The sequence below is a fragment of the Citrus sinensis genome, chromosome 5 (assembly GCF_022201045.2).
Source record: "Citrus sinensis cultivar Valencia sweet orange chromosome 5, DVS_A1.0, whole genome shotgun sequence".
Classification (NCBI taxonomy): Eukaryota; Viridiplantae; Streptophyta; class Magnoliopsida; order Sapindales; family Rutaceae; genus Citrus; species Citrus sinensis.
The window spans coordinates 19,557,004-19,701,182 of NC_068560.1; the positions used below are offsets into that span (position 1 = coordinate 19,557,004).

Below are 144,179 nucleotides of genomic sequence, written 5' to 3' on the forward strand. Positions count from 1 at the left end.
CAAACCCAAAATTTGTATAGCAAACTGTTTATCTCAACCTACAAAACCTTCTACTATCTTAGCAGCCATGTCATATCCAAAATGGCTCCAAACCATTACTGACGAGTATAAGGCATTAATGAATTATCAAACTTGGGTTCTTGTCAAGCCAAGTAAGCCTGTCAAAGTCAATTGGGAACAAATGTGTATTTAGGATTAAATATAATCCATATGGGATTGTACTAAAGTATGAGGCAAGACTTGTAGCTAAGGGATTTCTTCAAACTCAAGAACTGGACTATAATGAATCGCTTATTCCAGTTAAATCATTCATTATTCAAGTGATTTTAAGTTTGACAGTTATGAATAATTGGGTGTTGTGATAAATTGACATTAATAATGCATTTTTAAATAGATATTTAACTAAAGAAGTGTATATGAAGCAGCCTGAGGGCTTTGTAGATCACTCCAAGCCTCATCATGTGTGTAGATTACATGAAGCCTTATATGGCCTCAAACAAGGTCCTAGAGCTTAGTTTGACCGGTTTAGATCAGCACTTACAGCTCAATGGGAACTTACTAATTCCATATCAAATACTTCATTTTTTTTAAGAGATCTCAAAGTCATTTTTTACTTATGCTAGTAAATGTAGATGATATCATCATCACAGGCTCAAGTCCTCAAATCATACAGCAAGTCATTTCTAATTTGCAGTCTACTTTTGCTTTAAAAGACCTTGGTGAATTGAATTAATTCATAGACATTCAGGTTATTAAGAATAATTCAGGAATCTACCTTTCTCAATCCAAGTACATAGTTGATTTACTTTATAAGGTTAATATCCAAGATAGTAAACCTTACTCAATACCAATGGCATGTGAAATTCCTCTAACAAAACCTGATGGTGAGCCTTTTGTTGATGCCACTTTATATCGAAGCACTGTTGGAGCTCTTCAATATGCTACCATAACAAGGCCCGAGATTGTGTTCTCAATAAATAAACTTGGTCAATATCTTTCAGTTCCTACAGTCAATCATTAGGAAGCTTGCAAGAGGATCTAAGATATCTAAAAGGCACCATTCTCTTTGATCTTTAATTCTATAATCATGGGACATTATAGGTTGATTGTTTCAGTGATGCAGACTGGACAGGTGACATGGATGATAGAAGTCAATAGCTGGATATTATTTTTTTATTAGTCCTACTATGGTTTCATGGTACTCTAAAAAGGAAGCTGTAGTCTCTAAGTCTAGCACTGAATCTGAATACAGAGCTTAGGCCATGGCAGCCACAGAGGTACTATAGATCAAGTCATTACTTCATGAGTTAGCTCTCTTACCCTCTTCTGTTCCAACACTTTAGTGTGACAATCAGAGTGCAACAGCTTCGGCTTATAATCCCAAATTTCATTCAGGAATAAAATATATAAAACTGGATGTTCATTTTATTAGAGAAAAATTTGTTGCCAACAGTTTTCAAGTTCAACATATTTCAAGCTCAGATCAAACTACAGATATTTTCACAAAGGCATTATCTTATCATCCCTTCTATTACTTGTGCAGCAAGCTCAACCTTACTTTGCCAGGTTGAGCTTGAGGGGGATGTTAAGAATTGTTAGTTGATGCTAGCTGATCTATATAGCTTGGTTGATGTGTCAAGAGCTAAGCTAATGTTTCAAAGCTTTAGCCTATGTGTCGAACAAAATATTAGCTTTGTGTGTTTGGTATAGCTAATTGCCATATGTCTATTTATAATTGGCTATTTTAGATCAACTTAGTTATAGCTAAGCAAAACTGTTATAGCAGCTTAATACATATAAATTGAGCGAAGGTCAATGTAACAAATTGTATTCAAGATTCTTCTGATTCAATCTAGAACATTCTCTCTCAATTTCTCTTTGATTTTCTTAAGCACCAAACAACAATTTTACAAATTCAATATGTTTATGGAATACCCATCGGTGTAGGTACAACTATCACGAGTGCTCTACATTCTAGATGCTCTTAAGCAAGCCTCAGTCAACCTCCAAGTGCACCTTAATTCCAACTTAGTCGAGTTCAACTCATCCACCATTAAAGCTTTGCTCGAGCTCAAGACCGAATCTAATGCCCTCCTCTCCAAAGACCTATATTTCTCCACTCTCTTTCTCAATACCTCACCAACCTCAAAACCCTCGTCCAAACCCTTCTTAGATCCCGCAGGCGCAATAGCCTCAAAATCTTCTTGACACGGCAAGCCTCAACTTACTCCATATTTTTCGAGTCGTCGACTCCATCGAGACTGAAATCCAAGCCTGGATTGACAAAGAACACGTTGAAAGGCTCACGAACACTTTGAAGATCTAGATGGAGATGGTGGCAACAAGGACAAGTTGGTGAAGCTACTAACTCAGTTCAAGGACCAAGCCTTCCAAGGATTCAATCGCAAGTTGTAAGATTTAATGCTTAAATCAAAGGTTTTTTCATTACTTGAAAAGATTCTCTATAACTCCAATTGTTTAAAGAGTTTAACAGAACAATCTGCGTACTCAATAGCTTCTTTAATTAGATTCAACAAAGATGTCTTTATGGGTCAAGTGTTAATGAGTCTAATAATACCAACTTTGTTAACAATGAGCTTCAACTCATTCAATCCAAGATTTTTGAAAACCTAAGAAGTTTGGATCTCAGAGCAGAGTGACTCAAGAGGCAAGGCCTTGTGCTCGAGGCAATAGATGTTGCAAACTTTTGGTTTTCTCACGATATGTCATAAATGGCCCCAGTTATCTAAACAATGATTAAACGAGATAAAAACATAATGGGGTGTTTACAAATAAACCAATCTTCGCTATCTACTTGCAACTACCTCAAACCTTAGGGAAGCTTTTAAAAATTACCCTTATTGATTGACTATACGTCTTTGCTTTTCATAATAGTTAGTAAAATAATGTGAGAACTATTAAAATACTAAAAACCGATCATTTAAGAACATAAATGAAAATACAAAAAACAATAACCACCATTATTTTCTCACATAATTTAGGGTAAAAAAATTCATTTAAAGTAATTATAAATGAATTACTGTGATCCTTTAACAAATTTCTAACACTTGGAGTTAATTAATTAACATATTCTTTAACAAAGTATTAACACTAACGGCTTTATGTGACTTTTTGAAACTGAAGAGAGAGTTAGAGCATCTCCAAAAGTCTCTTTAAATAAGATTATACTTCTTATTTAAAGAGTCATATCAATATTAAACACTCCAAAAGACACGTTCATTTAAATTCTTCAAATAGATTTGTTTCTCACTCTTCAATATTGCCGAGTGAGTTTCTCCCTCTTCTATTAATATTTTATTATTATTTATTGAAAAGATAAGACTGCAATAATTATTATTTATGTTTCTTTTAAAAAATATAATAACAATTCAATTTGATTGTGGGAAAGATTTGATTAAAATAATATTAATTTATTCTTATTTGGTGAGTCTTTTGGAGGGGATTATATTTTTTTATACACTTATTTGCCACATCAGTAAGCAAATTGAAATTTAAAGAGTAAAATTTAAAGACCCTTTTGGAGATGCTCTTACTAGCTGTCTCAATCAGAAATTACTCGTGGGATTACTGCAAAGTAGATGTATTTAATTTAGTAATCCAATTATATAACGACTGGTTTCACATATATTTTTAATTTAGTTACTTAATTATCTGTGACTTTTTGGAAAATACACATCCACCCACCCCACTCTTAAATATTTTATAATGGAATAGTAATTATTGCATTATGAGCACCAACTTGAGATAACTTGCACCGAATGGCTTGCTTGCTTTTTATTTGCAACAACATAAAGGGGCAACTCGTTCACCAACCCATTCTGTTGTAAATAAATACTTGCGGCAACAACTTCAGATCGAGTAACTTACACCGGACGACTTGAGTGTTAACCAACACCAAAACAAAATGACTCTTAGGTCCCAGAACTTTTCATTTTTATCGATCGCATTCTGTTGTAATTACTTGTCTTATATGTACAATTTTATTGTTGAAGAATAATTGTGACTTTTTAATATACAATATTAATTCTGTTGTTATTGCTTGCTTTTAATATACAATATTAATTTTTAGTCAAACACCTATCTGTTTATCCTTAAATTCCCATATTGAACTTCAGCTTTGATACGTCTAGACTAGTTTGGACTGGCATACTAGACTATACTTATCAATATATGTATTGTACTTTCTAAGATAAAACCCAATATCCTTTCTGGCTACGTTTTCATAAAGATGTCATCTACATTCGAGTGACAGCTAAGTACACGATAGTAAACAAATAATTAAAAAAAGAAGGATCTAAATAATAATAATGAAAAACATTAGGGACCTAAATGTCATTCTCGCTTTTATAAATAAACATGCGTATAGCCTTTTGATTGTGTGAAATACTGAAGCTAATAGGCAAAATTAAAGAAGAAGAAGAGAATGGGAAAGAGCAAGGTGCTCGTAGTGGGAGGGACAGGTTATATTGGAAGGAGGATAGTGAAGGCAAGCTTAGCTCAAGGCCATGAAACTTATGTTCTTCAAAGGCCTGATATTGGCCTTGATATTGACAAGTTACAAATGCTTTTATCATTTAAGAAGCAAGGAGCTCACTTGATTGAGGCCTCGTTTTCTGATCATCACAGCCTCGTTGAAGCTGTTAAACGAGTCGATGTTGTAATTTGCACCATCTCTGGGGTTCATTTCAGGAGTCACAACATTACGATGCAGCTCAAGCTTGTTGATGCCATCAGAGAAGCTGGAAATGTTAAGGTACCGCTTTGTTCTTTTATTTTTCTTTTCCGTCTATATTTTTGCATTCTTGATTCTTTCATGGTTACAAGAAGAGGAAGTTAAACGAGGGTATGATACTTTTTTCCTGTTTTAATTAATTATTTGTTATTTTATATTGCTCTTTTTGGGCTATCAAAAGGAATATTCATGAATAATCCAATTTATCTGTAATTACTCTTAAATTTAGGACAACCACTTATGTAAATTCTAAAATTCAAGTTAGAACGTTTATCAAAGAAGAAAATTTGAACTTTTTATTACAATTTTTTTTTTGGGGAAAAGGATACTTATTCTCTTAAACTTAAAAAAAAAATTATGTTGACTCTCATATATTTTTTAATCAGGAACACCAAAACTCATTTTTACTGTAATATTCTTTAATTCTTTTAACTGAAAAAAATTAACTCTAATGTGTTAAAATAAATAAAAATATGATAAAATATTTCAATATTTAAAAATATTTTAATATTATTAATACATGAGATATGTTTTATTAATTGTAAATCTATTTAACTCAAAAAATCATTTTAACTTTTTATACTAAATACAAATATATTATTAAAATAAATATAATAATTTACATTTTAAAAATTATTTTTATATTAAAAAATATACTAATACTATTAGTGCTAGAGAAGTTATACCATTTAGATTATATTTATATTCATTAAAAAATTTTAAGTTGATTTTTTTAGTTACTATCTACTAATATTATAGTAAAAAGGAGTTGTGATACCTCTTATTAAAAATTTGGAGGTTTACATGATCGTTTTTCTAAATCTTAAGGGTGTCGGTATCTTTTTCCCTTTAAAAAAAATTATTCTATTTGTTTTACATTTTACTAGTATTTTGTATTTGTTACCAGAAAAAGGCAAAATTGTATTTCTTACACCATAGGAATAGTTAAATTGAATTATTCCGTTTAATAAAATTTTTTAATGAAATTTAATGCTTTAAACAAGATGTATATCTTTTAATTTTATAGTTAGTTATACCTTTTAATTTTATCATTTGTACTAAATTTTTGGAGCTAAAATTATTGTCTACTGTATTTACTGTTAAATTTGTTGTACTTTTCTCTCTTAAATGGTAAAATGAAAATTTTAAAAAGATTATTAATGAGGCTTATTTGGTCTGTACCAGGGGATGAGTTAACTTAAATTTGTAAGTTAGTAGTGACTTAAATTTTCATCTATCGATTTATTCAATATAACGGTATAGATTTTAAGTGAAACAATATTATTTAATTTATGATTTATCTATTATTGGATTGAATGGATCCATTAAATAAAAATCCAAATTGATATAGATGGTAAAGTTACTTTGACTTAAACATTTTACTTAATATTTTGATATAAATTCTTATCTATCATATCATGGAATCTAATAATAAATATTTAAGTCAAAAGTCAGATTTGATGCTGTCATCGCTCCTACAATTAGGTAAATAGATAGAGATAAACAAGTAAGAATTAATTTCTGTCAAAATTTTAATTAAAAAGAGTCCCACCAATTGACTATACATATTTCTGAGAAGAAAATAAGTGTCACTCACAGCTGATCAGGAACGATATCATCTCTTATGTTCTGAATTTCAATAGGTCGGTATATATAAAGACGCAGATGAGTATTTTTTGGTGACCGGAATTTAATTAAATAAAGTCAAAAAGATTTAAGGATGATGACAACGACAAATCGACAATTTTGGACGAAACAAATAGTTAGTGGATTTGAAAGTAAATAATTAATTAATTAATGCTTGTAAATTGATACACTACTCATTAAATATCATATAATGCAACTGACAAAATAATTTATGGATATTAATAGTTAAATTTTAACTTAAAGTCTCAGCTGCTACGTGTCATTTATTATTGGATGGTGAATTTTATAATTAATAAGATTAATATCAATTTTTTATAATAGATGAATATTAGATAAGTTGAGATTTAAATTAAGACTAATTGTTTGGATCACTAATATTATTATTTGCAAAGTAACATGCTTTCGCAATTATCACCGGAGGAAATTGTCCTTTCTCCTTTGGTGTTAGTGTTTTGTACGACTTTAAGAAAATAAATAAATTATCCAAATCATTTTGATTAGGACTTGTTTTAAAATCAACATATTTATCAATTTTTTGGTTTTTATTCCAGTTTCTGGAAGAAAGATACAGGCAATATAATTATATAAAGAAGCATACAAAGAATAAAGTCAAATAAATATACAATCAGCAAAAAAAAAAAGGAAAATAAATGGGTCACTCATTCCACATCTTTTGTTAATCTCTAAAAAATTAACATTTCCAAAATTCAGGTCATTATATGTCGCAATCAAACAAAATGAAATCAATCAGTTAGTCCACTTTAAGTAGGTGAAATGTTAATTTCCATCATAAAAGCCTCTCTTCTTAGATTTTTCATTTGTCAAATCTTTAGTCTCACTCAACTGTTTTACGTAGAATACTCATTATTTTCTCATAATTGAAAATTTAAATGTCCAAAATTCATAGAAGTTATAACTGAAAGTGAAATTAAAAAGAAATTTATTAATTAGAGATATAACAACTATAAAAGAGTGTTTGTGTGTGTATATATATATATATATATATATATTCGCCCTTTTTGAACAATGATACATGATAAATATATACAAATTTTATTCATCTATATAAATTGATATGACAATTAACATTATATCATCGTCATATGTCTCACATTTTCACATTTTCAAGAGAGTATAAGAATAAGATAATTGGTAATGATTGTAGCTTCGCTAGCGCGGGTGTAGTCTTTTCTACAAAATCTATTTATAACTAATAAAATGAAAAGAAAATCAAATTTTGATTGATTTTACATGTCAAATATATATGTATGTATGTATGTATGTATGCATGTATGTATGTATGTAAACAATAGAATGACTAATTGAATTATGCTATATGAGTTTGTATAGCGTTTCTTGCCATCAGAGTTTGGTATAGATCCAGCTAGAATGGAAAATGCACTTGAACCAGGAAGAGTAACATTTGATGAGAAAATGGTAGTGAGAAGGGCAATCCAAGAAGCCAAAATCCCCTTCACTTATGTGTCCGCCAATTGTTTCGCCGGTTACTTCGCCGGCAACCTTTCTCAGATGGTCACACTCCTCCCTCCGAAAGAAAAAGTGTGCATCTACGGAGACGGCAATGTTAAAGGTACGTGTTTGGTCCGCGTGACAAGTCTGTTTGATAAATTTTCCATCGATAAACGAGTAACATTAATATATACACAATTATTCTTTAATTATATGCATGCAGTTGTATTTATGGACGAGGATGATATTGCCACATATACAATTAAGACCATAGACGATCCTCGAACGATAAACAAAACGGTTTACTTGAGGCCACCGGAAAACATTCTGACTCAGAGACAATTAGTTGAAATTTGGGAAAAGCTCGCGGGGAAGCAGCTAGAAAAGGTTCACATTCCTAATGACCAATTCCTAGCCACCATGAAAGGTATATAAGTTTAAAAATGGTGGAATAATTTTTAATACTTCTTTTTGGGATTATATTAACTTCCCAAATTAGCTTATTAACTGCATAATCTGAAAACCTGAGCCCTTGCTTTTGAGAGCGAGGCAATGAGTTGCTCGTTACTCAACCAGTGAGTGGTTTTGTACTTCATACTATTATTAATTTGATGTATTGGATTACTGCAGAAATGGACTATGCTGGACAAGTGGGGGTGGGACATTTCCATCACATATTTTATGAAGGTTGTTTAACAAATTTCGAAATAGGGGAAGGACAAGAAGAAGCTTCAAAGCTCTATCCAGAGGTCAAATATACTCGAATGGATGACTATTTAAAGCAATATCTGTGAGCAATATCAATTCAGTAGGAGTTTTAAATGTTATATGTTTGTATTTCGCTTTTGGACTGCAAAATAAATTTTCAGCTCCTGTATTCTCCTTATTTTTATTTTCCGTGTGCCCGCAAATCTTAGCCATTAGTCTTTCATTCCGTGAAAGAATCTAAAGCTTTGTTTTCTTATATGTTTGAGTTTCTTTTGGACTGTAAAATAAATTTTCAGCTTCTCTATTCTTGTCATTTCTATGTTCTTTTGTGTACGCAGATCTTAGCCACAAGTCTTTCATTCCATGAAAGAATCTAAAGCTTTCTTATTGATTTTTGCTTTTATTTTATTATTATGATTATTATTATTATTTTAACTACATGCCTTGATGCAATCGAAATTTAATATTTTAATATTCTATTAATATTAGAAAATATCCGAATAAAGGAACGGTTTAAATTCACGTTAATTCAAAAGTATATCGTGAATCTAGAGGGTTAAGACTCACTGATTCGGCATAATATCGAAAATTAACTAATCTCAAAATATTCACTCATAGTATTAAAAAAATTGTAATTATTATCAAACTCGAAGTACCTTCAAAGACTACAAGAGAGTGTTGTTTATACTACTTAGTAATTATCCCAAACAATAAAGAAAAAAGAAAACAAATTCCTTAACTAGCAAGAAAAGAACAATAAACATTTAGACTATAAGCAAACTAATTTGAATATGATAAGAATTCCCTCATCTGGATCATAACTACTTATGTGAGGGGAGTTTAATTATCCTAGCCCATATTTCAACTCAAAAATTTTTACCAATTGAACAAGTTGGTACCATAATCTAAAGCTTTATTTGGAAGGAAAATGAGGAAGAAAAACAGAGGAAATAAGAAAAGTGAATTTCCATTGACGATTATTCAGTAAAATCTACAATGACTTGGATCCTATAGTTATTATATAGAGCTAATGAACATTTTGTAACAAGAAAACTTAATAAAAAATTATCACAAAACACACGAGCACTCTAACAAACGTTTTTCGCCAAATTAACTCTGCTCATTTTCTATTTCGTTAACTGCTAAGCTGGCAGCCACATCAGCAAAGCATCCACATCAGCCAGATTCTATACTCAATTTAAAAAAAAAAAAGGAAAAACATATATATGAAGCTATGAAGTTGGCCTATATTTGCAAATTTATCTCTTAATTATACGAAAGCATAGTACTGGGTCCTAATTCAATCCCATTGGCAGCAATACCATTGAAATCATAGCTCCCTTTGGCATTCAAATCAAAATGAATTGACCCTCCATCAACCTTATGCTTATTATCATCTTCATTACCTTCTCTCTCGCCGCAATCTCCTTGAACTCGAAAACTCGAGCCATTGGCGTTGGCCTTCTTTATCATGTCATTAAACTCTGTCGTGTTCCCTTTCCTGTCTTGCTCGTTCATGCTCTCCATGAGATTCGATATTGCCAAATTGAAGGTTGTTAATTGATCTCTCGCAGCTGCTTCATTAACATTACCAGTCACACTGCTATCAAACGAGAGGCTCTTCTGAGCTTTATGTAATATAGCTTGCAAGTATTTGCCCTGTGCTTCTATTCTCATTTGTAATCTCTCTTGCACCTATTGTGTAACACATATAATTAGACAATGTATCTTAAAGAGTCTAATTATACAAATCAGCAAAATTTGGTGTACAATTAACAATAGATATAAATACCTCAAGCTGCTCTTGTAATCTCTGCTGTACTTCCGCCTGACACTTGAGTGCTTCTGAAATTGGGATTTCTCTGATTTTATTGGATCACATTTATTAAAATCACAGTGGATATTATAATTGTAATTATATGGGGGTAAAAAATTAATTTATAAAAACTAGCCACAACATTGATGTTACACATACCCTTGACCCTCATCTCCTCTGGATGATGTCATGCCAGTAGCCAGAGAACCATTACAGAAATTTACAAATGAACTCCCTTGAATTCAAATAAGACTAGGCATTAGCATGAGATTTGGTATATTGATTGGCAGATAAAGATGCTAAACGTTAAAATAAAGATTAAAAAAGGATCAACCAAGCAAAAAATTACAACCAAAGCGGCGTGAATTTTATGAATTTGCTTGCCAGCACCTGAATTTTAGTAAAATTTTAACAAGGTCCACATTTCCAAAATTTGTATAAAATAAGTCCTTATTATGGCCCAATAAAATGGACACCCTACACTTTTTATTTTTTAATTATTAATAAATATCCTTTAGTTGTTAAACATAACACATAAGAATAATTTAATCATTTGAAAACCCATCTTTTAATTGGGTAATTCTGACATCCGTTTCTTAATTTTAAAGAAAGAGAACTAATTTCTGCTCGTAACAAACTCTGATAGATTTCTCCTTTCTTTCGAGTAATTTTTTTTTTAATTTTTTAAATTTATTTTCAAGCTACCCATTGCAATTCTGCTGGTCAAGGATGGTCCCAATGGGCTTCTAATCATACCAGAATTGAAGTGAGATATTAAAAAAAAAAATAGACTAATATAGTATTTCATTAGGTGACAAATCACTTTGGACCTCATTGAAACTTTGCTAAAACGCAAGTGCACCACCAGCATTCAGTTTGATCGTGCATAATCAAGTTCTATGCTTTGACAAATTACTTACCACCATTATTCTCTTTGTGTTGATCCGCACCGTGTTGTCTCCGTGTCTGTTGACCCAGTCTATACTTCTGTCCAGAAATTTTGAACGCTAATTGGCTTAACAAACGGACAAAATCAAACCTAACACAAATGGCGATAGGACACTGACATCCTAGCCGTAATTTGAGAGAATAGCCATGCAGATTCCTATATTTTCCTGAATGATCTTAGAAAATTATTGAATATTGACATAATTATCTTAAAAGAAAAAAAAAAAAAAAAAACTTTGTCATCATATCTAGAAAACAGTGAATCGCCATGACCATTACGCTATATTGATGTAATGGACCAAATTGTACCTGTAGGTGGCTCTTTAAATGGTACAAGGTTAAGCCCTTTAATCCCATCAATCTCAACACCGACTTCGGAGTTGCTTCTATACACATACATACACATGAACTCACTTTCAAATTACACTAATATCGCATGAATATAATAAACCAAAAAGAAAAAAAAAAAGAAGCATAATTAAGCAAATATATGTAGACGAAGGATGAGGAAAGGTTAAGAGTGACTGACTGTCGGGGCCGCCGAGTTTGGTGACGGCATCGACAAAGCGATCGTGAAGGTCAGCCGTCCATCTGAGCCTTGGCTTCGGGTCCCTTGTCATCATTACTCCGTTCTCGTACGGATAACTCACATAAGCACTTCTTTCCATTTCTTTCTTCTTCGAATGAACATCAACAAACAATAATAAGAACAAAGCTATTTTCAACTGTTTCAAGCTCTATATTAATTGATTGGAAATACTTCAAAAAGTGAGAATTTTTTTTTAAAGATATTTAATTATGATGGAGAACATGTAGAGGGAAGCCCGGCGACGAATCTCAAGCGACATGATTGTGACATTTTTTTTAAATTTTATTTCATTGTATTATACAACAAATTTAAATAAGAATAAAATGGAAAACTATAATCCCCGCCTCTTTCATCTACGTTTACTTTTCTTGCTAACCGTCAGATCTTTCTTAAAAGTCAAAAGTGTATGACGATCTGACGGTGGGATGGCCGCGTAAGCCAGCGTGGAATATTCTCCGGGAGGCAAAGCTAATACAAAATTCGAGCGGTCACGTGGAGGGCCCATAAAAGGAAGGGCAAAAGAGTCATTTGAAGGTTGGTGGGACCAGTATAGAAGACACGTGTCGATATATGCGGGTAGGACGGTGGGGTCGTAGGTGGCTGAAGAATAATCGATCGTGGGCCAAATTGGAAGGATGTGAAGGCTTGGTCCCGTGAGGGAAAGAAAGAAAGCTTGTCCAATGAATCTGTCCCTTCTTTGCTTGTCTTCATGCTTTTCTTAGATTGCATTAAACTTTAATGACAGTGGATACCGTGGAGGTGTTCTACTGTAAAATATTGATAATAACCGTTAAATTATATTAGTAGGTATAGATTTAATATTTATTTTTAGGATCATACGGTTATCATTAGTGCTTTACCGTAGAACAATTCAAACACAGCCGAATCCATCCAATCTTAATTTATATATAATAATAATACTAATTTAAAGTGAGAAAACAATAGAATAATGCTCTGATTAAGCTTGATTAACACTAGTAATGTTTTGTCTGTATCCTTCTGCTCTTGCATCATGTTCCATGATCCGAAACCTAAAAGCTAACTTGTTGATATACATAAAATGACATGATTATTAAACTGATCGAATATTTACCACATGTTAATTAATTGTGCCGGGTTTAGACTTCAAGGATATAACATACGTAGTGGATAACTCCTCACCCCATTTCTAAGATTAAATATTCTTACATTTACCATATTGATATTCTTCCAAATATTTATAAATAAATTTGATCAGTTCTGAACAAAATATTCAGATTATGCCCATATATTAGTGAAGAGAGAGTGAATGTAAGACAAAACATAGCCAATTGAAGTTTTGGATCAGGATGCAATGTTAGGAGAGTAGTCAATCTAAGATTTTCTCAGCTATTTTTTTTAAAAAAAAAAAAACCATTGGCAGTTCACAAGACTTTCCGGAGAGGCTTGATTGGATGACTGCTATAATATTTAAAGTTCAGATTCCAAATCTAACTAAGTTACAAATATAATGTATCATGATTTATGTCTAATGCTGTTTCAGATTTTCAAACCTAATAATTGAGGTTCTAAATCTACCACATGCCTATCAACACATCTTGTCACATTCATTTACAGTAGGACATTTGAAATTTACCAGCTCTAGCCTCTTGGATCATGCTAGACAACCTTTGAAACCTTTTCTAAGGGCAGTTTCGTCCAAGTTCCTGCCAATGAATACAAGCTTGTTAATCCTCTTCTCATCGGGTCCCCATGCTTTGCCTGGGCAGCCATCCAAGGTCGAATGAACCCCCTGAAGTAAAAAATAACAAAGGAAAGAAGCGAGAAAAGAATTAGAGGAAATTTGATTTGAAAAGCGCAAAAAAGTTATTAACAGAATGCGCCAACTGTTACAGGAATATTATAAGATTTATGAAAGGACCTGAAAAACGTATTGCTGTTCTGAACCACTCACAGACAAGATACCCTTCATTCTATACAAGTCCTCCCCCTTTTCTTCTATCAGTCTTTCAAGCCAATCATCCACCTGTTCTTTGGAGAACAAGATTTTAGATGACACGAAACAAACCAAAAGAATTGGGTCAAAAGAAAACAAATAAACTTTCCTGGGAATTACTATTTACCTCATCAAGATCAAGCGTTCCTTCAGAAACAATTGTAACACTTGATACAGCAGAATCGTGCATGTGGTTATGATGATGCCCTTCATGGTGCCCTGTAACATCCAGACAAAATGATGTGATGGACCAAACAAAATACCAGAAAAACTAACTCTTGAAATAATGCAACTGTCAAATGTACTATATATTTGTCAAAAATATAATTGCCAACATTGTATTGCACCTAAATCAAAATTTAAATTCAACGAGGTCATTAAACATAGAACTTAAAAACAAACAAAAATATAGTTCATGGTTGTAGGTAATTTTCTCCGCAGTGGCTACATGCAAATCGTTTCTAGTAAGAATCATTCAAAGTCATAATAATCATCCATATCACTACTCCTTCTCAATTTAAATCATCAACTCCCATGATAAAGATAAAACTGAAGATAGAAGAAGGAAAGAGAGAAAACAACACTACCATGTGCACTTTCATGATGATGGGTTGCACAATGGGAATTATCTACGTGAACTTCAGAATCAATTCTGCAAATTCAGGGAATGATGTTTTCGCAGGCATTATTTGCAAAATTCAACTTGAAAATGAATGTCTTATAATTTGATTGTGCTGACTAGAGGAAAAGAAATTGTAAGAGTAAAAAATTGAAAAAATATAATTGAAAATTAAACAAATAGAAACAATTCAAAACAGTTGCAATATAATAAATGGCTGCAAAAAGGAATAGATAATGACCTCTCGAGATCATAACCTCCTACTCCCAAAACAAAATCCATGTCAACAGATCCATATTTAGCTAGCTTGACCGGTGCCATTGCATTAATATGCTGCCAAAAGTGTACCCAACAGGAAAGCAAACCTTGATGAAGCAGAAAAGAAGAAATATAAACTGATCTAAAGGTCATCAATCTGATTGTGTCTCAAAGCTTCATATTGATTCACAAGGAAATCCACTTAAGTCTATCATCTTCAATATTTAGCTTATCCTAGCCAAATATAAAAGATGATTTCTGTTCAAGAATGAAAATTTTCTTTTCCCATTTAAGGGGATGGTAGAAATATCGGAACCATCATCCTCCAATGAATTTATTTGAAGTAAATCAATATATGTAATTTTATGTATTATATTTACTGAAAGCACTCACATTGTTGATTTGTTAAGGTTATTTTACAATAACAGTTGGGCTACCAATGCTTGACATTCAATGGAAAATGATCTTGTTAGGATCAATGAGAAAAGAAGATACAAACATTTAGAGGTCACCCAATTTTGTTGTTTTGATTCGTTTTAATTAGTAGAAAGAAGAAAAAGGGAAGACAGTATAAGTGAATCCTATCCAAGCCCAAAAATAAACTACACTAGATAGCTAAGAGATCTAAATCTCATGTTAATTTTTACAAAAAGGTAAAACTAATGAGACAGGGACACAACTGAACGACATTTGTTTCTTTTAGATTTCTCACATAGTTAAAGACACAATCAACTTGAAAAAATTCGTGCACCCACAACCAGAATACACAAGCAATTGGGTTGTAGGGGTTCAACTTGAACACGATCATTCACACATAAAAAACAAGCAAACATTTTAACAGGTATATTCTTTGGATTTGTCAGCTTCTACAAAGAAGCTCTGGAAGATTTCAAAAAACGTAAGCAGTCTTCTATTAGGAAATTTAGCACTGCCATCTAGTATTATGTTATTTTTCTCTTCTTCACAAATGTAAGAAAACTGGCAACAAAAAACTCATACCTTAATTCTCTCGGTCAAACTCCCCAATTCAGTCTCGGTCACCAAATCTATCTGCCAGCACCAAACAAAATATGTCATAAACAGAGTAGAGAATACCTTTATACTTCCACGAGCCACTTATATATAAATGATATCAAACAGGACAGAGACAAAAAGAGAACTACAACTGTAGCACCTTGTTCAAAATAATACGATCAGCATAAGCAACTTGTTCTACAGCCTCATTCACTACAAATCTTGGTTTCACTTCATTTAAATGTTGCATGGCATGCTTGGAATCCACTAAGGTAACAACACCGTCCAGCTTAACATACTGTGAAACCAATTCATCAGTACAAAATGTTTCAATAACAGGAGCTGGCTTGGCAAGACCTGCAGAAGGGTTCACAAAATAAACAGAACAGTCAAGCTTTCACAGTTTCAATAACTCTCTTTTCTTTTCCATATATTGGGTAAGAAACAATGTAAATTATTATCAAAATTTGCAAGAGGGTAAACAAACTGTCCACTAGAAGAACAGATTTGTGGTGAATTTAACTGTTATAAAGAAATTACTGTAGAACGGCCCAAGAAACTACACACCTGTGGTTTCTATAACAATATGATCGAATTGCCCTTGTTTCTTCTTAGCCAACTGGAGAAGCATTTTAACAAGATCACCGCGCACAGTACAGCATAGGCAACCATTATTAACCATGACAATATCTTCGGACACCGAGGAATGACTAGCAACTAATGATCCATCAATATCCACCTCACCAAACTGCAACCATTGTAATCATAAGCAAATCATATCATTGTCCAGTTTCATTTTCATCCAGTATATATATATATATAGGCGGGGTAGAAGAATGAAAACCTCATTTTCTATAACAGCAATCCTCTTGCCGTGCTGAGCTGTCAGAATGTGATTAAGCAAAGTGGTCTGCATACAACAAAGAGAACTTCTTTAATTTGTCATAAATAAAATCTAATGCAATTATATAATTTTTAAAATAGAAAAAGGGCACAGTGACCTTGCCTTGCCAGAACCGAGAAACCCAGTAATGACGGTGGCGGGAACCCGCTTGTCGACACTTAAAGCAGAGGCTGAGGCTGTACCGGCTTCATCGTTATTATGTAGATCAGTATTTGATTGAGAGGCCAAGCCCCTGCATCGGCCCCTGCCTCTGCCACTTGAATTGAACAATGGTTGAAAGGTTCTTAGGAATTGAGAGAGATATTTGGGTGATGTTCTCTGAATCAAGAACTGGGTTGCCATAGGATTCGATCAAATCAAATTATTGCAATTGTAAAAGCTTGATGCTTAAACCCTAAACCATCATGCCTCCCTTCAAACTTCAAACCAAGGGTTCTAGAACTAAAGGGTATGGCTGTCATGTCATGAAATATAAAATGACTAAAATATCCCTCGAATAAAATTAGAGAAAAATAATTAATTATTATATTATTGTAAACTATTACACAAAAGCAGGAAAATCTATGCCACATCACAAATAAAATAACTAACTATTACATGAGTGATATATATAATTGAATTTAATAAAATTATTATTTGCATTACATAAATCATTATTTAATGTATAATATTATTTACTAATTGTCTATTAAATTCAACTAATTATTACTCTAATGTATTTTAAAATTACTCCTTAAAAATCCATAATCAATGTAGTGTGAGGGTTGTCAACTATTTTAAGAGTATGTTTAGGATTACTTTAAGTTAAAAACCCATTTGCAATTGAAGTTGAAATATTATAAACAACTTATTTTATAAGTTTTGACAAAATAGTATTTGACAATTTATAAAAAGTTGTTTATATCATAGATTTTTCATTTTGATTGTAATTTTTAAAAATATATAGGCGTTATTTTCATAAGCAACTTACTGAATAAACCATCGTACTTTTTAAAGTTCTTATTATATTTTAACAAAAGGATAATTACATTTTATATTTTTTCACAAATCCTAATATATAAACAAAAAGCAATTTAAACTAATGTTTATTTCTAGTCATTTTGTACAAAAACAATACTTTTATAATAAAATTTACCAAACACATATATTATTCTTTTCAAACTCACTTTTCATGGGATTAATAATCCCAATTTTCACATGAGTATAATTATTTAGACTAAAAATTATTTTTGACCATTTATCACAATCTTCTTTTTTATTTAATACATAATTTATCTATTTATTATTAGTCAATTAATTAATTTTTAAGTATTTATTCATTTATATATGCATTTATGACATCTTATTTTATTTATTGGTTTTTATTATTACTCGGTATTAAAATAATTAGTTAATAGTATATCATTTGTATTAACAAAATTATTATTAAGGAACATCTCACTTATTAGTTGATTATTTTATATAATATATATATAATAATTGATATATAATTAATTTAATGCTTAAATAGTTTTAATCATTTTATCTAATAGGCCATACTATCTCTTATATAAAAAAAGTATAATGTAAATAACTTAAATATGTATTTTATAATTATAACTACCAAGTAACAAAATTATTATATATTTATTTTTCTTATTACTTGTATTTTAAAAATAATTTTAATTGTTCCTACACAATATTCATGGATAATTGATTCTTATATTTAAATATTAACATGAATATTATTTAGCTTCACTCAAATTTAATTTAACACAGTCCAATCCACTCATGTAATAAATATAAGATTGTATTATATAAGATCTCTATTAATCTAATGTAATCTAATACTAATAGCCAATCTCATCCATCCACTTATGCATGGTAAATGTCACCTAAGTAATTATTTGACAATCTATTACTAAAAAGTGTTTGTTATTAAAAAAAAATTGATTATCAAATAATCTATTTTTGTACCAAATATTAAAAGCTATTGAGAGTAACTTTTGCAAATCAGATATATATATTTTTTTAGAATATGATTTCGTAATGTAAAATATCTAAAGAATTATCCTCATCTTTTTAAATCATATTGCAAATATTCCCAATACAAAAATAAGTTAATTTTTAGAGTTTTTAATTGCAAAATAAAACATAACAAACTATCGTTGCCAGTAATTTCCTCCTCCGACGCAGTCGGCTTCCAATAAATCACAAGATTCTCCATCTAATGCTACCTATTTTACAAGCATATATCAACAATTATTAAATAATTATTTAATAGAAATATATTTTTTTGTTAAACAAGTTCTTCATTTGTTAATAAAATAATTAATTGTTATATTTTTGGTAATTATTTAATAATCATTTGAAATTTAAATAAAAATTCAATTTTTTTAACAAAATGTAGACATTATTATCTACATTCACATTGTCTACATTTTGGTCATTGTACATAAGAATCTTAAATTTTGGATCAATTTACCAAATATATATAATACCATATTCATCGAAAAGCAATTATTTCACAATAAAAAATTTACCGAACATGTTATGAATTTATTTGGAAATAATCTAGTTTAGAGGCGATTAAATTGAAAATCTAAAACCACAAACATACCCTCAGTCTCTTCATAGGCTCGTGTGAGTTAATTCAATTCACTGTATTTTTTTTTTTTTTTTTTTGGCCTTCTAGAGAGTTAGATTGGTTAACCAAATCAATTATTTCGAATTTTTCGTATCCCCTTATTTTCAAATAAGTAATTATTATACCTCTAACGTAAACTTAAAATGAAATGGTAACTCAGCCTAGACGGAATCTTGAGAGAAATTATTCGAGTCCCCACCCCCCTTGTGGGGATTCAAAAATATTTCCTCTCTCCCAATTGTTAATCGGATGGAGTTAAATAATACTGGGTCGAGTAGATATGACTCGTTTATTAGGGAGGGCCAATGTTTAAAAGAAAAAAAAAAGAAAAAAAGAAGACTGAAATGGAATTAAACAAATGGTATCCATGACAATACAATCTCCAGAGTTGAACAATAAAAATACACCCTAAACTCTGTGCTCGCATTGAAGATAAATGAATGGGACTCGGTACAAATGGGAAAGCAACCGGCCAATAGAGAAAGTTCATGCAATGTTACAATCGGCAAAAACTGGCCTACAGGGATCTAATCTATGCAATGTTACAAATAATAAGACATGATTTTTTAAAAAAAAATAAGTGAAAAAAAAAAATGAATACTAATCATTCCCCTGGAACAATGATTTTGCCAATTGAAGATTAGTAGAAAGAGAAAACTTGGGGGGTAGGGTCATCAGTGGCTCATCGTTGCCCAACTTTTGAAATGCCATTCCCAGTGCATACCCTAAAGCTCGTGCAACAACAATAGGCACTGCATTTCCGACCTGACAGTACCTGAAAAGATACAAACCGAACAACGGTTGACCTGCTAACCTTTTGGAAGGATTTGACACCTTTGCAATATGATGAAAGGTGAATCCAATGGATGCCTTTGTATATAACAAGTCTAAAAGATGATGGACATGATATCACAATTTCATAACTATAATGTATTCTTTTCAGTTGATATAACAGCTTGTATGGGCATGGGTTGAGTTGCTCTTAGCTGGATTTGCCTCAAGAAGCAGCAATCCTAGCGCCAGCAACTTGAGGGGGCCATAAAGGATTCACCATGGTGAGAATAATGCCCAGCTTCTCAAGTACAAAACATGATAACAGGGAAGGGTTCATACCTCTCTTTGACCGTTCCAAAGAATCTATAATAATCAGGAAACCCCTGTAACCTTGCACATTCTCGTATTGTGAGAACTCGATCCTGCTCCGGATGCAACACTGCCTAAACAAAATTGATACACAAAATTACATCTCAGACATGAGAGCCTCTGACAGAGAAAATCAGAGCATGAGCATACCATGCTGTGGAGACTAGGGAAGGTCACTACTGTTGTCATTGTCTCGTCCCACCATAATCTTGCAAATGGTCTGCACCAACATTATCTAAAAAGTTAGATACAACAAAGGAATTTCAGAAGGGCCACAGAAGGAAATATCTAACCTTCTGGACTTCCCTTGTTCAAAAGTCAAGGCATAATCAGGTATCTGCAAGCAAAAAAGTCAGAGTCACGTCCCTGTCAGCCAGTTCGATTTGCTTGAACAGTAAACAGTAAATTCATTAAAATTATAATGATATTCAACCGAGTATAATGATATTGAATCTTTGATAGGAAGCAAAAATATGAATCTGTACAGAGTATAATGATATTGTCCTCTTTTGTTGACTTCATTAAAATTCAGATCATTTCAACACTTGTATGTTCAATAGTAATAGCAAAGCATGAAGGATCAAGGATTATTATAGAATTTTTATCATGGAGACCATCATTGTGAACTAATAAGACTATGTTGAACAGAAAATAACATTAAATTCTGCACTATAACCTTAACCAAATCAAGAGAGAAGAAAGAGCAGAAAGAAATAAATCAATCGGTACAAGAGCGTGTTTCACTCTATATAATCATGTAAAAGAAAGAAGATTGTAATTCTGTAAAAAGCATGCATGTCTCAGTTTTGTAGTATGAAATGTTTTCCTGCTAAAAAAGAGCCTAATTCTGAGGCAGAATCTGCAGTCAATTTTCTAAAGTTATTAAAATATTTAAGCATTCATGGTAGGCATTTTGAAGGATGCTCAATGGCATGATCCGCAAGAATTCTGAAGGATGTTCACTTTCTGGTTAACTTCAATCAAAAACGTCATTTAAGATAAAAAAGTTTAGTTCAAATAAATAAAAAGCAGCATGTGAAACAATAAACAAAAGCTAATATGCCATTTCATAATTTAGATTTGAATTTGCATTTTCAAACTCTTTGATTTATGAATGCAAAAATTAATTTGATAGTGGATTTCATTGTTTCTTTTGATTATTTGATTTGCTGACTTCAGCCTACATACTTCTCTTGCTTTCTGTTGAGTAAAATTAAAACAATAGGTAGAAAGTTAATCGTTGACGAGCAGCTTAGAGGAGTAAAAGAAATGAGGAAACAATATAAACACAGAAACACATGCATGGTAGCAAACAAAGAGGCAGGGGGAGAGAGAGAGAAACTAGCTGTAATATTTATACCATAAATATTTGACCAAAAATAATGATAATCATCTTTCTGGAAATATATACGTGTCTGCGTGTGTGTGTGTAAATCTCACCATTGGTTTTCCGGATGGCAACAGCATTTGCTCTTCTGTTCGCCGGGCCACATTGTCAGCTCCAACAACTACTCCGGGAAGGTCCCTGAAATTTGCTCCCTGCTCGGTGGGTAAAATAAGAGTATCAACAGATGTCAAAAGCTCAACAGATATTCTGCAAAAAAAAAAAAAAAAAAATTATCTAACCTTTCTTTTTGGAATTTGACAAACCCGAATGTAATCATCTTCAGACAATCGTTTAGGCCGATGGTCATATAACATAACTTTAACTCTTGAACTGCCATTGAATCCAGAACCAGTCATCTCTACAGAGCCCAGGGCAGAAAGTAAAGAAAAAAGGATGTCGTTAGTAAACATGCTCCATGCAGATTGTGCATTGATTTATTTCACGTGTGGATGAATATGAATACATATCTATGTATATCTCCATTTCCCTTTCCACATTATATTATGTATATGCACATGCATTTATTATATCCACTAGGAGTGAGAATTTAACCAACAAATGAGCATAAGTTCACCAAAACTACTGAAAACAATTAAAGCATCTATTAACAGAGAGAAAAGATGGCAAAAAGAATAAGAAAATAGACAGAGACTAAGAAGAATAAAACATTTGAAACCTGTAACAGCACGAAAGGATAAAACACTTTGTGTTGTTCAAGGCCAAGTTTGAGTGGATCCCCAAAACAATACTTCAACATCAAGTTTTTTGTTTCCTCGGTGTTCCATATTTTACATTGCCACAATGGTTCCATCAAAGTAGAATGGGCTGACAGATCTGGACATCACCCAGAAGCTGGAATCTCAATTTTTCCGAAATTTGAAAAAGATAGAGGTTGAAGAAGACACAACTCTTCTGAGAGTATCTTCAGGAACCTTTCTTCTAAGTCTTTTTCTGAAGTGGTTGGTGAACAATCATCTACCCTATTTTTGGGTCTCTCAAAGCTTTTTTGGAAGGCAAAATATTGCAAAAAGTGACAAAATTGAAGATAGAAATCCAAATGTTTATTTGGAGAGTGGCTTATTTAAAAGCATGTAACGTTACACATTAACACCAAGCTTAAAGGGTCCAACACCAAAGTTGAGATTCTAACTTAAAACAACACAAGGCTTGAATCGTCTAACTTGAAATCTGATTTGTAGAATAGTGGATTGCTTTTATTCATCTCTTCATAGGTGTATAATGAGCAAGAAGCCTAAAAGAATGTTGATCATATATTATGGTCGAAAACGATTTTCAGCACTACATTGCCTTGGGTTTCCTAAAAAGCTGTCTTTCGAGGGGGGCAACAGATCAGTAAATGGAATTTTGAGAGTTTGGCTATTTTATAGGGCTATTCGGTATGAAAACATTGGGTAATTTCGAGCAGTAAATAAATAATTTTGAAGATACTATTCAAGTAGACCTCAACTTCTCAGGAACAAACAGATTTCTAGCATCTTTTGTCATCAGTTTCGTGAGATTTTGTAGCTACTTTCTTATTTGGCATTGGGCACTATTGCAGCATTTACAAGACTTTTACATAGTAGAGTCATTTTTGCAAAGCCTTTTTGATAATTGTTTGGAGAGGTAACCACTTCCTTAGATTGTAAGAACAGACCTCCAGTTCATTTTCCTCTGATGCTACTTAACTAAAGCAAGTGGTTATCACACATGTCAAAGATGATGGAAATTTGTGTAGGTGATAACTGCATATTTTTCATATATTTTGCTATTAATTTCTCCATCTCTTTCTTGTTTTGGTCTTAAATATTCTAGTTATTTTAGTTAATTTTTAATTTAGTAAATTATATTTTTATTGTGTTAATTTTTATCTTAGTTTTTTTATTTTGTTATTTTAGGTATATTCTGGGATTAAAAAGAAATTAAATCAGAGCATTTAAGAAGAAATCTACTTGAAGGAATTAGAAAAGGGAAATAATTAGAGATTTTTGGAAACCAAGAAAACCAAATGGTTAATATGGGAAGCAAATTAAACAAAAAAAAAAAAAAAGGAAATGGCCATAGTTCATGCACGTGAATTGCCTAAACAATTGGTGGACAAAGCATTGGAAATACAGAATTGAAATGGCATGTGCATGGCAATTAAAGGAAGCAAATATTTTGCATGGCTTTAAATGGCAAGCATGTTATGGCATGGGCGGTTGTGGCTTTGGATTCAATTCTTTCCGTGCAAGGATTTAAAAGCCACAATTGAACAATTTGCAGCCGCAAAGGAGAAGAAAAAAATCAGCAGCTGAAAGGAATTGAAGAAAAAGGCAGTCGCTTGAATTAATTTCCATAATTGGTTTTATCAATTCTCTTATTCCCAATTTAATTATGTTAGGCTAGATTTTCTATTTGGTTGAGGGTGAATTTAAAACCCCAAATATGTCATATGATTAATTTTTAATTTCTATCATTCAATTATTTAATTGAGATTGTTTATGTTCTTCTATAATTAATGTTTATAATTTTATTCTTGTCTTGTTTGAGTGGCCAATTAGACAGGACTTGAATAAATTCTATTGTTAGATTAAAATTCTTGATCCATAATTGTCTTGAGATTTTAATCATAAGTAGTAGGTTGGAATCAGTGATTTCAATTGGAGAACATAACGTAGGTTAAAAAATCCAAACTTGTGTGTTTATTGCCTAGATCAACTTAATATATTTCACTGCTTAATGCTTCCATTATCTTAAATTTAAAGAGCTTGTTTTAAATTATTTAATGGTTAGAGATTAGGTGAAGAGCTTGTTTTACTTAACAACACACTAAGGAAAGATTGAGACTAACAGAGTTTGTTGTTATCTACGGTTGATAGTTTCAATATAAATTGATGATAGAATTAGTATATTATGTGCATGTTTAGTGGTGGCGAATGATCCTTTAACCAAAGTTTTCATCATTATTATTTCTTTATCCTTTAATTAGAGTTTTTATTAAATTTTTGTTTTCATAGTTTAATTTCTTTATTTCTTGCTCTTTAGTTAAAAATTCAAAAACTCCCCTTTTATTTATAATTGGCATTTTCTTTATTTAGATTAATTTATATTAATTATTTCTATTATTATTTTATCTTAAGTCTTGCTTTAGAGTTGATAATAAATATAACTAGCATAATCTCTATGGGATCGATCCTTACTCGTTCTGTATTAATTATTTATACTAGTAGTAAAGTTTTAAATTTAGTGCACCCTAACGACACTACCAGTAGGACTCTAAAGATAATGTAACTTTTTTTTCAATCCAGTACCCCTACGAAATGGTTACATATTATCAATATAAAACTGTTTAATTCAAGCCCATTCTGCAGGGTGATCAGATTTGTTCATAATTAATGAAACAAAGTAAAATATTTTGTGCGGCCATCCAAATATACAGAAGCTCTATCATACCACAACCATATTGCATTTATATAGGGTTAACTTCGGATTACCTCCTCAAGAAATGACATTCTTCAAAATACTCTCAAACATTAAAACTTTAACTTACCCCAAATTTTTGTTAAGAAGATAAAAAAAAAAATCATCAAGCTGCCCCAAATTTTTCCCTTGTCTTTTGAACAAACATGGGGATAAATTGAGGTAATCTAAAATTTACCCATTTATATAAGGAAGAGTTTTTTTTCAATATATGAGAAGGACAGTACCTGATTTTCCTGATCTTATAAATCGTTGAAACTCTGTTTCTGGAGGCTTTTCATATGGCATTTCATCCCGAGCTTCATGGCTTGTGACCTGCAAAGCAGTGTGTCAATCATATAAAGAACTAAAGGTCATTTAAAGTGAATTGAACTAATGAGATATGATGTTCATACAGCTGGAAGATCAGAAATAGCATCTTGAAGAACAATGGCTTTTTCTAGTTCACGTGGTTGGTCTTCATCATATGCAACGGTATTGCGCTGCAACATGAAGACAAAAATAATAATGGGTAGTGCATTGCAGTTTATATAAATTTGCAAAACAACATGAATACCTCAAACTCAGATGGAGGCCAGTATCTCATAATAACTTCATGAGTGGGTAGTGGAAATTGGGGCAGTTTCTGCAGGGTGAAAAATAATAAAAAGAATAAGCACTTAAGTGCTTTTTGGGCCACTACAAAAACAAAATCAAAATTTCTGTCAAACAAAACATTTCAGATAAGCATGAAAAAATTCTATAGCACCTACAATGATTTGTTTTTTCATATTTAATAAAGTATTACTTCAATACTTGAGAAATGATATGTATTGGTTTATTTCCAAGTATGCAAACACATAAAAGTCACACTACCCATACAAATTTCATCATCTGATTTTGGTTAAAAGAACTAAAAGCCTCACCTCAGAAGGATCTGCTCCCCAAATGAAAACACGCAACCGGAACTGAGGAAGACCGTAACAACCAGCAGCAATGATACCAAACCGTGCTTGATATTTCATATGGACTAACCGACTTAATGCGTATCTTCCAAGAGAAGCCTTATCAAATTTCAAAATGTCAACCACATTCTCCATCAACACATACTTGGGTTTTAAGAACTCCACTATATCCATGAAGATCACTATTTGACGATTTCTTTCATCATCCAGTGGCGAATCAACATTTCTAAAACGATTGTAGCCACTAATACCTTGGCATGGAGGACCCCCACAAATAACATCAACATCACCCTGGAGTTCACCAGTTCATTAAGACAAGGATAAGTGATAGAAAATTATACACTTATGGTACAAATCTTTTCTACATTGTATGGTCACTGAAATATGACTCACGGGAAGCGGCAGGATCTTAGATTTGAATCCATTCCTGACAAATTCCTTTATCCGTTCTGGGCAATTTCTGAGAAAGTTGTATAAAATATGAGCAACAAGCAACTCAAGAGAGATTAATAATTAATTCAAATATACCTTAACCCTTCAATTGGTTCCCATGAATCTTCACTTGTACTATAACCCTTCCAGTGCACCTAACAGAACAGCTAGGAGTAAAAAATCATCTTCACCAAACTACAATGTTAAAAATGCAATTAAACTGAACCACAGGAAGTGATACAAACAAAGACGAGTACAAAAACAAAAAGAAAGCAGATACAATTGATGAAAAAAAAATTCAGTACCTTAAAATTGAGTGCACGCTTGCCTGACTCGTTGGGATCTCCATAACAAATATCAACAATCCTTGCAACTTCATATTCACCCAGAGGAATATCAACATCCCTTGGAGAATTTACACTGTTTCTTGTTACTCTTGGAGAATTAACATTGCTTCTTGTTACTCTTGGAGAATCCACACTGTTTCCTGTTACTTTTGGTGAATCTACACTGTTTCTAGTTATACTTGGAGAATTTTCACTGTTTCTTGTAACTCTTTGGGACATTGAACGCTGTTTGTTTTCCCTTTCCACAATATTTACCGCAAAACGTTTACATAGCTTTTGCCATTCCTTCACTAGTTCAAGAAAATCCTCAGCAGCTTCATTCCTAACCTGTACGTGAGAAAAATTATATATCATAATACATCCAAGGACTTTTGAATGCCGTGAAAGTGATCAAAAGAAATAGTTGATGATTGGATAGACTCACTTGTGCTTCCGGATGATTCAACTTCAAGCTTTCACAAGCAGACTTATCACTATCAAGTGCCCATCTCTAAAAGAATATGCAAAAACAAGTCATGAAGCTATAGGTGAAAATTTTATGAAGTGTATATGTGCATGAATTATGAAGAACGAGGAATTCATGATTTACTAATATTACCGTTACAAGATTAGTGCAAGATAGTTTGGCTCCAAGGCATAATCCAGTTGACATTCCACCACAGCCAGAATAAAGATCAAGAAGCGCCAACTCTGCTTTATGAGGCCCATGATTGGGCATATTCTCTAAGAAAGTTGAAGTAGCTGTTGTAGGAACCGTCTCGGTGCAAGAGGGTAATGATAAATCATGGATTCTGGAAGAATAGTCTAAAGATTATAAAGAATTAGATACAGTATAGCAATGGCAAAGATTTAAAGTAAAATCAATCAATCAATGAATTTAAATAGCAATATTTACAAAACATCAACATCAGTGATCGATCATGTGTAAGAGATTCTACAACAGATGGAACAGTTTTGACATCAAGTTTGTCCACTCCTGTGGCAAATATATTTTGTGTACTTATTTACAAGTAGATATTTTGGATCTCTTCCTATCCTTTTTTTTTTTTTTTGATAAGTCTTCCTATTCTTCGTTCTTCCCCAACTAGGCCTAACTTGTTCATCATGCAAAAATGGCTTTCAGAATGGAATAACTTATACACATCTCTACCCTAAATAATTTTTACAATTATGGAACATAAGATAATATGCAAGAGGGAGAGAGAAAGATCAAAAATAATCTCATCCTGCTAATAACTTCCAGAAAATGACCATAAGATATATCAGCACCCCAACACCAAAATTCACCTTCAGAAGCTATCTAACATTAGGATAAAATTAGCATAATTTTTTTTTTAATTTTATTACCAAGATAGCAATCACCATTGATATCATATTGTAACCAAATGCATGAAACAAAAGCATCGAGATGATGACAGAGATCTATGCAATGCCAATCAACTGTGCATTATAAGCTGTAAGCTATGACAGCATTTGCAAAGATACTTAGAAGCAAAACACAAAAAATAACAAAGTGATTTTCAGTGCAAGGAAAGGCTAAGAAAATATTTTTCATTTGCTATAGTCTATCTTCGATTTATCAAGCTGAATGAGGATATATTCTGCTTCTACCCTAAGATGTGTTCTTTACAAATAGATGTCCGCTTCTATTATAAGTTCTAACAAAGCTGGCAAGAATAAAATGTGTAAAATAAAAGGAACCGATTTGTATCAATAGTGGAATATATTGGATAGTCCTTCACACTACTTGACTTTGTTGCATAAATTATTAAATCATGGATTCTCTCGTCCACATAAAATGCAGCAGGAACTTATATACTATTAATACCATGAGCAGCATAAAAACACTTACCAGTTAGCAAGGTCCGAAATGTTGAATACTCCACACAGTACTCCATATCAAAATAGAAGTCAGAGGATGGAATAGAGTTTGATTTTAAACCTATCTGTGAAATTCACAAAATACCAACCATTCTGCCATTAACCTAAAAGGAGCAAAAAGAGAAAGTAGATGCCTTGCAAGCCTTTCAACAGAGTTCAGGATACTAAAGCAGCCACATAAAAGATAGTTCAATTTAGAAAAGCTAAAATCTAGATTGCAACTTACCTTAGGTGGTATTTGTGCAACGATGACTTTTGAAATAATGCAATCTACTGGATTGTCGTTCATTACCGTAGAATAGAACAAACGCTTTCTATCATGAAAATCAGCAGCTTCTTTCATAACCTGAAAAATAAAATCAAACTTAGAATAACTAACCAACAGGGCAAACGATATGACATTACCTAGTGAAACCCATTAAAATCTATGAACTCACCGTATCTTCAGCTCTATAAAACCATTGGACTCGAAAGTATTCTTCTCCATCAGTTGTTTTGAAAAACTCCAAAATCTTCCCAATATGTTTTTGGGTTCCTTCACCCTGTCAAAATTGCTTATCATGTAAATAGAAAATACAACAAAACATAAAAAGACATTGCTTCTTTAACCAAATCATTGATCTTTACAAATGGCATGGCCTGTACTGAAAAAAGAAACTACAATCTCTAGCTAAAGCTTGGTATGGAAATGTCAAATAAAAATTTAGGAACTTAAATTCCTTCAATCTGTTGCAATTACAAAATATTCATCCTGGAAGTTTCGAGGACACAAGAAAACTTTAGAGATAACTAGTAAACCCGGAAATTTTTAGCGATCAATATCTTATAAAATGTTCATATCATTAGAGAAGATTCCATAGCATTAGCTCTTGGAAAACATTAGGCTGATCAATTTGCTAATAGATATCCCAGCAGAATTTAGGATGCAGTGTTATCCCAGGCTGGGTTTTATTGCCATTCCCACCTTTTCAGCTCTCAGCAAAAGAAGTGAAACATAAGAAGAAAACTTGTGCCTACATGAAGAAACATTAAGATAAACATACATATTTTCAGCTCTACAGGTAAGGAAAAGCTTTGTGATAGGATCCATTCTAGAATATAACTGAGACTGGCTTCAAGCCGCTAAGAAGTTTCAAATGAATGGACACAACATATGTGACTGTTCAAATGAAGGTACAAAAAGCATTAGATAAAGCAAAAGACATAAATAATTGCTCATACAAACAATCTAGAGATCAAATAGTTTCTCACTCATTTTAGTTATAATCTGAATTAATTAAAACAAATATAACAGTTACAATGTCTAATATAGTATCTCAGTACAAATTGCAAAAATTGAGGCATAATATTCCAAATGGGCAAACTAGTTAAAATAAATTAAAATTCATAGATTATGCAACTGTATGAGGTGTGATTCTGGTTAGATGATTTAATTATTCAAATTACCTTACCTCTAGAAAGAATATTAAAAATAACAAAAAAAATAAAAATCCTTGCAAAGATTGTCAATAAAATATAGTATATCTTAACAACGAATGCCTATTCTCTTATGCTCCCAAGGATTTATACCTTTATATATGCACAATCTCCAAGATCAAAAATGCATTCACCAATTCTAGCTTGAGCATAATGGCATTCCACATTTGACACAATCTTGTCCTCATCATCATCACTATAAGCACCATGCAGAAAGTTCAAGAAAAAAAATAACCCAAAAAGTAATAGAAATGAGGCAACAATAACCAAAGGAAACCAACTTGTAAAATATTACTTACTCTGATGCACAGTCTTTTCCCTTGTATCTCTGATTCTGTATACTCCAAAATATCCACAATCAGTATCAGCATAATTTATGTGCAAAAGATGGAGATGTCTTCCTTTAATTTTTTGGTCCTTTTATTTTGCCAAGATATTCCAAACCACATTGCACAAAGCATATTCGTAGACCAAACACATTTACATGAACAAACAGAATTATCTCTGGGAATAAAGCATTTAAAATTCCACATAGAAAGTAGGGCTATTATTGTTTATATCCATAATTAATGGCCATGAAATCTTAACGGGTGACAAAGCATATTAGTTAAAAAGCAAATAATGTCATATGGTTTTTGAGTCACAGTACTCTGGGAACTTTTTGTTTTGGAAATTATTTTTATGACATTGTTAATGACTCTCATATATGGACAATACAATATTAGATTAACAGAAAGCGAAATGACCCATTTATCCAAAGCTTGAGTCCTCAGAATGTAACACGTTACCATCAGCCTTAAACCAAGTTGATTCTTTGATATATCCACTCATTTATGATCAACTTATAATTACCAGACTTCTTATTTGGATCAAAACACATATAAACTTATATATTGAAGCTAACACAGACCCAACTAATTCTGCATTACAAATCGATCTTCAAAATGAAGGATGTCAAATTTTACAAACAACACATCCCAATCAAATATGTTCCAACTCAAAAGGCATGGTCCAAAATAACATTTAAACTCCAGTATTCTTCATCAAAAAATTAAAATGACCAAAATAGTTCTACACATGAAATAATGTTTTGAAAATAAAAAAATAAAAAAAGATTAAATCTACTTCTCCCATTATACACATTTTGCTTTGTTGTAATTAAAAGACAAAGCAAATGACTTGTAGGATTAAAGGCTACATACTTAAGGCCTTTTTGAACATATCTCCTACTAGATCCTCAAACTTGATAAAAATGACAATCCACTTATATAAGCTTGAACCTTTAATAAAAAAATTGGGTTGCTAAGGGAGGTAACATGACGTGTTCTGGTGATCGTTTTATCAATAAAGTCGATTACTTTACTTCATAATTTTATTTAAAACCTCACTCTCATCAATTTCTGCATTTCTACTTCGTCAACATTATTCTATTTCTTAACATCTGCTTTTGAGCACAACCACACAAGCAAACAAGACCTTTCAAAACTTTCATTAAGTTTTGCATTTCTACTATGTCAATATTATTCTTTTCCTTAATGACAGTGCAAGGCAGTGAAAGTAGATTGATAGAGTAAATAAACACTAGATATCATTTCAATACTGGACCAAGCCAACGCTATTGGATTATGCTCTAATTGAAGTGTGACTAGATCTCGTTCTAATCCAAACAACTTAATGAGATTTTAACAACGCTTTATGCGAGATTAAATAACACTCGGATCCAAATGGCTATACAAAAGAGATTTTGATGGATAATCAAAAGAGAATTATAAAAAAGGGATTTTTATTATTAATCAAAGGTTATCAAAACAACGACAAGACCTCCCTAGTTATAATACTTAAAATAGAGTAAAATTACTTCCTAAGTTAACTTAAAAAGGAAACTAAATCACAATTATAATAAAAATAAAAGGCTAAAACATATTTCGTAGTTGAATCTAATTAAAAATAGAAAATATCAAATACCTAAAACAACAAAATTCTAAAATTCTAAAATAATGTCCCACATCACTTGACATCAACTTTTGAGTACAACCACACAAGCTAACAAGACCTTTCAAGAGATTAGCAACATTTTTTAAAAAAAAGTAAATTAGTAGATTACCTTCATTTCGTAACGCCAACCCCATCTTTTTTGAGCTTCCTCATTAGGAATTGAATCTCCAATAAAGTAAGAAGCACTCCTCTGATTCTTCAATTTCCTATTCGAAGAAGCAGGAGTCTTAACCTTATTTTCCAAAAAACAGAAAAAAAAAAAAAGAAGAAAAAGTGTCAGTTGCGTGAAATATGTTCTTTAAAAAACAAAACTATTTTTGTATCGAACTAAGGTGGTGTTTACTTTTCGGATTGGATTAGAAATGCTAAGGAATAGGAATTTTGGGATCGGGTGTGTAAAGTGGGAGTGAGAGTACATTGTTTATTTACACTGAAATGGGAGTATAAATTAGGAATTAAAACCATGTTTACTGCATTTACTTTGTCTTAAATTGGGAATGAATTATTTTAAATTACAGTTTTATCCTTATTTAAAGAATTATAGTTTTTTATTAAAAGTAAATAATAAAAATACTTCTGAAATGAGCTATTTATTTTATTATTAATTTTAATCATATAATTATTATTAATTTATAGTTAATAATTACTATTATTCTTAATTATGTAAATCACAAGTTTTTTTATGAATTTCAAATTTAATTATATAAATTGAAAATTATTGATAAGAGCAACACAATGAAACATTATTATTAATAATATAGTACAAAATTGATATTTTATTGGAATAAACTATTCATTATTATTAATTATTAACACTAAATAAATATAATAATATTTTCAAATAAAGATATTGTATAGTAATATTATTTTTCTGTTAATATGATAATATTATTTTAAAGTAATCTTAACTTAGAATCAATGTAAATTATTGTTTTTAATAAATGTAATATTATTATTTAAATAAATATGTTATTATTCTTAAATAAATGTAACATTATTTTATTTTAATAAATATAATTATGTTATACTTAAAGGCAAAGATATAAAAGGCAGAAGCCAACTCCCACCTTCCCTCATGCAAGCAGAAATCCCACTTCTTACCCTAAAAGTGGGTGGGACCCACGGAGTGGGATTCCCACTCCCACCCTTAAATAAGGGCGTATATATTGGAGTGGGGAAACTCTATGATCCTCACTCTTACTCTAGTAAAGGTGTGTTTACTTATTGGAGTAGGAGTTGGGAGTATTAAGTCCTCTCACTCCGGTATTTACATGTTTACTTAAGAGTAGAAGTGGGAATCCCACTCCGTGGATCCCATCCATTTTCAGATATTCTTTTTTTTTTTTTTTACCTTTCCCTTTAGATATAATATAATTATGTATTTTAAAACAAAATAATGTTACATTTATCTAAAATTAATAATATCATATTTATTTAAATAATAATCTATATTATTTAATAATATTACATTTATTTATTTATATTGTTTATCTATATTATTATTTATTTATTAAAATTAATAATTTACATTGATTCTAAGTTAAATTACTTAAAAATAATAATATTATATTCGCATAGAATTAATAATATTACTATATTATATCCTTATTTGAAAATATAATAATATTATAATATTTATTTAATTTTAATATTATTATATTTATTTAATATGAATAATTAATAATAATAAATAGTTAATTCTAAGAAATATAAATTTTCTACTATATTATTTATAATAATGTTTCATTTGTGTTGCTCTTATCAATAATTTTAATCTACATAATTAAAATTAATACTAATAAAATTTTTGATTTACATAATTTAGAGTATTAATAATAATTATTAACTAATATGATTAAAATTGATAATAAAATAAATAAATTATTTATTTCAAAAATATATTTTTTATTCACTTTGTAATTAAGAACTACAATTCTTTATATAAGAGTAAAACCATAATCTAAAATAATTCACTCTTAATTTAAGATAAAGTAAACATATAAATGAGATATTGATTCCTATTCCACATTGTCATTCTAATATAAGTAAACAATTTATTTCTACTTCACACTCCTAATTTCAAAATTCCTACCTTTTAAAATTTTCAATCTAATTCAAAAAACGTAAACGCTACATAAATAAACACCATCTAAGATTTGTTTGCCGTGGCCCACACACAACAGAGCATAAATTTTGTTTCTTTTTTTAGGAATGCAAACAGTAAATGCATTTAAGATTATCCAAGCTTATAATTCATTAATACCATTCTATATGCAATCAAAGAATATTACCTACAAACTACCAATGATGCAAGCAAACTATTTAATGTGCGTGACGTGGCAATAATTTGTGCAGAGAATTTACTATAATTGGGTAAAAATCAACAACCCAAAAAAAAAAAAAGGAAAAAGTAAATGCTTAAAAGGGTACCGGACACGGACCTTGACCAAAGCCATTTCCTGAACTTTGGCATTACCAGAAAATCTGGGAGACCTTCTCAGAACTCTCCGGTCAACGACAGTTTTCGAACCATCGGAATTTTCTCCATTATTTTTCGTCCTCGTCGTCTTCTTCTTCTCACAGGTCAAGCCAGTGAAAAGAGGCTCGGCATTCGTCAATCTGGGGGATTTCCTTCTAGAACATTCTTGAGGAATTGGAATCGGAGTTGGAGTGCTGAAGAATCTCGGCGATCTTCTCAACAGCAGCGGCCTGGATGTTGCTGATTCGCAGCCGTACATTTGCAATGCGACTGGTTCTTGTTCTTGGTCGGGCACCAACACAATGGGTAAAGATTTTGATCTTTTGCGGATCTTATTCATATTTCCTTTGATGGTTGAACTTCCTTTTTTTTTGTTTTTGGGAAGAAATTGTTTGTGGGTCTTGTTGGGAAAGAAAGAGAGAAATGAGATTTGAAATTTTAAGGGTGCATGGAAAAAGGTGAAGTGGAAGAAGCTGACTAACCCAACTCAGTGGATGGCCAGAGCTGAAGTGTGTGGGGTTGGGGTTTACTGTTATTTATACTCTGTCAAGGTTTCTTAGCGGGACATGGGATTTTTCAAAATACGGGATTTTTCAAAATATGGTTAATATTAATTTGGATGTCTTTATTAGACTCACAAAACGAGTCATTGAATTATATTCCTGTCGCAGCAGTTTGATATTGTGTCATATTTAGAACGACTCAAACATGATTCATTTGATAATAGTGTTAAAATACAGAGATTTTAATTGACACAAAAAATAAGTGAGGTATTTAATAACCTGCTTAATATATATATATATAACAAAATTTATATCAAACATTCGCATATTATTATAGATACCTATGTACATACATACATACATACGTACAAACACACACACACACACATATGTATATATAATTTTATAAATGAAATACTGTGTATATATTCATTAAAAAAATAAACAAAAAGAAAAATTATGTCCAATATTTAAGTTTTGATGACAAGAATGTATAAATTATTTTAGAATAGAAAATATAATCATATTACTGGTTGGATAAATAAGTTAAGAACTTTGACCCTAACTTAACATGAAAAAAATTATGTCAACCCAGACTTGACTCATTTAATAATTGTGTCAATTGATGAATCATACTCATTTATTATTGTTGTGTTCGTGTCGAATAATTGGGTTGTGTCAAATTTTGTCAGCTCTAGCCTCTATGATGTTCAAATTGTTAACAGTTAAAAGAATTGGATTATAGAATGTATCACTGATCATTTCTTGTCATTGTGCTATTTGTTATGTTCTTACTTTTAACTTTTTTTTTAACCTTTAGTTCCTAATAATAATGTTAGGGATCTAAATATTTAATCCCAATGCTATGTGTCATCTATTTATTGGATGATGAATTTCATGTCTTATAAATTATTTAATTATCATTCAATGGGTAAATGTCATATCAGTTAAGACTCAAATTAATATTTGAATTGTGAGATGCCTAACATTATTCTTTTAACTAAAATACCCATTTATATTTCATGTGAGCATAACTATCTAAAAAAGAACAAAGGAATTTTGATCATTTCTAAAATAAGAGGGGTTTATGTATACAATTAAACAAATTTGAAGGTCTTGGTAGTTTTTCCCTACTTATAAAAAATTCTATGGAGCTTAGTTGACGGAAAAAGAATAGTGATGAACAACTTTTATTTCCAATTTTGATTATGTTAATGTAATAGAAATTCACTTTAACTCTTACTTAAAAGTTAAAATGGATAAATATTTAGAGGGGGGGGGCAAAAATAAGGAAAAGTATTAATTAAATGCATCATATCTTAGTAAAATTAACGTAAAAATGTTCTTTTTTAAATTAATACTAAGAATGTAATGCAATACACTTTCTAGTTTCTAACTTGTATATGTATGATTTTATCCTAACATTATTAATATGGATTTCGATTTAATGTTGAGCTTTTCACATAATATTGTTATTAGTAATAATTGTATGAGAAATAAATCGTAACTTAATCTTAATCTTATATTACTATATGTGTACTTGTGACAAATATTAATTATAAAAAAGCATGACGTGTTGGTTAGCTTGTAATTGTCATCACTAAGGTTCCTTTGGGATTAAGGTTGAATCCTCTAAGCGACTTATTTAATTAATTTAGATAAAAATGGTGTTTAGTGAAAAATTTAAAAGTTATTTATATCATAATTTTCTTCATTTTAACAGCAACTTTGAAAGTAAATAGGTCATTACTTTTTATAAGCACTTTATTAAATAAGCTAACTGCTTCTTTTTAAAGTTCCTATTATAACTATAATATTAAGACAATTATGCCTTATTTTCCATAAACCTTAATATATAAATAAATGACAATTTAAATTTATTTCTATTTTGACAATTGAACTATAAAATAGCACTTTCATAATAAAATTTATTAAACGATGTGTTCTATTTTTCAAACTCACATCAACTACAATAATAAAGTTTACTCAACACTAAATTACTTTTTTAATCATTAGTTCAAGGGTGAACCCAGAACTTAATATTACAACGGACTAAATTTTAAAATTTATATATTGAAGCAAACTTAAAAATTTATAAGTAAAAAGAAGTACAATAAATAAGGGGGAACACCAAGAATCCTATCCCTCTAAATATGTATTGTAGACAAAAATAATTATAAAAAATAGTAGAAAACAAAAGACAATTCAAATATCAAAACACTATTTTTTAATTATGAAATCTGACATTGCAACCTATAATAATATGTAATTGTATAAGGATTAAGAAATCAATTAAAAATTTCAAACTAAAATAGATCAATATATGTAATTACAATCAATTAAAAATTATAAGTAAAACTTTTATATTTGAAATCAAGTACTAAATTACCAAGCTTAATAAATTAAACGATTAAAATTTATTCATCCATTCAAATTATAAAAGTATTATTAGTTAAAAGTTTCAATAATAAACTAAACTCAATTCAGTAAAAAGGTACTCGGGTGCAGTTGTTTCTTTGGCAGGTGCTCTAACTCTTTTTAAAGAGCTAGATGTTGATTATCCTTCTATCAAAAGCTCCTTAAAATATTCAAATTGTATTTTCTAACTTGTCCTCCTAATTAATGTAACTAAAAAATAAAGTCTGAAAATTCACATAAAAAATTTATGAAAGTGTTGATAATTGTTATTATATATTGTTTTTATAAGTATTTTTAATATTAGTGATGATGTTAATTATATTACATTGACATATTTTTTTCAATTAGAAGTTTTTTAAAATAAATTAAAGCAGTACTAAAATTTTAGCTCCCTAATGTTTACAATCTATTCAGTAAATATATAATTTAATCATTTTATAAAATAAGTCACTAATTTCAATTGAAAATAATATAATTGAACTAGGGACATATTTGAAAATAAAATAAAAATTCTATTATTATATGAAATTGATGGAAACATAAGGGTAATCGAGTTAGGGACATATTTGAATATAAAATAAAAACTATATTGTTATACTCAATTGATGAAAACATGAGGATAATTGAGTTAGGGACATATATGAAAACAAAATAAAAACTCTATTATTTTACTAAATTAATGAAAATATAATGGATATAAATAATTTTTGCTAGACTAGACCGGACTATGGCCCAGTCTAACCCACGTGTAGGTCCGCCACTGCGTTAGTTTATCCGATCCACACAAAAAAAAAAAAAAAAAAACAACTCATTTTACTGGCCACCACAATCCTAAATTGACTTTAAATAAACCGTTGACCTTTGACCACTTAACCTTAAATAATTGTTAATTAAGTAATCTTCATTGATGCCTATTGGCTATTATCATGTTTGGCAATTAAAAAAAAAGGTCCTTTAATTTATAAATTTAGGATGTGTAAATACTAAATTTTTTTTTTAAATTCAAAATACATATATATGACTTGCTTGGCTTAACCGAGTCCTTTTCAAATAGCTTAAAAAATACCTTATGCTTACCACTTATTTTTTTAAAAATAAATAGATGCATGTAAGACTAATAAAAAATAATAATAATACATATAGTCGAAGAAAAAATTAACAACAACTTTATTTCCATCTTTTGTCATGTACTATAATAGAAAATTCGCCTTATGCAAACTTTTAAATTTCTTCATATATAATATCAAGGCCAAATCTAATTAAGAGTCTTATTGGTATAAATTACACTCACGGTAAAAAAAAAAATTTGTAACTATGGTATAAAAATATACTGTGGTTAGTAAATATAATTTAAACTTTTACAAAAATAGTAAATGTATTATAGTTTTTCATCAAATAACTATTGGATAAATTTAATTTGACTTAAAAATTATTGTTGCAAATATTTACAAACAATTTGTGGCTGTAACTTTCAAACCACAGCTACTCTACGGCAGAATTGAGGATAGAGCTATTTGAACCCACTAAATTCTCTTATACGCTTATTTTTTTTAAAATAAATTCATTATTAAAAATTTAAAATATCAAAACTACTCTTTAGTAATCACTTTCTCTGTAGCTTACAAGTGAATATTCTCTCTTTCTCTTTTTACCTTACAAGTGAATACTCTCTCTATACTTCCACATACAACAAATTAAAACTCAATTTCACTGTCTTTTAAAATATATTTGTTGGCTTTTCTTAGCATACCATAATCTATATTTTATTCTTTTTGTATATAAAGTTTTTTTTTCTTGATATTTATTAATTTTCATGGTTGGTAAAATTTATTAATATTCATTTTTAAATGGTGGGCCATGTTTTTAGTTAGTGATACCAATTTTGTAGATAAAATAATTTATGTGGATAAGTTAACAAAAGAGAAAAGAGTTAATTAAATTAACGATAATTTATAAAATTGAGAAGAGAGAAAAAAAATGGTTAATTAAGTAATCTGTTTAGAACCTATCTAGATAATAAAATTTTTAATTAAAAAGAGCGTCCAGAAACAAAATTAATGAGTTCAAATAGCGCCAATCCCAATATTAAATAGACCTTAACCTTAAAATGTGAGCGAGTTCTATCCAATCTAATTAAATCCAATAAATCGCGAACAAAATGCTCTTGAGCAATTTCAGTTTGAACCTAAGAATTAATGACTTTAGGCTTCATAGATCTTTCAATACCACAAAACAGTCTTACAGAATTAACTTTTCGAATTACCAAATACCAAGATCCTGAGCATGAGATTCTTGTCTCTTGAGGTATTCAAGTTGATGAAAAGCTAATGCGATTCAGATGACAGAAAGCTGCCAGCACATTGTGTATATAAAAGGATGGAAATTTAGTTTTTTTTTTATTAGTCAATCTCCAATCTAAACACCCCCATATTTTTACAAAATACAAATTTCATTATTTCATACTCCATGATACATTAATCAACATTGGAGTCATCAATGCACGCATGAATATAAAGAAATCTCATTATCTTATAAAATATATGAGGATGTTTCTTGAGCAGAGAAATTTTCATGGATTGTGTATCTCATTTAACTGCTGGGCTGGGCAACAAACAGGAAACATGTGACAACATTTCCAGTCCCAGTCCGGATGAAAACGATCAGCTCGCGCAGCTTCGACAGCAGCAGGCAAGGCAGTGAACACGATGATCATTAACATCGCCAGCAGTACAATTGCCACCAACTTCTGACCGAGTTTCTCCATCTAGCTAGCTCGCTTATTCTTTCAAAATTATGTTTGAAGACTCTAGCTAGCTGAATTTGAAAGAGTGATTTGATTGGAAGAATAGTGGATGCTAGCCAAGGTATTAATAGTGGGGGGTTGTGACTAAATTTTGCAGGGAAATAACTAGTACATGGTAGAACAGCTAGTGTGTGCTTGGTATATGCCATATTAGATTTGATTAATATGGAAAGAGATTTATGTTTTTTGTACTTGCACATGTAGTATTAATTGCCTTAGATTATCTCTAAAAAGCTCTTTAAATAAGATTTTATAATTTATTTAAAAAACCACATCAACATTTAAGACTTCAAAAGATACAGCAGTTAAGATTTTTCAAATAACAAAAATGATTCTCTCTCTTTAATTTTGTAGAGTTGTTTTCTCTCTCTTTAATTTATATTGTATTACTTTTTATTAGAGAGAGAGAAAAATATTTTAATTACCATTTTTTTTGAAAAAATCTTTATTTAATTAAAATAATATTAACTTATTTATATTTAAAGAGCTTTTTGGATAATAACATATTTTTTTACTCTCCCTTTTACTACATAAGTAAACAAATAGATATTTAAAGAGTAAAATTAATAAAAAAATTTTGACGATACTCTTATATATATACATGGGCTTATATTTTTCAATTAAAAGCCTGTGATTTAATACTAAGGAGGTACTATGCTAAAAAATCAATATGACTTTACCCACTATTGAATATAATTAAAATAATAACAATAAATAAATACACGTCTGACTTATAAATAAAAAAAGTAAATGTAGTTGAAAGTTAATATAAACATAAAGTTTATTAAGGAGTCTATTCCCCCTTCCCCCCCCCCCCCAAAAAAAGCCGATAAATAACTTTATTTCCATCATTGATCATGTTATTATAATATAAAAAAAATATCACTAAAGTTTCTCATTTTCCTCTTAAATTAAAAAATGATCTCATATGTTCAAAATAACAAACATATGGTTTACTAATTTTCTATATTGGAATGTGTGTATTACTTATCTTTTAGTTTTCCTCTTATTTTAATATCTTAAGAAGTCTCTTTTAATAATAATAATAATAATAACAACAACTTTTCCCTGGCATATATATAAGCTACTAATATGTTTTTTTCCTAAAGCGAGTTTGCCAGGTTAATAATGTGTTTTTTTTAATATTTAATAAGAGGTAGGCAAAGTTCAAATTTATTTTTCATCTCCTTTTATCTCCTAAAATTTGAACCAACTAAATAAAATTATTTAGAAACCATGCCTTCTGGAGCAATGTGATATGCTACGACGTCAGTTCTTCTCCTACGAGCATGCATGAAGCAAACTGAAACTGCTCTCATTTTTTGCCTTCATTTGTTTGTTGAATCACTTTTTTCATTTTGGGATGTTATCAGCGTTGAGTCAGTTATAAAAGATTTTGGTAGAACCTCAGCATTGTGATGGCTCAGAGTTATATGTATGACTGAGAGACGAAGATTATACTGATGAATTTTTTTTTTTTTTTTTAACTTATTCATTATATAACATCAGGGCCAAATCCATTTAACTCCAGTTAAGTTTGATCCAATTCAAAATAATCAATCGCACACAACATTAGGGTCGGTAAATTGTGGGCTTAGGCCTGAACTTGAAAACAAGCTCAGATCCTTAAAATTGAGCCGGAATTGGGATTTCCATTAATTATAAAATGATTTTTAATAAAGTAAAAAATATTAAAATTAAAGATAATTATCTAATACATAATAGAATAATGGTCAATACACAAAATATTAGTAACACAATACAATAAATCACAAATAATAATATAAAAAATATTAATTTAATATTTAGTATTTTTTCTTTTTTTTTTTTAAATTGATTTATTTTTTATTTATGTATTAAAAAACAGGCCCAATTTATGCGAATTTTATATTTTTTCGGCCTATATCCAGGCCCAATGTCTGTGGGTCAAATTTCAAGTCCACGGGCTTGGGTCAACCGAGTTTTTTTTGCCAACCCTATACAAAATGCATATATTGAGTATAATAGTTGAATTCTGGACCCAAGGTAAACTGATAGTTGACTCTGAACAAATTCAATTTCTGATAACCCATTGGTGGGATCAAATGAGAAAATTCCTATAATGCTGAAAACATAATTGAAAAGAAAAGCTGATAATGCATATCATTGAAGATTATCGCACAATTAAAAATGCAACCCTTTCAACTACAAGATCACTGCCGTGATCATAGCAGAGGTCCTCAAAGCAGTCAGAAGAGCAATGAAGGAAAAACAGAGGTGAACATGGTAACAGCACCTTGACTTCTGGAGGGTTAACCACAAAAGTTCAGTTTCTTCATCACCTTGGCATAAGCGAGAGGAACTAATGCAGGTTGTCTGAGTCTCCTTTTTGATTTTTTTGACTGCATTAAACACCGAAAAATTGTCAATCTAAAGTATATGTCATTTACAACCTCTGACTAAACACTTGAAGCTTAATCAGATTTGAGAGTAGGACGCAATATGTGAATCTTCAATTACAAGCAAAGCGTAATTGAATTCCAGAGTTCTAGAGGGTAGAAACTGTTATTGTTCCAATTCTAAGGATGAGCCTGTTTCATGGCATACAAAAAGTCCTACAAAGCATTAATCTCATGACTAGAAATATAAAGATACCCTCAACTATAATGTCCCAAACCTGAATGTAGAAAGTTTTCATGTTTTGAATGTGAATAAAACACCTCCAGCGGTTTTTCAATATGTGAACTTTTGTACAAAATAAGAAAATAAAGATAAAAAGACACTGAAGCTGTCGGCTCTCCTCTCATGAGGCAAGCTCTTTCCCTTGATATTTTCATACAAATCAAGACAAAATAAATTATGAGCAAAAAGTACTAGGACTATGTGCAGACAAGAGAACTAAATTCCATTCATCAAGTAAATAGGGGTTTCACATTGATACCAGCGGAGGAAATAGGTTAGGCAAAGGATATAGTATGTAGTGTCAAAAGTTTACTAATGAAAAGTAACTATATACAAATGAAGTCATTTTATCAAGGTAAAAGGAAAAAGCAGAAGGATTCATTTCTAAGATCTCAAATATTAGCTAAATCTTAAAACTTCTGTTGATGGATGGTAAACATCTCCCTAATACAATGATACGGTGATGGGACACACCCTTGCTTATCTCAGTGTGGCTCAGAAGAACCTCACTAAATACATGGATGTGCCTTCATTCAAATGCAAGACCAAAAACTTTTAAGAGCCTGTGAACCTTAATGTATCATGATATAACCCATACTAACACCATGCATACTTGCTAATATATAGCACATCAGAACAATGTGCACAGACTGCACATCTGAACAATGTATACAGACTTTCAAAACATATAATCAAGCATTTGAAAAACTCTTTCAACATGACAAAACATCATGTAATGATGATGATCAGCAATTCTTTTTTTTTTTTTGATAAGATGCAATAAGAAAATCCGTTGAATGATTTAAAGCATCAGAAGAATATCAATAAAAGCCAAATCAAATTGGAAATGATTAGATGCAAGGTCATGAACCCATCCTTTCTTATGCTTAATGAAAATTTTAGAACTAAGCAATCAGATTAGGGTAAGTTGAAATTAACGTTTGAAACACAAGTGTAATTCAAATTGCTTTAGTGTCAGTTTAAACTTAATGTTGAAATCAAACATTTCAGACAAAAGTGTAATTCAAACTGATTTAGCGTTTAAATTAAATATTTGGAATTAAGCAATCAGATTAAGGTAAGCTGAAATTACAATTCAAACACAAGTGGAATTCAAATAGCTTTAGTGTCATTTTAAATTTAAGGTAGTTGAACGTTTCAAAGACAATTCTAATTAAGGTTGCTTTAGTCTCTGGTTTAAATTAAATATCTGGTATTACAGCCTTCAAATCTCTAGAAATGAAAGCAAACCAGATACTTTATTACTCTTAGTAACCTATAACCAATTAAAAACTAATGCACAATCACAGACAAAAATATTTATGGCTAGGTAAGATTAAAATAAAAAACCTGCCTTAGTCCTGTATCAGCCCTTTACCACTAAGATTCATTAGCTATCCACAAATTCACTTTCCCATTTTCTTGTAACTATGACAAATAGCAGAGTTGTGTGAATTAAAGGGCAAACAAAACAAAAAAATAGTGGACTAAGAGATTCACACATCCAAAGTAATCTTCATGATTCCATGAATTTATGGGGCCTTTTCTAAGTGGGTTATGAGGTATATTCCTCAGCCTATCCAGTCTACAAAGAGGGTTTCAGGGTTTTCCTGGCCATATGCATAGATATGTAGATAGATGTACACAGAAAATGACACGCTGTTAGCAGATAACAGGAACAAGAAACAACAAAATATGTAGGCTACAAACGGCAAGATACATAACATCTGATACATATAGAGCATTATCATGTAAATCAAACACATGAAAAGCAAAATAACAAACATCTAAAGCCAAAGAATAACAAGCATTCACTAGTATATAAACCAAGTTTCTTCCCTCTCTAGTGCCTATCGTAGTGAAGCATAAACAGAACCCAAATAAAATGAAAATTACCAGGACAACAAGTCATACCTTCAAGTGTGCATTATGTCTTTTACCCTCATGCCAGCGACGTACTTGTCCATCGTTCATTGTCCTAAACCTTGACTTGTATGACCTGACAAATACAAACGCACACCATTCGATCCATCAAACTAGAGAATAGAATCATAAACAAAATGTATAAACCTATTCAACTATTACAAACAACATAAACCTACGAATATGACTTCATTTTAATCTTCTTCACTTTCGATGTAACTGGAGTCACCGGCTTCCTCCTCTTCTTCCGATCCCTTGATGACACATGCCTCACTTGAATAAACTATACATAAACAAAATTAAAAAATAAAATAATCTCTATAAGAAAGAAAAAAACGCCCAAATAAATAAACTGTTAATCCTAATCAGCTGAGATAATAATTAGTACAAGATTCAAAACTTAGTGTCGTTTTAAGTAAACAAAGATGAGGAACTTACAGAGAGAGGCAAGCGAAAGGAGCATAAGGAAGGCGCCGCCGCCAATGACGGTGAAGGATAAGAGCAGCAACGGGTTATGTGTGAAGATGAAGAAGATGGGTAATTGAAAAGTGGGCTAAGCCTCCATTTGCTTGAGGGCGCAGAGTGGAAAGGCCGGTGAATTGGAGCATGTGATTGGAAGAGGAGGCGACGAGACGACGAGAGAGTTAAAGTGCGAAGCTTGTTGCAGAGTCTCTGCATTTCTATTGCTGATGGGGCATCAAAAAGTGCTTTGTTATTGAAGGAGACGCGTTGGTTGGTTTCTTTGTTTCTGGGAAAGTTTGGGGTTTTAGTCAGGGATTTGGCCATTTGGGTTTCAGCTGAGGGTTGCAATAATAATATTTTAGAGTTGGAGGGTTGATTAGTGATTATCAAAATAATAAGGGGCTGTGTCCAAAATATCACATTTGTGCCCTTAGTTTCAACAATTAATAGATCCTTCAATGACCTTCATTATTTGAAATTATTAAAAATAAATTTTTTATAACAATTTTTGTGGCGGGGGAAGAATTACACATTTTGAATGCTGAAAATTTCACCACCTATTTCTGTTATGTTTGCCAAATTATTATTAGTTATTTATTTATCTCATTTAAATATACTTAAATATATTGTAAGAGTAGATTTTTTTCTTTATTCTAGAATCAGTTTCTCTTCATTAAAAAAGATCTGGAAGTTAAGCTTCAATTAGGGATGGCAATTTTTTCCGATGGGATGGGATCCTGCGGGATCCCATCCCATTTGGGACGGGATTGAGACATATTTTTATCTCATAAAAAAATTTAGGACGGGATTGAGATATTTTTTTATCCCAATTACATATGCAGGACGGGAGTGGGATTGACAAATTCCGTCCCATCCTGTCTCATTACCGATTAAGAATGAAAAATTTTTCAATTGGGATGGGATCCCGCAGGATCCCATCTCTTTTGGGACGGGATCCCGCAGGATCCCATCTCTTTTGGGACGGGATTGTGATATATTTTTGTCCCAAACAAAATATAGGGACGAGATTAAGACGTTTTTTCATCCCATTTGCATATACGGGATGGGACTGAGATTGGTAAATCCCATCCCATCCCGTCCCATTGCCAACCCTAGCTTCAATTGATTTGATTGTAGCTAGAAGATTTTTTAATCTTTTTAGATGTATTTTAAGATAAGTTTTTAAAATAAATAACCATGATGCTTAAATGTATTTTATGTGCTTTAACCTCTATAAGTTTTGTTTCTTTTCATTATAGTCCTACTCTGACTCTGTCCCCTGTAAACGAAATGGTATTTTATCTGCTTTAACCTCTCTATAAGTTTTGTTTCTTTTCAGCAAGACAATGGTTGCCTCTCACCATACTCGCTCAAATAGCTTTCCCACCAGATCACACCCACTCACTTCAGAACTCGAAGAGCGTCTGCAAAGATTGAGGTCTTCTCAAGCCTACTTCACCATCTTTATCAATAGGCCATGAGTTGAATGGCCTTCAAGATTTTCAGGATTCTGTTAATAAAATGCTTCAATTGCCCCTCATTCAACGAGCTTTCGCTCAAGGCCAGAATAAGAAATGGGTTGATGGGCTTTTAACGGATCTTTGAGAATCTTCGAAATTAAGAGCACTGCTCAGAATGCTTTGTTGCAGATTTAAGGAATCTGCACAAGGATTTCAATCAGTTTTGTGCAGAAGTAGGGGTGATGAAACCAAACTTACAAGTGAGGTTAAGAAGTACATTGTCTCTACTCTCTAGGAAGGCAGTGAAAAAGGCGATTCACAAGGCCTTGGGGAATTTGGAAGGCATGGACAGCAAATGCTCCAATCCGATCAGTCAGGACATGCTAGCTTGTTGAAAGAGGTTGAAGGCTTGAAGCCGTCACCTTGGCTGCATTTGAATCCCTGCTGCCCCCTGTCTCTAGGCGGCTTGTCATTGGTTTCAGAGCTAATCCGGCCCAAACGAATGGCATGCAAGGAAGATGAAAGAGATACGAAAGAATTTGAGAAGGTGGAATGCTGCATTGACTACAGTCCTTAGTCACAAGACAGCAATCTGGATAACATCCAAAACCAGCTTAAAGAATTGGAGTCCTGCATCAAGATTATGAACTATTAGAATCCTTGTCTAGGCGTTTGATCAAAGCTTAGTCTCCCTACTAAACATCCTCAACTATTAGCTAGAGTACAAAATTTTGAGGGTCTCATACTTGTAAATGATGTATGGAATCTACATATTGTATCATTCTATGGAAAGAAAATTGAATATACAAATAGAATATTTCTATGATGTTCACACTTCATCAATCTCAAAATCAAGGATTGGTTGGGGTAGAATGCGAGCTACTTTCTTCTGCAGGTGCATTGGAAATCAAGTATCATAAAACTAACAACATATAAGAAACAAAAGCAAATAATATGAGATTAAAAAAAAAGGCTAAATATATCATAGCAATAATCTATGTGTGTAAAATTTTCTTTCTGTATAATGATACAAGTATATTTTATTCTTTTACAAGTATGAAGGTGTCAAAGTTTTTGTAATCTAATTCTAGAAAATATTGAGGAGGGAAACTCTAGCTTTGATCAAATGCCTAGACAAGGACTCAAGTCCTTCTTCAAGATCTTGGATGCTGGACTCCATTTCTTTAAGCTGGTTTTGGAAATAAATGTTGTTATCAGAGTTGATTATCTTGTGACCAAGAACTGTAGACAATGCAGAATCCACCTTTCTGTTTTGTCTTCCCCGCATGAAATTCTTTTGGGGGCTGATAAGCTTGGTTACCAATGCAAAACTGCTTAGATTTGATGGAGTCCTAGGCCTGGAGATAAAGGACAACGAGGATTCAAATACAGACAAGGTGACTGCTTCAATCTCCTTCAACATGCTAACATGTCCCTACATCGATTGAAGAGGAATATTTGTATTCCAGGAATTTCAAATTCCCCAATGTCTTGTTGATTGCCCTTCTCACTGCCTTCCTAGAGGCTAAGTATTCCTTAATCTCACTTGTAACTTCAGTTTGATCACCCTTCTTCTGAGCAGCACTGCCCAAAGTCCTAGTGCAAGTTCCTTCATCTGCAGCAAGGCATTCTGAGATACCCACCATTTACAGGTTACTCTTATATTTTGCTGACAGCTTTTTCACCTTCTGTAAAACACAGTTTACACAAATATGGATTATTTTGAAAAACTTTCCCCAAAGTTTGAGATAATTACACTTAGATGTTGAGTTTAGAATAAGTATCCCTACAACGGTACAACCTTAGTATATGAAAATGCGGGGAAACTTGTAGAATGCTGAAATTAAAAAAAAATTCAAAACTTATACAAACAATTGCAATGGTACCTTAAATTTGTACCCTCGAATACCCTATTGCCCAGCCCCGCAACTTTACCTATCGTGTAAGAAAAGCTTCATCTCTTTCATCAAACCAAATTCAGCATTTTATTTTCACTTTTATTAACTAACGACCGAAGCTGTTTGCAAACACATGAAGTTTTGAAGAAAAAGCTACTGTAACCATGACAAATCATCACCATTTTCACTCGAGAAAAGCTTAGGCGGTGGCAGAAGAGTTCTGTTGAGCGAGTATCGCTGGCGGCCGGCGTCAGAAGCGGCTGGTATTGACACGAGGAGAAGGTTAGTCTGTGAAAAAGACTCCTTGCATCTTAGAATCTGTGATTTTAATTATTTAGATTATTAAGAATGAAAATCTTGTCTTGTTCAAAAATCTGCTGGTGTTATTATATTTTTTGAAAATGTAAATAGGTTTGTTGATAATGTATTAAAGAACCTGTCGCTTGTTAAATTATGTGTTATTTGGTTTGTTTATATGTAAAATACAAAATGGGTTTACTGATTTTACTGTCTTAAGCTGATTTGAAAGTTGTTTGCGTGATATATACCTTTTTATTTGTGCTTTTATGCTAGTTAATAAGCTGCTATGTTACCATTGCATGTAATAAGAATGTTAGTTTAGGCTAAATTTGGGGTTTTAACTCTGTAGAAGTGTCCGAATATTGATGAAAAGTTGTTTGTTTTGATCTAATTTCCATGTGAGTAAGTTGTTTGTTTCATTCTAATTTCCATGTGATTAAGCTAAAGAAACAATTGCAAGTTAAAATTTTGCGGTTTTTATGTGATTTTAATTTTTTTAAAAATGGGTTTTAGGTTATTTCCGCCATTCTTGAACCTGTGTGCAGTCCATTTTGATGTGAAAAACAATGTATAGTTCAAATTGGTGTTAAAAATATTTGTAGGTCATTTTGATGTTAAAAAAGAGTTTACATCTATAAATCAATTTTTGAATTGCAATTGATTATTCCATTATTAAGATTTCGCATACGTTTCCTTGAAATTCAGGGGAACGCACTTTATTGAAATTTGATTGTTATATTGGTAATTCCTAAGTATGGATAGATTTAAATAAATGTGTTTCCTTGAAATTTGAATCATTGAAGTGATCTCTATAAGGAATTGTATGCTTGTTAAATTTTTCTATGGTTGGACAGCTGCGATTTGTAATTACATTTTTCTTTATAAAGGAATTCCCTTATGGAGGATGATGAGATGCAATAGTTTCATGTTTTGTAAAGTTTCATCATGGTAATAGCGGGTAGGTCTGATCAAACTTCTATGTTGTAAGAAAATTAGATTCTGATTAATTTGAGATTGAATGCGTGAGGTGGGGAATATTGAATTTTTGAGGAGGGATTGTTTTTTATTTGTGCTTGTTAAGGGTAAAAATTATTTTGGCAGTGGTTAGCTTCATAGTTTGTTGCTAGAAAAATTAATATCGAATTAAGTTTTATTCTTAAAACAAGAAAAAGTAGAGTATGAGAATTTGATTCTTACGTTTTAATAATATATGTGCTATTACATTGGTCATTAAGTTTGGAGGCTAATTTCTTCTTATGAAATATTATATCTTAATATTTTGTACTATTATGTTATATGTGCACATTAAACTCTTATTAGTGAGGTGAGCCATCATGCTTGAAATTTTTTGAACTTGGTTTCTCTATAGAATTGTATTGATTTCCTTTATAATCCCCACATGTTTAGATCCAATTTGCCTCATGATCTTTTATTTTATTACCATACTGTGTAAGAAGACTTACTTTAAATTACCTTTCAACTTGATAGTGTGGATTCTCTTTGTTTTTATGCTAAAAGCTTTTGTGCTCTACTCGCAGGTGTTTTCAAGTTGGCGTTGTTCCTTGATACAGCTCGAAGGATGGGTTTTCTCTCTCAGATTTTGTCTATGCTTTCCTGAGAATGTAGTGATTTCATTTCCATCAAGATGCAAGTATACCTAAAAAAAATTAAGATTTTATAATTTTAAATATTAATTAGTTCTCATATACGTGTGTGTGCAAGCGTGTGTGTCTATCATCAGTGCAATAGCAATTCCTTCATTGTGGCTCCGAGTCGTTGTTGATCTGCTTGATGTTTTTGAACTTTGTGAATCCATGGTTTCAATTTGATTGTAATATTTATAACTCTGAAATTGAATGTAGAGTTGAGCTATGAATAATAGACATAATTTGTGTGTACCTTGGGAGGCAAATGAAGCATATGCGGGGTGTGAGAGATGGTTTGCAAATGTAACATATTTATAAACACTGATCTACCCATATAACCTTTGGTTACCATATCTTTTTTTAGAAAAATAAAATAAAATCGGGTTGATTGGTAATATGGGTATTTTGGTCATTTTAACACTCCACTAACAGTTAATGACGGTAGGAGAGAGGTAACTGAGAGTACAAAGAAACTCGTTATCTAAGTGTAATTACCCCAAACCTTAGGGGAGATTTCTAAAAATAACCCCCAAATATTGATAACATAAATTCTTTATTAAAGAAAAATAAAAAAGGGAATTATTGATAGTACCACTAATTCAAGCTTGAATCAGTAATTTTTGTCAAACCTTTGGTTACCATACCTTTTTGTTCTTTGGGTCCAGATATATTTTCAATAGCATAATCGGTAAATCTCTTAGTACAATCATTTTCTATATGAAAATTTCACATTTACCCTTAAACAATATTTTTTTCTTGTCAATATTTTGGGCCAAATGGTAAAACTAAGAATGAGAAATTCACTCTCCCTTAATAAAATTAAATATGCATAATTGCATCTTCCTCACTGTACCCCTTTTGTGCAAAGAATCTTGGAATCAATTCGATCTTTAATCCAGCTCTTTGTGTAAATTGCACTCATGTGCTTTGTATATATAGAATTTTGATTGAATGATCTATTAAGTAATAATAGATGTAGCTAGAAAAAGAATTTACATTTTGATCTCTCTGAGAATACAAGCAATGCCCCTTGGGGTTTGTCCCCAACCTTGATCATCATCTTCATCATTTTTAGATGATTATGAGAGGGAAAGCAACTGGCTCAAACGTTGTAACAATGAAGTCTCCAAATTTCAAGCTGCGATGGCTTTTCTTGCAGCTCCGAGTAGGCCATATAAGCTCCCTTGGCCCGCTCAATTTTCATTGCAGCATCGTGTGCCTCTGGCATGTCTTCACTCATTTCCTGATCTTCTACTGATACCGATATTCCTTCATCACTTAGAATCTCATGTTTTCTTTCTGCTGCTGCTGCTGCCATATTCGAATATTAGTACCAATTTGCAGGTTGCTTTGTGAAGATAAAAAAAAGGAGCTGAATTGGCTGTATATTGAAACGGTGATTAATCAATATTTGCATGGCGAGTTGGTGCTGGCACTTTCAAGAATTCAATTTGCCTGATATATATTTATAAGCTTCGGTTTGTTCATATGTAAGAAGGTGTTTCGGTATCATTCTTTTTAACTTATTTGTCTTCCCTCTTTTACAGCAATGCTAATTGTAGCATCGCACTCTGCTACAACTCATGCTGATCAAAATGTTTCATATGATTTCAATTTTCCTCGTCCCCTCTTTTGCATGGCACTGATCGAATTCCTAGTGTAGATTCCTTCATCTGCAGCAAGGCGTTCTGAGAAGTGCGCAAACATCCAAGATCCTCAAAGATCCATTCAACAGAATCTCATGAATCTTGAAGGCAGTTTAATTCATGGCCTAATGATGAAGTAGAAGCAGCTTGAGGAGTCCTTAATATTCTCAAATGCTCTTCAACTTCTGAAGTCTGTGGGTGTGATCTCGTGGAAAGCTGTTTGAGCGAGTACGGTAAGAGGCAGCCATCGCTTTTGTTGCAGTGAATTAGAAGACTAGAAGTTGATTACCCTGTGCTCAAATGTCTCAAAATGTATAGCACGAGATGAGGGAACAACAGTTATCTCATCTTCTTAAAATAAAAAGAAACAATAACATGATTTCAAGCTTGATCTAAATAGTATATCGGCTACTTTTAGGCTTAGTCTCCTCCCAAATCAGCATCCTATCTCAGTTTTTTTAGCCGCTAATCTCACCAGTATCTTCTCGTAAGCTAATACTAAATAAACAAATGTTTCCGAGTGATCCATAAAATAGGCAATACAAGGATGGCATCAATTCTGTTTCCTCTTCTATAATGCAAGAGATGGTAATCCAGTTTGGCTTGCCTCCCCGCGGGAAACGGGGTGGCTGTGAAACTCGTGCGTCCTTGCAGAATTAATTTATTTGAACTGGATATAATATGCAAAATCTGCAGTGCATGGATGGAATTGTGGCTGCACCTTGAACGCATGGATGGGTAGTTAAATCGCCAAATTAAAACAGGCCCAAAAAGGATCCGCAGTGTTCATTGCAGGCGTATTTGGTGCCAAATGAATCACTTGTTTCTTAAGAGCATTCATTGTCTGCTATGAAAAAAATTACCAAAATAGGAAAACAAATTAAATTAAAACTAAATTAAATAAAATAATCCTAAACTCTATAAACCTACTAAAAAAAACTTAGAAGATAAATGTCACAATGGCCAAGGAATCCTTACGTAATTGTCTACGAAGGTAGTATTTTTTGAATCAACCGCCCGTTACTGGGGAATTATGTGCCAGGGCGTTTGTCTTTACCCATTGAAGGAAATTCTGAAATGTCTTGTAAGAGGAACCACCTTCTCTGACACTACTCATGGCTTTTTCCTTGAGTTCCAAAGCCCTTGCTTTAAAATCTTGATTACCGAGCACTTGATCCACCTTGTTCTTAATTTCTTCTCTTGTAATGATGCCACCTTCGTCTCTGTCAAACTTCAATCCCACCTTCCAAAAATCACAAATGTATCTCTCGTTCAAAAATTGATCACCAAAATATGGCCAGCACAAGAAAGGAATGCCATTGCTGACACCTTCCATGGTGGAATTCCAACCACAATGGCTCAGGAAACAGGCAATAGAAGGGTGGTTAAGAACCCTCAGCTGAGGTGCCCAGCTGATCATCTGTCCTCGAGCAGCAACTCTCTCTTGAAATCCTTCCGGGTATCTATCATTTGCATCGGTGGTAATATCCGGCCTCACAACCCATAAAAATGGTCTCTTGCAAAGTTCTAGCCCCAATGCTAATTCTTGAAACTGAACTTGGTCAAGAATTGTAAAGCTGCCAAAAGAAACATAAACGACAGAGCTTGGTTGCTGTTGGTCTAGCCATTTCAAACAGTTTGAGTCTTCGCACCAGAAGTATCCTGCTGTATTCCCTAGGCGGTTGCTTGCCAAAAGTGGTCCTATTGGCAGAAGCTCCGGAAACGTGGTGAATGCTTCAGACTCGAGCTCATATGTTGAGTTACAAAAGTGGAAATTTACCGCTATCATTGCTCTCGTGTTTCTTTCCAGTAAATCAAAAAAAATCTTTTGCGAGGTCCAGTCACCAATATGTGCCCAAAAACAGTCTCTAGAGTTCATTTCAGGCATCTTTGGTGCAATTCGAAACATCTGCATGCTCATAGGAGTTCCTGAAGTTGAATACAAAACAAAGAAAATTACAGTAGCATAAAGTAAACTTCTACTATGACATGCGTCAAAATTAAAGTTTGCTGGAGGAAAGTAAGGAATTACATGACATGGAATCATACCGTGACTGTCAATGATTCCATCATCAATAAGTTTGGGGATACGAAATACCAAGGCCACTGATGCTGCTGATGAAGGCCAAAAGACAGCCCCCCTGACGTTCATCTTTTTTGCTATCTCCATAGACCAACCGATGTTCCCATCTGCAATGAAACAATCAATTTTTTCATCTTCTCTACTGTTGATCTCTTCTATGAGCTCCTCCAGCTTCCCCGGCATAACCTGTAAACATTTTTCAATTAGCTTTCCCAAATCGTTTCTATCTTCCCAGGGTTCCATCCCATCTGGGATCGAAACCAAATGGATTTGCTCCCCAAGATAATTCTTTCCCTGCAATGATTCCACTACCCGCTTGTGATTATAATCCGTATTAACGAATGTGACTCGGAAGCCATGTTTTGCCAGACATTGCGAAAACTCCAGTAAAGGAATTACATGGCCCTGTGCTGGAGCAGGCATCACCAAAACGCGTGGACGGCTCATTTTCTTTTTTATTTTTAGCCCACTGATTCGGTTTCTATCAATATGTAATATTATAAATTTGCGACACGCGAGTGGTGTTGATTACGGGGAGGGTTGCAGGTTGGGGCCGGGTTTTCTCAAGATCAGATCCATATAATTGATACTAGATCCAGTCCTGTGAATGTTCGTCCAATTTGAGCGGGTTTGGGCACCTCTGAGCAAATATTTACATTTATTTTTCTTCATTCCTTTTTCTCTTCTTCTTATTATTTATTATTGTAAATTAAAATTATTTATTTTGTAGATATTAATTATGTTCATGTATTGTAATTTACACTGAAACTTAACACTCATGTTTATTAAAGAGGATGTTAATCCGGAATGGATCGAGGGATTTAACTCTTTCAGTTAAAAATGATTTTTTAATTTTGTTTTATTTTTTAATTTATAAATTAAAGAGCCCAGGTTTTTTGCGAAATCCTTTGACCAGGGGCACTTAGAGTGGGCTTTAAATTTTTTGGCCATATCTATGATTTTATGATGCTAGCTCCAACCTAGACTTTTTTGCAGATCCTAATTACGAGTGATATTCTAGCTTAAAATTTTTTATTTCAATTCTATTTGAATCAAATTAAATAAGTATAAGTTTGAAAATATTGATTTGTTTAAGAAATAAGTGAATTTAATTTGATTCATTAAATAAACGATCAAATCTAGGTTTGAGTTCACTTATTCGATTATTCGATTAAAATTTATTTATTAATCAAGTAAAAAATGAATATAATAATAAATTACCTTTTTAACATAATTACTTTTTTACCATTAAAATTCAAAAATCTTGTTAGAACATTTTCAAGGTATACGGTTATTTTTGTAATTATGAAAGATAATAAGCCAAACAAGAAAATGAAAGCAAAGGCATCATTAGTCATTAGCCGACCCTAGCTCCACCCTTCATTTTCCTTCATTTTTATTTCGTTCACTTGAATTTGAACACCTGTTTCTTTATTTCCCAAATGAAAACGATCGACAAAACCAAACACTCCCAAAAAATCAAATCAATGGTCTCATCCAAACTTTTTCGAGAAGGTTCACTTCTCTTGTCTATGGCAATGACAAGACCTTTTTTTATTTATTTTTAATAACACGAGACTATTGCTCAAATTATAACTCATATTACATGATAATATAATTAATATTTATAATCATATATATTTATATATATATACTGAGACCTGTTGATATCAATGCTGATATGACAATAACAAGACCTTTTTTTTTTGAAAGGACAATAACAAGACCTTGAATAGCTACAATTGGGATTCTTTTGCTGCCTTTGTCCTCCACGTGGGAATTATTGATCTCAATTTTCTGGAGATTACAAAACAGTGATTAAGCCTGCTATCCAGCTCAAGCATGGCAAAATTTGGATTCAAATTTCGATGTAACACACATTTTGAAACTGAAAAAGGTTCAATATAGTTACTGCTCCCTGTTGGCAAATATGATATCAAAGACAGATACACAAATACTCAAATATCGACCTGCATAGGTTAAAAAAATCAAAAATGAAAATGAAGAATCATAAAATTGCAGCAAATTTAAATAGCCATGCATTCAATTTCGAAGCATAAATGACATTGATATCAAATCCAAAATTAAAAGTTTTCCAAATGCAAAGGACAGATAAGCCCAAATGTAAACGAAAACTATCAAATATCATTGTAAATTTAAATACCCATCGTACAAATTTCACCATCTAAATTTAGGGTAATTTTTAGAGGCTTCTCCTGAGATTTGGTGTATTAACACTTAGATAGACAGTATAACCGTAATTATAAAGACCTCCCCGACTATTGTATTTCCATTCAATAACTATTAGCAGATCAGTGAAATGACCAAAATACACCCTAAATCTGAAAACACTCTCATAACAACCATTAGGGTGTTGTTCGTTAATAGAATAAAATATGTTTTGCTCCTAGTACACGGATAAAATAAAAATAAATAAATAAACCATAACAACCAAATACATTACATACTCATTAATTGGAAAAAAAAAAAGAAAAAATATTGGTGAAGAATTTAACAATTTCTGAACTTCAATAAAGAAAATCATATTTGTTTCAAGCAGTTAAAAAATAAAAATAGTATTTCTATCACAAAACACTCCATTCTTAACATTTTTTTCTTATAGTTCTATTGAGATTTACAAAACAACATAACATTAGAAAAGAAAATATATAGATATATAGTTGAAGTTACAAACACAAAAATATACCAAGTGCAAAAAACAATCTGATTCAGAACCAACTGAAGAGCTTCTTTGGTTCTTAAGAATGCTACCAGTTGCACAATATTTTGCAGCCATTTCCTTTGCCTTGAGAAATTCTTGTCCAACTCTAGCTTCAATCATTACCCTTTTCTCTTATGCTTCTTTGTTTAGTAAAATCTATCTTATTTTTCATTTTTTTTAAGCATATTCTACCTTCTTCCTTTCTAATAGTTCTTGTTAATTACTCGATATGATGAAGATGAATCTTATTATTTATAAATAGGGAAATTATCATTGCACCACTTTTTTTTTGCCTTATATATCCAACCATAATAAAATTCTAACATGTTCTATGCACTACCTTTCTTTTTAAATTTGCATCAATTAGCTACTTTTTAACTAATACCGTTAAATAATTTAAATGAAATGATAATTTTACTCCTAAATAAATTAAAAGACATTTTATTTTATAAAAGCTTTGAAAAATAAAAAATTATAATTATAAAAATACCCTAAGTTTAATAAAAAAATAAATCCCAAAATTAGAAATTTTATTTTTATTAAAAATCTAAATAAAAATTATAATTATAAAAATAATTGTAAAATTTTGGGATTTAATAAAAATCCCCTAAATTATTAAAATTTTGGGACTTATTTTTTAATAAATAAATTCTGTTATTTTAATAAAATTTTGCAAAATTATAATTTTTAATATATAAATTCAGTCATTTTTATTAAAATTTTGCAAAATTATAATTTTTTAATAAAAATAATTATTAAAATTTTGCAAAATCTAAATTAAATAAAAATCAGTTGAGCACCTATGTTTGGGATTTATTTATTTTATTAAATTTATGGGTATTTTTATAATTATAATTTTATTATTTTTCAAAGTTTTACAAATAATATGGTCTTTTAATTTATTTAGGGGTAAAATTTTTATTTCATTTAAATTATTTAACAGTGTTAGTTAAAAAATGGCTAGTTGATACAAATTTAAAAAAAAAAGGTAGTGCAGAGAACATATTAGATTTTTATGGTGGTTTGATGAATATAAAGCAAAAGAGAGGTTGTGCAATGATAATTTCCCTTATAAATATGTGAGATTAACCGAAAGCACACTAAAATGGCAACCCAAAGGACTTTATGGTTGTGGGGAATTCTTTTAAAAACAAAAGCAATTAAAATTGAGCTTATATTATGCGTAAAAAAAAAAAAAAGGTGAATCGGCATTAACACATAAATAAGTAATGCATTTTAGGATAATCAAGAGCTCCATAAGTTTGTTTCTATAGGCAAAAATATATTTGATTAAACATATCATAGCAAAGTTAGTATTTCATTTTTAATCATGTCATAACAGAACGAAATCCTAAGCAATTATTAGGAAAGAACTAAAATGAATAGTGTTTAAATGAGAAATCAAACTCAAAGTTTTATGAAATTTAGATCAAACATAAGTTTACGGACAAAGACTTACAGTATCTGGATATTCACAACTAGTGCACACTGATCAAGTTACAGACAGATACACAAGGGTGTGTGTGTGTATATATATATATATATAACATTTAAAACCCATTTAAATCGTATTTGTGAATAAACCCACTTAAATCTTAAATTGTAATCACAAATACGATTCCAAAAATTAATTTCATTAAAAAAAATCTCAATTTTTTAATTTAATTTTATTATAAAAATTTGAAATTATATTTGCGATTACAAAGCTAAAACCCACTTTTGTTTAACGTATAAATCACATGAAAATAATCGATTTCTAATACGCAATGGTTTGTTTAGCTCATCCCTATTGCGAATTACACTAAAAACATGCAACATCTTCTTTAACAACTCAAACACTGCATTAAATCCATTTTCAAACACAACATCAAATCAACCAAAAGGCTCTAACTTTAACATTATTTGTAAATTTTCAACTTTTATGAGGTTTAATAACTCATTTGTTCCTTAACTATTGCCAGCAATGGCCAACCAATGATAGCATTTTCCTGCCGCCATCACTTCGTTGTTCATCACTCTTCTTTCAAACTGGGGCTTCTTCGAATTTGAGCTTCATTTGGCGAGGTTAGAAACATAAAGAGAAAAATTTGGGCGTGTTTGAGACTTTGAGTGGATGAATGGATCGCTAATTAGCTTGTGTTTGGAAGATGAAAGAGAAGATATGTCCAATGCATCTTTGGAACCAGTGGATAATGAAGTGCACAACGGTCAACTCATCATGAGATTTCTTTTGATTTTTTCAAAATTTTAGATGGCTTTTTTTTTTATGAAATTACCCTTATTCATTGACAAGATACTAAATGAAATATAAACGGCAGGGGAGGTATTTAATAGTGCGTTCATACTTTTTATCTAAGTGTTAATATGCTAAATCTGAAGGAAAATCCCTAAAATTACCTCATGAATTTAAATACCCACCATTTACAGGTTACTCTTACATTTTGCTAACATTTTTTTCACCTTCTGTAAAACACAGTTTACACATATATGGATTATTTTGAAAAACTTTCCCTAAAGTTTGAGATAATTATACTTAGATGTTGAGTTTAGAATAAGTATCCCTACAACCTAGGGATGGCAATGGATCGAATCTGACCCAAGATCCACGTGATCCAAATCCAATCGGATTGGATCTAGGTCGAATTAAAATTGATTTGGATCGGATTTGGATATCGATGCATGAATCTAAGGCAGATCTGGAATTAGTTCGGATTTATCTTAATATCTAGATTCAGATCCATATCCACTCACCATTTAATGTAATTTTATTTTAAAAATTTCTTAACAATTATGTAATTATAAATGATAATAAAATTTATAAATGATGATAAAATTTATTCATTAGCATGTATTTAAGAATCTTAAAACTTAAAGGTATTTAAATGATAATAAGACAAAAATTTATCAAGTGTAAAATAAAATTAGGATAGTCTGTCCTAATTTTTTTTAAGTTTTTCACTCTATAATTTAGTCTCTTTTTTTTTCTCTTTAGTCTACTCTCGCTTCTCCACTTCATTTGAGTGCTTGGATCAGTCCTTTAATTGCTAGGAAAATATATAGACTTGAGTTTTTTTTCCTATCATTTTCTCATAATCTTATTTATTTTGTATACTCATTAATTAGTGGTGGCTATTAACTATAAAGTAATTATGTTAATCATATGTTTAGTTAAATATGATCATAATAAAAATAATAAATCACTGAATATAATATATTATTTTTAACTTATATGTTATTATTTAATGATATAGGAATGATAATGGTGTGCTGTGGATATCAGGATGGTAAAAGAGATATTAGAATATTATAATGATCTTATTCCTGTAATTATTTTTTATGGATGTTTTATTATCCTTTTTATTTGTTTATTTTAGTGTAAAAGTAGAAGCTACAATACTTATTAGATTTTTTTATACAAATTATATAATTTAATTGTTATCAATGCATTTTAATCTTAAAATTTTCTTTCTAAAAAAATATTGATATCTTATTATTGAGATTTAGAATTCATGACGGATATAAAGCAAATTTTAATTTTAATTTTCTTTTTGGATTTAGAGCAGATATAGATCTTTATTTTTTGTTTCGGATCTAGATATGGAACAAAAGATATAAATTCATGACGGATCTAGAGCATGTATAGATCTTAATTTTTATTATGAATCTAAATTTAGAGCGTAGTAAATCCAATCCATATATGCTCCATTGTCATCCCTACTACAACCTTATTATATGAATATGAGGGTAAACTTGTAGAATGCTGATACTAAAAAAAAAAATTCAAAACTTATACAAAAAATTGCAATGGTACCTTAAGTTTGTACCCTCGAATACCCTATTGCCCAGCTCCGCACCTTTCCCATCGTGTAAGAAAAGCTTCATCTCTTTCATCAAACCAAACTTCAGCATTTTATTTTCACTTTTATTAACTAACGACCGAAGCTGTTTGCAAACACATGAAGTTTCGAAGAAAAAGCTACTGTAACCATGACAAATCATCACCATTTTCACTCGAGAAAAGCTTAGGCGGTGGCAGGAGGGTACTGTTGAGCGAGTATCGCTGGCGGCCGGCGTCAGAAGCGGCTGGTATTGACACGAGGAGAAGGTTAGTCTGTGAAAAAGACTCCTTGCATCTTAGAATCTGTGATTTTAATTATTTAGATTATTAAGAATGAAAATCTTGTCTTGTTCAAAAATCTGCTGGTGTTATTATATTTTTTGAAAATGTAAATAGGTTTGTTGATAATGTATTAAAGAACCTGTCGCTTGTTAAATTATGTGTTATTTGGTTTGTTTATATGTAAAATACAAAATGGGTTTACTGATTTTACTGTCTTAAGCTGATTTGAAAGTTGTTTGCGTGATATACACCTTTTTACTTGTGCTTTTATGCTAGTTAACAAGCTGCTATGTTACCATTGCATGTAATAAGAATGTTAGTTTAGGCTAAATTTGGGGTTTTAACTCTGTAGAAGTGTCCGAATATTGATGAAAAGTTGTTTGTTTTCATCTAATTTCCATGTGAGTAAGTTGTATGTTTCATTCTAATTTCCATGTGATTAAGCTAAAGAAACAATTGGAAGTTAAAATTTTTCGGTTTTTATGTGATTTTAATCTTTAAAAAAATGGGTTTTAGGTTATTTCCACCATTCTTGAACCTGTGTGCAGTCCATTTTGATGTGAAAAACAATGTATAGTTCAAATTGGTGTTAAAAATATTTGTAGGTCATTTTGATGTTAAAAAAGAGTTTACATCTATAAATCAATTTTTCAATTGCAATTGATTATTCCATTATTAAGATTTCGCATACGTTTCCTTGAAATTCAGGGGAACGCACTTTATTGAAATTTGATTGTTATATTGGTAATTCCTAAGTATGGATAAATTTAAATAAATGTGTTTCCTTGAAATTTGAATCATTGAAGTGATCTCTATAAGGAATTGTATGCTTGTTACATTTTTCTATGGTTGGACAGCTGCCATTTGTAATTACATTTTTCTTTATAAAGGAATTCCCTTATGGAGGATGATGAGATGCAATAGTTTCATGTTTTGTAAAGTTTCATCATGGTAATAGCGGGTAGGTCTGATCAAACTTCTATGTTGTAAGAAAATTAGATTCTGATTAATTTGAGATTGAATGCGTGAGGTGGGGAATATTGAATTTTTGAGGAGGGATTGTTTTTTATTTGTGCTTGTTAAGGGTAAAAATTATTTTGGCAGTGGTTAGCTTCATAGTTTGTTGCTAGAAAAATTAATATCAAATTAAGTTTGATCCTTAAAACAAGAAAAAGTAGAGTATGAGAATTTGATTCTTACGTTTTAATAATATATGTGTTATTACATTGGTCATTAAGTTTGGAGGCTAATTTCTTCTTATGAAATATTATATCTTAATATTTTGTCTATTATGTTATATGTGCACATTAAACTCTTATTAGTGAGGTGAGTCATCATGCTTGCAATTTTTTGAACTTGGTTTCTCTATAGAATTGTATTGATTTCCTTTATAATCCCCACATGTTTAGATCCAATTTGCCTCATGATCTTTTGTTTTATTACCATACTGTGTAAGAAGACTTACTTTAAATTACCTTTCAACTTGATAGTGTGGATTCTCTTTGTTTTTATGCTAAAAGCTTTTGTGCTCTACTCGTAGGTGTTTTCAAGTTGGCGTTGTTCCTTGATACAGCTTGAAGGATGGTTTTTCTCTCTCAGATTTTGTCTATGCTTTCCTGAGAATGTAGTGATTTCATTTCCATCAAGATGCAAGTATACCTAAAAAAATTAAGATTTTATAATTTTAAATATTAATTAGTTCTCATATATGGGTGTGTGCGAGCGTGTGTGTCTATCATCAGAGCAATAGCAATTCCTTCATTGTGGCTCTGAGTCGTTGTTGATCTACTTGATGTTTTTGAACTTTGTGAATCCATGGTTTCAATTTGATTGTAATATTTATAACTCTGAAATTGAATGTAGAGTTGAGCCATGAATAATAGACATAATTTGTGTGTACCTTGGGAGGCAAATGAAGCATATGCGGGGTGTGAGGGATGGTTGGCAAATGTAACATATTTATAAACACTGATCTACCAATATAACCTTTGGTTACCATATCTTTTTTTAGAAAAATAAAATAAAATCGGGTTGATTGGTAATATGGGTATTTTGGTCATTTTAACACTCCACTAACAGTTAATGACGGCAGGAGAGGGGTAACTGAGAGTACAAAGAAACTCGTTATCTAAGTGTATTTACCCCAAACCTTAGGGGAGATTTCTAAAAATAACTCCCAAATATTGATAACATAAATTCTTTATTAAAGAAAAATAAAAAAAGGGAATTATTGATAGTACCAATTCAAGCTTGAATCAGTCATTTTTGTCAAACCTTTGCTTACCACACCTTTTTGTTCTTTGGGTCCAGATATATTTTCAATAGCATAATCGGTAAATCTCTTAGTACAATCATTTTGTATATGAAAATTTCGCATTTACCCTTAAACAATATTTTTTTCTTGTCAATATTTTGGGCCAAATGGTAAAACTAAGAATGAGAAATTCATTCTCCCTTAATAAAATTAAATATGCATAATTGCATCTTCTACACTTTACCACTTTTGTGCAAAGAATCTTGGAATCAATTCAATCTTTAATCCAGCTCTTTGTGTAAATTGCACTCATGTGCTTTATATATATAGAATTTTGATTGAATGATCTATTAAGTAATAATAGATGTAGCCAGAAAAAGAATTTACAATGAAGTGTCCAAATTTCAAGCTGCGATGGCTTTTCTTGCCGCTCTGAGTAGGCCATATAAGCTCCCTTGGCCCTCTCAATTTTCATTGCCGCATCGTGTGCCTCTGGCATGTCTTCACTCACTTCCTGATCTTCTACTGATACCGATATTCCTTCATCACTTAGAACCTCATGTTTTCTTTCTGCTGCTGCTGCTGCCATATTCAAATATTAGTACCAATAAGCCTCGGTTTGTTCATATGTAAGAAGGTGTTTCGGTATCATTCTTTTTAACTTATTTGTCTTCACTCTTTTACAGCAATGCTAATTTTAGCATCGCACTCTGCTACAACTCAGGCTGATCAAAATGTTTCATATGATTTCAGTTTTCCTCGTCCCCTCTTTTGCATAGCACTGATCGCATTCCTAGTATAGATTCCTTCATCTACAGCTCATCAACCCTTTTCTTCTTCTGGTGGACGTGGGCTAAAGCTTGTTGAACGGGGGGCAATTGAAGTATTTTTTTTCCTACAGAATCTCATGAATCTTGAAGGCAGTTTAATTCATGGCCTAATAATGAAGTAGAAGCAGCTTGAGGAGTCCTTAATATTCTCAAATGCTCTTCAACTTCTGTAGTCTGTGGTTGTGATCTCGTGGAAAGCTGTTCGAGCGAGTATGGTAAGAGGCAGCCATCGCTTTTGTTGCTGTGAATTAGAAGACTAGAAGTTGATTACCCTGTGCTCAAATCTCAAAATGTATAGCACGAGATGAGGGAACAAGAGGTATGTCATCCTCTTAAAATAAAAAGAAACAATAACATGATTTCAAGCTTGATCTAAATAGTATATCGGCTACTTTTAGGCTTAGTCTCCTCCCAAACCAGCATCCTATCTCAGTTTTTTTAGCCGCTAATCTCACTAGTATCTTCTCGTAAGCTAATACTAAATAAACAAATGTTTCCGAGTGATCCATAAAATAGGCAATACAATGATGGCATCAATTCTGTTTCCTCTTCTAAAATGCAAGAGACGGTAATCCAGTTTGGCTTGCCTCCCCGCGGGAAACGGGGTGGCTGTGAAACTCGTGCGTCCTTGCAGAATTGATTTATTTGAACTAGATATAATATGCAAAATCTGCAGTGCATAGATGGAGTTGAGGCTGCACCTTGAATGAATGGATGGGTAGTTAAGTCGCCAAATTAAAACAGGCCCAGAAAGGATCAGCAGTGTTCATTGCAGGCATATTTGGTGCCAAATGAATCACTTGTTTCTTAAGAGACATTCATTGTCTGCTCTGAAAAAAATTACCAAAATAGAAAAAAAAATTAAATTAAAACTCAATTAAATAAAATATTCCTAAACTCTATAAACTTAATAAAAAAAACTTAGAAGATAGATGTCACAATGGCCAAGGAATTCTTATATAATTGTCTATGAAGGTAGTATTTTTTGAATTAGCTGCTCAGTACCTGGGAACTATGTGCTTTTTGAATTAGCTGCTCAGTACCTGGGAACTATGTGCCAGTGCTTATGTCTTTACCCATTGGAGGAAATTCTGAAATGTCTTGTAAGAGGAACCACCTTCTCTGACACTACTCATGACTTTTTCCTTGAGTTCCAAAGCCCGTGCTTTAAAATATTGATCACCAAGCACTTGATCCACCTTGTTCTTAATTTCTTCTCTTGTAATGATGCCACTTTCGTCTCTGTCAAACTTCAATCCCACCTTCCAAAAATCACAAATGTATCTCTCGTTCAGGAATTGATCAGCAGAATATGGCCAGCACAAGAAAGGAATGCCATTGCTGACATCTTCCATGGTGGAATTCCAACCACAATGGCTCAGGAAACAGGCAATAGAAGGGTGGTTAAGAACCTACTGCTGAGGTGCCCAGCTGATCATCTGTCCTCTAGCAGCAACTCTCTCTTGAAATCCTTCTGGGTATCTATCATTTGCATCAGTGGTAATATCTGGCCTCACAACCCATAAAAACGGTCTGTTGCAAAGTTCTAGTCCCAATGCTAATTCTGTTTGAGGGAAATACATCGAGGAGACCAGACGAGATGAGCAGGTGTTTGGTGGCGGAGTTCTGCGAGCAGGAATATTCTCCTCGTCCACGAATATGCCATTCGCGAGGCCGAATTCCTGTTAGAGGCATAAGGTCATTCCTGCTAAGGGTCGAGGCGAGGAGACCCGGTCAACGGCAGTTGGCAAGACGTGCCTTCCTATCCGAGAATCAAGGCACGAGGTCCATCTCCATTTGCCCACAATGACGACAATGGGGCATCCACATCCGAGGGTGGGGAGAATAACGGGCGTAAACTGCGGAAGATCGGGACTCAGAGGAAGCCTATAAAAAGGTAGCCAACAAAGGTAAAAGGGTTAGATTTTTTGCTATTTGAACTAAGAAAAGAGAGAACTGGAGGGTCTGAGATTAGTGAAAAGCCATAAGATCCGTGGCAAGCGTTCCCAGAACCTTCATATCTGACTTGAGCGTCGGAGGGTTTACGCCGGGAAAACAACCGGCGTGCTCTGACCTGTTTCTGTGGACGCAGGGATACTTAGAGAAGAAAGCGTACGAGGAGAGATCCTGATCGAGGTGAGGTTGATCGAGCAGACATCCTGGTCGTTGGAAGGCGTAACCAGAATCTCGCATCAACATTTTGGCGCCGTCTGTGAGGAGCTGAGCAAAAAGCTTCTGTTGATAGCAAGAAGAGGAGTGAAGCAAGTGAAAAGCAATGGAGACAGGAGGAAGTAGTGCACAAGGGGGTGATTTGAGACTTAACGATTCCGTGACGCTGAGGGAGATAGCCAGTGAAGCACGGGAAAAAGCCATGTTTGACCGGATGGAACGGATGGAAAAGCAGATGGAGACCCTGACAACCATCCTGCATGAGCTGCGGAGTGAACGCAGGGTAACCCAGGAGGAAAGGGTGAGAGGTGGTGGAGTGGCACCAGGTCCTGATAGTGCGAGGAGAAGTCAAACCACCGGGAGATTTTGTGGTGAGAGAGATAACATACCTCTGCGGGGAGAATTTCATAGAGAGGAAGAGCAGTCCCCAGCAAGACAGATTTTTGACGAGGACAACGGGGTGGTGAATGCAGAGGAAACGGAGTTGAGGCAACATTTGCATGATGTAGAGTAAGAGCGGGATCAAGTTGCGGCACGTGACCCTGGTCGTGCAGTACAGCTGGAGGAGGAGGTGCGCAGACTAGCGCAGATAATTGACGACATGCAAGGAAGGAGCAGAGCTCCAGGTTGGAGGATAATGCTGGACGGAGAATCACCGCTCGCAGCAGAGATCACGAGGGCAATTATTCCAAGGGATTTCCGCCTCCCAGACCTTAGATACGCGGGAAGAACTGATCCGCTGGTGCACATAGAGCGCTTCAACGACATAACTGGGGTACAAGGATTATCTCAATCCCAAAGGTGCATGGTGTTCCCACTATCCCTTGAGGGACGTGCACGAGAGTGGTACAGGAAACTTCCTCGGGGCAGCATTAAAACCTTCGAGCAGATGTGCCAGGAATTCGCAGAGCAGTTTAGTGGGGCGATGGCACCAGAAGATGACATGATGGAGCTGAAAAGCATGAAATAGGGGGAGCAAGAAACCCTTCGGGAATTCATCAAGAGGTTTCATCGTGCTGTCCTCGATTTGGGAGCCTTCAACCATCCTCAGGCACTAAGGGAATTGAAAGAGGGAGTGAAGATAGGAAGGTTGTGGTACAACTTGAGAAGCCCAGCTATTCAGTCATATGCGGTCGCATACGAGCAGGCTAAAAGAGACATAGAGATCAAGGAAGAAAAGGCGGCTCGGATTAAGACTGACCAGCTAGAGGGGTTGGAAAAGAAAGAGAAGAGGGCACCACCAGGGAATGGGCCGATCAGGAGGAGGGACCACCAGGCCTCAGGTAGTGGAGCAAGAGGTCGGGTAACAGCTTACCAGCCTCATCAGAGGCCACCACAATATCAGCGCAGCAGGGCGCAGTCTCCTCGTTCCCCAGCTAGGGAGCCTTGGAGAAGGCATGATTCGACATATGGTGGTCTTCATCAACACTCCCACGGCAGTAGAGGGAGCAGACCAGAAGTGCTGCCACTACCCCCAACTCAAAACGAAGCAAATAGAGAAAGGGCAGTACACCTGATCGAACAGAACCAGGACTACGGGCGGTATACTTCATTGAAGATGTCCCTGGATGAGGTGTACGAGGCCATAAAGGACCGAGGATTGCTGTACCTCCATGCCCCAATAACAAAGCTACCCGGCAGGAGAGATAGGGGATGCTATTGTAAGTTCCATGGCACTCATGGCCATACCACAGCAGAGTGTAGAGATCTCAAGACCCAGGTAGAAGATTTGGTGAGAAATCGGTACCTGAACGAGTTTATAGATGGGACCTTCCCAATGGTAGCCTCGACAAATGAAGGGGAGCAGAGAGACAGGAACTTGAGGCGCGAGCAGCCTGCAGTTAGGGTGATAGCTGGGGGCCCAACATTGGCCGGAGATTCCAACAGGTCGAGGAAGAACTATGCTAGATATGCTATGACCAGCAAAGAGGTATTCTTCAACACCCCAGCAGCCAAACGTGCCAGAGTGAGGCAAGTGCCAATTATGTGGACAGATGAGGATGAAGAAGGAATTCTGTACCCCCACGAGGATGCTTTGGTCATCAAGGCCACTATCGCTAGCAAGAAGTTTGACAGGATACTGGTTGACACAGGGAGCTCAGTTGACGTGTTGTTTAAGTCAACCCTGGAGGAAATGGGAATAGCAGACCTGAAGTTGGAATACACCAATACCTCCTTGAAGGGATTCGGAGGAGGAAAGCTGGTCCCACTGGGTGTGGTCGAGCTGCCTATCACAATTGGGAGCTCCCCGACAGAAAGAACTATGATACTAGACTTTGTGGTGGTGGATGAAGAAGGTCCATACCAGATGATCCTAGGTCGGCCGTTTCTGAGGATGAGCAAAGCGGTACTGTCTAACCATTACCTAGCTCTCAAGTACCGGGTGAACGGGGTAGTTGGGGTGGTACGAGGAGACCAGAGAATCGCTAGAAGCTGTTACTCCTCGGCAGCAAGGGAAGCAATGCAGATAACGTCCCTTGATGCCCGAGTGGAAAACAAGAATGGTAGACAAGAACCCGTAGAGGAACTGGAGACCGTAAGCCTGGGACCAGAGAATCTGGGGAAGACGATCAGAATCGGGTCGAAACTTCAGGAAGAGCAGAAGCAGGAGTTGGTGAAATGCTTACAGGCTCATGCCGATGTGTTTGCTTGGACACATGAAGACATGCCAGGGATTGATCCTGAGGTAGCATGTCATAAGCTGGCGATAAAGAAAGGTGCTCGAACAGTAAGGCAGAAAAGGAGGTGCTTCAACCAGGAGAGGTATGAGGCTATAAATGGCGAGGTGGAAAAGCTCTTACGAGCAGGGTTCATTCGGGAAGTCAATTACCCTGAATGGATATCGAATGTGGTGTTGGTAAAGAAAGCAAATGGCAAGTGGAGGATGTGTGTGGACTTCACAGACCTTAACAAGGCGTGCCCAAAAGACAGCTTCCCTTTACCAAAGATCGATCAGCTAGTAGATTCAACGGCTGGACACGGTCTGCTCAGTTTCATGGACGCGTTCTCGGGATACAACCAAATCCCCATGTACGAGCAGGATGAGGAGAGCACAGCTTTTATCACTAACCAGGGTTTATTCTGTTACAGGGTAATGCCATTTGGTCTAAAAAATGCTGGGGCCACCTATCAGAGACTGGTGAATAAAGTCTTTAAGCCATTGATTGGGAAAACCATGGAGGTGTACGTGGATGACATGATCACCAAATCCAAAATCCCGAAGGATCATGTCGGACACCTCGAGGAGACATTCGGGCTTTTGAGGAAGTACAAGATGAAGCTCAACCCGGAGAAGTGTGCTTTTGGGGTCGAGTCAGGGAAGTTTCTTGGATTCATGGTAAGCCATAGGGGGATTGAAGCAAACCCCGAGAAGATCCAGGCGATCGTGCAGATGAGGTCTCCTCGTAACCTGAAGGAGATGCAGAGCCTTACGGGGAGGTTGGCAGCATTGAGCCGGTTCATATCCAAGACTACAGATAAGTGTCAGCCATTCTTTCAAGTGATAAGGAGGGGGAAGAAAACAGAATGGACACCAGAATGCGAGGAAGCCTTCCAGAACTTGAAGCAGTACTTGCAGCAAGCTCCACTGCTGTCCACACCGAGGGATGGGGACAAGTTATATTTGTATTTGGCGGTATCGGATCGAGCCGCCAGTTCTGTTCTGGTGAGAGAGGAAGAAGGAGTTCAGTATCCGATATACTACACCAGCAATGCCCTGCTCGACGCTGAGACCAGATACCCACCGTTGGAGAAATGGGCACTTGCCCTTGTAGTTGCGGCTCGGAAGTTGAGGTCATATTTTCAAGCATTCCCAGTCTCGGTAATAACAAACCAGCCATTGCGTCAAACTCTGCACAAGCCAGATGCTTATGGTCGGCTCGTCAAGTGGGCTATAGAGCTGAGCGAGTTCGACATAGACTACAAACCCCGAGCAACGATAAAGGCTCAGGCAATGGCCGACTTCGTAGCAGAATTCACAGAGCCTGAAGTGTGTTTAGACCAGCAAGATGTAGTTACAGACAGTGGCGAAGCTCAAGTATGGCAGATGTATGTGGATGGGTCGTCAGGGGAGCAGGGTTCAGGAGCAGGGATTGTATTGGAAGGCCCTGAGGGAGAGGAGATCTCTTATGCTGTAAAGTTAGAATTCGCAGCCACCAATAACCAGGCAGAGTATGAAGCCTTGATAGCAGGATTGGAGTTGGCTAAGGCCGTGAAAGCAGATAAGGTGAAGATCAGAACTGATTCTCAGCTGGTCGCGAATCATATCAATGAAAGATTTCAACCAAGAGAGGAGAAGATGGAACAGTATTTGAAGATAGTCAGGCGGATGATGGGGAAATTTGAAGCAGTGGAGGTGATATAAATCCCCAGAGAGCAGAATAGTCAAGCAGATATTTTGGCCAGGATGGCAGCGGTAGCAGACCCAAAAATGCCAAAGTCGATCCCTCTAGAGGTGAAGTCCAGCCCGAGCATCGAGCAGAATCTGGGAGTATTGCAGATAGAATAAAAATGCACGTGGATGGACCCGATAACTTCATACCTTAGAGACGGGGTATTGCCACCAGATAAGCTGCGGGCTCGGAAGATTAGAGCCCAGGCCTCGAGATACACAATGATTGACGGAGTACTGTATCGGCGAGGGTATACACTATCTTTCCTTCGGTGTTTGGATGAGGACGACGCAGATTACGTTCTAAGAGAAATACATGAAGGAATTTGCGGGAATCATTCTGGTGGGAGGTCCCTGGCCCACAAGGCTCTAAGGCAGGGATATTTCTGGCCGACAATGCACCAGGATGCACAAGAGAAGACCAGGAGCTGTGTAAGCTGCTAGAGTTTTGCAAGTTTCTCCAACCAACCACCAGAGAAGCTCACCTCTATGGCCTCCCCTTGGCCATTTGCTCAATGGGAGATTGATCTGATCAGCCCGCTGCCAAAGGGACGAGGAGCAGCAACGCATGCAATAGTTGCCATAGATTACTTCACGAAGTGGATCGAGGTCGAAGCCCTTAGCAGGATCACAGAGAAGAAAACAACAGACTTTGTGTGGAGGAACCTGGTATGTCGATACGGGATCCCATATGCCCTGGTAACGGATAATGGCAGGCAGTTCGATAATCACGGCTTCAGGGATTTCTGCCAGAACCTCGGGATAGAGCTGAAATATTGCTCGCCTGCTCACCCCCAATCGAATGGACAAGTAGAAGCAGCCAACAAGATAATCAAGAGGCTTTTGAAAACCAGGCTTGGAGCAAAAAAGGGTGCATGGGTTGATGAGCTGTTAGGTGTGCTATGGGCATACAGAACAACCCACAAAACAGCAACTGGGGAGACACCATTCGCCCTGGCTTTCGGACATGAAGCGGTCGTGCCAGCTGAGATAGGAACGACCACGCACCGAACATATCATTTCAATGAGCAGGATAACGACGAGCAGATGTGTCTGAATCTTGATTTGCTAACGGAAAAGAGGGAGCAAGCAGCTGGTCGATCTACCATTTACCAGCAAAGGGTTGCTCGTTATTATAACCAGAAGGTGAACATACGGCAGTTCAAGGTTGGAGATTGGGTGTTAAGGAAAGTGAATCAGAACACCAAAGACTCGACTCAAGGAGTGCTCGGTCCGAATTGGGAGGGACCATATAGAGTCAAGCAGCTAGTTGGACCAGGAGCGTACAAGCTGGTTCGCATGGATGGCCATGAGGTGAAGCGCCCATGGAACGCAGCACATCTCAGGAAATATTTCCAGTAAGAGTCGTTAATATTTTCAAGTTATTTCTGTTAGTATTTGCCGTTATTTATTTTATGTACAAACAATTCCATGTAAGTTGAATCCTGCAATTAATGGAACGTCGAGGAAATTCAGTCATTGGAAACCGTGAAAATTTCTAAGGCATGCAAAGGCTCATCAAGTCTCAAAGCCTGTTTTATGGCGAGACAGAAGCCAAGCGTGCCAGGATCTGCTCGACCACGAGAAGGCGAGCAGACTCCAAAGCATTCGAAAAAAGTTCTAAGGCATGCAAAGGCTCATCAAGTCTCAAAGCCTGTTTTATGGCGAGACAGAAGCCAAGAGTGCCAGGATCTGCTCGACCACGTTAAGGCGAGCAGACTCCAAAGCATTCGAAAAAAGTTCCAAGGCATGCAAAGGCTCGTCAAGTCTCAAAGCCTGCGCCATGGCAAAACCGGAAGCCAAGCATGCCAGGATCTGCTCGACCACGCGAAGGCGAGCAGAATCTCAAACATTGAAGAATTCTCTAAGGCATGTGGCAAAACCATATGCCAAGCCAGAACCTGCTCAACCAGACGAAGACAAGCAGGTTCTCAAACGGAAAATAACTCATGATTCCAATGCAAGAAAGTAATAAAAAACATCTTTATTAATTTGTTAATAATTAACAGAAGAGGTAATCTTCACAGATATTGTTCATTACAACACAAGAAATACGTTCAGGAAGATGGTGGATCGGTAAGCCGAGCAGCATCAGTTGGCTGGACCTCCTCAGGTGCAGGGGGAGTATCACCAGTTGCGTCGGGGGGGGGGGGTTCTCGCCTCGCCAACGTCAGCAGGGACTACACGTGGAGGAGAATTTTCCTCCTCAATCATGATCGGTTCTGTCCCTTCGGCATCTTCCTTAGCCGCCTCCTCATCCATATGTTGAGCAACACCAGCTGCAAGGTCATCCATCTTCAGATCAGGGTGCTGCTTCCCGAGGACGGCCATGATACAACGGTAGGAATGCCGAAGTCCCTGATCGTACTGGTTGTCGGCTTCCCTCTCCAAGTTTTCGACCTGAGCTTGGTGGGAATTGCGAAGAGATTCGAGCTGAGCGTCATACATAGCCTTCTGCCTTCGCAGATCCTCCCTGACCTTGTTCAGCTCCTCCTCGAGGGTAATGGCTTTTGCTTGAGCGAGAGATTCTTGCTCTATCAGCTTGAGGTTCTCAACATTCAACTCCCCTGCTTTCTTCTCGGCAACGTTAGCCCTGGTCGTCGCCGATTGAATATCCTCCTTCATCTTCCGGTCATAGCGTCCAACCTTGGCCTTATAGTAGGTGGTCATGCAGCTGAGATGGAAAGCGCTGTACTGCATAGCTCCCACCAGCTCGCCTAAGGTGCAGCCATCAAACTCCTCGAGGTCTTTCTTGCTCACGAGTTTGGAAAGCTCGTTGAGATAGGGGGCCAAGTGCTCTGCTCGGTTGTCAGTTAGACGAGACTGAGGCCCAACAGGAGGAAAAGAGGAAGCAGGATCAGTGGTTGCTCCACTGGTTTCTCCGGCTTTGGCAGGAGGAGGAGGCAAAGTCTTCAAGGGAGAGACCTGCTGCACGATGTTGGCCCGCTTTGCAGTAGGGGCGTCCTTACTCTGGTCCTTCTTCGTGGCTGGAGGACGAGAACGTTTCCTGGTTAGAGCCCCAATCACAGCGTCCTCCATCTTATGGCCAGGAAGTATCAACCGAGACTCGAGGAAGTTGTATGTAGTTAGCAGTTCTCGGTTCGAGCAGGAATTGGCCAGTACAGCCTCGACCCGTTTAAGCTGGTCAGGTTGGAGCGGGAAGTGAACACCCCAAGAACCTGCAACACAAACAAACTCTTGGTTAGGGACAAACCAGTAAAGTGCAAACAGGAAGGGAGACAAGACATCTAATACGAGCAGGCAACCTGGGACCACGAAACGGGGTGGGACGCCGAAACGGGGTGGGACGCGGAAGTCCTGCCCATCAACCTGTGCAACTTGACCCCAGGGACCCCCCGCAAAAAAGAACTTCCTCTTCCAATTCCCACCACCACCAGTAGGAAGATCGGTTATGGGTTTCCTGGTCTTGGTACTTGATTGGAAGTAATACCAGCCGGCGTCTTTGGGGCTGCTTTTCAGCTGGTACAGGTGCTTCACCTCATCGACCGTGGGCTCACTTTGGCAACATCTGTCCCACAGTATAAACAGACCAGATAGCACCCTCCACCCGTTTGGGTTCAGCTGACCAGGAGCTAGATTTAGCCCGTTGAGAATCCGGGCAAAGTAGGGTTGCAAGGGACACCTCAGCCCGTGCCTGAAACTCTCCAAGAACAAGGTAACATAACCCCTAGGAGGCCGGCTAGGGGTATCCTTCTTTCCTGGGACCTTAAGAATTATTTCACCAGGAATGCTATACCTAAGCCGGAGGTCATCGAGCTCACCAAACGTGGTCGTGCACGTCATATAATCAATAGCGTAATCCCGCGATAGGGCTCTACCCCCCACTGTACTCTGCCCTTCTGGTCGCGACGCTCCTGATGGGGACACCTCACTAGAATTATCTCCTCGACCCTCACTCAAGGTGTTCTCCGAGCTTGAAGACCCCTCTTCATCGCTATGTCCGCTCGAGGAGGTTGTTTGGGGGGACATCCTCCTAGCGCTCGTGCCAACACTGGATCTAAGAGGCTCCAAGGGGATCCCGGGGTCAAAAGCAGGATCGGTGAGCAGACTAGGCAGGAAGTCCAACCCACCGTCGTCAACCTCAACGACCTTTTCTTTACCTTTCGACATTCCCTAAGCTCTAACCACAACACACCACCACCAACTACTACCCAAACAAAAGAGAAGAGAAATTATCTATAACTATCCGAGACGAAGGAGATAGGAGAAATACCTGAAGTAATGGTTCAGTCGGTGAAAGACAGAGATGGAGGCCTTTATGCCGGAACTTCTTCGCCGGAGAGACAGAGACGAAGACGGAGGGAAATATGAGTTTGCCGATTCGAAAAGATATGGGTTACCTAATGGGGACGGACTCTTGGGTTGCCAGCATTTAACGGCACCAAATCCCAAGGGCCTCGTAACCGTTGGTTTGAAATTCGAATAGAGGGGCAGATTTCTGCCACCTCACCTTCTCTGCAATTAAATGCGATATGACTCTTGGCAGCCTTTCCCAGTCCCACGCGAGCAAGAGCTATTGAGTTTCTACTGCTGGTCCATTACATTACCCAACACCAGAAACTGGGGGACCGGTGTTTGAGGGAAATACATCGAGGAGACCAGACGAGATGAGCAGGTGTTTGGTGGCGGAGTTCTGCAAGCAGGAATATTCTCCTCGTCCACGAATATGCCATTCGCGAGGCCGAATTCCTGTTAGAGGCATAAGGTCATTCCTGCTAAGGGTCGAAGCGAGGAGACCCGGTCAACGGCAGTTGGCAAGACGTGCCTTCCTATCCGAGAATCAAGGCACAAGGTCCATCTCCATTTGCCCACAATGACGACAATGGGGCATCCACATCCGAGGGTGGGGAGAATAACGGGCGTAAACTGCGGAAGATCGGGACTCAGAGGAAGCCTATAAAAAGGTAGCCAACAAAGGTAAAAGGGTTAGATTTTTTGCTATTTGAACTAAGAAAAGAGAGAACTGGAGGGTCTGAGATTAGTGAAAAGCCATAAGATCCGTGGCAAGCGTTCCCAGAACCTTCATATCTGACTTGAGCGTCGGAGGGTTTACACCGGGAAAACAACCGGCGTGCTCTGACCTGTTTCTGTGGACGCATGGATACTTAGAGAAGAAAGCGTACGAGGAGAGATCCTGATCGAGGTGAGGTTGATCGAGCAGACATCCTGGTCGTTGGAAGGCGTAACCAGAATCTCGCATCAACAAATTCTTGAAACTGAACTTGGTCAAGAATTGTAAGGCTGCCAAAAGCAGCATAAATGACAGAGCTTGGTTGCTGTTGGTCTAGCCATTTCAAACAGTTTGAGTCTTCGCGCCAGAAGTATCCTGCTGAATTCCCTTGGCGGTTGCTTGCCGTAAGTGGTCCTATTGGCAGAAGTTCCGGAAACATGGTGAATGCTTCAGACTCGAGCTCATAGGTTGAGTTACAAAAGTGGAAATTTACCGCTCTCATTGCTCTCGTGTTTCTATCCAGTAAATCAAAAAAAATCTTTTGCGTGGTCAAGTCACCAATATGTGCCCAAAAACAGTCTCTAGAGTTCATTTCAGGCATATTTGGTGCAATTAGAAACATCTGCATGCTCATAGGAGTTCCTGAAGTTGAATACAAAACAAAGAAAATAACAGTAGCATAAAGTAAACTCTTTTTTTTAAAGACTACTACTATGACATGCATCAAAATTAAAGTTTGCTGGAGGAAAGTAAGGAATTAAATGACATGGAATCATACCGTGACTGTCAATGATTCCATCATCAATAAGTTTGGGGATACGAAATACCAAGGCCACTGATGCTGCTGATGAAGACCAAAAGACCCCCCCCCTGACGTTCATCTTTTTTGCTACCTCCAAAGACCAACCCATGTTCCCATCTGCAATGAAACAATCAATTTTTTCATCTTCTCTACTGTTGATCTCTTCTATGAGCTCCTCCAGCTTCCGCGGCATAACCTGTAAAAATTTTTCAATTAGCTTTCCGAAATCGTTTCTATCTTCCCAGGGTTCCATCCCATCTGGGATCGAAACCAAACGGATTTGCTCCTCTAGATAATTCTTTCCCTGCAGTGATTCCACTACCCGCTTGTGATAATAATCCGTATTAACGAATGTGACTCGGAAGCCATGTTTTGCCAGACATTGTGAAAACTCCAGTAAAGGAATTACATGGCCCTGTGCTGGACCAGGCATCACCAAAACGTGTGGGCTGCTCATTTTCTTTTTTATTTTTTCCTCACTGATTTGGTTTCTATCAACCTTGTGCTTTTCTATGGATTGTGAGGAGCAGCTCAGCAGCCCATGTTCGGTTTTCTGTCTTTCTTTTCGCACAAGTAGTATGTTATATGTGTTTAATTTTGAACCTCAAGCTGGTCAGTGGTTATCTTCTTATCTCCCGATTTTAAGTTCTTTGTTCATCCCTTTGTTTTGTTTCCTTCTGCGGTTTGGGTGATATGTTTGATCCGTTAGATCCAACGTTTAAAACAGGATGCTCTGCTCCAACTTTTCTGGACCCCAATTTTTAATGCTGTGTCTACAATAACTTTTTTGGTTAGTGGTTATCTTCTTATCTATGGTACAGATTCTGTAACGAACATCTCCCGTCATCCCACCATCCCATTTTGTATTGTTTAGTTTCTCACTCCACATCCAGCCACATCCAACGGCTGATGCTGCAGTCTGTAGCTTACAGATTCTGTAAGCTAGTCAAGTCCTAACTAAATAAGGTAACTAAAACAATTTTTCACATCCTTCCGCTAGCATCTGCTCAATATATAATATTATAATTTGCAACACGCGTGGTGTCGATTACAGGGAGGGTTGGCAATTTGCAGGTTTGGGCCGGATTTTCTCAAGATCAGATCCATATAGTTGATATTAGGTTCGTCCAACTTGAGCGGGCTTGGGCTTGGGCCTTCAATAATTTTGTTAAATAAATTTTTAATTAAGTTGTATGTTAAAAAAATTTAAATTAAGATGATTATTATTATTAAACAAAAAAAATTATTAATTGCTCCCTTGAATGGGCCTGAACCAGTCACTTTTAAGCTAATATTTGCATTTTTTTCTTTATTCCTTTTTCTCTTCTTCTTATTATTTATTATTGTAAATTAAAATTCTTTATTTTTTAGATATTAATTATGTTTATGCATTGTAATTTACACAGAAGCTTAAGACTCATGTTATATTAAATAGGATGTTAATCCAGAATGGAACGAGAAATTTAACTCTTTCAAATTAAAAATGATTTTTAAAATTAATTTTTTAATTTATAAACTAAAGAGCCCAAGCTTTTTGTAAAAGCATTTAACTCCGAGTGGGCTTTAAATTTTTTAGTCATAGCCATAATTTTATGATGCTAGATCTAACCCAGACTTTTTTGCCGACCCTAATTATGGGTGATACTCTGGCTTAGGATTTTTATTTCAATTCTATTCGAGTCAAATTAAATATGTATAGAATTAAAATTATTGATTTATTTAATAAATGAGCAAATTTGTTTTGATTCATTGAATAAACGATCAAACCCAGGTTTGAGTTCACTTATTCAATTATTCATTTAAAATTTGTTTACTAATTAGGTCATAAATGAATCGAATAATAAATGACCTTTTTAACATAATTACTTTTTTTCCATTAAAATTCAAAAATCTTGTTAAAACATTTTCAAAGTATATAAGTTAGTTTTGTAATTATGAAAATATAATAAGCCAAAACAGAAAATGAAAGCAAAGGCATCATTACTCATTAGCCGACCCTAGCTCCACTCCTAGTTTACTTATATAGGATAACCGATTTGACTAATTGCGAAAGTTCACTTGCATTACTTAAGCAATTTCTTCATGAGCATGTTCCTTTATAATAATGCTAGTATCTAAACCAGGCACTGGGGATCCCTTCTCACTCGCTTCATGCAAATGCCCAGCAGCCATGTCTCCACCAACATCACTGATGTCCCCAAAAATCACAATAAGAATCCCGATCGTGGCAGCCAAAAATGAAACCCCAAAAGCAGTGCTCACATTTCCACTGATCGCTGATGCCACAGCAAAGCCAGTACAAGTTCCTAGTGCTTTTACCCACGAGTGCCATACAGGAAAAGCACCTTCTTTGCCATGTGGTGTACAATCTAGCAACAAAACTCTCCCAAAAGCATGCAAAAACCCTGCAGAAGTGCTTTGAATTGCAGCAAAAAGCAGTACATGGTGCCTCTGCCAGTTCTTTTCCTTGGAGTAGAATCCCGTAACTGAAGTCAACAGAGGTAAGAGAAAACCCAGAAGTTGCATTCTCACAGCATCTGCTTTGATAACATGTTGTAACGGAGGCAGTAGTGTCATTGAAGATGATGGGAATATGAAGTAAATTATCCAGAAGTAGAGGAAAAGAAAAAAAATAACCCCAGTGAAAATGCACATTGATGAAAATGATGACATGAAAATTACAATCAGGCTTGTAATTGCATTAGGATTTTCAAAAAGGGACAGGGAATATTATTCGGGCATAGAGGAAGTTGCGTTGGTGATTGCCCCTGGCTCAGTGTGACAATATGGAGCATGCCAACGAGCCATTTGAGGCCCCTGAAAATGGACACAACCCAGAGGCTAACAAATGGGCCCTTTTTGTTCCTAAGCATATGGTAAGTGAAAGCAGAGAAAATGGCAGAGCCTAAGCCACCAGCAGCAGTGGCGTATTCCGAGAACCAGCCAGAGACGCCTCTTCTAGTTGGGAATTGGCTGCGTTTAAGTGTTGGTCCAGTGTAGCCGCGAACCATAAGGCCAAGATGGCGAGTGTGGGAGGCTGAAGCAACAATGTATAATGCAACAATAGCTGCAATATAAAATGGGAAGATGTATGGGGTTTTAATGAAGCCAACGGGAGACAAAAGAGGGAACCGATGGCAGTTGCAGCCCTAGCAATGAGTTGTGGGTTGTAGCCATGGTCAAGTTGCTTGGAGATCAAGCCAAACAAGGGACTAGCCAGAATTAGGCCTATAGCCCATGAAATTAAAGTCCATTCCATTGCTGAGAGATTCAGATTGTTCGTAGATATTGATTTGTGTTAGTCAATCATTCCTGCAATATATGAAAAATATTTCATCATGCTAAATATGGACACATTCAAAACTGACCCTCTATCTAGTTTGACTGGCCATGAATGCGCTTTTTGCCTGCGTTCACTCAAGTTTAAGTAATAATTAATAAAGAGTAAGAGTTTGGCTAATGAATTAATTAAAGGAGAACGAATGAAACTTTATTCCCACTAAGAAGTTGTTTTTGTTCTTTGGGTTCGGATAAATTTTTAATAGCATAATCAGTAAATCTCTTAGTATAACCATTTTGTATATTAAAATTTCACATTTAGCCTCAAACAATATTATTTTTTTGCCAATATTTTGAGCCAAATGGTAAAATTAAGAACGAGAAATTCATTCTCCCATAAGAAAATTAATATGCACAATTGCATCTTTTACGTTTTTTACTGTTTTTGTGCTAAGAATCTTGGAATCAATTCGATCTTTTTTGTGTAAATTACACTCATGTGCTTTGTATATATAGAATTTTGATTGAATATTCTACCAAGTAATAATAGATGTAGATAGAAAAAGAACTTACAGTTTGATCTCTCTGAGAATACAAGCAATGCCCCTTGGGGTTTGTCTTCAACCTTGATCATCATCATCAACATCATTTTTAGAGACAATTTCACTGATGATGAGAGGAAAAACAACTGGCACAACCGTTGTAACAATGAAGTGTCCAAATTTCAAGCTTCGATGGCTTTTCTCGCAGCCCTGAGCAGGCCGTAGGCCATATAAGCTCCCTCGTGTGCCTCAGGCATGTCTTCATTCACTTTCTGATCCTCTACTGATACCGATATTCCTTCATCATCACTTAGAACCTCATGTTTTCTTTCTGCTGCCACCACTGCTGCCGGTGCCGCCATATTCACATATTAGTACCAATTTGAAGGTTGTTTTGTGAAGTTAAAAAAAGGAGCTGAATTGGTTGCTGCCATATTCAAATTTGAACGGTGATTAATTAATATTTGCATGGCCAGCTGGTGCCGACACTTTCAAGAATTCAATTTGCCCGACATATATGTGTAAGCCTCGGTTTGTTCATATGTACGAAGGTATTTCGGTATCATTCTTTTTAACTTATTTGTCTTCTCTCTTTCATAGCAATGCCAATTTTTGCATCGCACTCTGCTACAGCTCATGCCGATCAACAAGGTTTCATGTGATTTCAATTTTCCTCATCCTCTCTTTTGCATAGAACTGATCGAATTCCTAGTGTAGATTCCTTCATCTGCAGCAAGGCGTTCTGACCAGTGCTGCAAACATCTAAGATCCATGGGTTAAAGCTTGTTGAACGGGGGGCAATTGAAGTATTTTTTTCAACAGAATCTCATGAATCTTGAAGGCAATTTAATTCATGGCCTAATGATGAAGTAGAAGCAGCTTGAGAAGTGCTTAATCTTCTCAAATGCTCTTCAACTTCTGAAGTCTGTGGTTGCAATCTTGTGGAAAGTTGTTTCAGCGAGTATGGTAAGAGGCAGCCATTGCTTTTGTTGCTGTGAATTAGAAGACTAGAAGTTGAGATTACCTTGTCCTCAAATCTCAATATCTATAGCACGAGATGAGGATACAAGAGGTATCTCATCCTCTTAAAATAAAACGAAAGAATAACATGATTTCGAGCTTGATGTAAATATTATATCGGCTACTTTTAGGCATAGTCTCCTCCCACACCAGCATCCTATCTCAGTTTTTTTAGCCGCAAATCTCACTAGTATCTACACATAAGCTAATACTAAATAAACAAATGTTTCTGAGTGATCCATAAAATAGGCAATCCTATACAAGGATCGCAGCAATTCTGTTTCCTCTTCTAAAATGCAAGAGACGCTAATCCAGTTTGGCTTGCCTCCCTGTTGGAAACAGAGTGGCTGCTGTGAAACTCGTGTGTCCTTGCAGAATTGATTTATTTCACCTGGATATAATATGCAAAATCTGCGGTGCATGGAGGGATTTGAGGCTGCACCTTGAATGCATGGATGGGTAGTTAAGTCGCCAAATTAAAGCACGCCCAGAAAAGACCTGCAGTGTTCATTGCAGGTAAATTTGGTGCCAAATGAATCACTTGCTTCTTAAGAGACTGACTTCTCACACTATAGTTACGACTAATAACATTCATTGTCTGCTATGAAAAAAATTACGTAAATAGGAAAACAAATTAAATTACAACTCAGTTAAATAAAATATTCCTAAACACTATAAACTTAATAAAAAAACTTAAAAGACGAAGGTTGTATTTTTTGAATTAACCGCCCATTACCGAAGAATTATGTGCCAGGGTGTTTCTTTACCCATTCAAGGAAATTCTGAAATGTCTTGCGAGAGGAACCACCTTCTCTGATGCAGTTCATGGCTTTTCCCTTGAGTTCCAAAGCCCTTGCTTCAAAATCTTGATCACCGAGCACTTGCTCCACCTTGTTCTTAATTTCTTCTCTTGTAATAATGCCACTTTTGTTTTTGTCAAACCTCAATCCGACCTTCCAACTATCACAAATGTATTTCTCGTTCAGGAATTGTTCGGCAAAATATGGCCAGCACAAGAAAGGAATGCCATTGCTGACACCTTCCATGGTGGAATTCCAACCACAATGGCTCAGGAAACAGGCAATAGAAGGGTGGTTAAGAACCTTCTGCTGAGGTGCCCAGCCGATCATCCGTCCTCGAGCAGCAACTCTCTCTTGAAATCCTTCTGGGTATCTATCATTTGCATCGGTGGTAATATCTGGCCTCACAACCCATAAAAATGGTCTGTTGCAAAGTTCTAGTCCCAATGCTAATTCTTGAAACTGAACTTGGTCAAGAATTGTAAAGCTGCCAAAAGCAGCGTAAATGACAGAGCTTGGTTGCTGTTGGTCTAGCCACTCCAAACAGCTTGAGTCTCCGCGCCAGAAGTGTCCTGCTGTATTCCCTAGACGGTTGCTTGCCAAAAGTGGTCCTATTGGCAGAAGTTCCGGAACCACGGTGAATGCCCCAGCCTCGAGCTCATACGTTGAGTGACACAACTGGAATTTTACCGCTCTCATGGCTTTCAAGTCTTTATCCGCTAAATCAAAAAGAATTCTCTCCGTGGTCAAATCACCCATATCTGTCCAAAAACAGTCTCCAGAGTTCATTTCAGGCATATTTGGTGCAATCCGAAACATCTGCTTGCTCATCGGAGTTCCTGAAGTTGAATACAAAACAAAGAAAATAACAGTAGCATAAAGTAAACTTCTACTATGACATGCATCAAAATTAAAGTTTGCTGGAGGAAAGTAAGGAATTAGATGACATGGAATCATACCATGACTGTCAATGATTCCATCATCAATAAGTTTTGGGATATGAAATAGCAAGGCCACTGATGCTGCTGATGAAGGCCAAAAGAGAGCCCCCCTGACGTTCATCTTTTTTGCTACTTCCATAGACCAAGCCATGTACCCATCTGCAACGAAACAATCAAGTTTTTCATCTTCTCTACTGTTGATCTCTTCTATGAGCTCCTCCAGCTTCCCCGGCATAACCTGTAAAAACTTTTCAGTTAGCTTTCCCAAATCGTTTCTATCTTCCCAGGGTTCCATTCCATCTGGTATCGAAACCAAACGGATTTGCTCCCCAAGATCATTCTTTCCCTCCAATGATTCCACTACCCGCTTGTGATCGTAATCCGTGTTAACAAATGTGACTCGGAAGCCATGTTTCGCCAGACATTGTGAAAACTCCAGTAAAGGAATTACATGGCCTTGTGCTGGAGCTGGCATTACCAAAACATGTGGACGGCTCATTTTCTTTTCTATTTTTACCTCACTGATTTGGTTGCTATGAACTTGGTGCTTTTATGGGGATTGTGAGGGGCAGCTCAGTAGCCCATGTTCGGTTTTCTGTCTTTCTTTCGGTACATGTACTACGTTCACGTGACTTTGATTTTGAACCACAAGCTGGTTGTCTTCTTATCTCCCGTTTTTAAGTTCTTTGTCCATCTCTTTGTTTTGTTTCCTTCTGTGGTTTGGGTGATATGTCTGTTTTGAACAAACTGCGCTGTTAGATCCAACGTTTAAAACAGGACGCTCCAACTTTACTAGACCCTAATTTTTAATGCTTTGTCTAGAATAAGGCAGTTAAAATAATTTTTCACATCCTTCTGCTAGCATCTCCTCAATGTATAATATTATAATTTGCAAGGCACGAGTGGTGTTGATTGCGAGTGGAAACCTGGGTTAATATTCTCATTTCGATTCTATTCTCATTCAATTAAATGAGTTTGAATTGGAAAAAATTAATTCATTTAATAATTAAGTGAATTCGATTTGATTCATTAAGTAGATTAATAGAATACATGTTTGCGTTCATTGATTCAATTATTTGTTTAAAATTCATTCATTAAACGGGTTGCAAATTAATACAAAAATAAATGACTTTTTCATAAATTTGCTTTTTTGCCATTAAAATTCAAAAAATTTTGTTTAAACATATTCAAGGTATAAGGCTAGTTTTGTAATTATGAAATGATAATAAGCCAAAAAGGAACATGAAAGCGAAGGCATAACCACTAATGACCCTAGCTCCACTCTTCATTTTCCTTCCTTTATTGCTATTTCTTTCACTTGAATTTGAACACCTTTTTCTTCATTCCACAAACGAACGCCAAACCAAACACTTCCAAAATTCAAATCAATGCTCTGACCTAATATTTGCCGACAAGCTTCACTTGTCTTGGCTGTGGCAGTGACAAGGTCTCGAATAACTACACCTGTCGCAAATTCGACCGTCAACTTCACCCTTCCTTACGACTTTCGATTTTCTTCAGCTTCTTGGTTTTTGATTGTATTTGGGTTTAGCTTAGATCCAGTTGTAATGAATTATTTTTTTTTTATCAGATTGTAAATAAATTTAGGTGAATCCATTCACTTCTTTATACATTTATTTATTTATTATTTAATTTAATTTTGTATAGTAAATGAATTAAACAAATTATAAACAAATATTTATTTATTAATCGAGTGAAATTTGTTTGAATCTTGAGATTACGATTCGTCTAATTCATTTTGCTAAATCCATTGAATTTTGATTTGATGTCATACGGATTGGATTCATCAATTCATTTTGCTACCGCTACTGTTGATATGCTTTATGAGCTTTGATAGAGTTATGTTTAAATAATTTTTGAGAAAATATCCACCGTTCACTTATTTTTTTCAACTTTTTTAAAAATACATAATTTTTTTTTTTTTGCTAGAATCTACCTAAAATTACATTTTGTTTCACTTTTTCACTTTCATTTAGAATCCGTTAAGAAAACTAACAGAAATTTTAAAAAATGACAATTTTACCCCCAAAACGAAAATTATAATTTCACCCTAAAAATGTAAAAAATAATCAAATTAAATCTGATTATTTTCTCCATCGGTCAATAAAGAAATTAATTCTACAACTATCAAATGTAGTTTTTTTTTAAAAAAAAATATGTCTGTAATTAGAATGCTAAATTATAACAGCAGTATTAAAAATATCCCAATCTCGTAAACCACCAATTGAATTTAAGATAAGTAGAGTTTTTTTATTCATTGAGTTATAATCTCTAGTAGTTAAGATTTTTTTGTACTTCACTAACATACCAATAATGATATTCATCATTAAATCTGATTATTTTTTGTATTTTTTAGGGTGAAATTGTAATTTCGTTTTGGAGGTAAAATTACCATTTTTTTAAGTTTTCGTTAGTTTTCTTAACGGATTCCAAACGGAAGTAGAAAAGTGAAATAAAATATAACTTTAAGTGGAATCCAACAAAAAAAAATGTGTATTTTTGAAAAGGTTGGAAAAAATAAGTGGACGGTGGATATTTTCCTATAATTTTTTTGATATCCACATTAAAATATTACAAAAGTTATATTATTATAATTTTATTTTATTTTTTCAATGAAAAGATATTTTTTGTACAACTTCCTGTGTTCACAAAGCATTTCAAGTGAGGCAAAGGCTTCTAAATATTTTCAAAAGTCAACAGATGCAGTTTTCTTTTGCTGCTTTTGTCCTCCGCGTGGGAATTATTGATCTCAACGTTTTACAGATTACAACACAGTGATTAAGCCTGCAGCCCAGCTGGCCTTGCCTCTCACTTGGAAGGCAATGCCTGTGCATAAAAAAATTGGTGTCATTGCGCGTATTGCTACAGTGCATACAATTTTATTGATAGAATTTTATATACCAATGTCACATAAGTTAATATGCCAGTTAATTAAACGAGTTTAGGAAATGATAAGGTCACAAAAAAAAAAAAAAGAATTGTCACTTCAGTTAAATCAATATTACATTAATTCAAAGCAATGACCAATAAAAGTGTAAAAGGCACACAAGAAGTTGTTTACAGTTAACAGAACGTGGGGTATATTTATTCAACCAAAAGAGAAAAAAAGAACCAAATAAAAAAAGGATGAAAAAATGAAAATCATATATGCCTTGGTTATTTACTTATAAAAGATAACAGAATTGACTATTTGCGAAAGTTCACTTGCATTACTTAAGCAGTTTCTTCGTGAGCATGCTCCTTTATAATAATGCTAGTATCTAAACCAGGCACTGGGGATCCCTTCTCACTATCTTCATGCAAATTCCCAGCAGCCATGGCTCCACCAACATCACCGATGTTCCCAAAAATCAAAACAAGAATCCCACTCGTAGCAGCCAAAAATGAAACCCCAAAAGCAGTGCCCACATTTCCGCTGATCGCTGATGCCACAGCAAAGCCAGTACAAGTTCCTAGTGCTTTTACCCACGAATGCCATACAGAAAAAGCACCTTCTTTGCCATGTGATGTACAATCTATCAACAAAACTCTCCCAAAAGTATGCAAAAGCCCTGCAGAAGTGCTTTGAATTGCAGCAAAAAGCAGTACATGGTGCCTCTGCCAGTTCTTTTCCTTGTAGTAGAATCCCATACCTGAAGTCAACAGAGCTAAGAGGAAACCCAGAAGTTGCATTCTCACAGCATCTGCTTTGATAACATGCTGTAATGGTTGCAGTAGTGGCATTGAAAATGATGGGAAGATGAAGTAAATTAACCAGAAGTAGAGGAAGAATATTGGCTTAAGGCACAATTGACCCAGTAAAAACAATAACCCCCCAGTGAAAATGCACGTTGACGAAAATGCACGTTGATGAAAATGATGACATGAAGATCACAATTAGGCCTACAGCCCATGAAATTGAAGTCCATTCCATTGCTGAGAGATTCAGATTATTCGTTGATATTGATGTGTGTGTTAGTCAATCATACCTACAATATATGAATAATATTTCATCCTACTATATATGGACACATTCAAAATTGACCCTTTGTCTAGTTGAACTGGCCATCAATGCGCTTTATATCCGCGGTCACTCAAGTTTAAGTAATAATTAATAAAGAGTAAGAGTTTGGCTAATGAATTAATTAAAGGAGAATTAAAGCTTGTTGAACGGGAGGCAATTGAAGTATTTTTTTTCAACAGGATCTCATGAATCTTGAAGGCAATTTAATTCATGGCCTAATGATGAAGTAGAAGCATCTTGAGAAGTGCTTAATCTTCTCAAATGCTCTTCAACTTCTGAAGTCTGTGGGTGCGATCTTGTGGAAAGTTGTTTGAGCGAGTATGGTAAGAGGCAGCCATTGCTTTTGTTGCTGTGAATTAGAAGACTAGAAGTTGAGATTACCTTGTCCTCAAATCTCAATATATATAGCACGGGATGAGGATACAAGAGGTATCTCATCCTCTTAAAATAAAACGAAAGAATAACATGATTTCGAGCTTGATGTAAATATTATATCGGCTACTTTTAGGCATAGTCTCCTCCCACACCAGCATCCTATCTCAGTTTTTTTAGCCGCAAATCTCAATAGTATCTACTCATAAGCTAATACTAAATAAACAAATGTTTCTGAGTGATCCATAAAATAGGCAATCCTATACAAGGATCGCAGCAATTCTGTTTCCTCTTCTAAAATGCAAGAGACGCTAATCCAGTTTGGCTTGCCTCCCTGTAGGAAACAGAGTGGCTGCTGTGAAACTCGTATGTCATTGCAGAATTGATTTATTTCACCTGGATATAATATGCAAAATCTGCGGTGCATGGAGGGATTTGAGGCTGCACCTTGAATGCATGGATGGGTAGTTAAGTCGCCAAATTAAAGCACGCCCAGAAAAGATCTGCAGTGTTCATTGCAGGTAAATTTGGTGCCAAATGAATCACTTGCTTCTTAAGAGACTTGACTCCTCACACTATAGTAACGACTAATAACATTCATTGTCTGCTATGAAAAAAATTACGTAAATAGGAAAACAAATTAAATTACAACTCAGTTAAATAAAATATTCCTAAACACTATAAACTTAATAAAAAAACTGAAAAGACGAAGGTTGTATTTTTTGAATTAACCGCCCATTACTGGGGAATTATGTGCCAGGGTGTTTCTTTACCCATTCAAGGAAATTCTGAAATGTCTTGCGAGAGGAACCACCTTCTCTGATGCAGTTCATGGCTTTTCCCTTGAGTTTCAAAGCCCTTGCTTCAAAATCTTGATCACCGAGCACTTGCTCCACCTTGTTCTTAATTTCTTCTCTTCCAATGATGCCATTTTCGTTTTTGTCAAACCTCAATCCCACCTTCCAAATATCACAAATGTATCTCTCGTTCAGGAATTGTTCAGCAAAATATGGCCAGCACAAGAAAGGAATGCCATTGCTGACACCTTCCATGGTGGAATTCCAACCACAATGGCTCAGGAAACAGGCAATAGAAGGGTGGTTAAGAACCTTCTGCTGAGGTGCCCAGCCGATCATCCGTCCTCGAGCAGCAACTCTCTCTTGAAATCCTTCTGGGTATCTATCATTTGCATCGGTGGTAATATCTGGCCTCACAACCCATAAAAATGGTCTGTTGCAAAGTTCTAGTCCCAATGCTAATTCTTGAAACTGAACTTGGTCAAGAATTGTAAAGCTGCCAAAAGCAGCGTAAATGACAGAGCTTGGTTGCTGTTGGTCTAGCCACTCCAAACAGCTTGAGTCTTCGCGCCAGAAGTGTCCTGCTGTATTGCCTAGGCGGTTGCTTGCCAAAAGTGGTCCTATTGGCAGAAGTTCCGGAAACGTGGTGAATGCTTCAGACTCAAGCTCATACGTTGAGTGACACAACTGGAATTTTATCGCTGTCATTGCTCTCGTGTTTCTATCCAGTAAATCAAAAAAAATCTTTTGCGTGGTCAAGTCACCAATATGTGCCCAAAAACAGTCTCTAGAGTTCATTTCAGGCATATTTGGTGCAATCCGAAACATCTGCTTGCTCATCGGAGTTCCTGAAGTTGAATACAAAACAAAGAAAATAACAGCAGCATAAAGTAAACTACTACTATGACATGCATCAAAATTAAAGTTTGCTGGAGGAAAGTAAGGAATTAGATGACATGGAATCATACCATGACTGTCAATGATTCCATCATCAATAAGTTTGGGGATATGAAATAGCAAGGCCACTGATGCTGCTGATGAAGGCCAAAAGAGAGCCCCCCTGACGTTCATCTTTTTTGCAACTTCCATAGACCAAGCCATGTACCCATCTGCAATGAAACAATCAAGTTTTTCATCTTCTCTACTGTTGATCTCTTCTATGAGCTCCTCCAGCTTCCCCGGCATAACCTGTAAAACTTTTTCAATTAGCTTTCCCAAATCGTTTCTATCTTCCCAGGGTTCCATTCCATCTGGTATCGAAACCAAATGGGTTTGCTCCACAAGATCATTCTTTCCCTCCAATGATTCCACTACCCGCTTGTGATCGTAATCCGTGATAACAAATGTGACTCGGATGCCATGATTCGCCAGACATTGTGAAAACTCCAATAAAGGAATTATATGGCCTTGTGCTGGAGCTGGCATTACCAAAACATGTGGACGGCTCATTTTCTTTTCTATTTTTACCTCACTGATTTGGTTGCTATGAACTTGGTGCTTTTCTATTTTCTTTTCTATTGTGAGGGGCAGCTCAGTAGCCCATGTTCGGTTTTCTGTCTTTCTTTCCGTACATGTACTACGTTCACGTGACTTTGATTTTGAACCTCAAGCTGGTTATCTTCTTATCTCCCGTTTTCAAGTTCTCTGTCCATCTCTTTGTTTTGTTTCCTTCTGTGGTTTGGGTGATATGTTTGTTTTGAACAAACTGCGCTGTTAGATCCAACGTTTAAAACAGGACGCTCCAACTTTACTAGACCCTAATTTTTAATGCTTTGTCTAGAATAAGGCAGTTAAAATAATTTTTCACATCCTTCTGCTAGCATCTCCTCAATGTATAATATTATAATTTGCAAGGCACGAGTGGTGTTGATGGCGAGTGGCAACCTGGGTTAATATTCTCATTTCGATTCTATTCTCATTCAATTAAATGAGTTTGAATTTGAAAAAATTAATTCATTTAATAATTTGGTGAATTCGATTTGATTCATTTAGTAGATTAATAGAATACATGTTTGTGTTTGTTGATGCTGAAATCTGCTCGCCCTTTGCTCGACCAGATCGTTCCACCAACGCTCGTATGTTCAATGGAGTGGATACTGCCTTTCGCCTCCTTCAGCAAATGCAAACACTCCGGGGGTTGGAATAACCTTCTTTTCCTTCTTTCTAATCCTGCACTCACAAAGATAGATCAGAGACGCCGGCGGTTTTACCGGCGTAAACCCTCTGATGCTTAAGTTAGCACAAGGTGTTTACGGGAAAACTATGTAATTTAGATTGTTTGATTTCTTGTCACGTTTTCTAAAATTGGTAAGGAATATAATCGGGTTTCAATTTGGCAGAGTTTTCCCTTTTACTCTCAATTTTCTGTTCCTTTTTTCATTAGTTTTCCCTCTTCTTATAGCCGTTGTCCCATGTTTTCATATACTCTTTATGCTCCCCCTTTATCGGGTAATGGTCGCCCCTTACGAGTCTCCCACCACTGGATTGTGGGTAAACGTGGGATGCCATGTCTCTCTCAGCGGTTCACGGCATAACGAAACTATCGCGATTTCGTGAGATGGTGTGCCCTTTCTTTGGGTGATGCTTATCTAGTCGGTATATGTCTCTGGTCGGTACATTCCTTTGGTTTGTGCTCGTCTCTAGTAGGCACGTGTTTGTATAAGGTGTTTTACCAGGGCTCTTCTCATGCCATTCAGCTGAGGTGATTCGCCTCGGGGTGGGAAATGAGGGCATGGCCAAGCTGGTGCTTTTTATTACTTAACACCAGTCCCCCAATTTCTAGTCTTGCGAGTGAAATGAGTTGAGAGTAGAAACTGATAATCGAATCTTATCGACCTCGGGAACTACCTATATGGTCTTCGTGTTACTGTGATGGGTCTGAGGTTCCGTCTTTTGTTTAAGGAGATTTTGGTCTGAGTATGGGCCTTCGTGAGCGCGCCCAATATATAGCTGGGCTAACATCTCGTCAGGCCTTTTCTAACGGTCAGTGACGTGTCGTTTCTCGTCCTTTCGTATTTGAAATTTGAAACGACGGCTTATCTGTCCTCGATATACGGTGAGTGAGCTGGCACCTGTGTAACTTAAACGCTTCCATTTCCCCCTTTCGTTTCAAATCCCTAAATTAAAGCTATCATTGTGGTTTGCTATCTGCCATTCCGCCGTAAACTAACTCCCTTTTTGGACTTCAATCACACTTTCCACGTCGGGAACCTCTGTTTGCTAGGTCCTGTCTCCGTCACGGCAGCGCTACCAATGCCAATTTATTTCAGGTATCGCCTTTAACTTCTTCTCTGGTTGTTGTTGATTGGGTTTTGTGTTACCCCTTTTTATACCCATACACTTGGATTTGCTGTGCTTTCCGTTTTGAGTTTTCGATATATCAAACTGAAAAGGAAAACTAATTGTAGATGAGAGTGATGAAGAGGTAGAGGACTTATACCCCAATCTGTTTGGGCTCAATAACCCCTTATTCTCTTCTCGAAGTATAGGTCCCCTCTCTCATATGGATACCCTTGAATACTCTCGTCCCATGACCACTTTGCCCTCCCCTGATTTAGAGCCTGTGGGAAACCGTGGTAGGCCGGCGTCGGGCTCTGGTGAGAATCACAGTTCTGGGGGGGCTGGGATCCCTGAGGAAGTGAGTGATGGTGAGGGGAGCAGTTCCGAGGCGAGCAGACCCTCTAAGAAGAGAAACCTTGATCATATGATGGAAGTAGATGTCTACCCCATTGACTATATTACATGTGCCACTACCCATACTGACCTTTTTAAGCTTAGAAATATTTACAATATCCCTGAGGAGGTTCTCCTTGTAATCCTTAGGAAAGGTGACGTCCCCAATCGGCTTCCGAGGGGGTATGTAACGATGCATCTGGAAAGTTTTAAATTAGGAGCTCGGCTGCCTCTTCAGCCTTATTTTGCCAGGATATTTGGTGGTATGCATCTGGCTCTAAGTCAGCTTCACCCAAACGGGTGGAGGGTTCTCTCAGCCATGTATGTGCTATGGGAGAAGTGTGGGCTGGAGGAACCCTCCCTTGTTGAAGTAAAGCATTTGTACCAGCTGAGGAGCAGCCCAAGGGAAGCAGGCTGGTACTACTTCATGTCAAGCTCTGCAAAGAGGAAGCCTATCACTAGCTTTCCTTCCTCGTGTAAAAATTAGAAGAACAAATTCATCTTCACTGGAGGAAATTGGTGTCCAGCAATCCACTCGCTTGGTGGTGATATTCACCTTCCAACGCGTTTTGTTACCCGAGATCGTTTATTTTTCTGCATACTTCACTTTTCTGATTATTACTTATTGGGTTCTTTAACCTTGTTTGTTTTTTCAGAATCGTGGGGCCTGATCAAGAACCTTGATGACACTCTGTTGCTCCAGGTGGAAACCGCTCTGGTGAGCACGTCTACCTGCCAAGATCTCTTGTCGTCAACAAATCTTGTTGGGTCGCGCTTGGTGGACGTAGCTGTCGGGATGGACAACAAGATCTTCAGTGCTATGACAAGGAAACGTGTTCGAGGTTCCGGAGTCTTCAGCAACCCCCTCCTTCTTTGAAGAAACCCAATGTTAGTCCCTCTAAGGCTCCTGCTCCTGCTCTGGCCCCTCCTCCACCTCGAAAAAATGGTGGGGAGAAGGTTAGTGACAAGAGTTCTGAGGTCAACATTCAATCTGGAGACCGATCCTCTCCTCTTCTGCCTCGGGACCGGGGTGACTATCTGACCTCATATAAGAGGGATTATGGCAATTCGGTGGGACCTAAGATGGTCAAGAATATTGAGAACATGAACCTCAGCGAGTTAGCTGGTTCCGTTCAGAGGGTCTCCTTTAAACTGGCTACTCTGGTTTCTTGCTACAAGAATAGGTCCACGCGCCATAAGAGGAGGCTTCAAACTGACAATCAGGACTTGAAGAAAAAGGTTGATTCTGCTGATCGCTCGAAGGAGAAGTTGCTTGAGTTACATAAGCAGATCATGGATCTGGAGGAGAAAGTGGCAATTACTGAGTCTAACTCCTCGAAGCTTGAGGGCGAGTTGGGTGACCTGACTTTTGATCTCCAGGCTACTCAAAGCAAGCGAGACACTTTGAGGACATCCCTTGAGGAGCAAATCAAGTCCCTGAATGAGCAGATAGCCGAGCTGAAAGGTAAATCTGGTGAGGTGGATGATCGGCTGGATGCAGAGTATAACTCTGGGCTTACCTTTAGTTACAAGTGCATCATGTTTATGCTTAAGGAGGAATATCCAGAGCTTAACATGAGCAAGCTGGAGGTGGGAGTGCAGAAATATATGGCCGAGTCAGACCAGGGGAATAAGGAGCAGGGGGACCTAGATCAGGTGGAAGCTCCTTCAGGTGGGGTGCAGGGGGGGGAAGCAGGTGATCATGCTCTTGAAGCAAGTCAGGGATCAGTGCCTGCTCCTCTAGAAGTTGCTGGTCTTTTTCTTTCGGAGATTGCTGATCCTTCTCCTACCGAGGCTGCTAAACCTCATAATCCTTAGGCTTATTTTTATGTAAATTCTAGATTTTCATCTGTTTACAAACGTTTAGATGTTTATAAAATTTTGATGCTTTCTGATTGTTTTCTTGCTATGGTTTTGCTTATGGATCGTTTCTGCAAATTACCTTAACATATTTAGTTGACTTTGCTTGCTGGTCCTTTAATCGACCGAGCAGGAATGGGCACTTGTTTGCCTTAGCGAAATTTATAGAACTTGCCTGCTAGTCCTTTAGGCGACCAAGCAGGAATAGGCACTTGCTTGCCTTAACCAAATTTGTAGATTTGCCTGCTGGTCCTTTAGGCGACCGAGTATGAATAGGCACTTGCTTGCCTTAGTAGAATTTGTAAATTTGCCTGCTGATCCTTTAGGTGACCGAGTAGGATTAGGCACTTGCTTGCCATAGTAGAATTTGCCTAGCGAGGGAATTTATGCTGAATTCATCTTTATTAAAACTTGTATGGATTACAAAAATGCGAAATATATGCATGTGCCACAAGCCATCATGCTTTTAACAGAAATAACTTATCGAAATAAAGACTTGGTAAAGCATTTTGCTTACTGGAAGTACTTCTTCAAGTGTTCAGCGTTCCACGATCTCTTCACGTCTCGTCCACCTAGGTAAGTCAGCTTGTAAGCTCCTGGTCCAGTCGCTCGTATTACCCTGTTCGGGCCTTCCCATTTCGGGCCAAGAGCGCCATGGTTAGGATCTCTTATGTTTTGGTTCACCTTTCTAAGTACCCAATTTCCTGCTCGGAACTGCCTCACGCGTACGTTCTTGTTGTAATAACGCATGATTCTTTGCTGACATTGGGCCACTTTCTGTGAGGCCCCTTCTCTTTTTTCTCTAGCAAGTCCAGTCTCATGCAGATATGCTCGTCGTTTTGCTCCTCGTTGAAGTACTCTGTCCGATGTGTCCCCACTCCGATTTCTGCTGGGATTACCGCCTCATGACAGAAAGCTAAAGCAAACGGGGTTTCCCCCGTGGCAGTTTTGTGAGTTGTTCGGTAAGCCCATAACACTTCTGGTAGCTCGTCGACCCAAGCTCCCTTCTTCTCTCCCAGCCTGGTTTTCAAGAGTTTCTTTATTACTTTGTTGGCTGCTTCCACCTGCCCGTTTGCCTGGGGGTGTGCTGGGGTACAGAACTTCAGGTCCACACCCAAGTTTTGGCAAAATTCTCTGAAGTTGTTGTTGTCAAATTGCCTCTCATTGTCTGTAATGATGGAATAGGGGATCCCGTATCTGCAAATGATATTCTTCCAAATAAAATCTGTCGTCTTTCTCTCCGTGATTTGACTGAGGACTCTCACTTTTACCTATTTGGTAAAGTAATCTATACCCACAATTGCATGTATTGCGGCTCTTTGGCCTTTAGGTAACGAGCCAATCAGGTCAATTCCCCACTGAACAAAAGGCCATGGGGATGACATAGTGGTTAGCCTTTCTGGGGGCTAAGCAGGAACCTCTGAGAAGTTCTGGCAGACCTTATAGTTTTTTGCTATCCCCTTCTCATCCTGGTGCATCGTCGGCCAGAAGTACCCTTGCCGCAGTGCTTTGAAAGTTAAAGTTCTCGCCCCCGAGTGGTTGCCGCATATTCCTTCATGAATCTCCCTCAACACATAATCTGCTTCCTCGTCATCCAAACACCTCAAAAGGGGCAAGGTGAATCCTCGGTGGTAAAGTACCCCATCGAGTAGCGTATACCTTGCTGCCCGACATTTCAACTTCCATACTTGCTTCCTGTCCTCCAGTAAGATGCCATCACGGATGTATAAGAGAATAAGGTCCATCCAGGATTTTTCGGTGCTCACCCGCATTACTTCCACCTCCTCCCCTATGCTTGGCGAGGTCCTTACTTCCAATGGGACTGACTTGGGTAACTTTGGATCTGCAATTGCAGCCATTCTGGCCAACATATCTACTCAGTAATTCTTATTCCGGGATATCTGCTTTATTTCCACCTCTTAGAAAAACTCAATCATCTGCTTTGCCTTCTTCAAATAAAACTCCATATTCTCTTCCCTTGCTTGGAATTGATCACTGAGCTGATTACAGACTAATTGGGAATCTATTCGGATTTCTACCCTTTCTGCTCGTAGTGCGTGTGCAAGTCCGAGCCCAGTGATGAAGGCTTCATATTTAGCTTGGTTATTTGTGAGCTAGAACTCGAATTTCACTACATAAGATACCTCGGCCCCTTCTAGGCTTCATATTACAACTCCTGCTCCGGATCCTTGTTCACTACGTGACCCATCAACCATTTCCAGCTACACCCCCTTTTGTTTCTCCTGTTCAACTGGTTATTCCTCCTGAACTTCTTCCCCTGGTTCAATACGATCAACCATAAAATCGGTCAGGGATTAGGCTTTGATTGCTCCTCGGGGTCTATAAGATAGGTCGAATTCGCTCAACTCTACAGACCATTTAACTAACCGACCATATGCATTCGGTTTTTGGAGCATTTGCCGAAGTGGCTGGTTAGTCATCACAACTATCGGGTGGGCCTGAAAATATGGTCTGAGCTTGCGCGCTGCCATTATTAAAGCTAGTGCCCATTTCTCCATCAGTGGATATCTGGTTTCTGCGTCTACCAGAGCCTTGCTAGTGTAGTATACGAGGTATTGCTTTCCTTCCTCTTCTCTGACTAATACCGAGCTGTTTCCCATTTAGAGACTGCCGAGTACAAATACAGCTGGTCACCTTTTCTTGGAGTCGATAGTAACGGGGCGCGGGCTAGATATTCCTTCAGCTGCCCGAATGCCTCCTCACATTCTGATGTCCACTCCATTTTTCTCCCTTTCTTTATGGTTTGGAAGAAAGGGTGGCATTTATCTGTGGCCCGCGAGATGGACCGGTTCAATACTATCAATTTTCCTGTAAGGCTCTACACTTACTTAACTGTTCGGGGGGACGTCATTTCTGTTACTGCCCATATTTTTTTCGGGTTGGCCTCGATCCCTCAGTGGCTCACCAGGAATGATAAGTGCATATTTTCCATATATTTTGCTATTAATTTCTCTATCTTTTTCTTGTTTTGGTCTTAAATATTTTAGTTATTTTAGTTAATTTTTAATTTAGTAAATTATATTTTATTGTGTTAATTTTTATCTTAGTTTTATTTATTTTGTTATTTTAGGTATATTATGGAATTAAAGAGGAATTAAATCGGAGCATTCAGAAAAGAAATTTGATTGAAGATTGAGAGACAAAAGTGCACAAAAGATCAAGAATTAGAAGGAATTAGAAAATAAATTTAATTAAAGCTTGTATGGGCCAAGCAAAATTAATGTTGCACATGGAGCTAAAATTAGAAAATTGAAGTCAAAAAGGAAGCCAAGCCAATTAACAAGCCAAGCCATCACATGAAAGCAAATTGGAAAATAAAAATTGCAAACCAAAAGTGGCCACATGAAAGGAAAGAGAATAAAGCCTTTTGGCTTTAGGAAATCAATATTGGCTTATTAATTGAAGCATGAAAGTGGCGGTTTTGGGCTTTGAATTTAATTCTTTCCAGGCAAGGATTTAAAAAAAGCCACACTTGAAGCATTATAAATAGGATCAAGCGGAAGCAACACTGGAGAAGAATCAACAGCTAGAGACTTTGAGAGTGCAGACATAATTCGGGCAAAGGAAAAAAATCAGCAGCCGGAATTAAATTAAAGAAAAGGCAGCCACTTGAATTAATCTCTATGATTGGTTTTGTCAATTCTCTTATTCCCAATTCAATTATGTTAGGCTAAATTTTTATTTGGTTGAGAGTGAATTCAAAACCCTAAACATGCTATGCAATTAAATTTAAATTCTATCATTCAATTTATTTAATTGAGATTGTTTATGTTCTTCTATAATTAATGTTCATGGTTTATTCTTGTTTTATTTGAGTGGCCAATTAGATAGGACTTGAATAAATTTTATTGCTAGATTAAAATTCTTGATCCGTAATTGTCTTGATATTTTAATTATTAGTAGCAGGTTGGAATTAGTGATTTCAATTGAAGAACATAACTTAGGTTAAATAATCCGAGCTTGTGTGTTTATTGCCTAGATCAACCTAATATCTTTCTCTGTTTAATGCTTCCATTATCTTAAATTTAAAGAGCTTGTTTTAAATTATTTAATGGTTAGAGATTCGGTGAAGAGCTTATTTTGCCTAACGACACACTAAGGAAAGATTGAGACTAACAAAGCTTATTGTTGTCTACGGTTGATAGTTTCAATATAAATTGATAATAGAATTGATATATTATGTGCATGTTTGGTGGTGGTGAATGATCCTTTAACCAAAGTTTTTATCATTATTATTTCTTTCTCCTTTAATTAGAGTTTTTATTAAATTCTTGTTCGTAGTTTTAATTTCTTTACTTCTTACTATTTAGTTAAAAATTCATAAACCTCATTTTTTATTTATAATTGACATTTTCTTTAGTTAGATTAATTTATATTATTATTACTCTTATTATTACTACTATTATTTTATTTCAAATCTTGCTTTAGAGTTAATAATAAATATAACTAGTATAGTCTCTGTGGGATCGATCCTTACTCACTATGTACTAATTATTTATATTAGTGGTAAGGTTTTAAATTTGGTACACCTTAACGACACTACCAAATATTTGGTGCCGTTGCCGGGGACTAGCGTCTAGTTTGTTTATTATCACTTGTTTTATTTTATTATTTTTATTTTTATTTCTTTTCTCATTTTAATTATTTATTTTATTTTAATTAGTTATTTTTTGTTCTATATTTAGATTTTCATGAGCATAGAGGACATTCGATTGAAACTTGAACAACTTAGAGCAACTTCATCATATTCAGAACTCGATTTTGCCATCCACATTCCACTCCCGAAGACAGAGCCAAGCAGCCAGAACCCGAACCAATGGCTTAGAATAACAACCGAACACTTAAAGAGTTGGTAGCTCCTAACTTGGACCTGCAACCCTTATGCATTGAGAATCCAAACCCTCAGGTAAACTTTGAACTCAAATCTGGGATGATTCATCTTCTTCCTACTTTTCATGGTCTTGCAGGAGAGGATCCAAATAAGCACTTGAAGGAGTTCCATGTGGTCTGCTCCACAATGAAACCAGCCGGAGTTTCTGAAGAGCAAGTTAAGCTAATGGCCTTCCCATTCTCTTTGGCGGATTCAGCCAAGGAATGGTTGTACTATCTCCCCACTGGTACTGTCATTACATGGAATGAGATGCGTCAGCTATTTTTGGAGAAATATTTCCCAGCATCAAAAGCTGGCAGTATTCGGAAAGAAATTTATGGAATCCGACAGTATAATGGAGAGCCGCTCTACGACTATCGGGAACGATTCAAAAAGCTATGTGCTAGTTGCCCTTACCATCAGATAAGTGATCAACTTCTTATTCAATACTTTTATGAGGGTCTACTACCTATGGATAGGAGTATGATTGATGCCGCTAGTGGAGGAGCACTCGTGGATAGGACACCAGAAGCAGCCCGAAATCTCATTGCTAACATGGTTGCTAATTCCCAACAGTTCAACACTAGGAACGATCTACTGCCGCCACCTAAGCGAGTCAATGAGGTAAGTACTACTTCTCTAGAAAAACAAGTTTCAAATCTTACTTTTTTAGTGCAACAATTAGCTCTAGGGCAACAAATGAGACCGTGTGGCGTATGTTCTATAGTCGGGCATGCGACTAACATATGCCCTGCCATCCAAGAGGGTTCACATGAGCAGGCCAACGCAGTTGAGGGGTTCCTAGGCCAACCAAGACAAAGGTATGATCCCTACTCTAATTTTTACAATGAAGGGTGGAAAGATCACCCTAATTTTAGGTATGAGAACCAACAACATGGCATTTCTAATATGGCACCGTCTCGACCACCGGGCTACCCCCAACACCAGGTGCAACAGCCTTACCAAGTTCGACCACCTCCACCTCCTCAAAATCAAGGTACGTCTTTAGAAGATCTTGTAAAAGCTCTCGCTACTAACTCTATGCAATTCCAACAGACTACCCAGACACAGCTCCAACATTTAGAGAATCAAATTGGCTAACTGGCCACATCTATGAGTAGGATAGAGGGTAGAACTTCAGGAAAGTTACCTTCTCAACCAAAAATTTATCCAAAGGAGAATGCTAGTGCTATGTCTCTTAGGAGCGGAAAGCAATTGGAACCATTATTAGCTAAGCCATCAAAAATATCCACAACATCATCGCCCTCTATGACCAATTCCTCCCCTGAGTCTCTTCATTTAACAAGGAAAGATGATTCCCACTCAGCATTGCCAGTCGATCCATCTGGCCATGTAAATATCCTCTCACCTTGAATTAAGACTCTCTCCATTCCTCCACCATTTCCTAGCAGATTTAAACAATCTAAGAAAGAGGAGCAAGAAAAAAAGATCCTTGAGACCTTTCGTAAAGTAGAGGCAAATATTCATCTACTTGATGCTATTAAACAAGTGCCGCGTTATGCAAAGTTTTTGCAGGAATTATGCAGCAACAAGCGAAAGTTGAGCGGTAACGAAAAGGTAAGTGTTGGAGAGAATGTTTCTACTGTACTTCAAAAAAAACTTCCATCTAAGTGCAAGGATCCAGGTACTTTCACTATCCCCTGCACTATTGGTAATACTAGATTCGAAAGATGTATGCTAGATTTAGGGGCCTCAATTAATGTTATGCCATATTCGATTTATAACTCCTTGAATTTAGGTCCAATGGAAGAAACTGGTATAATTATTCAATTGGCCGACAGATCTAATGCTTACCCGAAGGGGGTTATGGAAGATGTTCTTGTGCAGGTAAATGAATTGGTCTTTCCAGCTGATTTTTATATCCTTGAATTAGAGGATGAGTTGTCGCCCAATCCCACTCATATTCTGTTGGGGCGGCCATTTCTTAAGACAGCCCGAACCAAGATTGATGTTCACGATAGAACCCTCACAATGGAATTCAATGGTGAAGTGATCCGCTTCAATATCTTTGAGGCAATGAGGTATCCTAGTGATGTACATTATGTCTTTGTCATAGATGATATTAATACTTTGGTGCAGGATTTCTTTGAATTATCCGATAATAACAGTTTTGAAATTGTCATAAGCAAAAATCTTACAAAAGATGATTCTAGGGAACATGCAAATTTGATAAAGTTGGATGATGAGGTAGAGGAAGCTATAGCGATCTTAGATGGAGCAGTCACATTACGCACCAATGGGTATAATATCTCTTACCTTGAATTGCCTTTATTAAACAAGAAACTTTTACCTTCAATTGTACAGGCACCTACCTTAGAACTTAAGCCACTCCCAGAGCACCTGCAATATATTTGCTTGGGTGAAAATGAAACACTTCCAGTCATGATTGCTAAAACCCTCACCCCAGTTTAACAAGAAAAGTTAATTAGGGTGCTTCGAGATCACAAGACGGCGATTGGCTGGACCATTGCTGACATTAAGGGAATTAGTCCTTCCATGTGCATGCATCGCATTTTGCTAGAGGAAGGGTCTAAACCAACGAGAGATGCACAACGTCGCCTTAATCCACCAATGATGGAAGGCGTAAAAAGGAGATACTGAAACTCCTTAATGTGGGGATTATTTATCCCATTTCTGATAGTAAATGGGTGAGTCCTGTGCAGGTAGTTCCAAAAAAATCAGGCATCACAGTGGTCAAGAATGAAGAAAACTATCTTGTGCCAACTAGAGTTCAAACTGGGTGGAGAGTTTGCATTGACTATCGTAAACTGAATGCAGCCACTCGCAATGATCATTTTCCTCTGCCATTCATTGATCAAATGCTTGAAAGGTTAAGTGGTCACTCTCATTATTGTTTTCTTGATGGTTACTCAGGTTATAATCAGATCGTTATCGCTCCGGAAGACCAAGAGAAAACGACATTCACATGCCCCTTCGGAACATTTGCTTACCGACGCATGCCGTTTAGTCTCTGTAACGCTCCTGCCACTTTTCAAAAGTGTATAATGAGTATTTTTTCTGATTATGTGGAGAACATCATTGAGGTATTTATGGATGATTTTACAGTTTATGGTGATTCTTTCGATAAATGTTTAGATAACCTTACACTTGTTCTTAAATGATGCATTGATACTAACCTTGTGCTTAATTGGGAAAAATGTCATTTTATGGTTAATCAAGGTATTGTACTAGGCCATGTTATTTCTGAAAAGGGGATTGAAGTTGATAAATCTAAGATAGATCTTATACGCTCCTTACCACCTCCCACTAGTGTGAGGGAGGTTCATTCGTTTTTTGGTCATGCAAGTTTCTATCGCAGGTTTATCAAGGACTTCTCCAAGATAGCTTTACCTCTCTGTAACTTACTTTAAAAGGATACAACGTTTGACTTCAATGAAGAGTGCCAAAGAGCTTTTAAGAAGTTAAAAGAAGTTTTGACATCGGCCCCTGTGATTCAACCACCAAACTGGGATTTACCATTTGAGATTATGTGCGATGCTAGTGACTATGCTGTTGGAGCCGTGTTGGGCTAGCGTGTGGGCAAGCTTCCTCATGTCATCTATTATGCCTCTCGTACATTGAATGATGCACAACTTAACTACTCCACCACAGAGAAATGACTTTTAACAGTTATCTTTGCCTTAGAGAAATTTCGTTCTTATTTAACTGAATCTAAGGTAATCGTTTACTCTGACCATGCAGCTATTAGGTACTTGCTCACCAAAAAGGATGCCAAACCGCGCCTTATACGATGGATACTTCTATTGCAAGAATTTGACATAGAGATTCTAGATAAAAGAGGTTCTGAGAATTTGGTGGTAGATCATTTGAGTCGACTTATCCATAACGAAGATGAACTTTCATTGCATGAGAACTTTCCAGATGAGCAGTTATTACATGTAGGTATAGTTACTCCTTGGTATGTAGATATTGTCAATTACTTAGTTACCAGGACAATACCGAAGGAGATAACCTGTGCACAAAAGGACAAGATCAAGAGTGATGCCAAGTACTATGTGTGGGATGAGCCATACTTGTGGAAGTATTGTTCTGATCAAGTTATTAGAAGGTGCGTACCCGAAACTGAATTTACTTCTATTCTCACCTTTTGTCATACTTTGGCTTGTGGAGGACATTTTGGACCAAAGAGAACAGCCCTTAAGGTACTTGCGAGCGGTTTTTATTGGCCATCACTATTTAAGGACGCATATTTATTTTGCAAATCTTGTGATCGTTGTCAGAGAACATGTAATTTGGGACCTAGAAATCAAATGCCACAATCTCCCATTCTTATAGTTGAGATTTTTTATGTTTGGGCCATCGACTTCATGAGACCATTTCCTTCATCATTTGGTAATCTCTATATTGTTCTTGCGGTTAATTATGTTTCCAAATGGGTGGAAGCAAAAGCCACCCGAACTAACAATTCTAAGGTTGTGGTAGATTTTATAAAGAGTAACATCTTTACAAGGTTTGGAATACCAAAGGCAATTATCAGCGACAGAGGCACTCACTTTTGTAACAGGTCAATAGAAGCCCTCTTTCGAAAATACAACATCACTCACAAGGTATCTACATCTTACCATCCCCAAACTAGTGGGCAAGTTGAGGTGTCTAATAGGGAAGTGAAATCAATCCTTGAAAAGACAGTTAATCCGAATAGAAAGGACTGGAGCCTACGGCTTGATGATGCACTTTGGGCATATAGGACCGCATATAAAACTCCTATCGGTATGTCACCCTACAGGTTGGTATATGGTAAGCCTTGTCATCTTCCAGTGGAACTTGAACATAAAGCATGGTGGGTTGTGAAACAATGTAAAATGGAACTGGACGCCGCCGGCTAACACAGAAAGCTCCAATTGCAAGAATTAGAGGAAATTCGAAATGATGCCTATGAGAGTTCACGAATCTATAAGGAAAAGACTAAGGCTTTTCATGACAAGCAGATCTTGAGAAAGAATTTTGAAGTTGGACAGAAAGTTCTGCTATTCCATTCTCGCCTTAAGTTGTTTCCAGGTAAGTTACGTTCTCGATGGGTTGGGCCTTTTATTGTTATTAATGTTTTTCCTCATGGTGCAGTTGAGATCAAGAGCTTAAAGGCAGGTAAAGAGTTCAAAGTTAATGGTCATAGGTTGAATCCTTACTATGAAAACTTTCAGACACTCAATGTAGATGAGGCTCCACTTTATGAACCTGCGTACGTTGATGAGTGAAACTTGAGAACCATGTCAGGCTGAGGACAATAAACCAAGCGCTTATTGGGAGGCAATCCAATGGCTGGAGAAAAGATTTTGAGAGCACACCATAACAGATTTGATCTTTCTCCATCTCATTCTCATTTACTTTACCCACGTTGTGTTGAATTTTGTTTGTTTCTGTTTGTGTGTCTCATCTCATTTCCCCATGTTTAATTCTGTCTTTTGTTAGCTTAGGCTTACATTGAGGACAATGTAAGAATTAAGTGTGGGGGGTGGATTTCGATCTTAGATTTTGTTACTTCATCTTTTTCTTTTTACAAAAAAAAAATATTATTTTAAATATTATCCAGTGATAAGAATTTGATTGACAATGAATATGGTTCTTAGAAAGGGTTGAATATTACCTTAGTTTATACTTGATTCTTGTGTTGATTTCCTCTTAATTGAGATTCTTTAAACCATGAGCACTAATATCAATTCTTTCATAATTTTGACTTAGAATTTGAGATTGACGCAGCCTGAGTTGAGAATTTTAGATTGAGTAAATGATTGTTTGTCTTGATTCTTATCTCCACATTACAGTGTAGTATACACAGGCACCATAGTCAGAAATAACTACCTATAACCCTTAAGAGTGAAGCTATCCTTGAGTAATTTGGGCTTATGTACCACCAGTATGTAGAGGATAATCTACCATGAGAAGAAAGCTACCTTAAGGGATAGAGTGAAAGCTCTTGACTAAAAAAAATAAAAAATAAAAATAACTTCAAAAGAAAATGCACACAAGTGCCTGTAAAAGAAAAAGAAAAAAATTGGAGATCAAGATGATAAGATTAGTTTGACATATTCTTTTCTTTGTTCGAGGCAAAGGCTGTTGATATTAAAGATTTTGGGAATGAATTTTAATTAAATTGATTCACACACACACTATGAGAATCAAAAGAGAGATGGGATTGACTATTGAATTAAAATTAGAACTTCGATAATATTTGAAATTTTCTTTGAGCTATATGACTTATACAATCTTTGAGGCTATTTTTATTCTAAATTCTTTTGTTCTTTGTTCTAAAAAAATAAAAAAATAAATAAAATAAAAAAAAATTGCAATGATGTTTGTGGGTATCATCGCTGAAGCCCTCACGAGACTATAACTCATCCACTAAGGCCACCTAGGGGTTTAAAGACTTGTTGCATACGCTAAATGCAATCGTGATTTTCTACGAAAGTGGACTAGTTTAGGTTTTCTTTTTATTTTTGTTCTAGGTTTGCTCGAGGACGAGCAAATGGTAAGTGTGGGGGAATTTGATAAGTGCATATTTTCCATATATTTTGCTATTAATTTCTCTATCTTTTTCTTGTTTTGGTCTTAAATATTTTAGTTATTTTAGTTAATTTTTAATTTAGTAAATTATATTTTATTGTGTTAATTTTTATCTTAATTTTATTTATTTTGTTATTTTAGGTATATTCTGGAATTAAAGAGGAATTAAATCGGAGCATTCAGGAAAGAAATTTGATTGAAGATTGAGAGACAAAAGTGCACAAGAGATCAAGAATTGGAAAGAATTAGAAAATAAATTTAATTAAAGCTTGTATGGGCCAAGTAAAATTAATGTTGCACATGGAGCTAAAATTAGAAAATGGAAGTCAAAAAGGAAGCCAAGCCAATTAACAAGCTAAGCCATCACATGAAAGCAAAATTGGAAAACAAAAATTGCAAACCAAAAGTGGCCACGTGAAAGGAAAGAGAATAAAGCCTTTTGGCTTTAGGAAATCATTATTGGCTTATTAATTGAAGCATGAAAGTGGCGGTTTTGGGCTTTGAATTTAATTCTTTCCAGGCAAGGATTTAAAAAAAGCCACACTTGAAGCATTATAAATAGGATCAAGTGGAAGCAACACTGGACAAGAATCGGCAGCAAGAGACTTTGAGAGTGCAGACACAATTCGGGCAGAGGAAAAAAATCAGCAGCCGGAATTAAATTAAAGAAAAAGCAGCCGCTTGAATTAATCTCTATGATTGGTTTTGTCAATTCTCTTATTCCCAATTCAATTATGTTATGCTAAATTTTTATTTGGTTGAGGGTGAATTTAAAACCCTAAACATGCTATGCAATTAAATTTAAATTCTATCATTCAATTTATTTAATTGAGATTGTTTATGTTCTTCTATAATTAATGTTCATGGTTTATTCTTGTTTTATTTGAGTGGCCAATTAGATAAGACTTGAATAAATTTTATTGCTAGATTAAAATTCTTGATCCGTAATTGTCTTGATATTTTAATCATTAGTAGCATGTTGGAATTAGTGATTTCAATTGAAGAACATAACTTAGGTTAAATAATCCGAGCTTGTGTGTTTATTGCCTAGATCAACCTAATATCTTTCTCTGTTTAATGCTTCCATTATCTTAAATTTAAAGAGCTTGTTTTAAATTATTTAATGGTTAGAGATTCGGTGAAGAGCTTATTTTGCCTAACGACACACTAAGGAAAGATTGAGACTAACAGAGCTTATTGTTGTCTACGGTTGATAGTTTCAATATAAATTGATAATAGAATTGATATATTATGTGTATGTTTGGTGGTGGCGAATGATCCTTTAACCAAAGTTTTTATCATTATTATTTCTTTCTCCTTTAATTAGAGTTTTTATTAAATTCTTGTTTGTAGTTTTAATTTCTTTACTTCTTACTATTTAGTTAAAAATTCATAAACCTCCTTTTTATTTATAATTGGCATTTTTCTTTAGTTAGATTAATTTATATTATTATTACTCTTATTATTACTACTATTATGTTATTTCAAATCTTGCCTTAGAGTTAATTATAAATATAACTAGCATAATCTCTGTGGGATCGATCCTTACTCGCTCTGTACTAATTATTTATATTAGTGGTAAGGTTTTAAATTTGGTGCACCTTAACGACACTACCAAGGAATCCCAAAAATTTGCCCGAGCTGACTCCGAATGCACATTTCTCCGGGTTCAACTTCATTTTATACTTCCTCAGCAATTCAAAGGTCTCTTCTAAATGCTTCACATGATCCCTCGGTTCTTTAGACTGCGTGATCATATCGACCACGTATACCTCCATAGTGTGATCGATCAATGGCTTGAAAACCTTATTCACCAACCTTTGATAGGTAGCCCCTGCATTTTTCAGTCCAAATGGCATCACCCTGTAGCAAAACAAACTCATGTTAGTTATGAAGGTGGTACTCTCCTCATCCTGCTCGTCCATGGGTATCTAGTTGTATCCCGAAAAGGCATTCATGAAGCTAAGCAGACCGTGACCCGCTGTTGAGTCCACCAATTGATCTATTTTAGGTAGGGGAAAGCTATCATTTGGGCATGCCTTGTTAAGGTTTGTGAAATCCACACACATTCTTCATTTCCCGTTGGCCTTCTTTACTAGCACTACATTGGAAATCCACTCCGGGTATTTATCTTCCCTTATGAATCCTACTTTCAACAGCTTCTCCACCTCGGCATTTATGGCCTCGTACCTTTCCTGGTTAAAGCACCTCATTTTCTACCTCACCGACCTTGCCCCCTTCCTGATTGCCAACTTGTGGCAAGCTACCCCGCGATCAATTCCTAGCATGTCTTCATGCGACTAGGCAAATATATCTGCATGGGACTGTAGGCATTTTACCAGCTCGCTTTTTATTGCCTCCCCCAGTCCTGACCCGATCTTTACCACTCTGCTCGAGTTACTCCTACTCACCAGAACTTCTTCCAATTTCTCAACTGGCTCTTGGCGACCCTTTTTAGAATCTCTTCGGTTATCCAAAGTTGTAATTTGTAGTGTTTCCTTAGCCACGGTAGCATAACAACTCATCGCCATTCTCTGGTCACCTTTTACTACACCCACTACTCCGTTCACTCTGTACTTCAATGCCAGATAGTGAGTGGATATGACACATTGGCTTATCCTCATGAAAGGTCGTTCCAGTATCATCTGGTAAGGGCTTCTTTCTTCTACCACGACAAAGTCCAGCATCACTGTTCTTTCAAACGGCTTTGACCCTACAATAATCGAGAACTCGATGATCCCCATGGGGGTTAACCGTCCTCCTCCAAATCCCTTCAAGGATGTATTCATCCGCTCCAGTTTTAAGTCCGAAATTCCCATATCATCTAGGGCCGATTTAAACAGTATGTCAACCGAGCTGCCCGTGTCCACCAGTATTCGCCGTAATCCTGTACCAGCCACAATTGCCTTAATCACCAGTGCATCCTCATGAGGATATAAAACACCATTTTCGTCGTCATCTGTCCACATAATGGGAACTTGCCTCACTTTCGCCCTCTTGGCTGTTGGCAAATTGAAAAGCACCTCTTTGCTGATCATGGCATATCTCCCATAATTCTTTCGTGCCCTGTTCAAATCCCCAGCCAATGTTGGTCCTCTTGCTATCACACGGATAGTTGGCTGTTCACGTTCCAGGCTCCTCTCAACTCCCTCATCCCACGTATATTGTGATTCAATGACGGGGGACACTCCATCTACATATTCATCCAGGTACCGGTTCCTCACCAAATCCTCCACCTGAGTCTTTAGGTCACGACATTGGCTGATAGTGTGACCATGAGTGTCGTGGAATTTGCAGAATCTGCTCTTATCACGTCGATGAGCGGGTTTTGTTATAGGGGCAGGAGGGTACAGCAAGCCTCGTCCCTCGATCCTCTCGTACAACTCCTCCATAGGGACTTTTAATGGGGTGTATTGTCTATACGCCAAGCTCTGGTCAATTAGTTGGACTGCTCGGCTATCATGGATATCGTCCCGAACTGGTATTGTAAGTAGCTGACCTGGTCGCCCAGCTCTAGAGTTAACTGTATGTAGTGCCCTGGGAGCGTTATGATAAGAATGGGCAGCCAACTGCCGGAATTTTCGTTGCCGCTCCGGGAATGGGGGGTGCGGAGGTTAAGCTCGGCTATGTTGGAACTGTTGCGGTCTCTGAGCCATGGGGTAAGGGCGAGACCGAGCTGATATTCTGCCCATCACTGAGGATTCCCCAACTCGCTTTCCCGACCCGCTCCCGCTCGGAGTTCTTCTTTCCTTTCGTCTCAGTTCCTCTAATTGTTCACTCTTTATCCTCGCCGATTTTTCCTCTTCAATTTCTATATCTCTCCTCGCCTGCTCATACCCCGCCGAATAATTCTGCACTAAGGGACTTCTCAAGTTGTACCACAGTCGGCCTATTCTCACGCCCTCTTTTAATCCCCTCAACGCCTGCTGGTGATTAAAAGCTCCCAAATCAAGCACGGCCGGGTGGTATCATTTTATAAAATCCTGAAGGGATTCATGTTCCTCCTGCTTTATCCCTATCAGTTCCATCATATCATCCTCTGGGGCTACTGCTCCTCGGAACTGCTCGGCCAACTCTTGGCACATCTGCTCGTATCCTTTTATACTTCCTCGTGGCAGCTTGCGGCACCATTCTCGGGCTCGTCCCTCTAGTGTCAATGGGAACACCCTGCACCTCTGAGCTGGTGTCAACCCCTGCACATCCGTCATGTCATTGAAACGTTCAATATGCACCAGCGGGTCACTTCTCCTGAAGTATTTGAGGTCGGGGAAGCGGAAATCTCTTGGGATTACCGTACCCATGATCTCGACTGATATCGGAGATTCTTCATCTAGCATTATCCTCCAACTCGGGGGCTTTCTCTTGCCCTGAATCTCATCCATAACCTGCGCCAACCTGCACACCTCACCCTCCAATTCTACAGCACGGTTAGGATCACGTGCAGCTATCTGATCTCGCTCCTGCTCGGCATTCTGCAGCCGCTGTCTAAGCTCTCTTTCATCAATATTCGCTCCTCGGCCATCAATTTTCAGTACTCGTCCGGAACGAGGTTGGTCTCTCCCTTCATCTGCGCACTCTCCTGGAATCCGACCTGTACTTCTATGGGGATGCACCTCATAGGGTTGGTCTACCAGTGGAGGGATTTCCTCGATTCTACGCCTCCGGAGGTTGGGTTCTGCCACAACGTCATCTCTCCCCACGGCGGGTTCACCATCCCTTCTCCGCTCATCCCTCAGCTCATGCAATATGGCCGTGAGAGTCTCCATTTGCTTCTCCATCCGTTCCATTTGATCTTGCGTCACCCTCTCTCTAGCTTCGTTTGCTATCTCTCAAAGAGTGATTGTTTCACCAGTTTCATTGTCGCCCCCTAGGGCATCCTTCCTTGACATATCCATAACCGATCGTTTGCTACTTCTCCGATGATTACTAACTTGGTGGTAGCTTTTTATCCAGCTCCCCACAGACGGCGCCAAAATGTTGATGCTGAAATCTGCTCGCCCTTTGCCCGACTAGATCGTTCCACCAACGCTCGTATGTTCAATGGAGTGGATACTGTCTTTCGCCTCCTTCAGCAAATGCGAACACTCCAGGGGTTGGAATAACCTTCTTTTCCTTCTTTCTAATCCTGCACTCACAAAGATAGATTAGAGACGCCGGCGGTTTTACCGGCGTAAACCCTCTGATGCTTAAGTTAGCATAAGGTGTTTACGAGAAAACCATGTAATTTAGATTGTTTGATTTCTTGTCACGTTTTCTAAAATTGGTAAGGAATATAATCAGGTTTCAATTTGGCAGAGTTTTCCCTTTTACTCTCAAATTTCTGTCCATTTTTTCATTGGTTTTCCCTCTTCTTATAGCTGCTGTCCCACGTTTTCGTATACTCTTTATGCTCCCCTTTTATCGGGTAATGGCCGCCCCTTACGGGTCTCCCACCACTGGATTGTGGATAAACGTGGGATGCCATGTCTCTCTCAACGGTTCACGACATAGCCAAACTGTCGCGATTTCATGAGATCGTGTGCCCTTTCTTTGGGTGATGGTTATCTGGTCGGTATATGTCTCTGGTCGGTACATTCCTCTGGTCGGTGCTCGTCTCTAGTTGGCACATGTTTGTATAAGGCGTTTTACCAGGGCTCTTCTCGTGCCATTCAGCTGAAGTGATTCGCCTTGGGGTGGGAAATGAGGGCATGGCCGAGCTAATGCTTTTTATTACTTAACAGTGTTCACTTGTCTGATTATTTGTTTAAAATTCATTCATTAAACGGGTTAAAAATTAATACAATAATAAATGACTTTTTTTTATAAATTTACTATTTTACCATTAAAATTCAAAAAATTTTGTTTAAACACATTCTAGGTATAAGGCTAGTTTTGTAATTATGAAATGATAATAAGTAAAAAAGGAAAATGAAAGCAAAGGCATAATCACTAATCAGCCTACCCTAGCTCCACTCTTCATTTTCCTTCCTCCATTGTTATTTCTTTCACTTGAATTTGAACACCTGTTTCGTCATTCCGCAAACGAGCGCCAAACCAAACACTCCCAAAAATCAAACCAATGCTCTCACCTAAAATTTTCCGACAAGCTTCACTTCTCTTGGCTGTGGCAGTGAAAAGGTCTCGAATAAGTACACCTGCCGCAAATTCGACCGTCAACTTCACCCTTCCTTACGCCTTTCGATTTTCTTCAGCTTCTTGGTTTTTGATTGTATTTGCGTTTAGCTTAGATCTAGTTGCAATGAAGTGATTTTTTTTTATCAGACTGTAAAAAAATTTAGGTGAATCCGTTCACTTATTTGTTCATTGTTTTCATTTGTTATTTAATTTAATTTTATATAGTAAATGAATTAAACAAATTATAAACGAATATTTATTTATTAAACGAGTGAAAATTGAATTTTGAGATTACGATTCGTCTAATAAACAAATCCAATCTGAATCTATTTATGATTCATCAATTCATTTTGCTACTCCTAGAGTTGATACGCTTTATGAGCTTTGACCGAGGTATATTTAAATAATTTTTTTATTGACTGCCCAAATTAAAATATTAGAACATCAATTCATTTTGCTACTCCTAGAGTTGATACGCTTTATGAGCTTTGACCGAGCTATATTTAAATAATTTTTTTATTGACTGCCCAAATTAAAATATTAGAAAAGTTATATTATTAGAATTTTATTTTATTTTTCAATTAAAAGATTTTTTATATAACTTCTTGTGTTCACAGCGCATTTCAAGTGAAGGCTTCTAAATATTTTCAAAAGTCAACAGATGCCGTTTTCTTTTGTTGTTTTTGTCCTCCACGTGCGAATTATTTTTCTCAATGTTTTACAGATTACGAAACAGTGATTAAGACCTGCTGTCCAGCTTGCCTTGCCTCGCTAATATACTATGTCAGTCACATAATAAATAAATAAAATTATGACATGTGTGTATTTAATTTAAAAAATCATCATGTAAATTGTGGTTATATTAAATTCAACTATACATGACATGCATGCATCAGTTGGTTATAATACATTAGAGGTATCTTAAAATTTCTCCTCACTTAGAAGGTAAAAATTTGGTGTCATTACGCGTATTGCTACAGTGCAGAAAATTTTATTGAGAGAATTTTATATGGCAATGTCACATAAGTTAATATACCAGTTAATTAAACGAGTTTAGGAAATGATAAGGTCTAAAAAAAAAAGAATTATCATTTCAGTTAAATCAATATTACATTAATTCAAAGCAATGACCAATAAAAGTGTAAAAGGCACACAAGAAGTTGTTTACAGTTAACAGAATGTGGGATATACTTATTCAACCAAAAGAGAAAAAAAGAACCAAATTAAAAAGGATGAAAAAATGAAAATCGTATATGCCTTAATTATTTACTTATAAAAGATAACAGAATTGACTATTTGCGAAAGTTCACTTGCATTACTTAAGCAGTTTCTTCGTGAGCATGTTCCTTTATAATAATGCTAGTATCTAAACCAGGCACTGGGGATCCCTTCTCACTATCTTCATGCAAATGCCCAGCAGCCATGGCTCCACTAACATCACTGATGTTCCCAAAAATCAAAATAAGAATCCCACTCACAGCAGCCAAAAACGAAACCCCAAAAGCAGTGCTCACATTTCCGCTGATCGCTGATGCCACAGCAAAGCCAGTACAAGTTCCTAGTGCTTTTACCCACGAGTGCCATACAGAAAAAACACCTTCTTTGCCATGTGGTGTACAATCTAGCAACAAAACTCTCCCGAAAGCATGCAAAAGCCCTGCAGAAGTGCTTTGAATGGCAGCAAAAAGCAGTACATGGTGCCTCTGCCAGTTCTTTTCCTTGTAGTAGAATCCCGTACCTGAAGTCAACAGAGCTAAGAGGAAACCCAGAAGTTGCATTCTCACAGCATCTGCTTTGATAACATGCTGTAATGGTTGCAGTAGTGGCATTGAAAATGATGGGAAGATGAAGTAAATTAACCAGAAGTAGAGGAAGAATATTGGCTTAAGGCACAATTGACCCAGTAAAAACAATAACCCCCCAGTGAAAATGCAAATTGATGAAAATGATGACATGAAGATCACAATTAGGCTTGCAATCGCATAAGGATATTTGAAAAGGGACAGGAAATATGATTTGGGCACAGAGGAAGTCGTGTTGGTGATTGCCACTGGCCTTTGTGTGACAACATGGAGCATACCAACGAGCCATTTGAGGCCACTGAAAATGGACACAACCCAGAGGCTGTCATATGGGTCCTTTTTGTTCCTAAGCATATGGTAAGTGAAAGCAGAGAAAATGGCAGAGCCTAAGCCACCAGCAGCAGTGGCGTATACCGAGAACCAGCCAGAGACGCCTCTTCTAGTAGGGAATTGGCTAAGTTTAAGTGTCGGTCCAGTGTAGCCGCGAACCATAAGGCCAAGTTGGCAAGTGTGGGAGGCTGAAGCAACAATGTATGATGCAACAATGGCTGCAATATAAAATGGGAAGATGTATGGTGTTTTTATGAAGCCAACGGGGAGACAAAAGAGGGAACCGATGGTTGTTGCAGCTCCAGCAATGAGTTGTGGGTTGTAGCCATGATCAAGTTGCTTGGAGATCAAGCCAAGCAAGGGACTAGCCAGAATCAGGCCTATAGCCCATGAAATTGAGGTCCATTCCATTGCTGAGAGATTCAGATTGTTCTTTGATATTGATGTGTGCGTGAGTCGATCATACCTGCAATATATGAAAACTACTTTATCATGCTGAACATGGAGACATTCATATTGGCCCTAGGTGTAGTTAGGCTAGTCATAAATGCGCTTTGTGCCAGCGGTCACTCAAGTTTTAGTAATAATTAATAAGGCATAAGAGTTTATCTAATAATTTAATTAAGGAAAAATGAAATAATGAATGACAGTTTGTTCCCACTAATAAGTTGTTTTCACTTTTTGGGTTCTAATAAATTTTTAATACCATAATTAGTAAAACTCTTGGTATAATCATTTTGTATATGAAAATTTTACATTTATGTACCCTTAAACAATATTTTCTCCGGTTGATATTTTGACCCAAATGGTAAAATTACATTTTAAGAAGAATGAGAAATTTATTCTCCCTTAATGTAATTAAATATGCATAATTACATCTTCTACATTTTACTCTTTTTGTGCAAAGAATTGAGGATGGCAATGGGGCGGGGATCATATCCCTAAACTCGAAAGCGCCCCCCTAAACCTGCCCTATACCCAAAAAATTTTAATTGGCGGTAGTATAGGTATATTGCCGATAATCATCAAATGGGGGTGGAGATTAAAATGGAGACCCAATTCCTGTTTATGTTTTTCAAAAATATTATTAATTTTAAATATTCGGGTCCTTCAATAGAATTAATAATTTTGAATATATAGATTTGAGAAAAAAATTATAAACGACCAAATTAATAGCAAAAATGAACCATAAAACACTAATACATCAGTTTGTACATTAAAAAAAAAAAAACAATAAAGTGCATGAACTATAATTTTCTGTTAAATGCCTTTGAAGGAATATAGAAAGTGAAGAAAACTTGCTCAAAAGTTGTTTTCGTTTTCAAAGTATAAATATTTAACTTTTTTTTCTTTTTTCTGTTTCTTCACAAATTATGAAGAGAGAATACAGAGCATCCCAAAAATTTTTACTGATAAAGAATTTATAGTGATAGAGTTTAACGATACAGGTAACTACTAAGTGCTTAAATGTCACATCAGTAGCCAATTAAATATTTCCAATTTCTTTAGCTGGAAAATTACTCATTACCCAGACAAGTATATTGAGCCGAATTCCTCTAAAAACATAATTAGCAAAATCTACTTTAACATTATTAATTAAGCTGATAATCATAATTAGAACCTGGAAAATTACAAAAAGCATCAATTATATTGTCAGCTTTTGAACCATTTAAGAAACTGAAAGCGATAGCTAAATTTGTTTTAATTTTTTTATTTACACTGATATTATATGTTAAAATGCTGCAGAAATGAACATTATCATTATCATTTTTTTATTATTTGATTAAATTAAATATTTTTTTAATTGGGTGAATTTAAAATATATTTTAATTTTAAAATTTTAAAAAATATATTTCAAGTTTGAGTTCGGGTTTGGGATTGATAAATTGTGCGTTTGAAATTGAGGTTGGACAGTTATAACTTTTAAGTTACAGCACTAAAGCGTCTGTTAAACATTAGTTGTTGTAGTTTGGAAACTATGTTAATATGATTTTTCACTTGTATAATAGAAAATTTATTATATCTTTAATAATTTTATCAAAATTATTATTTAAAATTTATATTTACTATATATTATTAATTTTTATTTCATAATTATAATTTTTTTTTCACAGCAGCTGTAGCTTACAGCACCTCAATCCCAAACGCACCCAAAATCCTCAAACCCAAACCCCAAAGCAGGGAAGATTGCCATTCTTCGAAAGAATGATGCAATCAATTTGTTCTTTAAACCAACTCTTAGAGCAAATTATACTGATGTACTTTGTATATATACAATTTTGATTGAATGTTCTACAAAGCAATATACTTTTATCAACAATAATGGATGTAGCTAGAAAAACGAACTTACAGTTTGATCTCTCTGAGCACACAAGCAATGCCTCTGGGGGTTTGTCCCCAACCTTGATCATCATCATGATCATCAGTTTTAGACACAATTTCACTGATGATGAGGGGAAAAACAACTGGCACAACCGTTGTAACAATGAAGTGAGAGCACATTTCGTACAAATACCACATCCAAATTTCAAGCTTCGATGGCTTTTCTTGTAGCCCTGAGTAGGCCATATAAGCCCCCTTGGCCCTCTCAATTTTCACTGCAGCATCGTGTACGTCAGGCATGTCTTCATTCGCTTCCTGATCTTCTTCTGATACCGACATTCCTTGATCATCTCTTAGAGCCTCATGTTTTCTTTCGGCTGCTGCCGCCGCTGCCATATTCAAATACTAGAACCAATTTTGCAGGTTGCTTAGTGAAGTTAAAGAAGGAGCCGAATTGGCTAGATATTAAAACGGTGATTAATTAATATTTGCATGGCCAGCTGGTGCTGACACTTACAAGAGTTCAATTTGTTTAATGTGTATATATAAGCCTCGGTTTGTTCATAAGTAAGAAGGTATATCGGTATCATTCTTTTTAGCTTATTTGTCTTCTCTCTTTTACGGCAATGCCAATTTTAGCTTCACGCTCTGCTACAATTCATGCTCATCATTTGTTTCATCTAATTTCAAATTTCATCTTACATTGTTTGACATGAATCGATTTCCTTGGAGTATTTTAATAATTAATTTGCGAGGGAACGAATCTATTGGTGTAAAGAGACAAAAAAATGCACTATGAAATCCCGATATAGCTAGGCCAAATTGAGGAGCTCTCTTAGGACTTGTCTTATATATTATAACATAAAATAAATTGATTAATTTAAGGACAAGTTAATTAACAATAATTTAAGTTGTTTCGGTTCAAAAATACTTGTTCAATAATTTGAAGATTAATTGACTGCGGGAGGTTTGGGTTTGGTTTGCTAGCAGGCTCCATGATTTTCTGTCAATTTCCTAATCCAATGATGTTATGTTAAATTATTAATTTATAGTTTAACATGACTGAAGTTTATTACTATTTAAATTTATAGTTTTTGAATCGTAAGTAAGTCTTAATATTAATGTATGTACAATAGAAGTAAATATGCAATTAAAAAATATTAGTATAAAATTATATTCGAATATGCATATATTTAAAATAAAATTATTATTTGATTATTCTATTTTGTATTTATTGAAGAATTTAGTTATATTAAATTATAATGATCCTTAAAAGAAAAAAGTTAGAATTTATTTATTTATATTTGAAATTGTTCATGATAATGAAATGGAACGGGACTAGAGTAAATTTTTATCCAAAAAAAAAAAAGTAAATGAGATTTGTTTTTATTCCATTTGAATACCGGAGACGAGATTGGAATTGACAAATCCCATCCTATTTTATCCTATTGCCAATCTTAAATCTGGATCCAATTATAAGTTCAAAAGATTGACTAATATAATTGCTTTTTTTATTAATATAATTTTTAATCAATTAATTCTCACACATAATTTTTTTTTTAAAGTAACATAATGAACTTTCATCTAAAAATGGAAAATCCGAAAACAGTATCTGATCCTTTATCCGTTTATCGTACAACCCTATTAATCGAAGCGTGTCACCTCAGCAATTCGCCAACTGACGTGGCATTTCTGCAATGGCTGATTCACGTATGGTGGCACTGTCGCGTACAACCACCTGACTGACCCAAGCAAACTGATAACTTATTATTATTTGATTTCTGGGCAAAATAACACGTAGATACCAAATGTTTTCCTTAATTGACTTAGGTTCCACCGTTAAAATGGTTTGTTTTATCTGAGGGTAATTTTTAAAAACCTCCCCTGGGGTTTGCACTTGTTGCAAGTAGATGGCGAGAATCTGTTTTTTTCTAAAAAAACTTCCTACCGTCACTTAATTTTTACATTGACCGTTAGTTGACTGTGCAAATATAATATTACCCTTAACAACTGTTTGTAGACTGACATAATTAAAAAAAACTGAAATTGTTAGCTATTTTTTCCTCTTTAAATTATTGATATTTCCTTAAAGTTCCTACAAGAAAGATAAAATAAAAAACTTGAAAAATCCTCTTTAAATTATTGATATTTCCTTAAAGTTCCTACAAGAAAGATAAAATTAAAAACTTGAAAAACCCTCTTTAAATTATTGATATTTCCTTAAAGTTTCTACAGGAAAGATAAAATTAAAAACTTGAAAATAAAATAGTTAGAATCTTTACCTATGATATTATAAATCTTTGGAATTGACGGGGATAAAATTGTCAAAAAATAGGGTTTGTACTTTTCGCGCCAACAATTTTAGTTTTTTTTTTAGTTATGTTAGTTTACAAACTGTTGTTAAGGACAATATTGTCTTTGCACAGTTAACTAACGGTCAATGTAAAAATTAACTGACGGTAAGAGTTATTTACAAATAAATAGATTTTCGCTATCTACTTGCAACAAGCCCAAACCTAAAGAGAGGTTTTTAAAAATTACCCTTTTATCTTAATCAACTAATTTATTAATTAAAAAAACTTTAATCATAATCTGATCCAATTAATTACTATTGTGTCTGATAATCCTATTATCCATTCAGCATAATTTTAATTTTTTTTAAATGCTCATTTAACATATGTGTTGATGCTGAAATCGGCTCGCCCTTTGCCCGACCAGATTTTTACACCAACGTTCACGTTATCAATAATGAAGATATCAATTCTTTCTTGCTTCAACGATTGCTCCAGCCACTGAAGTTGGAATTGTCCCTCTTTCTCTCACTAAGCCTGCGTTCACAAAAGTAGATCAGAGACGCCGGTGGTTTTGCCGGCGTAAACCCTCTGATACCTAAGTTAGCACAAGGTGTCTATGGGAAAACGGTACAATTAAGGTTCAAATAATTGTTTAGAATTGGCTCACTCTCGGTATTGAAAAGTGTTTGGATACAATTTGGCAGAGTTTTCCCTTCTCTTAGTTTTTCTCTCCCTTCTTCATCGATTTCTTCTTCTTTTATAGCCGCTGTCCCACGTTCCCGTTTAGCCTTCATCCCTTCTTTTTCGGGTGGTGGCAGCCCCTCATGGGACTCTAACTGCTACATTATGGGCAAACGTGAGATCTCGCGTCTCTCGCAATGGTTCTGGGAAAAGCGCAACTACCGTGATTCTGTGGGATCGTGTTCCCACTTTTTCGGGGGATAGGTATCAGCTCGATATATACCTCTCGTAGGTGTACTCCCCTGGTTGGTACTCGTCTTTGGTCGGCTCATATTTGTCCCCGTGTTCTGCTCGTACCATTTGGCTGAGGTGATTCATGCCGGGGCGAAAATAGTAGTATGGCCGAGCTAGTGCTTTTATTTACTTAACAATATGTAATTAATTTTATGTTTAAACTATAACAAAAGGGTGTGTTTGGCAAATGAGCATGGTATACTTAATTAATATAACTAAAAATGAAATATTAAATTATTTTTAATTCTAAATGACATTAATATTAACATAAAAAATATTGTAAAATATTATTATAAATAATACAATCTATATTATACCAAACATAGTATTGCGTCATAGATTAATGTAATGCACCATAGTATAACATAACTAATGTAATATAATGCAATACAGTTAACTAAACACATAAAAAAAAGATATTAGATTATCTAAAAAGTATAACAAAGCTTTATTAAATAAAAAAGAATCAATATAATATAATTAATTAAATCATTAATCATATCATAAATGAGTTTTTATGTCGAACATTACTCTAAACCTGAATCCAATTTAGTTATTGAGTAGGTGCATACATGTTCCATTTAATATTTATATCAATTTTAATTAATTCAAATTTATTATTTCTCATTGGGTTAGCAAGTAATACAAAAAAGTTGTCAACTCTAATTGTATACGTGCAGCTTCTAAAATGATTTTTCTAAATCACGTTAATTGATGTCCACCTATTCAGGGTTCAAGTGATGATTTCAGAAGTGTTTGGAACTTAACTGTATTTATTAACACCTTTAGACGTCGGATTTCCTAAAACCAAATGTCAAATAGTGTGACTTCTGTGATGAATTTATAAGTATTGGGGATTTTTATGTATTCAATACAAAGAATAAGGATCTTAATTAAATTTTTACCCACCAATTTTCCTTAGGTTTAAACGTAATAATTCAAAATTCTAGTGGCAAACGAAGTAATGACGATACCTTTACAACTGATATCCCGCGTAGTGTACAAGCGAAGATAAAAAGGTGAACGCTGAAGGCTGAAAGCACAGCACCGCACAGCACCAGCAGCAACTAATAGTAGTGTTAGTGAATTTGCGAAGTTAGGTGCAAAATTTAGGGATCTGAAAGAGAGAAAAAAAACCAAAAAAAGAAAAAAAAAACACGAATCAATGAATCGCCACCACGACCCAAATCCCTTCGATGAAGAAGAGGTCAATCCATTTTCGGTAATTTCAATTTCTCTCTCTCCCTTTTTTGCCCCTTCTCCAGATCTGTGCTCATCATTGTTCTTTTTTTTTAAATTTGTTTATTTATTGGGCGTATTGTCGGAAATGGATTTTGATCCGGATCTAAAATCCTAACTTTGTAAGCCTTGATGATAAATTGTAGGGAATTTTTTAAATTGTGATTTGGACAAATATTTGGTAGCTTATGTAAACTTGAAAATTTTCATTTTCTAGGAAACAAAATTAGTTCAGTGATAGTTCGTGAATAAGTTCATTATTTTTTATATATATATTTTTTTCGTGCTGATAATAGGATATAATGAAGTAATGATATCAAGTTGCTGTACTTCGAAATGCGGATGGATAGAAAAAAGTTCAAATGAGGTGGCTTTATATGTGATGTGGTTAGTAAATTGTGGAACTTGAATCTTGCTTCTGGAAGGTGGATTGACGCAAGTGATGAATGAAAATCCAGTGAATTGAGATGGCATATATGTGATATTGATAGATGATGCTTGCATTTTGATAAGTAGATAACGTAATGATTACATGCAAATGTGTGTATACCAATATATTATTTGATTACTGGGTCATTATGGGTTGCTGCAATTCTGCCAGTTTAAAATGCTGTGGTTAGGTTACTAATAGTAAAGATACTCTTTTTTTTTTTTGGCAATTCAATACTATAGAAGTTTCATTTACGAAGGATTTTTTTCTGTTTTATTTGTTACGTTTCTGCTACTTTGTGTCACTTATTGGGTTGTCTTGTAGAATGGCCCGGCTGCTCCCGCATCAAGGTCACAGGTTCCTTCTGTGACATCTGAACCTATTGGATTTGGACAGAAATATGGGGCAACAGTTGATATTCCACTAGATAATATGAATGTAATGACTTCCCTGCTTCCAGTGCATATTTGTTTTCCTAGGTGAATTAGGTCTTCTTATCTCATTGTATTTTTTTGATTTTTTGATCGGTGCAGGAGCCTAAGAAAAAAGAGAGAGAGCTTGCATCATGGGAAGCAGATCTTAAAAGGAGGGAAAAGGTTAATTTTGTTCATCTCTCATTAAAGGCTTGCTTTATTCCCTTCAATGTTACATTTTCTACTCTCGTTCATAGCTACAGTGACTCAGTTACATTTGGCTTTTGTGTAGTTGTCTTACTTACTTTTTATTTGTTTAAATCCAGGAAATAAAACGAAGAGAAGAGGCTATTGCCAAAGGTTAGTAATTGAGACCATAATCATTTTGCTGTCTTAGTAGTTTCTCTTTTATCTGCTCCCTGATATTCTTTTGATGGTGCACATCAGCTGGCATTCCCACAGACGATAGAAATTGGCCACCTTTTTTTCCAATTATTCATCATGACGTATCGAAGGAGATACCAATTCATGCTCAAAGGCTGCAGTATCTTGCTTTTGCTAGTTGGTTAGGTATGGATGCTGAACTTTATCTACTTTTATGTTTTCAAACTATTAATGTGAAAAGTTTCTAGTCATATTTTGCTAGAAGTGTGTTTTTGTCTTTACTTACCAATGTTGGTGCTTGCTTAAATGATGAGGCATGACATTGAGTTTCTTCTATAGGACAATTGTTTCGTTTATGTTGCAAAATATGTAAACAGATTTTTGTTGCTTTGCTTTTTCGGTTTTACTTTATGGCAATTCTACATACGTTTGACCCTGTCATTGCAGGTATAGTTCTCTGTCTTGTATTCAATGTAATTGCCGTGATTGTCTGTTGGATTAAAGGCGGAGGTAAGCTCTTCTTTCATGGTCGTGGTTTTGAGTTTTAAGGACTATGTGTTAGGTTTTAGAACTATTATGGAACTTGAAACTTCTGACAAGATTGGCAACTTGTAGGTGTCAAAATCTTTTTCCTTGCAACAATTTATGCTTTGCTTGGAGTGCCTATGTCATATGTTCTTTGGTACAGGCCTCTTTATCGAGCAATGAGGTAAGTATTGTGATGTTATATTCTTAAATTTTATCTAAGGCCAACCAAATAATGTCGATATACATGTGATTGACTGGATAAGAACGTTATGTTAAGCATAAAACATATTCTCTTAGATGCAATTCGTTGATACGACAAGGATTGTCCAATGGAAAGAGTTGTATATTTCTCTTAGCATTTGGACCTAGGAGAGAGAAGATCAATTGTTTTATTGTTTCATTTATTTTAAAAATATTTTGGCTATTTAACTGGATAATGTTACTTCATTGCATGACCTCTTTATAAGTCCTGTAATGTGCTTGTTCTTTATATGGATGACGAAAGTATATATAACTTAGAACTATTAGGCACCTCTTGGTCAGTGGATCTATTGCTTCTAAAGTTACCGCATCATGTACTCTGCTCTGCACCTTGTATTTCAGAAAAGGGGTCAGTGACCACATGAAAATTCATTATCTAAGACAATGTATAAACAAAGATAACCTCACCACTGTGTCTGATGGACGGTGAAAACAAAATTTAACTGGCATGAAAATGCCTTTCTTGGTTCCATAGGTTAGGCATAGGGATATGGAGCAAGCTGCTGACAATCTAAATTGTCATTTAAGTAATTTAAAGCCTCATGCAAAAGCCTATATTGTCAAGTGTAACTTCTTGACTCTGAGATATTTATTTTTCTGCTATTGTTTTTGTTATTATTTTGATTTTTTTTATTTAACTGTTGGTGGTGTGTGGAAAGCTGTCCATGCTAAAACCTCGCCCAAATTGCCAGTCTATTTAACTGTGTCACTTGAACATTTTATATTTTGATTTTTCCTGTTTATATGGTTTGTTCTCCCAGTTAAATGTTTCTTTTTTAATTTTTGGATGATCATTTCATTGGGTGGTAAAACGCATGTCCGTTAACTGGTGAGAGGGAGCAATATATAGTGACACTGTTGTGAATATAGTTAGAAAAAAAAAATGCTTGGATAATGTGTATTTAACCTTTGAAAATGTTGTTAGCATGAGAATCATGTATTCAATCAGCTAAGCCTGTCTGAAATTGCAGGACGGATAGTGCATTGAAGTTCAGCTGGTTTTTCCTGTTCTACTTGGTAAATTCCATAAATCTATCATGATTACTGATGAATCATTCTCATGATTAGTATCATCTTTTTCTTTCCTTTGCTGACTGAGTTGTATCGTGCAGATCCACATCGGTTTTTGTATCTTTGCGGCTATTGCTCCTCCTGTTGTCTTCCATGGGAAGTCATTGACGTAAGTATCTTAGTTTTTTAATTTTCTCTCTCAGTTCTAAGAACCATGGCGTTAACCATTGTAAATTTGGCTTGGATTTTTTTTTTTGGCCCCTGTGGCAGAGTATAAAATTTAGCTTTTATTAGATTGAAATTATGGGAAAACTATAATAGTTTTGTGGATTTTTATTGGGCTTTGGTCTCCCTGTGTCCTAGAATCATGATTGCTGACCTTGCTGCTGAAAACGTTTGAAGCCATTTCCTGTTTTTGTCCACTTCTATTTTATCTGTTTACAGATTCCTTTTGTTTCCATTGCAGGGGTATCCTAGCGGCAATTGATGTCATTTCTGATTCTCTATTGGCTGGGGTAAGTTGTGTGATACATCTTGCATTTATGTCTTTTATTAGCAATTGACAGTGGGTATTGAGCATATTTACTCATTGTCTGGCTACTTTGGTAGCATACCTCTGAAGAAAATTTCATACAACTGATACTAGTTTTCTTTGGGTTTCATGTCAAATATAGCTGTATAAAGGAATATAATTTTATTGTCCATAGTCATCTGTTTTTGTTCTATCATTGGTGTAAATTATATTCCATTTGCAAAAAGGATTGTAACCTCAATCATCTTCTTTACGACATCATTGTGCGTCTGCAAGACTTCATCATGCAGTATTGGACATAAATGGATCACTCAGCTGATAAACTAGTTAATCACTGTTGAAAACTCGAAATGTCTCACAATTGTATTTGAAGATGAAAGGGTTGTCATACATACATAAAAGGAGGATTATTTGCCTATGGATTACTATGATACATTTTTTTCGTCAGTAAGCTTTGTTGTGGTGCTTCTCACATTCAATATGAGTTGAGATCTCTAATGGCTTTGACCTATCAAGGAATGTAAACGTTAAACCTTCATTGAGAGGAAGATCAGTTTGTCATAGAAATACGAAATTATTACCATATTGCAAGATGCTCTTTTGCTTGTCGTTCTTGCTCCAATTCTTTTATTTGGAGGAATTAGAGAATCTCAATTTCTATGGACTTGATTCTTCCAGGACTTGATGTAAGGCTATTATGTAGAATCTATTGTATTATACGGTGGCTTTTTAACTGTTTTAATGTTACTTTTTCTGGTTCTGGATGATTTAGTATCATATGGATGATGCTTTGAAAATTAGTTTCTTCTAATGTTAATACTTGAATAACGGACAATTCTGGTTTTCATGCAGATCTTTTACATGATTGGATTTGGCTTGTTCGTCTTGGAGTCTCTTCTAAGCTTATGGGTTATTCAGGTTAGAGAAAAGTTCATTGATTTCAGTTAGTCCTTCAACGCACCTAGAAAGATTCTATATGGAGCTATTAACTACTGCACGTGTATTTTATCTAATTATAACTTTATAAGCACCACTAGCTTGCTGCTCAATTTCATGCATGCTATTTTGGTTTTTTCAAATTCTGTCTATCATTTGATTGATTTCTCCTTTTTTTCCCCTTCTGTTGTGCAGAAAATTTACATGTTTTTCAGGGGAACAAGTGAGACATGATGCTGGGGTCTTTTTTCGAGTTTGAAATTTTAGCACTGCTTGCTGCTTTGGAGGGTTGTTTAATATATTCTTCCACCTTCGATTTATGTTCATTATTTCTTTGTCCCGTTAGTTATATGGTTTTTTTCCTTCAATCCTTTGTTCTTTTTACTCATTTTCTTCTAGGTGAAAGACTGTACGAGTAGTTGATACAATAAGTTTGCTAAATATGTGTTCTAGGAACTTTTATACCATTTTTATATATCAAATACGTGATTTGCTTTCGATATATAATATGATTTTCCAAACTCATTAATGAAGTCCCTGAAATTTTTGGAGTGTTTGAAATGATACGATAACTAAGCATGATACAAAGATACAATATTTACTTTATAATTAAGAAAGAAACCGATCATGTTTTATAATCCAGATGAATAGATGATGATTGGGTTCACAGGTTGAGAATAATTCAGTCATTTTTTTTTATAATTTCTTTATTATAATCTTTTACCCTCTTATTTTCTCTCCCTTCGTCTTCCCTCTTTCAGTCTTCCCATTTTCTTTCTTTTTTTCGGTTGCCGAACACCAATTACAATAATTGATTTTTTTTTAATTTTCATTATTATTAAAATTATTGTTGTTGTTATTATTATTTATTTAAAATAATTATTGTTAATAATAATACTAACATAACAATCAAAATCACAACAACAATAATAATTATCACAATTATTATTATAATCAATAATGATAATAATTAATTTGTTATTTTAATAATGTATAATAATGTGGTTTGATCATAAGATAAAATAAATATATCAATAATAATACAATTTATTCTTTTTGATTGTAATTCTTGCAGTTAAATAAATAATTTGTTATGATTTTTATTCCAACCTACTTTGATTTCAATCTATTCCAATTACGGACCAGTAAATACGAGATTAGTGTAGTGACTTTTGAAAGGGCAGTAAAAACGCATCATTCGTTTAATAAAATATTGAGGGAATAATGCCGTCAACGTGGTCAACTTAAAAAGATTATTTTATAATTGATACTAGGTAATTCAAGAAACCGAGTCTTTTGCACCGCCGCAATTTATTCGACTGTTTTAAAGCATTCTATAGCTGTTTTTGTAGTTGTTTTATCAACCAATATTCAAATGAAAAAATAATTCACTTTGACCACGGAACTCTTTCTCCTCCAATAAATCAAGAAAGGAAAAAAAAAATATTACCAGAAGTTAGTATAATTTATTTATTTATTTATTTTAAGCATTGCTTAGGAACCTAGAAGCACCCACACATAGTGGAGACTGTCCAAAGAAAATTATTATAGTAGTAAATGCTGACTGGTTGAAAATATAAGCTGTTACTTTATTTGGCTTTGATTTTCATCACTATTTTGTTTGATTAATAAGATAAATAGAATATTACAAGAGTAATGTTAGGGATTCCGATAATTAAGTTCTAATTATAAAATTTATTATTTAATATGTAAATAATATATAATAATTAAGAATTAAGTTAGGACTTTAATTATTAGAATCTCAGGCATCATTAATATCACGAAAAATTTGAAACAAAAAGTACTTAAACTGTGAGAGCATAGATCATTTAATTGAGTGGATGTTTAGAATTGATAGGCTTCTACTAAATTCTGAGCGTACACGAGTCAAAGTTTTTAAGTCTGGCAAATATTTAGATTAATTTACAATTAATGTTGATAGCCAATGATTGTTTCCATGACTCTGAATTAAAACCTCAATAAAGCTGAAACATACTATTAGTTAACTTTTATTTATTTATTTATTGTTATTATTATTAGGAAAATTATCATTTGTATACCCTTAATTTACTCTATTATAAAAAATATTACAACACTTTGAAGATGTATCAATCGTCTACCATAAGTTGACAAAATGTATCAGCTGACCACCAAACCGTTAGTTGTCGTTTAAATATGATGACGTCAGAAGAGTAATTTAGTCTTTTCATATGATACAAGTGATAATTTAAGGGTATACAAGTGATAAAAAGAGAATTTAAGGGTATACAAGTAATAATCTTTAAGGGTAAAATAATCAATTTACTGTAATTCCGTTAACTTTCAAACGGCAACTAACGGTTTGGTGGTCGACTGATATATTTTGTCAACTAAGGGTGGACGATTGATACACCCTCAAAGTGTTGTAGTATTTTTTATAACATAGCAAATATAAGGTATATGAATGATAATTTCCCTTATTATTATTATTGTAAAGAATAACTTCTTAATGAAGGATTCTTCAAATGATACACCATATTCTATTAATTAAATAAGGGAAAATATCCACAGTCCACCCATTTTTTTTTAATTTTTTTTAAAAAATACACATTTTTTTTTGTTAAAATCCACCTAAAGTTACATTTTGTTTTACTTTTTCACTTTCGTTTGGAATCTGTTAAGAAAACTAACGGAAATTTTAAAAAATAACAATTTTACCCCCAAACTAAAATTACAATTTCACTCTAAAAAATACAAAAAAATAATCAGATTTAATAATGAATATCATTATTGGTACGTCAATGAAGTACAAATAAATATTAACTACTAGAGATTATAACTCAATGAATGATAAAACTCTACTTATCTTAAATTCAATTGATGGTTTGCGAGATTGAGCTATTTTTAATACTAATATTATAATTTAGCATTCTAATTACAGATATATTTAAAAAACAAACCTTGCATTTGATGGTTGTGGAATTAATTTCTTTATTGACCGATGGGGAAAGTAATTGGATTTAATCTAATTATTTTTGATAATTTTTAGGGTGAAATTGTGATTTTCGTTTTGGGGGGTAAAATGATCATTTTTTTAAGTTTCTGTTAGTTTTCTTAACGGATTCCAAACGGAAGTGGAAAAGTGAAACAAAATGTAATTTTAGGTGGATTCTAAAAAAAAAGAATTGTGTATTTTTAAAAAAATTAAAAAAAAAAGTGGACGATGAATATTTTTCCATTAAATAATTTTATTTATTTTTTAAAATACTTTGTATTAAATTAATGTGATATTTTATTCAGTTATACTATCCATTAACATCTGTTATTAAATTTTAACACTAATGATAATTGATTAAAGTCAATCACCAGTTACTAATAATTAGTGCCATATTAATTGGGGTACATTTGTGATTATTTAAAAATCACTGCACAGAGGTGCCTACTTCCACCGTGGATCATGTATTTCGCTCTCTAACTCTCTATCAGCTCTCTTAAATGCATCTGTGAGCAAGATGTGTTGATCAGCCTCTACAGAGGCAGTTTCTGAGTTTTGGCAAGTTGTCCAGATTCCTCCGGCCAATTCTAACTTTGACCACCTGAAACACGCGCCACACGCGTGTTACTTAAAGCTTCTCCAAAACGGCACAAGCTTGATGTCGTTTTGCCTATCCTTATATGCGTTGCCCACGTGCCCGGGAGGCCGGCACACGTCTGTGAGCAAGACGTGTTTAAAAATATATTTTAAACACTATTTATTATAAGTTTCAAAATTGAATTGTTACAGTATACAAATTATTATAATTTGAACTATATATAATTTTATAGTAAAATTCAGAGTCTACCTAAACCTTCTAAAAAATCTACTTCCGTCAACAATTTTTTTTAAAAAAATAAAATTAGTTTTTTCTCTTATATTTTTTAAAAAAGAAAAAAATTACTATAAAAACTTGAATTGATACCCTCAACAATTAATTACTTATGAGTTACAACTGAAGGAATTAGAAGATTGTGGTCCTCATACCTCAATGAAAATGAAAGAAGTCCAACTTATAGATTGTGAGATTAAGCACACTCAGCCATACTTTCTAACAAGTGTATTGTATAGTCCAAAGATTGAATTGGACTGCGTACAATTTACCATCTTCATATCTCTCCTCCACTCCACACCCCAAACTCCTAATCTCCAAACAGCCGCCACCCTTGTGCCACGTGTCGCCCCACATATCCAAAACTGCAACAAATCACCACCACGCTTCTCCATCCCTTTGTTTATCACAAATGCCATGCCATTACCTCATCATCTCATCAACAATTCCATCCCCCCTCTTTTTCAATCATTATTTTTGCATTTTCTGAGGTAGCTAAGTTATATAAAATGACACTTACACCCCCTCCCATAATCACTTAATCCCATTCACTGCCCCTTCTTTTCTCTCCTTTTAACATCACCTCCAAAATTTGTCCAAACCAAAGGGTACTCACAGAAACCCATAAAACTAAAACAAATAACACATCACTCTTCCATGACAGCAAGTAAAACTGCTTGCTTTCCAAACTGCCATCTGTTTTCTTTCATCCCATGATTTTTGTCCTTTCAATTATATATACTTGTGCTCCAAAATTTTCCTCTTAAAAATCTAAATAAGATTCCAAAAGGTATCCCATCTCATCATTTTCATGTCTCATTTCAGAATTTAGCTGAAAGAATCCTAAAACGTTCATTTCTGCTCTAGCAGCAGCATCCCTCACCGAGCCAAAAAAAAAAAAAGAAAGAAAATGGCCATTTCCCTCAACTCACCATGCTCTCTTTACTCGCCAACAAAATCCCACTTGGGTTTTTTCAACAACCAAAGACAACTAGCGGTTTTTTACAACAAGAGAAGCAGCAGCAGCAGCATCAGCAGCAAGCAGAGAGGATGTCTTGTGATAACATGCTCAGCAGGTGACTCACAGACAATTGTGATTGGTCTGGCGGCAGACTCGGGGTGTGGCAAGAGCACGTTCATGAGGAGACTAACAAGCGTCTTTGGTGGAGCAGCAGAGCCACCAAAGGGCGGCAACCCTGACTCAAACACTCTCATCAGCGACACCACCACTGTGATTTGCTTAGATGATTATCACTCGCTTGACAGAACTGGAAGAAAAGAAAAGGGTGTCACTGCACTTGATCCTAGAGCCAACAATTTTGATCTTATGTATGAACAGGTTAAGGCTATGAAAGATGGAGTGTCTGTTGAAAAGCCCATTTACAATCATGTCACCGGTCTCTTGGACCCCCCCGAGCTCATCAAGCCCCCCAAGATCCTTGTCATTGAAGGCTTGCACCCAATGTAAGTCAAATTTTAGCTTTGAATTCAGTACGGTGCTGAGTTTTGTGTGAGTATTTATAATATATTGAGGGGTGGTTATAAAATAAGAAATAGTAAACAATTAAAATTTAATCTTGTATTAATATAAGTATACCTGGGACAATACAATTCAGTTCAACTCAGAATCTAAATTATTTATTAAGGTATTGACTTGTTTCTTTTCTTACGGGTGGTGTTTTTAATCTCTTTAAAAAACTAGATGGATTCCTTTATTCTGTCCATTTATAAGAATCGTGAATGACTTGAAAGACTTGTTTTTTTAGTATTTTAATTATGTCTTTTGATTTTTTTCAATTTTTAATTAAACCAAACAAAAATATCTTTCGTCTTGTGGATCATATTTATTTATTAATTTTCGACCGCATGTATTTTTTTTAATTGATTCCTAAACTTTTGTGTGTACTTTTGTGAGTTTGTTTGTCGCCCACCGTATTAAAAGGGGGGTAAAGTTTGGTGGTAATGACATATTTAATAAGATATGACAAATTAACTTTTCTAATCAAAATATGAAAATTTAAGGGGCTTTAATGATGTAAGCTCTTTAAGATTTATGATTCTTCGGCCCATTCAATAGCCTGTGGAAGTCCGTAATTGTCTGTTTCACTTCCGAGATGGGCCTTAATGATTCGTTGGCCCATTCAATTTCTGTTGCAAGGGTGGCAATATTTCCACCATTTTTTATTATTACTATTTTTATTTTTATTTTGCAGTGACAACTTTATTAAGTAATTATTATTATTATTATTTTAATGCTTGGTTTGGCTTGATTATGGTTTATAATTATTGGAATTCAACACACGAAAAAAAAATGTATAACTAAAATGTTAGGAGTAATTTTGGCGTAAATGGGGTGAATTTACAAAAAAGTAAGGAAAATTATCTACCGTCCATCTGTTTTTTTTTTTTTTTACTTTTTCAAAAATACACAATTTTTTTTTTTGGAATCCACCTGAAGTTACATTTCTTTTCACCTTTTCACTTTCGTTTGGAGACCGTTAAGAAAACTAACGGAATATTATTTAAATGACTTTTTTACCTTCAAATGTAAAAGATAAATTATCCACCGTCCACCTGTATTTTCGTATTTTTTCAAAAATACATAATTTTTAATTTTTTTTTACTGAACTCCACTTAAAGTTATATTTTTTTGCACCTATCTACCACTGTGTCATTGTGAAATGACAATTTTACCCTTATGATGTCAGTAAAGTTATGATGGTGTTATAACGAGAGTGGACCAATGAAAAAAATGTTAACTTCAAGTGGAGCGTTGCAAAAAAATAAAAGATTTGTGTATTTTTAAAAAGCGGTGAAAAAACGGGTGGATGGTTGATAATTTTCAAAAATAATAATATGAATTTTTAAAATTTTAAAGGGATTTATTAATGAAAAGGGTGACTGCGGGAAAATATTGCAGTATGACCAGCCTTGTTATTAACCCCATTTCCTCTGCATTTATATGTTTTTGAGCTTGGCTCATCTATTTGTTTTTATTGCTTTCAACAATATGCTTTTAGTTATCACCAGAAAGTAAAAGCATTTTGTAAATTCAACAAAATTAACCATAAATGCGAAACAAATATGTAGGTATGATGCTCGGGTGAGAGAGCTCTTGGACTTTAGTATCTATTTGGACATTAGCAATGAGGTTAAATTTGCATGGAAAATTCAGGTAACTACTCTCTAAATTTAATTAACAATAACACGTAGCACGTATTTATGATTTTGTACATATTGTAAGTTCTAAACATGTGGCAATCAATGCAGAGAGACATGACAGAGCGAGGACACAGTCTTGAGAGCATCAAGGCTAGTATTGAAGCCCGAAAGCCAGATTTTGATGCCTATATTGGTAAACCTTCGTATAGTCATGTTAGACTTGACTAAATACTAATGTTGGATTGTTACATTTAAGTTTTCTTGTCAAATACTCAATTAAATGGTCATGCGTTAAAATCTCGATGTATCATCTTTGTCTACAGTGGCTCTTTAATATTTGCTATCACAAAAGGAAAATAACCAATGTTTTGTTTTTGCAATTGTTGGTGCAGATCCACAAAAGCAATATGCTGATGCAGTGATTGAAGTGTTACCAACCCAACTGATTCCGGACGATAATGAAGGAAAGGTTTTGAGAGTTAGGTTGATCATGAAAGAAGGAGTGAAGCACTTCAGCCCGGTTTATCTGTTTGATGAAGGATCAACAATCGAATGGATACCTTGCGGAAGGAAGCTTACATGTTCTTACCCCGGCATCAAATTCTCTTATGGCCCTGACGCTTACTTTGGCCATGAGGTAATTATTTCTCAGTAATCTATAAACTCAGATTTTAATTGGGTGGATTTTCTTTGTGATAACAAGTGATGCTAATTAATGAGCTATTGTGTTTTGTATGTTCATCTTCTTAGGTCTCGATTTTGGAAATGGATGGGAAATTTGACAGGTTAGATGAGCTAATTTATGTCGAAAGCCATCTAAGCAACTTATCAACCAAGTTCTATGGAGAAGTCACCCAGCAAATGTTGAAGCATGCCGATTTCCCTGGCAGCAACAACGGAACCGGTCTCTTCCAAACTATAGTTGGATTAAAGATTAGGGATCTCTACGAACAAATCATCACCAGCAAGGCTGCGGCTCCGGTAGAAGCGAAAGCTTAAACACTGCCTTGTAATATTAAACAAGGCAACACAGATAAGTTGCCAAAAATCCATCTATTCTTTTCCGAGTCCCTTTTCTTGTTTCAGTTGAGTGCTAGGCCAGCATTTTCCTCGTAAGATACTCCTATGTATGTATTTATTTCATGTTGTAATCTATGAACACTTTGTTAATAACTCAATATAGAGATGCAAAAGCAGAGAAGAAATTCAATCAAGAAGTGCTCATAGGCATTAAGTTGGAGTGTCTTCGAATTATACTCTTCGTCTCTTTCAATCAGTATAATAAATCTATTTCCCAGACACTAGAAAAGAATGCCAAGTTAACTTGGGATTCGAGAAAGCGCAAAGAAAACCCGCGTTGAAGGGATATTAATATTATAGTTCAAAAATAGTGCTGCTTATATTATATCTTCTTTGCATAATGTATTACAATTTTAAAATATTCCACAATTTTAAGGGGAACAGACAGTGATCCAAATTATCGGCATCTATTAATGTGAAATTAAGGATCATTGAAAATTTTTTAAGACACGCTTCATTTAGTGTTGTAAATGGGCATTTATATTATTTTAAATTGTTGTTTGGAGTGTGACGTGACAACAGTGCCATTGAATTTTGGAGATCAAACAATTTTAATTTTGTCATTTTTTTGCACAAAAAAAATTTTTTTTTTTTCTTAAAGGAGTAGAAATTGTTTTTAAGGATAGTGCTTTGCGCTCGCTTTAACGAATATTTTGGATGCTGGTCTTGTAACAACTTTGTGGTTTTAGGAAGCATCTTTTGGGTTAATAACGAAATTACATGTCCTTAACGTGCAACATGTTGTTTATAACTTCATTCATAGATAACATGTTGAAATATTTTGAGAGACCTGTGTGACATTATTGTTACATATCAAACATATATATGACATGTCGTTTTGTATCTAAAGAAGTTAAAACGTAAAATCCATATTAGGGTTCATTACTCCATTATGTGAATGACTTGTCATATTATGTTGGGGGCCTGTATGTCTTGTCGTTTATAGTTTTAGCGCATGGATGACAAAACTTATAAAATTACTTTAATAAGTAAGGTTTTTAAAGTTATGTTATCAAAGGAATGAAATAAGATTGTTAAATTAGTAAATGATATATTAGATATTTTAAAAAAAATTTTCAACCTCTATTCTTAAAAGTCAAAATTTGATTTTTTACTGGTAAAGACAAAATATTTTATTTAATTTTCGAAAGCCTACAAACAAAACAAGAAAAAAATTTAAAAAGAGTTTATGGAATTAAATAAGTATTTATAACCATTAGATAAGTCATACCAAATAGGTAATTAACATGCACAATGCATTAGTTTTAGTCAAAGGATATTTGGATTCATCCTCCAAAAAGAAGATCAACATATTTGAATTAATTATGTCTTTCTAGATTTATAATGATGATGGAAAAAAAGAAAGAAAAGAGAACTGGAAATTTGGATTCTACCTCCTCAAATATAGGTGCTTAATTCTTCTATTTTATTCTGATTTTCTGCATGCTCCATGATGAAGTCAAAAATATATTTCATGAGAGCTGTTTCTTTTTAATGATAGGGTAGCTATTTGATGATTTCATCTAGTCAATACTTCCACTATATCGAGTCAGACCAGGAGTTTGTAGAACCAACTCTATTGAAATTTCTTAATTTCCTTTTTTATCTAATCTTGTCAAATATTTTGCACAAATACTTTTTGTTCTGAACATGCAGGAAAAAACGCTCTCATTGTCTGTCCACAATTAGCTGAGCGGTGAGGGAAATTTTAGAATCCCTTGATCAGTTGATCTTGATCAATTAAGAGGGAATATAATGTAATTATTTGATGGGGGTATATTTAGGGAAGGGGTTTTATAAGAATACTTAAGGGGCGCTAATAGTTCAACTCTGCTAATAAACGCACGTTATAATTACTGAGTCAGCTGTTATGTCTTGCACCCTTAATAAATATGCGTGTATTAGTTTTACAAGATACATGTGAACTTGCTAATTATTTCTCCAGTTCATGGATCTAACATTATTGATTTTACTGCTTATCTCATCTTGTCAGAATTTTTGTACGTAAACTTCTTTTCAAAGTCAGGAAGGAAGACATTCTCATGTGTCTGGAGTTGAAAACTTGCGTTTCTAGAGTGGCGCTGGCCACCCCTAACGTAAAATCTTTGGCCTCCTGAGTTGTTAAACAATTTTATTATAGCTCCATTGTTCATTGTTGGTCTATTCATTTTATAAATTTTATGTTATAGTTTAGTTAAGCTTCTAATTTCTTCATTATTGCCCCTTTCAAACCAAAATCTGGGAATTTCTTGAACATAATATTTTGATCAAGAAACGATCAAATTCCAAGTTCATTAATAGGGTGAAGAGGACAAATCTCTACCTTTACATGTAGATGAGGAGTTAAAGTAAAAGATTTTAAACCTTAACGCAAATTAATTTTTAACTCGCTTTTAATTGAAATTTCGTTTGAACATCCGTATCCGAGCATGCATGACTACCATTAACCGTACTTTTCTTTTAAACAAAAAAAATATAAATGAAGCTGAGTAACCTGAATTTGGCAGAGGACTGAGGTCAAGCTCATCATTCAAATAAGTCGCAATTTTTGCCCCAAAATCTGAGTCCCCAAAGAAGAAGGGGTAGATGGAGAGAACTCTCTTCCCTTAAATAAAAATGAAAATGATTGACTAGCCCATAAAGAGGATTAAAAGGCCATAGTAAAGGTAAATTAGAAATAAAGTTATAAAAGCCATTATAAAATGCTAATGCAAGGTAAATTGGGCTTCGCACTCAGAAAAACCATATAAAACATTGACAATTTTTTACATTTAGATTCCCAGAAAGTATATCGATCACAGAGTTTTCATTTTTTTTTTAACTCTTTTTTCTTGTTAAACCCTTTAAATAAATAATAACATTGCATTGTCACTTATCTTCAAGCTCAATGATTGCACTCTTCCTCATGAAAATGAGAGTTTATTAATTTGTTCTCTCTAGTTGTTTTCAGATTTTTGGGCCGGGCTTCAGTTTTAATCCATTGAGACCGCTCCAGGTAGACAGGTCCAGGTATTAGGCTAATCTTGGGGCCAGCAGGCGTACTGTATTTATCAGTTCTTTTCGCAGAATCAATTTTGTTTAGAAAAACCCAAGGCTTTGTAGCAAGTTTACTTATTTGGAGAATCATTTTTCTTGTGCAAATGGCTGGTGGCGTCAAGGCGAAGGAGCAGAAAGCCAATCATGGGCTGATCTTTCTCTCGATGTTGTAAATTTAATCGCCAACCCTCTTTATTACACTGATCAAATAAGTTTCCAGGCCATTTGCTGGCGGGCAGCAAAAATTGTCGAGCATGCGGATGAACTCCCGTGGTTGATGGGTTACAAATCAATCTCGTGTTATCTCTACGACCCTTCTCACAAACGAAAATGCACTGGTTCGATTAGTGCTGAAAACAGAGAAAAATTCACCGATGTGGAAGTTGCATCAATCGATTCGAAACAGGATTGGGTGCTCTTCAAGGGAGAGGGATACATTATGTCCGGAATCTATCATTCATTCTTCTTATTCTTCTACACACCTTTTACAGATGAGATTATTGTAACTTCCAGAATTGAAGTAGCCTTGGTGTTGGAACGGGATCAGGAATTTAATGTCCTTCTCAACGACTCCAATTTCTCCGGACTGTGTGATATTTTGAATATTAGTATTTTCTGAAACATATTGTATATGCTTTTGTAAAGCTGGAGATAAAACCTGGACTCAGTTTTGGTTTGATGCTGAATGTGGACATGTTGAAAAACTGGTGTGCCTGGATGGATTCTTCTACCGTTTCTTCCGAACCCAGAAAGCTATTGGTGCCTCTAACGTTGCTTCTAGAGAGTGGGAAATACTCCTTTATCCCCCCTTGAATGGAAAGAATTACTTGTTTGAGTCTGATGGAAGCATCCTATCGTATGATCTTTGATGGGAAATTCTCCTTGCTTAAGTTCTTAATTTTTTGGTTATTAGTGTAATTCCAATGTGTAGAAAATTCATCAGAGGATAGTTTTTCGGTTGCGAAAAAATAATTATTTTTTTTTATCATGTCCAAAAAAGTTGACAAACTAGCTGGATATGTAAAAGAGATCCTTTCTTTTCCATCACTTCGACGTGTACACAAAAAATAAGTGACATTTCGTTTCGTACAGCATTTTCAAGAAGTAGCTGAGTCCGGCATTTATAGTAGAAAAAAAAGATTCACAAGAGGTCTTTCAAACCATAATAAATATTTTTCTTCTTTTTTCTCTTTCAATAATTGAAAAAGGTTCAATTTCGAATTTTCTTCAGTAGATTTGGTCCTGTTTTCAAATTTAATCGATCACGGAGAGAATGGTATGAAGTTGAAATCTTGGGCGATAAAACTTTGTTTTTGGGTACGCCACCAAGATTGGTTCCAATAGAAAAGGGAGTGAATTTGCAAACACAGTGCATATGGTTTGATTAGTTGATTGTAATCAAATAGCTAACTTTCTGTCCGGAAGCCTCTTGCAAGTGAGGACTGGTCAAAATCTGTCCCAGTGTCCCAGAAGTTCGTGATTATGAAGATTTCAAGATGGAGCACTTACAGAAAGTTTGGATTCAGCCTCCTGAAAGAAGATCTGTAAATTTGATTTAATTCCTTGTAGATTGATGGTTACGATGGGAACAAAATTTGGATTATGTTGTTATTTATTTTATTCTAGAATTTCTCTATAATGATAGAATTGCTCTTTTATGATAGACCGTGTGGAGAGTGTAAGTTAGATCAAGTGATACAATGAGTTCATAAATCTAATATTATTGAAAATCCTTTTGCTTTGGTTTTATTTATTCTTATTGTCAAAATATTTGTACAAATACTTTTGTTATGAACTAAGGCAAGAAAACATCCAGATTGTTGATGAAAAATGGATTGGCAGGAAGGGAAAATTTAGAATCCCTTGGTCAATTATAGTGTAACTCAGACAGCTAAGATTTACTTTTTAGTATGAAATTTCTTATCCGCGGACGTGAGATATTTATTTTTCCTATTAATTAGTAAAACACAACTTCTATATTAATATATGATTATTATACTGTAAAATCTCAATCTTAAGGGGCTTTTATAATATTTAATGGTCAAGATCTGTTTTTGCTTTTTCTTAATGCTTAAAGGACTTTTTATTAACCAAATGGTTGTGGCTCAGTTGGTAGCGTAAGCTGAGTTTGTGGGAAGAGCTCTCGGGTTCGATTCATACTAAACACACTATTTGGGAGGGGTAAAGAGCCTTAACTGTAACTATTAACTACTCTCCGAATTCGAATTAGTCGGGACCCAATGCAGTCGCCGGATACCGGATGACTTATACAAAAAAAAAAAGACCTTTTATTAAGTAATTTAATTTTTTAAAATTCAATTATATTGTATGAATCTTGGCTTTAAAATCTATCTCTTCTCCTTCAACTCTTCCTTGTTCCTTTTGCATATATTTAATTTTTTGCACCCGCTATTATTGTTATTATTTTTAACTTTCTCATTGATTCTTGAAACAACTTCACTACCTATTCAAACAATCTCATTCACCAAGTTCTTATTTGCTCCTCCAAACTTGCATCTTATCCCTACTTGTTAACCTGAAGAAATTCCATGTTAATGCAGACCGTCAAATGACCTCAGCACTTTACATAGACTACGCAATTTGTCTCAAGACAAGCTCATCAAATCTTTAATTATTAAACTGTTGATGCAGAAATCGGGTTGAGTTGGTAGTAACCAGATGTTCACACCAACACTTAAAATATGTGATGGTTGGGGAGACAGTTTTGACTAGGAGCTTTTTGCTCGAGCAGACACGTACGACTATGAGCACTTCCAAAAGGAAAATCGGCGTTCACAGAAAACAATTAGGAGACGCCAGAGAATTTTTCAGTGTAAACCTTGTAATGCTCAAGTTAGTTTGTGGGTTTTCAAGAAAAATGAGCATAAATATATTGAGGCTTGATTATACCGACTTTAACTGAAAAGCTTCTAAAAATCAAAAGAAACTTTGAGAAAAGAAACAAAAGGAATAAACTCCCGTTGTTGTCTTTTAGTGAGAGTTTTATATTAGAGAGAGAGAGATTAAAAAAATTGATTTTAATTTTCTGGGTGCTTTTATAGATGAGAGAATCCCATGTCCCTTAGATTGCTGAATGACTATTGGTGGATAACGTTTATGCCCTATTTTTTTAGAGGGAGTTTGTAGGTTGGCTTTTGATCGAGTCTTTAGGTTGATTTGGTTCAAAGTCCTTCCTTCCGGGATCCTTGTGCGACCATACTCATAAACTCAACTGCTCATGTATTCTCGACTTGAGAAAGTTAGCTCGCAATTATGGGCTGGAATTACTTCGAGGAGGCTTCCTACTACCTTTAATATTTTTTATCGAGGGGAATGCGGTTTGTATGAAGTAGCATCTAATCGTGCTCCCCCTTTTTAACTACCAAACATAAACATTCTCATGGTAATCAATCTTCAGGAAATAGAAAATCTAGCATGATTTGAAAAATCAATAAAAGAAACAACAATGACAGTCTACAAACTTTGGACAATAGATATAGTAAATTGATTTTTAGTTCTCAATAGTTTCTCCTTACAGACAATCAACTAGCTACTAGAGTTGCTGTTGGTAAGATCAAAAAACACAGATACTTTATGAGAGGATCCAATGCATGTTGGTATTGCAGTGAAAACTATCAGGATACCCATAAGCTGTAAGCTGTAATATTTTGAACAATCGGCAGTAATTTATAAAATGCATAAAACTTGAAAAATTGATTTCATTTCTTATAAATATTGTACATGAAATTCTATAGTGTTTACCAACATGTTGAAGCAATGATTTTGTTCTGTTTCGCTTTCTCTAACTAGTAGAAACCAATAAAATGAGAATCTCACTCTTCAATTAGAAAACTTGAAAAATTGATTTCATTTCTCATAAATATTGTACATGAAATTCTATAGTGCCAACCTGATAAGAGAAGATATCTGAGGAAGCCAAAGCCTAATGCCAAGCTCCATGATCACGTAAGGCTTCATGCTGGTCATGCATCATACATGCATGCTTCCATACACGTGCACGAGTTTGTCTCCATGCTGGTCATGCATGATACATGCATGCTTCCATGCACGTGCAAGAACTTGTCAGAGGTTGTTTAGTTTGATTCAACTGCTATTTCATATTGTAGCTTGTGATAATTCTTTGCTGAGGTTGTTTAGTTTGATTCAACTACTACTTCGTATTGTAACTTGCTATTATAAATAAGCCAGCAACTAATGAATGAAGGAAGCAAAAAAAAAAATTCTTTAAACATTCCAGTTGTTCTCACCATAAGCAGAACTTATTTCGTCATTGATACATTGTTTTGATTGGGACCTCATCACAACCTATAATGTTTACCAACTTGTTGAAGCAATGATTTTGTTCTGTTTTGCTTTCTCTAACTAGTACAAAACCAATAAAATAAGAATCTCAACCTTATATCCTTGCAACATGAACCCTTCACTTTCTTTCTCTTTTTTTTTTGTCTTGTCCTCATAGTTCTCGTGATTTGAGCTCACTAATCATTTTGTACGTTGTTACTACCACTGTTTACCAAGTTTAGCTAATCCATGGCAATAACATTTTTGTAGTTCCAAATAGCATCAAAACATAGTTCTGAGGAGGAAAAAGACCTTGCTCTAATGCAATGCTCTTCCAGAGTTTTGGGATTATCAAGCCTTATATATTCAATCAACGCTTTATCATGATCAGGTCTCCAGGTGCCTGGAAAGGATGTATAGTCAGCTTCTGGAAAAAGAGACATTGTAGTGAATAGAATATTGCCCATCCTAACCAAATTTTGGTAATCAAGTAATTGCCCTTTCTTTTCTTTCAGAGGATAACCGAAATTTCGAACACCAATTGTACACACATTTGCCCGTGAACGAAGCTTTTATTTGAAACATAGTGCTTATAAGTGCAACCCTATTGTTGTATGAAATTAACAATTTTTTTACGATCGTCGTCATATCACCATTCAACCATGGGTGACAAGAACTTGTTTATTTGTGCATCGTGTGAGCTTGAATGGCTTAGAACATTCTAAAACAAGGTTGAAGATCAGAATCCCTATCCCCCATAAGAAAGTTCAATTTCCTAAATTGGTCGATACATTATTTCAAGCTAGTGGGAGAATCAATTTGGTTGTGCAATAGCTAGTGGAGCACAAGTCATGGTTCGATCTTCCTTTTGATATAAAAAATTTAGTCACAAACAGTCTTTATTTTGTTGATCAACTACTGAAGAATTGGCAAGCAGTAAAAATTGTCAAATACGTTGATAAATTGCCATGGTTGACGGGTTACAATTCACGCTCATGTTACCTCACAAACGAAATTACTCTGTTTCGATTAGTCCTAATAGCAAAACAAATTTCATTGATGTAGAATCACTCGATTCAGAACATCATTATATGCTTTTTAGGGGAGAGAAAGACATTATCTTCAAGAATATTTATCTTTCAGAATATTTATCATCTATTCATTCATTCTTCTACTGTACATCTTTTACTGGAGGAATTCTAGAACACATCGGATGTATCATGTTAGTCATACAATAAGCAAATGATATGATACCATGTATTCATTTATTTTGAAAAACTAACACGTAAGTGATAGTTATACTAAATTCAATTACACATGCCACAGTTAGAATTTTGAATGTTGAGATAATAACATGCCTTTGTTTATAAAGATTTATTTTTGTTATATCATTACATAATTATGAATTTACATACAAGGTTTTTGTGCTCTCCAAGTAACTTAAACTCTTAATCTAGCCATAGGTTTGTGTAGCCCTAGCATCAACAACTTACAATATATCTCTACGCATTGTACTATGTATGGAGAGAGTATTCTATCTTTATATCACCAACTATCCATGTTACCTTCACCAACAAGGTTATCATAGCCTACTTGATAGGTTTCTTCAAGTAAGGAGACAACAACACAATGTTGGGCTTCTTTGTTTTGGTTAAAAAAGTGCACATTAGGCTGAGAATTAGAGTCGTCTATTCAGTTATTTCTCACATGCTCCTTCACCGTCAAAGGTGATGGATAAACCTTGAGCTTGCTTCAAAAGCAGTTGAACTTGTTGTATAAGACTGGTTTTGTGAGAATGTCTGAGATTTGATCTTTGCTTGGGATATATCTAATATCAATCTCATTGTTAGCTACCTTGTCTCCAACGAAACGAGTGTCTATTTCTGTATGTTTAATTTTGGAGTGGTACATTGGATTTACTACTATTGTTGCTATATTGATGTTGTCACTCTAAATGATTGGTGTTCTTGAAAGCATGAAATTGTTTCATTAAGATTGACATGATTCAAGTAAGCTCTACACATGCATGGGCTATTGCCCTATATTCTGATTCAGCACTAGATCTGGCAATGGCCTGATGTTTCTTTAAATTTCAAGAGATCAGGTTGCCTCCTAAGTGTACACTCTATCCTGACATTGATCTTTTATCATCAAGATCACTTCCCTAATTTGCATCCGTGCAAGCCTTTAAATCTGTACGATCTGATTTTTTGAATTCAAGTCTGAAATAGAGTGTTTCGTTAATGCATCTTAGAATTCTTTTATAGGACAACCAATGTGGCTCAAGTGGTTGCGACATGAACTGACTTAGCTTATTCACTGCAAAGAATATTTTAGGCCTGATCAATATTGCATATTGCAGTGCTCCTACAATGCTTCTATATAGAGTTGGATTTGGAAATGCGGCTACTTTAGATTTTAAGAGCTTGTGAGTTGTACTGAGTGGTGTTGATGTGCCACTGCGATTTTTCATTTCTCTCTCTAAAAGATCAGATATTTATTTGCTTTATGACAGAGAAAAGTGTGTTATTGTCTCTATTTACTTCAATATATCCAAGTAATTAAGCTCTTCCATCTCTTTAACTTGTGTAGCTGTTGTTACATGTAATTATAATATCATCAACTTAGACAATGTCAATAAGATATTTGTCTTGTCTCTTTTAATAAATAATGAGCTGTCAGATCTCGAACATTAAAAATCCCAAGAGATTAGATCTCCTTTAAGCTTTTCAAAACATGCTCTTGGAGCTGGAGAATGTTTTAGTCTATAAAGTGTCTTCTTCAGCTTGCATGCATAACTTGGCTTATCTAGATTTTCAAAACCCTGGTTGTGACATATGCACTATTTCTGTAATTTCACCATTCAAGAAGGCATTATCGACATCTATTTGTCTTAGTGGCCAGTCAAGTATGGTGGCAAGGCTCAAAATGATTCCAATGGTGCATGTTTTACTACAAGATTGAATGTTTTATCGAAATCTATTCTTTGTGTTTATAGAAAACCTTTTGCTACCAATCTGGTCTTCAACGTATCTAGAGTACCATATGGTTTTCCCTTGATTTTAAAAACCCATATATTGCTAATCAGTTTCATATCTGGTGTATAAGATACCAAAAACCAAGCATGATTGTTGATGAAGGCATCAAGCTTATCTTTCAATAGCTTATTTTCGTCTAGGATCTGACAATGCTGCCTATGTAGTGTTGGGAGTTTGAGAGAAATCAGTTTCTAACTTTCTATTTTAGGTGGTAACATATACTTTTGGTTTGAATATGCCTGTTTTGATCTTCTGATCTTAGAGTCAGAAAGTAAAGACGTGTGGACTATTTTTCTGGAACTTGTAGGACAAGTTCTGTTTCTTACGTTTCTTCACTTCACAAGCATTCAACATTTGTGTTGTCAAATGTATTATCTTGAGAGCAATCAACGAGAGAGTTCTGTATGAATTAAGCATGAGTACCCCTTATGATAAACGCTAATTTCTAGAAGGATGCAGTTGGTATTAT

At 35.1% G+C, this 144,179-nt stretch overlaps 9 protein-coding genes, 2 long non-coding RNA genes and 1 pseudogene across 41 annotated transcripts; 5 read left to right on the forward strand and 7 right to left on the reverse strand.

Annotated features, from left to right (window-relative positions):
* Window positions 1-4,405: 4,405 nt before the first annotated feature.
* LOC102608287 (isoflavone reductase homolog) lies at window positions 4,406-8,981 on the forward strand. The gene is made up of 4 exons (XM_006471374.4): window positions 4,406-4,774; window positions 7,751-7,991; window positions 8,094-8,297; window positions 8,501-8,981. The coding sequence occupies exons 1-4, from the start codon at window positions 4,445-4,447 to the stop codon at window positions 8,662-8,664; spliced, it is 939 nt and encodes a 312-aa protein (XP_006471437.2). The 5' UTR covers window positions 4,406-4,444; the 3' UTR covers window positions 8,665-8,981.
* A 548-nt stretch (window positions 8,982-9,529) lies between these two features.
* LOC102608580 (myb family transcription factor PHL11) lies at window positions 9,530-12,219 on the reverse strand. 2 transcript variants are annotated; one of them, XM_052442427.1, is made up of 6 exons: window positions 11,872-12,219; window positions 11,652-11,728; window positions 11,315-11,378; window positions 10,554-10,629; window positions 10,371-10,440; window positions 9,530-10,273 (listed from the first exon to the last, which is right to left on the reverse strand). In XM_052442427.1, the coding sequence occupies exons 1-6, from the start codon at window positions 12,008-12,010 to the stop codon at window positions 9,845-9,847; spliced, it is 855 nt and encodes a 284-aa protein (XP_052298387.1). In that variant the 5' UTR covers window positions 12,011-12,219; the 3' UTR covers window positions 9,530-9,844. The 2 variants fall into 2 exon arrangements, with proteins under 2 accessions (XP_052298387.1, XP_052298386.1); XM_052442426.1 differs by having other exon boundaries at window positions 11,315-11,381; window positions 11,872-12,218.
* A 1,114-nt stretch (window positions 12,220-13,333) lies between these two features.
* LOC102609076 (uncharacterized) lies at window positions 13,334-17,126 on the reverse strand. The gene is made up of 10 exons (XM_006471377.4): window positions 16,804-17,126; window positions 16,642-16,707; window positions 16,365-16,545; window positions 15,958-16,154; window positions 15,783-15,833; window positions 14,767-14,858; window positions 14,494-14,558; window positions 14,034-14,125; window positions 13,832-13,936; window positions 13,334-13,702 (listed from the first exon to the last, which is right to left on the reverse strand). The coding sequence occupies exons 1-10, from the start codon at window positions 17,041-17,043 to the stop codon at window positions 13,565-13,567; spliced, it is 1,227 nt and encodes a 408-aa protein (XP_006471440.2). The 5' UTR covers window positions 17,044-17,126; the 3' UTR covers window positions 13,334-13,564.
* Window positions 17,127-19,649: 2,523 nt separating this feature from the next.
* On the reverse strand, window positions 19,650-35,613 carry LOC102609368 (DNA (cytosine-5)-methyltransferase CMT2-like). Of its 2 annotated transcripts, none has more exons than XM_025095896.2 (22): window positions 34,836-35,611; window positions 32,504-32,626; window positions 30,699-30,733; window positions 30,493-30,595; window positions 29,361-29,465; window positions 29,150-29,269; window positions 28,895-28,988; window positions 27,641-27,846; window positions 27,467-27,532; window positions 27,001-27,369; window positions 26,792-26,850; window positions 26,657-26,723; window positions 26,225-26,554; window positions 25,876-25,944; window positions 25,715-25,801; window positions 25,547-25,634; window positions 22,097-22,215; window positions 21,911-22,009; window positions 20,764-20,807; window positions 20,621-20,690; window positions 20,441-20,544; window positions 19,650-20,102 (listed from the first exon to the last, which is right to left on the reverse strand). In XM_025095896.2, the coding sequence occupies exons 1-22, from the start codon at window positions 35,211-35,213 to the stop codon at window positions 19,928-19,930; spliced, it is 2,910 nt and encodes a 969-aa protein (XP_024951664.2). In that variant the 5' UTR covers window positions 35,214-35,611; the 3' UTR covers window positions 19,650-19,927. The 2 variants fall into 2 exon arrangements, with proteins under 2 accessions (XP_024951664.2, XP_024951665.2); XM_025095897.2 differs by having other exon boundaries at window positions 19,921-20,102; window positions 20,441-20,540; window positions 34,836-35,613.
* Window positions 35,614-42,634: 7,021 nt separating this feature from the next.
* Window positions 42,635-45,950, reverse strand: LOC112497509 (uncharacterized). Its single transcript, XM_025095856.2, has 4 exons — window positions 45,620-45,950; window positions 45,361-45,464; window positions 45,173-45,257; window positions 42,635-42,978 (listed from the first exon to the last, which is right to left on the reverse strand). Exons 1-4 carry the CDS (start codon window positions 45,857-45,859, stop codon window positions 42,889-42,891), a joined length of 519 nt encoding a protein of 172 aa, XP_024951624.2. The 5' UTR covers window positions 45,860-45,950; the 3' UTR covers window positions 42,635-42,888.
* Window positions 45,951-48,103: 2,153 nt separating this feature from the next.
* Window positions 48,104-49,104, reverse strand: LOC127902028 (uncharacterized). Its single transcript, XR_008054438.1, has 2 exons — window positions 48,990-49,104; window positions 48,104-48,791 (listed from the first exon to the last, which is right to left on the reverse strand). It is a non-coding gene; the product is annotated as an uncharacterized LOC127902028 (long non-coding RNA).
* A 3,570-nt stretch (window positions 49,105-52,674) lies between these two features.
* Window positions 52,675-90,381, reverse strand: LOC102610248 (UDP-glycosyltransferase 83A1-like). 29 transcript variants are annotated; one of them, XR_008054436.1, is made up of 5 exons: window positions 89,679-90,337; window positions 88,873-89,558; window positions 65,608-65,864; window positions 65,304-65,432; window positions 64,349-64,843 (listed from the first exon to the last, which is right to left on the reverse strand). XR_008054436.1 is itself a non-coding variant. In XM_052440358.1 (5 exons), the coding sequence occupies exons 1-5, from the start codon at window positions 90,157-90,159 to the stop codon at window positions 65,081-65,083; spliced, it is 1,632 nt and encodes a 543-aa protein (XP_052296318.1). In that variant the 5' UTR covers window positions 90,160-90,354; the 3' UTR covers window positions 64,349-65,080. The 29 variants fall into 29 exon arrangements, 24 of the variants coding, with proteins under 24 accessions (XP_052296332.1, XP_052296330.1, XP_052296331.1 ...); XM_052440358.1 differs by lacking the exons at window positions 65,304-65,432; window positions 65,608-65,864; window positions 88,873-89,558 and adding exons at window positions 82,219-82,274; window positions 82,544-83,415; window positions 83,536-83,755 and having other exon boundaries at window positions 64,349-65,303; window positions 89,899-90,354; XM_052440372.1 differs by lacking the exons at window positions 64,349-64,843; window positions 65,304-65,432; window positions 88,873-89,558 and adding exons at window positions 52,675-53,773; window positions 82,816-83,415 and having other exon boundaries at window positions 65,802-65,950; window positions 89,679-90,348.
* LOC127902027 (uncharacterized) lies at window positions 61,171-63,417 on the forward strand. Its single transcript, XR_008054437.1, has 2 exons — window positions 61,171-61,503; window positions 63,059-63,417. It is a non-coding gene; the product is annotated as an uncharacterized LOC127902027 (long non-coding RNA).
* Window positions 90,382-99,193: 8,812 nt separating the features above from the next.
* Window positions 99,194-100,234, forward strand: LOC127902316 (uncharacterized). Its single transcript, XM_052441181.1, has one exon. The coding sequence runs from the start codon at window positions 99,194-99,196 to the stop codon at window positions 100,232-100,234; it is 1,041 nt and encodes a 346-aa protein (XP_052297141.1).
* Window positions 100,235-120,469: 20,235 nt separating this feature from the next.
* Window positions 120,470-125,754, forward strand: LOC102612432 (secretory carrier-associated membrane protein 4). Its single transcript, XM_006471389.4, has 12 exons — window positions 120,470-120,735; window positions 121,507-121,620; window positions 121,716-121,778; window positions 121,922-121,955; window positions 122,043-122,165; window positions 122,427-122,489; window positions 122,595-122,688; window positions 123,740-123,785; window positions 123,881-123,948; window positions 124,246-124,294; window positions 125,164-125,229; window positions 125,443-125,754. The coding sequence occupies exons 1-12, from the start codon at window positions 120,679-120,681 to the stop codon at window positions 125,479-125,481; spliced, it is 816 nt and encodes a 271-aa protein (XP_006471452.2). The 5' UTR covers window positions 120,470-120,678; the 3' UTR covers window positions 125,482-125,754.
* A 3,862-nt stretch (window positions 125,755-129,616) lies between these two features.
* LOC102612734 (phosphoribulokinase, chloroplastic) lies at window positions 129,617-133,488 on the forward strand. Its single transcript, XM_006471390.3, has 5 exons — window positions 129,617-130,556; window positions 132,183-132,267; window positions 132,363-132,447; window positions 132,647-132,891; window positions 133,005-133,488. Exons 1-5 carry the CDS (start codon window positions 130,003-130,005, stop codon window positions 133,251-133,253), a joined length of 1,218 nt encoding a protein of 405 aa, XP_006471453.2. The 5' UTR covers window positions 129,617-130,002; the 3' UTR covers window positions 133,254-133,488.
* Window positions 133,489-140,914: 7,426 nt separating this feature from the next.
* On the reverse strand, window positions 140,915-142,516 carry LOC127902317 (nuclear intron maturase 2, mitochondrial-like; annotated as a pseudogene).
* Window positions 142,517-144,179: the final 1,663 nt, after the last annotated feature.

Bases quoted from the DNA above. Each gene is read 5' to 3' on its own strand.
- LOC102608287 (XM_006471374.4), top strand. From the start codon at position 4,445: ATGGGAAAGAGCAAGGTGCTCGTAGTGGGAGGGACAGGTTATATTGGA. The intron at 7,992-8,093 runs GTACGTGTTTGG...ATATGCATGCAG, and splicing joins CGGAGACGGCAATGTTAAAG to TTGTATTTATGGACGAGGAT. The intron at 8,298-8,500 runs GTATATAAGTTT...GGATTACTGCAG, and splicing joins ATTCCTAGCCACCATGAAAG to AAATGGACTATGCTGGACAA.
- LOC102608580 (XM_052442426.1), bottom strand. From the start codon at position 12,010: ATGGAAAGAAGTGCTTATGTGAGTTATCCGTACGAGAACGGAGTAATG. The intron at 11,729-11,871 runs GTCAGTCACTCT...GTATGTGTATAG, and splicing joins CAAACTCGGCGGCCCCGACA to AAGCAACTCCGAAGTCGGTG. The intron at 11,382-11,651 runs GTACAATTTGGT...ATTTCTGGACAG, and splicing joins ATTTAAAGAGCCACCTACAG to AAGTATAGACTGGGTCAACA.
- LOC102609076 (XM_006471377.4), bottom strand. From the start codon at position 17,043: ATGGCAACCCAGTTCTTGATTCAGAGAACATCACCCAAATATCTCTCT. The intron at 16,708-16,803 runs GCAAGGTCACTG...TGTTGTATGCAG, and splicing joins GGTTTCTCGGTTCTGGCAAG to ACCACTTTGCTTAATCACAT. The intron at 14,559-14,766 runs GTCATTATCTAT...CTGAATTTGCAG, and splicing joins GGAGGTTATGATCTCGAGAG to AATTGATTCTGAAGTTCACG.
- LOC102609368 (XM_025095896.2), bottom strand. From the start codon at position 35,213: ATGAATAAGATCCGCAAAAGATCAAAATCTTTACCCATTGTGTTGGTG. The intron at 20,808-21,910 runs GTGAGATTTACA...TTTTGCTTGCAG, and splicing joins TGCCATCCGGAAAACCAATG to ATACCTGATTATGCCTTGAC. The intron at 20,691-20,763 runs GTTAGATATTTC...ATGTTGGTGCAG, and splicing joins GAACAAGGGAAGTCCAGAAG to ACCATTTGCAAGATTATGGT.
- LOC112497509 (XM_025095856.2), bottom strand. From the start codon at position 45,859: ATGCAGAGACTCTGCAACAAGCTTCGCACTTTAACTCTCTCGTCGTCT. The intron at 45,258-45,360 runs GTAGGTTTATGT...TGTATTTGTCAG, and splicing joins ATTAAAATGAAGTCATATTC to GTCATACAAGTCAAGGTTTA. The intron at 42,979-45,172 runs GTATGACTTGTT...TGTTTAATGCAG, and splicing joins GACATAATGCACACTTGAAG to TCAAAAAAATCAAAAAGGAG.
- LOC102610248 (XM_052440355.1), bottom strand. From the start codon at position 75,292: ATGTCGAAAGGTAAAGAAAAGGTCGTTGAGGTTGACGACGGTGGGTTG. The intron at 74,341-74,427 runs GTTGCCTGCTCG...TTTGTGTTGCAG, and splicing joins ACCCCGTTTCGTGGTCCCAG to GTTCTTGGGGTGTTCACTTC.
- LOC127902316 (XM_052441181.1), top strand. From the start codon at position 99,194: ATGATTCATCTTCTTCCTACTTTTCATGGTCTTGCAGGAGAGGATCCA.
- LOC102612432 (XM_006471389.4), top strand. From the start codon at position 120,679: ATGAATCGCCACCACGACCCAAATCCCTTCGATGAAGAAGAGGTCAAT. The intron at 120,736-121,506 runs GTAATTTCAATT...GTTGTCTTGTAG, and splicing joins AAGAGGTCAATCCATTTTCG to AATGGCCCGGCTGCTCCCGC. The intron at 121,779-121,921 runs GTTAATTTTGTT...GTTTAAATCCAG, and splicing joins ATCTTAAAAGGAGGGAAAAG to GAAATAAAACGAAGAGAAGA.
- LOC102612734 (XM_006471390.3), top strand. From the start codon at position 130,003: ATGGCCATTTCCCTCAACTCACCATGCTCTCTTTACTCGCCAACAAAA. The intron at 132,268-132,362 runs GTAACTACTCTC...CAATCAATGCAG, and splicing joins AATTTGCATGGAAAATTCAG to AGAGACATGACAGAGCGAGG. The intron at 132,448-132,646 runs GTAAACCTTCGT...TTGTTGGTGCAG, and splicing joins AGATTTTGATGCCTATATTG to ATCCACAAAAGCAATATGCT.